General features: G+C 41.8%; 7 protein-coding genes across 8 annotated transcripts in view; 6 read left to right on the forward strand and 1 right to left on the reverse strand.

Annotated features, from left to right (window-relative positions):
- The first annotated feature begins 2,282 nt into the window (after positions 1-2,282).
- tmem244 (transmembrane protein 244) lies at positions 2,283-12,721 on the forward strand. 2 transcript variants are annotated; one of them, XM_033648293.2, is made up of 6 exons: positions 2,283-2,422; positions 8,101-8,186; positions 8,313-8,389; positions 11,456-11,581; positions 11,828-11,872; positions 12,083-12,721. In XM_033648293.2, the coding sequence occupies exons 1-6, from the start codon at positions 2,330-2,332 to the stop codon at positions 12,178-12,180; spliced, it is 525 nt and encodes a 174-aa protein (XP_033504184.1). In that variant the 5' UTR covers positions 2,283-2,329; the 3' UTR covers positions 12,181-12,721. The 2 variants fall into 2 exon arrangements, with proteins under 2 accessions (XP_033504184.1, XP_033504185.1); XM_033648294.2 differs by lacking the exon at positions 11,828-11,872.
- Positions 12,722-17,549: 4,828 nt separating this feature from the next.
- Positions 17,550-24,638, forward strand: fkbp6 (FKBP prolyl isomerase 6). The gene is made up of 9 exons (XM_033649145.2): positions 17,550-17,774; positions 20,066-20,183; positions 20,273-20,362; positions 20,444-20,646; positions 21,052-21,171; positions 21,280-21,477; positions 21,849-21,958; positions 23,079-23,173; positions 24,188-24,638. Exons 1-8 carry the CDS (start codon positions 17,700-17,702, stop codon positions 23,149-23,151), a joined length of 987 nt encoding a protein of 328 aa, XP_033505036.2. The 5' UTR covers positions 17,550-17,699; the 3' UTR covers positions 23,152-23,173; positions 24,188-24,638.
- Positions 24,639-28,901: 4,263 nt separating this feature from the next.
- arhgap18 (Rho GTPase activating protein 18) lies at positions 28,902-68,034 on the forward strand. Its single transcript, XM_078173651.1, has 18 exons — positions 28,902-29,242; positions 44,379-44,625; positions 45,477-45,615; positions 47,760-47,842; positions 48,053-48,205; positions 50,702-50,765; positions 51,150-51,268; positions 54,603-54,674; positions 54,831-54,924; positions 55,197-55,288; positions 55,534-55,611; positions 59,063-59,222; positions 59,358-59,440; positions 59,532-59,738; positions 59,945-60,079; positions 62,615-62,736; positions 62,824-62,879; positions 63,063-68,034. Exons 1-18 carry the CDS (start codon positions 29,106-29,108, stop codon positions 63,152-63,154), a joined length of 2,133 nt encoding a protein of 710 aa, XP_078029777.1. The 5' UTR covers positions 28,902-29,105; the 3' UTR covers positions 63,155-68,034.
- A 3,196-nt stretch (positions 68,035-71,230) lies between these two features.
- LOC117270830 (SEL1L adaptor subunit of SYVN1 ubiquitin ligase) lies at positions 71,231-91,842 on the forward strand. Its single transcript, XM_033648739.2, has 21 exons — positions 71,231-71,807; positions 71,950-71,987; positions 72,703-72,898; positions 76,119-76,286; positions 77,415-77,520; positions 78,063-78,225; positions 78,359-78,412; positions 80,072-80,131; positions 80,224-80,305; positions 80,440-80,594; positions 83,833-83,889; positions 83,985-84,053; positions 84,461-84,538; positions 87,158-87,220; positions 87,472-87,559; positions 87,839-87,987; positions 88,101-88,266; positions 89,180-89,254; positions 89,406-89,578; positions 90,145-90,273; positions 90,435-91,842. The coding sequence occupies exons 1-21, from the start codon at positions 71,720-71,722 to the stop codon at positions 90,711-90,713; spliced, it is 2,436 nt and encodes an 811-aa protein (XP_033504630.2). The 5' UTR covers positions 71,231-71,719; the 3' UTR covers positions 90,714-91,842.
- Positions 91,843-95,552: 3,710 nt separating this feature from the next.
- LOC117271115 (phospholipase B1, membrane-associated-like) lies at positions 95,553-110,941 on the forward strand. Its single transcript, XM_033649219.2, has 16 exons — positions 95,553-95,706; positions 95,994-96,058; positions 96,499-96,589; positions 96,692-96,750; positions 98,097-98,164; positions 99,619-99,662; positions 101,522-101,642; positions 101,765-101,816; positions 101,937-102,017; positions 102,125-102,190; positions 102,292-102,383; positions 105,648-105,729; positions 105,988-106,089; positions 106,317-106,412; positions 106,707-106,778; positions 110,078-110,941. The coding sequence occupies exons 1-16, from the start codon at positions 95,649-95,651 to the stop codon at positions 110,213-110,215; spliced, it is 1,287 nt and encodes a 428-aa protein (XP_033505110.1). The 5' UTR covers positions 95,553-95,648; the 3' UTR covers positions 110,216-110,941.
- A 10,095-nt stretch (positions 110,942-121,036) lies between these two features.
- LOC117270425 (uncharacterized) lies at positions 121,037-136,112 on the forward strand. Its single transcript, XM_033648031.2, has 8 exons — positions 121,037-121,331; positions 121,621-121,670; positions 122,465-122,558; positions 125,510-125,578; positions 125,683-125,766; positions 129,305-129,616; positions 132,620-133,023; positions 135,323-136,112. Exons 1-8 carry the CDS (start codon positions 121,286-121,288, stop codon positions 135,404-135,406), a joined length of 1,143 nt encoding a protein of 380 aa, XP_033503922.2. The 5' UTR covers positions 121,037-121,285; the 3' UTR covers positions 135,407-136,112.
- Positions 136,113-142,238: 6,126 nt separating this feature from the next.
- Positions 142,239-143,847, reverse strand: part of ccn2a (cellular communication network factor 2a) — a 2,804-nt gene continuing 1,195 nt past the window's right edge. The window contains exons 4-5 of the mRNA XM_033649457.2: positions 143,651-143,847; positions 142,239-143,547 (exon numbers count right to left, since the gene is read on the reverse strand). The exon at positions 143,651-143,847 is cut by the window's right edge and continues 15 nt beyond it. Of these exons, the coding sequence (XP_033505348.1) occupies positions 143,251-143,547; positions 143,651-143,847 (494 nt within the window). The 3' untranslated portion in view covers positions 142,239-143,250. The remainder of the gene's footprint in view (positions 143,548-143,650) is intronic.

Raw genomic sequence — 143,847 nt, forward strand, 5'->3', positions numbered from 1 at the left:
GAGATAAAGAGGTGCTAAAAAGAGAATCTTTCAGACAGAGAGTGAATACAGGTGTTCCAGCACAGACAGTGTGAGGAAATGTAAGTGTCATTGTGGCCATTAAACATTATCATGTTTTGTAGAAACCTGAAAATGAGCATAATAGGTGCAATTTAATCCCAAAACATGTTTTTGTCAAACTGTGCTGGAGTAGTGTTCACAGAGTAAATGTTCATCTCACAGATCTGCTCCATTTGAATCCATAGTTAATATTCTCGGCTGCTCACATCAAGGATCCCTAACAGTGCAAAGTAAATGTGGCTTCAGTGCTCTGAATTGAACAATAGGCCAACAAAGACACATTCACTCATTCAAATTAGATTTCTTGAGGGAACAGAATAGCATTATAAACGACATGTGCTACAGGAAACACTGTAAAACCTAGGGTTAAAGATGGTCACTGACAGCCCGACATTGACTGACAGCCCTATAGTTGGCCCTTGTCAGCTGTTTTTGGGCTAATTCGGCATGTTGAATCTGTGGTGGAGCCAGCAGAACTCGTTGGCTAGAGATAGCACTCTGATTGGCTGTTCAGTTAAGCGCACAGGAAGAGAAATGGAAGTGAGGAAAGTAAACAAACCACTGAAGTCAAGAGGCTGTGAGGTCGAAACAAACTTGTTATATTCTGTAAGTTTTTTTTGTTTTTGTTTTTTAGCCATTGAGACATTTAGCAGAAATGCTCTCTTAGCAAACAGTAAATATCATCATCATCATCATCATCATCATCATCATGTTGCATTATTAATGTGCTAACTGGCAAACTAGCCAACAACCATTATGAATCGGTTGTGTTGGTCTTCAAGTTTCCCTTTTTGAATGATGAACGTAGACTACTGCCGCCTGCTGGTGTAGAAAGTTATTTCCTCTCACGCAGGTGCACGAGGTACATGCTAGTTGGCCATTGGCTGCGGTCTTTGTGTTGTGTTTAAGTGCAATTTTTTGGCGGCAACACAGGCAATGTGCCATGACACGACTGTCTGCCTTTGTCTGCCTTTGTTCTTCGATGTTGGACTGGTGTGTCTGAATGGTTAGCATCGTCACCTCACAGCAAAAGGGTTCCTGGTTTGAACCCCGGGGTGGGGGAGCCCTCCTGTGCGGAGTTTGCATGTTCTCCCTGTGTCAGCGTGGGTTTCCTCCAGGTGCTCTGACATGTTCTCTCTGTGTCAGGGTGGGTTTCCTCCAGGTGCTTTAACATGTTCTCCCTGTGTCAGCGTGGGTTTCCTCCAGGTGCTCTGACATGTTCTCCCTGTGTCAGCGTGGGTTTCCTCCAGGTGCTCTGACATGTTCTCCCCGTGTCAGCGTGGGTTTCCTCCAGGTGCTCTGACATGTTCTCCCTGTGTCAGCGTGGGTTTCCTCCAGGTGCTCTGACATGTTCTCCCCGTGTCAGCGTGGGTTTCCTCCAGGTGCTCTGACATGTTCTCCCTGTGTCAGTGTGGGTTTCCTCCAGGTGCTCTGACATGTTCTCCCTGTGTCAGCGTGGGTTTCCTCCAGGTGCTCTGACATGTTCTCCCTGTGTCAGCGTGGGTTTCCTCCAGGTGCTCTGACATGTTCTCCCTGTGTCAGCGTGGGTTTCCTCCAGGTGCTCTGACATGTTCTCCCTGTGTCAGCGTGGGTTTCCTCCAGGTGCTCCCACATGTTCTCCCTGTGTCAGCGTGGGTTTCCTCCAGGTGCTCCGACATGTTCTCCCTGTGTCAGCGTGGGTTTCCTCCAGGTGCTCCCACATGTTCTCCCTGTGTCAGCGTGGGTTTCCTCCAGGTGCTCTGACATGTTCTCCCTGTGTCAGCGTGGGTTTCCTCCAGGTGCTCCAGCTTCCTCCCACAGTCCAAAGACATGCAGGTTAATTGGTGACTCTAAATTGTCCGTAGGTGTGAATGTGAGTGTGAATGGTTGTCTGTCTCTATGTGTCAGCCCTGTGATAGTCTGGTGACCTGTCCAGGGTGAACCCTGCCTCTCACCCAGTGTCAGCTGGGATAGGCTCCACCCCCTGTGACCCCCAACAGAATAAGGGGTTATGGAAAGTGAATGAATGAATGAATGAATAATATTATGTGTGACGCCACTAAAAGATTAAACATAAATCTGTGTCAGTGGCACTTCCTGAAGTATTAAGCCTGAAACCAATGGTGGGTACGTGTGCTCAGCTATGTGTTAACCTTTATCCCTTTTAGGATTTACTCAGACTTCTTAGTAGTAATCTCATTTCTTTTAATCCCTCCTCCTCCCCAGCATGCTCTCTCACATACACAAACACATGTAGCCTCCATTCTCTCATGTAGACCAGCAGCCATTCATGTTGTTGGACTACTGCTGTCGTTGTTTTGGATTCACACTCATAAAACGCCATGGACCCTTCTCCCTCAAGACTACACCCAGTGATACCTTGGTAAGGACACTGAATGATGCGTGCTGGCATAGAGAGGATTAAGGAGTGGTTGTAACGTGGCAGTGGATCGGTGCACAGCGAGGTGTTTACAACATGTCTAATAGAGCTAATTGGTGCTTATCACCCACAGTACTGCCTGTTTTCATAAATTAGATTTTTATTGCAGCATTATTGACTGTCGTTTTAACTACGCCGTCCTCATCAGAGTCATAATAAGCATTTAACTGAGTGTTGATGTCCTCATGTCACCATTAGTGTCTCATTTACCCTGTTAAAGCGTGCTTTTGAGTAATCAGCAAAACTCAATTTAAAGTCTCAAAGCAGCTTTCTAGAGCAGTCCTGTTTTTAAAAGCACAATCCACTCTGCAGATGACAAACACACCATGCTAGCCAAGGTGTTTAGCTGTCTCTGAGGGTATTAGCATGAGCTCAGCCACTTTCCTGCCTCCGGACAAAACCCACGTCCTCCTGGCTGTCTGAGCAGAGCGAGAATAGAGACCACGTGGTTTAGGTGGGACACAATCAAATGAAATGTAGGTTAGTTTAAAAGAAATGCATCCATTATCGTTACAGCCTCAAGATACAGACAGGAATGTTCTGCTTTGTCCCTGCCACTTCTGACTGCTGCTCATGTTCCATATGGAAGTTACCTGGAGAAAATGGAGGATGAAACAAAGACAGAGAATGCACCTCAGCACCATAAATGTCCACTGATAGACAGAGATAGATACTTTGAACAAACCACACTGTACAAGCACTGACATAAAAGTAAAAAAGTAAGCATGTGCATGCACAGAAGTGTGCAAAGTGTAGTGAGGTGTGCAAAATTAATGTAATCATAAGTTACACATTAGGAGGATGTGCTGCACTTTGCCAGAAGGTATGGAAAATGTCATTAGAGAATGGATGGGGCAAATTAAGCAATCTGATTGTTAGCCGTGACATAATAACTGCAATGACATCTAATTCCTCTACACATCTCTGTGTCACTCCTCTTGGCCTTGTAACCATAGAAACTGGTAACAAACTAATTAGCTAGCTAACAAACTCCTACAATGCAGATATATTTACGGTTAACATCAAATCTGCTGAACATAAAAGACGACATGCAGAGATGTAAAACCTAAGCGACTGACAGGTATAGCAACATCCTTGCAAGCCTCTGCAAGCAGTTTTCAAATTCATCCTGCAGACGCTGAACAGTTTTGCAGTGGTTGCACAATAAATGGCAACTTAATAATTATTAGAAATAAATGAATGTGGATACATCTTCCATCGGGATGTGGAGAAAGGAAGTGACAGCCTGTCCAGCTTTGGAGAGCCTGACGTATAATCTAAAAAAGAAGGACAAGAATTTTGTCTGTTTGTTTCTTGGAAACTCTGTTATTTAGTTATGTATTTTTATTATTTTTTTAAAAAAGAAATATTTAAACATTAATTTTATTTATTTATTTTTTAATTTTAATTTTAATGTTTTTTTTCTTCTTCTTGCCAGGGTGGAGGATATTATACTAATTTTCTTTGTTGAAATATTATTGATTATTGTTCACATTTAATGTTTAAAAACTTAATAAAAAATATTGTTTAAAAAAAGATATGCAAATGAATGACACCAAAAATAAATGAACACTATAATAGAATGTTAAACAAATATTAGAAATGAATATCCAAATGATGAACTCAATCTGTGATTTAAAAAAAAAAGATAAGAAGCTAGCACATTGCATAGCATAGTGAGAAGGTGTATTAATGCTTTATATCTATATATTATCTATGTATTTATTGCGTTGGGCCGAACAATGCGCATCAGCTGTGATATATTCACAACATACCACAGCCTGTCCTAAGCTGTTACTTAATGTTAAAGACAGTGAGTTGGGTCAGAACCCAGTAGCCTTCCTGACCACTGATGTTGACTGAGACAAAGTGCGGATGAGTTGAACAGTTCAACAGTTTGGTGGCCTTCAGCAGGAAAGATCTCCTGTTCTTGCTGAGCTTGTTAACATCTCTCGCCCTCTTGTTCTGACCCCAGCACACACACACACACACACACACAGAGCAGACCACAGACTGGTGGAACATCTGCAGCATCTTGTTGCAGATGTTGAAGCCTCTGAGCCTCAGCAGGAAGTAGAGCCGGCTCTGACCTTTGTCTCAGAGGGCCCCTGTGTTTACAGCCCTCCAGTCTGTCGACCAGTCTGAGGTATTTATAGGCGTGAACCACCTCGTCATCCTCACCCTGGATGGATGCAGGTGTCAGAGGCTTAGTCCACAGTCCGCTCCTTCGTCTTGCTTATGTTGAGCTGCAGATGGTTCAGTCTGCACCACCCAACAGAGTCAACATGAAGGTGGAGAGAGCAGTGCCCTTGGGATCCTGTGTTGCTTATCACCATTCCTTACACACAGTTTTACAGACTGTGGCCTGCTGGTCAGGTAATCTATTATTCAAGGACACAAGTGAAGTGTTCACCTGCTTGGCCCTGAGGTCCCAGCAGCAGCAGAGGCTGTACGGTGTTGAAAGCTCTGGAGAAATCGCAGAACATGATTCTCATTGTGGGTCTGCCTTGTCCAGAGGGAATGAAGTGGTGTAGTGTTTAAATTACAGCATCATCCACTCTGATGTTCTTCTGGAAGGCAAACTGCAGAAGGTGCAGTGCTGCTTTAATGATGATGTAATGCCAACAGATATCCCCTAATTTAAATCTTACAGTCATTAGTGCTGAAACAATGAGTCCATTACTTGTTTATCAAGCAACGAGACCAGTCTAGTGGCTCTGTGAGGCTGTTAGCACAGTGGGGCTGTGAGCTAAATGCTAATGTCAGCATGCTAACATTCTCACAATGTTAACATGCTGACATTTAGCAACTTTGTTCACCACCTCCCTCCTCACCACAGGGAGCTCTGTGTGGAGGACTTTATAGTGAGCTCATCTTCTGGACACAAGCCTACTCAGGTCATTTTCTCTGCACCCTTCATAACATCACTGCTGCCGCACAATTACAACGTGCCAGATGAGCGTCGGCTGGTGGACCGTCCATATTAAGCCTTGGCTATCCTTGGGAAAAATATTTGGCTTACCTACAGAAGAGAGCTAGCTAACGCTGGTGAGCTGAGTCGTCAACCTTTGTGATAGAGAAGGTGAAGTTGACACCACGTTGCTAAAATCTTTTGGACGAAGTCGGCATCTTGTCAGGATCACACTGTGGCGGTCAAGCAATGGTATTTGATCAAACTAATCATGATACAAACACAGGTCCGAATGACTTGGCAGCACAAAGCTGGATCACAGACTTCGATGCACTACCTCCACTCACAAACCCGCACATTGTAAACTATCCAGAGCCTCAGAAGTCGGCGCATCACGTTCTCTACAGCGTAATGCATTCACATTAAATTCCTAATATTACATGGCTAATAAACGTTAAAACAAACTTCAATATATCACTGAAAGTTAAATGCAAAATTTGTATTACTGGTTGTAATCACACTGCTCTCTCTTCTCTCACATCGTCTGCCATCTGTCTGTCAGTGCACTGATGGGATGTATTGCTTGATTAGTGACCATTGGTCGTACACTACTTTACACAATGCATTGTGTGATACTTTGAGTCTAGTGTGCAGGATATAATAATTGTATATGGTGAGTGCTAAGTGACTTTGGACAGCCCATGTTCTCCGTCTTCTGCTACATTCACATTGATTCAGGACAATTAGAGAAGGACGGTAAACTTAGTTAACAGGAACTGAAACGACACTGCCGCTCAGAGTATTAAGTATTGTAACTTATGGGTCGACCTTTATAAACCCAAATATAGGCAGAGTCCTCCTGGGTTTGAGTCCTGCAGCCTGCGGCCTTTTGCTGCGTGTCATCCCTTCTTTCTCCCACCTTTCCTATCTATCTTAGCTGTTCTGTCAATAAAGGCAAAAATCATCTCAAAAATAAATACATAAAAAAAAGTTTTAACTTTTAGCCGTCTTTTGAGACAGCACTTAGAACCAGACGTTACATGGCTCCTTCACACGAGGAGAACACATGGACAATGTGGACAATTACTGGACGTTACCTGAAAGATTATATAAAATAATTTCATTTAATAGATTTAATTCCATTCTTTGTAAACAATCACAACATATCATTTTACTGTCCTACCATTCTGTCACTGTTTGTCTTCTCCATGCCATCCAGAAGATGTCTGTCTGCTTGTGAATGCATTAGTTTAGCATGCTAACATGCTAATTAGCACTGAACACAAAATAATTGAGGCTAAAGGCAGTGTCATTAATCTTGTTTGGGTTCACCAAAGTGAAAAGGATTCACCCGCTGGGGACCACTAATGTGTGTAAGACGAAATTAATAGCAATCCATGAAATAGCTGTTGAGATATTTCAGTCTAAAACAAAATGGTGGACCAGTTCCATCCATGGAACCATGGCGCTAACATCTTAGCACATGCTTTTCTCTGAATTTTGTTCGGACAATACAAACCAAACAAAGACATTACTTTGGACTCTGGGCAGTTGTGATGCGCATGTTTCAGTTTCCTGACATGTTATAGGATTAATCAGTAATTAATGAAAAATATCTGACAGATTAATCCTGAAAGAAAACGATTGTTAGTCACAGTAAACATGTAATAAGGCCCAGATGGAGACATATGTATATCCTTTGAACAGACAGTGCGGTTAAAGAGGTAATTTATTCTATCTGTGGTTTTTATCACAGCAGACGTTGAACTTGGCGCAGCAGGAAAAACACAAGTGGAACTAATAAAATTAACGATGACTCCATTCCCATTAACGAGTGCCAGTGAACCAGTGAGCCAACATGCAGGGTCCTGGCACCAGCACACCTGACTGGAAAGGAGCCCATTATTAAAGTAATTAGTTACACCTGTGTTTGACAAGCCGAAATGTCAGCTGTGAGGAAGAGGTCTTTTATCTCTCCTGCGAAGGTGTCGTGTAACCCATTTCCTGTAAAGGCTGCAGTTAATCATCTATGAAAGGAGACTTTAGCAGGCGAGCAGTGAGCGTCTGCTGCTATCTGCTGTCATCAGCGTTGCTTTCTGGTTCGTGAGAGAGAAGAGAAAATGGAGGAGAGGATTTTTTGTTAGCTTTGGGAGACGCACAAAACATAAAATAACACTGATGGCTTTCCAGTAAATATCTCCAAATGCAGAGCTTTCTGATCATGTTGAAAACACTGACGTAAAGCTTTATGTTTCTCTTGGTATTTATAGTCTTGTTTATTTGAAGCAAAGCTCCGCAGATGGTCGATAGGAGACGTTTCAAAAGCCAAAAGGCATTTTCATCCACTCATTGATTAATGGTTCTCATATATGTAACTGATTTTGGTGTTAAGCCTCGCCCAGGGTTGTTTTCAGCTTTGTCAACATTCAGATGAAGGAAAAATGAAATAATTCTGTAAACATGGAGGCAGGAAGACACAGCACACACAGTAGTGGGATATAGATCCGATATTATTCGATACCAGTACCTGAAATTACAGATGAGAGACCGTCTATTCCTTCCTCTCCCTCAGAGAGAAAATCTTTTTACTACAAAGAAGCTGCTGGTTTCAAACATGCAGCAGGTTTCATGTGAAATTAAAGTCCCTCACAGCCACAGGGCATTATTATTAATCATTTCTCCTCTCCTCTTCTTCTCTCCGTCTCCTCAGGTTGTCCTGCAGAATCTGTTGATATGCATGGTGTGTTTCTACTCTCTCTACTACATCGTGGTCAGTGTGTGCATTGGACTGCTCAGGTACAAACACTGCAGCAACACAAAGCAAAGACAGATAAAGTTTCTTTCAACCACAAAATAAGATTAAAAGTGGACTTTTACTGTTTATAGTTTGTGCACGTCTTTATCATCCTCTGGTGTCTTTAGGGTTCATGAGATCAACAGCTTGTTGGCTCCGTTTGACTACACAACACAACCGTCATGGCAGAACCCCAAATACCTCGGTAAGCAGCATTAGTGGAATGTAACTACGTTCATTTACTCATGTAGTTCATTTTAAGGTACTGGTTCACCAGTTTAAGAGTAAAGTTACTGCCTGCTTAACCTCCTCCATTCCGTTATGACGCCAGCATCCTCGGATGTCTTTCAGAGGCTGAGTTTTAAAGCTAGAGTGAAGATTCAGGTGTCATATGAAACTATGGGTCCCCTCCCAGCCATGTAATGCTAGCTTGTTGTGAAGGGGGTTAAATAACTCTCCAAATGGGCAAGGGAAAAACCGGCATGGCCATTTTCAAAGGGGTCCCTTGACCTCTCACCTTAACATATCTGAATGAAAACTGGTGTAGTTTCGTACAAAGAAATTTGTTCCTACATGAAACTGCTCACAACAAGGTCTGTGGATTATCTTGAGTGACCAGGTCGTGATTTCTGGGAAGAGACATTGATGTTGAGTTTTGAGCACCACAAGCTGATACCCTGTTTACACGTAGGAAAAACGCACATATTTTCATGCGGTCTGGCCTCTTGTTTACACGCAAACTGAGTTTTTTTCACGGAAAACGATCATTTGTAAAAACTAAGGCCAAAGTGGAGATTTCTGAAAACGCTGTTTATGTGTTGCCGTCTAAACTGGGTGAAACGGGGTTTTAGGTTCTGAAACGTCACAACATGCGCCAGCAAATGCTGTGACATCATGTGAGCGACCTACGTTTACACTTTGTTTGGCTACTGATCATGGATGCTGTTAAGGCGGTACTCATTTTTACGTTTGTGCAAACGCTAAAGCGACATTTAGAAGTAGCTCCACTTCACTGTCAATCCACACAAACAAACCTCTCGCCATGTTTACTGTTTTGAAAGGAACAGGAAGTCGCACGTCTTAATCGTTGTTGTTGTTGTTGTTGTTGTCGATTCTGAGGATTCTGATTGGCTTGCATGGCTTCATCCTTCTCCCTACACTGCCGCCCATAGGTTTGGCATAGTTATGACGGTGCTCGACGGCGTATTTATCCGGGTTCATGTAAATGACAACATTTTTGAAAACGATGTTGTGTGTACGATGTTATTATTGAAAACGGAGGGGGTGAAATATTCGTTTCTCTAAATACCCAGCTATGTGTAAATGTGGTGTGAGTGTCATCTAGCTCCATTATATCTCCAACACTCTGCAGCTCACACCAAAACAAACTAGACTGATAAAAAAAAAAAAGAAGTATACAGACCTTTGCCAGAGAGGGCATTTGTGCATGTGGCAGTAGGAAAAGCAGATGTGTAAATAATACAGGGAACAAAAATATAAACACTTATTTTCACTCTTATTTTTCATGAGTTGAAATAAAAGCTAAAACTTTTTCTCTGCACACAAAAGGCTCAGTTCTCTCCAGTTATTGATTATAATAATGATCATTTTGGTCACAAATTCATCCAGTGAGTCATGTGTCAGTGAGCTCTTCTCCTGCCACAATAATCGATGCACCTCACAGGTGTGGCATATGATGCTGATTAAAGAACATGATTATTACATGATGCTGATTACAATAAAAGACTGCTCAAAAACGTTAAGGCATTTATTAAGCACTCTACAGTATAGATTTCACATGACTAGTAGCGCTACAGAAATGCATCTGTGGTCAAACAGAATTCACCTGTGATGAGAACACGTCTCCAAAGAGCCAGATGCCATCAAAGGCGAGCAGTTTTCCACTCAAGTCAGCTGCAATGACAGACTGTCAGGTTGAGACCCTGGTGAGGACGATGAGCACGCAGATGAGCTCCACTGAAACTGTCTGTGCAGAAATTCTTTGGTTGTGAAAACCAGCTGCTGCATCAGCTGTTAGGGTGGCTGCTCTCAAACCATCTTGCAGGTGAAGACGCTGGATGTGGAGGTCCTGGGCTGGTGTGGTTACACGTGGTCTGCGGTTGCGGTTATGATGAATGTTAGATGTAGTGCCAAGTTTACAGAAACTGCATTAAAGATGGCTCATGGTTATAAAATGAACATTCAAGCCACGGGTAACAGCTTTCCAAAAACTTGTGACATCTGTGGCATTGTGTTGTGTGACAAACCTGCACATTTTGGAGTGACCTCTTATTGTGACCATCCCAAGACACACCTGTGGAGTAATGATGCTGTTTAATAAGCATCTTGATATGCCACACCTGTCAGGTGGATGGATTACCTTTACTGCTCACTCACTGTATCCATCCTCACCTTTAACATTTCATCCTGGTACAACTCACCAGCATGGGGCCGGCTCAGACCAGGGTCTGACAACGACACAGCTGTGCTCCATTGACTCTAATGCACTCGTTTCAGATTTCCTTCATTTCCAGGCTGGTGTTGTGGATGTGGAGCTAAATGTTGTGCCTGGGGCACATCGTGTGTTAATGATACTCGTTACCTGGAGAGATTGGAAAAAGATATACGTTTCTTCCCTGTTCCAAAACCAAAATCAGACCCTGAAAAGTGTAGGGTTAGCTAGCTAGCTACTGAAGATATAGCCTACTGAATGTATACACATGCTGCTTTTGCTTTGTAATGATTATAACAGTGAAACAAAGAGCGACCCTGCTGTACAGGAACCAGTGAAGGGAAGCAGGGAAACTTTGCTCATATTCAACCAGCTGTGTGTCATCACAGTGTGTGCAGATGAACAGTGTTTGACTTCCTTCAGAGATCCCTGCCCGTCCAGTGGCGGAGGTTCGGGTTCGAAGCCAAACACAGTTCATCTGCACACACTGTGATGCCACACAGCTGGTTGAATATCAGCAAAGTTTCCCTTTATATTCATTGTGTTGTGTGGCGATCAGCAGTGATGTGGTGATTCACTTTTACACTGTGATCTGTAGCCTATAGCCTTAGTTCTTTTTAACCTGTTGTTGCTGCTGAGTCAGTTTGACATCCTGGATATATCCTTCAGACACACACTGTAGACCCCTCTGTCTGCTGCTCTCTGGAGTCATGATATGAGAATTGAATCGCTGGTTGTGAAGCATGTTAGAAAAGAAAAGGATGATGCAGAACACGAGCTCAGTGCTCAGTGTGTTGTTCTCTCTCTCTTCCTCTACAGTTGGTGTCATTTCCACAGAAGTGACCTATGTGTTGGGAGGACTGGTGTTCGCCTGGATCGTAGAGGAGTGGGTTTGGGATTACGCCATAACTGTCACACTGCTGCATGTCGCCATGACTGTAGCAGGTAAACACACACACACACACACACACACGGATACACACAAAGTGGATCAATAGAGCGGAACAGCTAAAAGGATTGGAGGCCTGGTTATGTAATTGGATATAGTGGCACACAAACAGCCACTTTACCTTTGTGTGTAAGTTGTGTTTATACATCCTCAGCTTCCTTTTATCCAAGTTATTTACTTTGCAGCGTGTTTTAGGTGCAGGTAGTTTTTACATGTTACACACAGTTTCTATGTTCCTGCAGTGATGTCAGACTTCCCTTCAGCTGAGCACTGGTGGATAGCTCTGGGTAAGACTTCTCCTTTCTTCTTCTTCTCTGTCGACCTGTCCGCATGACACCTCCACTCTCTGTCTCTTTGTGGCTGAGGTGTTAGACTCACGATAACTCACTTCCTCCCTCTTCCCTTCAGATTCATGGCTTTTTAAGAACAGCTGCTCACCGCCAAACCTTCCTCTGACTGATCTCCTTTTCTTATTTGTTTAATCGCTCTCTCCGCAGGTTCAGGCCTGGTGATGATGATATTTGGAGGACAGCTCATGGCCTATAAACTCTTCAGGAGCAACTTTGTCTATCCCGCTGAACTGCAGAACTTCTAATGAACACAACGAGGAAAGCTTTTAACTGGCTTACTGGTTAATCTCAGGTCCGGATACGTGCAAGTGGATTCACTTTTCAACGACTGTCACCACAGCAGGTTCATGTTAACACCAGTTTGAGCAACTACAGTATGTCTGTCAATAATATATATATATATTCTATAAAGCAACCACAATAAACACTTTCTCTGCTAGATGTGTGTCAGCTCACAGTCTGATCCCTCCTTGTACAAATCTGCTTTCTAACACATATTCTGTACAGTTTAAATATTGTTTTGTATTGTTTCTTTACAAACTACCAAGTATAAACTAAAGGTAATAGATGAGGTGACACCTGTAGCAAATGTGACCAAGTTAAACAAACTCTGCTGACACTGGTGAGTTACCACAGCAGCAACATGTTCTGATGTAATGATAGTGAACATGTTCATGCGAGTGCGTAGTGTCGTAGTCTGATAAATAAAATCATTATCTGTATTTTAATTATGTTTGTATATATTAGTTAAAACTGGATTTACATTAAATACTTAAAGCAAAATGATTTATTTGTGTGTTTGTGTCTGTATTTGTGTGTCAGGGAGTTGATTCCCTGAACTAGAGGAGCAGGTCAAAGACAGACCTGTCTGAACATACAACATCATAATTTTGATAATATATACAGTCATTGACAGGGACGCATTGATGTAAACAACCATTAAATATCTCACAAAGTCACAAATGAGTAATTCTTCAACTTTTGTGATTTTTCCTGTCAGAAATAAGTAAAAGAAAAACACATTTCTATTTTTAAAATTGTTACCACACTTACTTGAGACCAAAGGTAACAAACAAAAATTAAATGAGTCAGTCATTATTTATTATTATAAAAAGAGTGCCCTTTAATGTGTTTCTTTGCCCCTGATCCAAATTTTGGACATTTAACCCTGCTTAATTTTAAACTTAATACTGATCTAATATGAACTTCAAATACAAATGACACAAAAAATCCCATTTTAATGAAAAGTACAATGTGTTGTAAGATATATTCAGGTTCAGGTTACTTTATTGATACCCAAGGGTAAACTAGTTTTGCATTCCAGAGTCAAAACATCCATCACAGTCTGAACAATCAAAACAAAGCATAGAACATAGAATACAAGAAAGAAATTTAAAATGACAGAAAGTGCTGCAATCCATGAAATAAAAGCAAATAATTGAAAACAATTAAAAACACAAAGAGCAAAATTCATATATTAGTCTATTCTCATAAAAAACAGCTGTCTCTTGGGGTCAATTAGGGTAACAGTTTGTATACTTATTGACCATAGCAAAAGCAATACGACAGGAGAGCACATGGCTGGAGGACAGTTAGCTCTATGGAGGGAACTCAATAAGAAATCAAGGTCATTTTTTTGTGAAATCAATAATACTTTTGTTGGCTGTCATTTCAGCTCAGATTTCCTTTGAAATTATAAATAATAAGAAAAAACACATTTTATTTTGTGTATATTTAATCTAAAGCTAAAAGACATTATCAAGAGAACACAACGAGTTTTTTTGTTTTAAAATTTTAAAATGCAACAAAGTGTAATTTCCACAAAAGTCATTTCCATCACTTTATGTATTGTGATGGAAATGACATACAGTAGTGGGAATAACAATGCCAGTGTTGTATTACCGAAAATATTCTATCAATCCACTTCTCTAAATATGTGTTAGAGTCTATGAAAGTTTCCAGAACAAAATAAACAATAGTTGAAGACTGACCCAAATATGTGAAATCAAATTTGGGGCCTACAGAAAGAACATGTATTATCTGAAGCATCATGTATTTAATTTAAATCAGAATCAGAATCAGAAATACTTTATTGATCCCCGAGAGGAAATTATTTATGTCACAGGTGCTCCTTGCAAGAGAGGAAAGATACATGAAAATATAAGAAATTTAAACAATAGTATTAACAAATATATAGTTAAATAAACAGGAATTATTAACAAACATAAACGTAAATAAATATATATATATATACACATATATATATTGTAAACTGAACAAGATTATTTACACAAACAGAATATATACAGTCAGGGTGAATGGGGTTATTGCACAAGTTAAATTAAATTATTGCAGTGTGTGTGAAAAAATCTCAGGGCCACTCAGAGGGAGGAGTTGTACAGTTTGATGGCCACAGGCAGGAATGATTTCCTGTGGCGCTCAGTGGTACATCTTGGTGGTATGAGTCTCCCACTGAAAGTACTCTTGTGCCTGACCAGCACATGGTGGAGTGGGTGTGAGACATTGTCCAAGATAGTTCGTAGCTTAGACAGCATCCTCCTCTCTGACACCACCATCAGAGAGTCACACTCCGTTCCCACAACGTCACTGGCCTTGCGGATCAGTTTGTTGAGTGGTGGAAGAAGTCCTCAGATCTTTTACTTTAGTATGGTAAGATAAAACTTTAATGTCCCCAGGGGGCAATTTGGGAAAACAAAACAGACAGTACGAGACATAACACACAGAATCCAGTATCACACACTGTCAGGGGTCAATCATCAATTAGTGCTCACTGCTGTTAAGAAAAGCGAAAGCAGACGGGATAAAAGACGATCTGTAATGCTTAGTGCTACATTTACGGAGGCAAAACCTTCGCCCTGATGGAAGCATCTGAAACTCAGCATCTGAAACTCAGCATGGAGGGGATGTTGAGAGTCTGAGACAATCGACTGAAAAGAAGCAATAAAAATTCTCTGTAACATGTTTAAGTCCTGCATTTAAAACTGCATTCAAGTTAACATACAGAAGTGTTAAAGTCCAGTCAGTCGAACTCAAAAAGGGCACAAGAGAGGAGAATTTGCAGTATAGCTAATATTTCATAGTTTTTATTCTGAATCATTTATTAAAAGTATACCTTCATGGATTTAGTGCAGCAAGGTCTTTTTCAAGGTCAAAAGCAAAGTTTCAACAGTTAACAGAGACATGGTCCAAAATGTTTTTCCAAGTTTTGAGGCTCCATCTTTTTCAGAAGATATTCGATGTATTATACCTGTATTTTGGGAACTGCTGCTACCCAACACAGCAACACATTTTCCATGTACAGTTTGTGCCACACTGCTGGTGTGGATGTATCCATAAGTTCTTTGGTGGAGACATATGTTTAGCATCTATAATGTCATCAGCCTTTTTAAGTTTGACACGTGTGTAGGGGGTGATAACAAGGGGTAGACGAAGGGTTGTGGAGGGTTTGTGGGTTTACTGGTTCTATTAGCAACTTTGAGCATCTTTACTCTTATTACCTCCGCCAAGGAGGTTATGTTTTCACCGGCTTTGGTCTGTTTGTCTGTTTGTTTGTCTGTCTGCAAAATAACTCAAAAAGTTATTAACGGATTTTGATGACATTTCCAGGAAAGGTGGATAATGGGACAAGGAACAGATGATAAAATTTTGGTGGTGATCAGTTGAAGCAAAGTGGATAAAATAGTAAATAAAGTCTATGGTCTGACAGCCTCAGCAGCAATTAAGACGGTGAAAATAGCGCCATCTGGTGGCGGGAAACCACGTCTTGTTCTACTTGCTAAATGTTGTAATTCTAAAGTTGAAATTGATGTTCTGTGTTGGAAAAAAGAAAGTGAAAAATACAAAGAAACATATTATATTCTGTGTTGGTACAAAATAAAAACAAAAAATAAATACACCACAGTGTCTCCATGGTGACGGCATATATAACCTAATAATGATAGTGATGCAAATAACCTGATTGTGATGCAGGCTGCAAAATCTGATGCAGAGGGGGAGGGAATATCACCTACTTGGCAGAGGTCTGCACTCTCTGAGTGCTCTTCTAGTAATCATTATCTTATCTTTCAGTCAATTCAAGCACTATATTTGAATTTAAATACATTGCAAAAGTGATCTGGAGCTCATGATAGGTCTTAAATGGAGGGGCCTTCGTCCACAGAGTAGCCTGGCAGATAGGAAAACATTTGGTGCAAGAGTGGAAACTTAAATTTATTACGTCCAAACATTATAAGCAATCAGTGGTGCTCATGTGTGATGGGTGAAGCAGCCAGCTGTCTATGAAGGATAGTGCCCACAGAGAGGAATATAAAGACTGCATTCACATCGACCATCAGCCATCAGCCATCAGCCATGTCACTGAGGCTGAAATATGTCAAATAATGACAGCACATGTTTCATAAACCTGTTGGAGGGTTTGATGTTCACAGTGTTCATAAAGACGCAGATGTCTTCAAGGTTCAAACGGCAGCGACAGCAGCACTGACACAAACATCTGTCCTTTGGAGATGACACAGACCTCCTCATTCAACAACACATTCAGAGGCAGATACATATTAATGTGTTCATCACTTTAATGCTGCAGCTGTTAGAGGTGGAAATCATTTTTATTGCGTTATAGTTAGTTAGTTCATTTATTTATCCTTTCGGAAATTCTTTTTGTGTCTGTGGCATCGTCAGAAAAATACACAAGAGACATTACAATTAAGGACAAACATTAAACAACCATAGAACAAGTACAGCTGATAACAACAGCAAGACATAACAACAGCATCTAACAACAGTGTTGTGAAGCAGCATCACCGACAATCAAAAATGAAGAAACCTACCATAGTGTGCACCTTGTATCACAGTCATAATTTGTTCAGCAGAGCTGTACTGGAAGGTAAACTTAACAATCTTGTTCAGTTTGTTCCTGTTTCCTACAGACAGTGAGAGAAACCAAGCAATAAAGGCAGAAAGTTAAGATAATCTCCACAAATGAACGATAAAGAGAACCAGTATTTGTTCGTCCTCTCCAAACTGTCAGAGCTTCCACATAAAGTCTTTGCCGTCCTTTGCTACAGACTGTGTTTGAGTCCCATGACGATTGTTTATCGGTTACTGTCCATAGATATTTATATTCACTGACAACTAACTACATGTTAGTGTGTGTCTCTGCTCAGTCTGAAATCAAAAATCATTTCTTTTGTTTTCTTGGTGTTCAGCTGAAGAAAAGTAGCATGACACCAATTAACAAAATCATTCACACATCCCTGATAACCTGTTTCATCCTCAGCTATCAAACCAACAATCTCTGTATCGTTAGCACATTATACTGCTTTGGAGTTTATAATAATATATCAAAATGTATTAGGTGATTTTGTGCTACTGATATAATTATGCAAAGTAACTAGTTGTGAAAAGGACAATATTTATTTAAAAAATGGACGCACTCAAATTACAAGTACCTCAAATTGTAGCCTATTTAAATACAGTATTTCAGTAGTTGTATTTAGTTACTTTGCACTACTGATTACATTACAAATAACATGATAAAGTGGAGGAAGCAGCAGCAGTAATGTAGTTTGGGCCTGTGTATTTAAGGTTACTGACACACGCGAGTCTCATTTGTTATCAAGGTCACCTGACTGCATGTCGAAGCCGAGCGCCAAACGAAGCTGGAGTTAACTCTGAATTAAACTACCTGTTTAATTACGGTAAAATAAACCTGTTTAACGGTAAAGGAAACGGACACACCGACTGAATGTCAGGAAACGGTTTAATATCCAGTATCCGGCGGTTAATAAACGCCGAGGAGCGGCTGAGGACGATCACTCCGGTAAGCTAACGTGTTGTTAGCATGGCAAGCTAACTAGCTAAGTGCTAGCTAGTCAGCATGAGAGGCTAACTAGCGAAAGGCTAGCCCCTGGGTGTGTGTGTGTGTGTGTGTGTGTGTGTGTGTGTGTGTGTGTGTGTGTGTGTGTGTGTGTGTGTGTGGTGAGAGCCGCTCTGACTGTAGAACACACTGAGGTGTCAAACACACATTACTGCAGCAGCACCTGTTTAGCTGCGGTCATAATTTAAATTAGCAATTAGCTCTTTCCTAAAGTTAATAAATGTGATTATTGTCATGTGGCGATGTTCACCATTTATTTTAAGCAAGATTACTTTGATTTGAGGGTTTAAAATTGACTTTGGTGTATTTCACATGAATTCAGATCAACAGTTTTTGCACTATAACATTCTTTGGTAAAAACTAAGTCACACTGTCAAACTTCTTAACACAGCCAGCGAAGCAGAAATTAATCAAATTCAAGAGGGTTTATTGGCATGATCAATGATCATACTATAGTGGCTCATTGCACAAGATGCTGCACACAGGGAGGAGTACATTTTTAATGGTGCAAACTAGGGCCCGACCGATTTTTTTTGGGCTGATGCCAATTCCGATATTATGGATTAAAAAAATCTGATAACCGATATATCAGCCGATTAATTTTTTACGTTTTTCAGTTTAAAAACCCCAAAATACCTGCTTTTGATGGCTTAAATATAATTTAGTTTTTAATGACTAAAAAAGCAACGTTTCGACCCAAATGGTCTTCCTCAGGCCATTTGGGTCGAAACATTGCTTTCTTAGTCATTAAAAACTAAACTGGGAGCTCTAATTCAGTGTGCGGATTTTCTTCTTCTTTCTGCATGGACCCCTGTTATCCAGCACCTGACCTAAAGCAGGATTGGATGTGCGCACAACTACTCTGTCTTCTCTTAAATATAGTTCAAACACTCGTAACAAAGATATATATTGACGGAAGAACATTTTACCATTTTCAAATACTTTTATTATCAGAAATTGTGTGAAACAAGCAGCATATGAACAATTTGAACACAAAATAAATCAAAAATACGATGTGCAAAAAGGCAGTAAACCTCTGGGAAATAAAATAATGCAATCATGCAAAGTCTTTATGAATTAAGACATTCACGTGTGTTCACAGTACCAGAGTTCTTCTTATTATTGCCAATTTAACAGAGGTAGGGTATAGTGCAAAAAGTAACACAAGGACATCATTTCTAAGTAAAACACCATATTTCCTGCATTTTATTAGTGATGAAAATATAAGTGTTAACGATTATTCTCTAATGGCTATAATTGGCCGATTAAATCGGCCGGGCCTTAGTGCAAACAATAAAAGATTATGTTAGCAAGGTGCAAAAGCAACAACCATGTCAGTGATATTATTTTAATGCAAATAGCAAGAAAAGGAATAATAATAATAATGATGATGATGATGATAAACTTTATTTCTATTGCACTTTTCTAAACCAGAGTACAAAGTGCTTTACAGTACAGCACCATACAAGTAAATAAAAGCAACATCATTCACAGAAAATGCAATTAAAGAATTATACATATATCTATACATATACACATATGTCCATCCATACATGACTTACAAACACATATAAGCTTCACATACGTACATACATGCACACATATACATACATATACATATATGTGTGTGTGTGTGTGTGTGTGTGTGTGTATATATATACCCTAGCAGCTGCAAATCTGCCACTATCTCCTTCCATGCTTCGTCCTTCTTTATGCGATCATGGTCAGAGCTGGAGGACACATCATACAGGTAAGGCCTCTGCTGCCACAGCTCCACAAGGTTTCCTCTTTGCTCAGTTCCCACACACATTTCTATTAGTGCGTTTTGCCTCCATGGCGAGCTGCTATCAGTCTGTTTGTTTGGGTTTAGCGCCAGTGCATCATTTCATGTTGCATTTCTATTGGTCGGTTAGTAGATGTACTGTAGGTGGTAACAGCAGACACACAGTGAGAGGGACATCCTGAATTTCTGACACTGTCAGAATTTTATCCCAGGCTGTCTTTGATCACAAGACCGTGACCACAGCTGTCCTTGAACCTCTCTCACCGTGCGAGGTAGGACCACCATGTTACAGCCACGACCAAATATATCGCCACGTTCCTTTCACGCTGGTCATCTTTCGTCTGGGACAGTGCAGAATCGCAGAGTGTATACCAGGCTTAAGGATTACACCAGTTGTGATTTTTAATTTTTCAGTGTGGAGTCATTTTGAGGCTTTCCTCTCCATTCGTAGAGTCCGTTTGATCATCTTCGCCAGCAGATGGATGATTTGTTAGGAGATGGAGGGATCCTGAAAGAGGTGGTCCAACCTGGAGACGGCCCACCAGTACCCGAAAAGGCTTCAGTATTGAGTATTTACAAGTTATATTTTCTTTTAAAATCTCCCTATGCAGTTTTTCCTAATTAGTTTGCCATACCATAACCTCTCCTTCTTCTACAGTCCATTACTCTGGTTTCCTGGAATATTCCGACCGGCCTTTTGAAACCACCACAAACCTCAAGTACCCCCGGATGATGAAGTTAGGGAGAGGTCAGTCATTATTTGTGCAGGCTTCATAGAAGTTTCTCCTTGATTGAAAACTCATAACTTCTGAACTGATGTCTCAAACAGATGTGACGCTGGCCGGACTGGAGCTGGGTCTGTTGACCATGAAGAAAGGAGAGTTCTCTCGTTTCCTCCTGCAGCCCCAGTATGCGTATGGGGACATGGGTTGTCCTCCGCTCATTCCCGCTGCTGCCATCGTTCTGTATGAGATCCAAATCCTCGATTTTCTCGACTCAGGACAGGTGGACGACTTCATCGCGCTGAGTCCGGTAGGGAGGCTTCAGGTGTCCGCATGTTATGACAGTCTGAGAGTGCTGAGAGGTCAGAAATGACCGAGGTCATGTCATGCTCCTTACAGGAGGTTTATTTATTTACTCACCTACGCATGCGTGCATTTGCATTCATGCAGCTCTAGAGCAGTGGTTCCCAACTGGTGGGTTGTGGTCCAAAAGTGGGTCATGGGCCCGTTCTGAATGGATCACAAGGGACTCGCAAATGTTTCTTTAGTTACAGTACAGTAAATTTCTGACACAGAGCTTTTATTTTGAAGTGCCTGTATGTTTTTCATCATTTTCATTTTCAGTTACTTGTTAATTGTGTCGGACCATCAGAAGCAAAATTAACCTAAACTGACATCCCTAATTGTTGGCTACCTATCATTGCTCTATCTGCAGGAGGAGCAGAACACAGTTCCTCTGTCCACACTCCTCGAAGTTGTCAACACAGTACGCAGCTTTGGCAACCGTTGCTTCAACCAGAGCCGTTACGACAATGCCAAAGATCGCTATAAACAGGTAAATCTTAAGAGTTAGAAGAAGAGGAAACCACGCTGCTGCCGCTCTTTATATGTGCACTGGTTCAGGTGATAATGTTTTGTAATGCATCCTGTGCTTGGCCAACAGGCAACAGTGCTGCTGGGAAACAGGGAAACACTGAACGATGCCGAGATGGAGAGCATCAAGACAGCGCTGCTTCCTCTGTATCTGAACCTTTCTCTCACTGAGCTCCGTCTGGACAGCCCCAACAAAGCCCTGAAATATGGCAACAAAGCCTTGGGCATCGACTCTGCCAACACAAAGGCTCTTTTCCGCTGCGGACAGGTCAGATGGAGCTTTCAGATAAAATCCTCACAGGCTCTTGGTTCAAGTGGCCGATATTGAATGTTTTGAAGTCACCAAGGAAGTTAGAAATACGGATGATGACAGCACAGGCACAACCACACGCAGTCGATGGTCAATCCTTGTCCAATTGTACTAGGTTTATGTTGAATGATGATCTGCCAATAATGAGAAAAACCTCTTAGTATTTTTGTACATTTTGATTTATTTATATATTTTGAATGTGTGAGCCACAGTTTCCACAAACCATCCATGAGGCGCTTGTCCTTCACCCTCAGTGTCCCTCTGTTGCTAACTGTTTACACTCTGGATAACAATTGGTGCATTGTTTAGACTGATGTCATCTCTGTCAGGCGTATCTGCAGCTGCATGAGTACGAGAGCGCCCAGGATTGCCTCATCGCTGCTCAAGCAAGGAAGCCCTTTGACAGCGACATCAACAACCTACTGAAGAAAGTGGCGATGTAAGATGAACTTCTGTTGACACGCTCAAGAAGTTTAGAATGAGCACTGTAGCCAGGGCGATGCAGTGGCCCAGTCAGCCTACTCATTTCTTTAGTTTTAAGGTGTAAAAAAAAGTTTTTTTCAGCCTGTTGTTTAAACTATGTTTCCACCACGTTCTCAAAACCCATGATGATTATTGAATATATTGAATTATAGGGGGTGGGGGTAAAAATTGATGCAGCATAGTATCCCGTGCTGATATTGTATCAATATGTGGACGTTCAAAACAACGTTAAATCAAATGTCTGGACTTATTTTGGATTTTTTAACACAAACGGAAGGAAGCACTGGGATATGACTCGAGCAGTGTCCTGTGAGAATAAAATACAACTAACATACTAAAATAATACTTGTAACGGGTTATCTTGTGTTGAAACAACCTGTGTACATGCACTAATGTGGTTGGAATAAGGGTGTAAAAAAAATAGACTTCAGGATTGTTTCACTGCAACATTATGCTGCATATTATCGCTGCAGGTTGGATGTAATGAAGGAAATACAGAGGAGGAAAATGAAAGTAAGAGTGTCTGTCTCACAGTAAATCTTTAGAGTAACAGCGTGAAACAATCAGAAAATAATGTTTTAATTCTCTAATTCAGTGTCTTTCTCAGCTCGCGATCTCTCTCTGTTTCTCTGTCTTTTTTAAGATAAGTCAGGAAGGAGACAGCAAAGCCCTGACCTCACTTCTACTCATACCAAACAAAGATAAATGTTCTCTCCTAAAATGGTCCCAAATCAACAATAGACTATTCCTTATTTTCTGAATGAAGTGGTACACGAGCTGAAGCAGCAGAGCGGAGTGTGTTTGACCAATCAGTGACAGTCATTCCTGAAAACCTCCCCCTGAAAGTTCCTGTGCTTTCAGAAAGTTCAATCCTCCGATCAGGGACTTTTGGGGGGATAAAATAATGTCCCAGGAATGCAATAAGTTCCTTAAAAGGTTCCTTGTCCCTAGGTAAAGTTTCTGTAGTCAACAAGGGGCTGAATATGTCTTCACATATACTCACTGTATTGCATGTTTTGATTTAAAATGGCAGTTCTAATCTGAAGATATTCATAAAAAATGTTTAAATGTTTCAGATGCAATAAAGACAGCTTGGACAAACAGAGAGACATGTACTCCAAGATGTTCAGAGGCTTGACAAGCAAATGAAGGTGTAAAGATCAGTACAAAGGTAAGAAATCCTGTCTGTCTGTCAGTGGTAGGGGTGAGTCCGTGTACACGTGTACACGTGTTTGAGATCATAAACAGTTATGAAAAATGAGTACACAAAAACTGTTTTTTATTTAGGATGGAGGGGGGGTGATACTCATTGTTGAATAACTGTGATAGACTGTGAATATGACAAGAAATGGTGTGAGACCGGGTTTGGCAACAGGTCAGTAGCCTACACGCTCCGTTCTATTAAAACGGCGCAGTCGTGAAGGGGGTCGTTTGCCAGTGGGCTACAATGAGCACCGGGCCATCAAATCACAGCATCCGTGGTGAGAGAACACGGAATAGTTTGCGCGTTTACGCACGGGTCGGTGGTGAAGTGGCGCACATGACTCATGCTATGGACAGACGAGCCACGTATCTCGGTGCCGCTTAAAAACAGGTAATACATCTGGCTACATCTTTCCCACATCAAATATCCATGATCGCCTAGACCTGTGCGTAAAAGCGCACACAATTCCTTGTCCTCTGACTGCAGATGCTGTGATTTGGCCCAGTACTCATTGTAGCTCACTCTTATAAGACCCAATAATAATAATGATAAGTTACTGTGGACCTATATGCCATGCCTTTTAATAAAATTACCAGAGGAGTTCACTGAAAAACAGGTCATGTCAGCCTGAATGTACATGTACACGTTTACACGACAAAATGACCCACTCTAAATGTTTAGAGATTTTTGTGCACAAACTCACCCCTAGTCAGTGGGTCATCAACATTCATCCAGTTTACTAAATAACTGTTTTATCATTTTAACCAAAACTCAGCAACAGTTATTCTGTCTGCATTCCACAAGTACAGCTCCCATGAGTCTTAGCAATAGACACACAGTTCAAGTATCATTGGGTGCTGATGTCTCAGTTGTTATATGGTGACAATAAACAGATGCAAGGTTAGACACTAATTGAACTTGAAATGAACAGGACAGAAGAACACTGTGTCATCTCATTGATGAAATGTTTGTGTGTTGCAGATGATGGTGTAAATAATAAACATCAAGGTCCAACGGCACATTTTCTCTCCAGTGCTGCAAATTCTGACAGTTAAACACTTCTCTTGTTTCTGTGTATGTTAAAAGAATAATGCTGCACAGGCGTCTCATTTATTTCCTTTACAAGAATCAGTTCTTCAGATTTCTTCAAATGTGTGTTGATTTAGTGCAACAGTCACGTTTATGTGCAACAGTCACGTATATGTGCAACAGTCACGTATATGTGCAACAGTCACGTTTATGTTTGAGGATTTGTTTTGCAGAATTTGTGTAAGTTTGGAAGAACATTTTCATGAACACAGAAAATCTTGATGATTCCTCTCTGTAGAGTGTGTTTATAAAGACTGCCGGGGTGTAAATGTCTGCATGTGGTCTTATGTTGATAATGATAAAATAAAAAAGCTTTTTCACTTTGTGACATCTTTTCTTTGTTTTAGGTGAATTTGTAACACTGACACATGGCTACTGTGTCATTTAAAAGATATTTTAATGACATTATTATTTTATTGTTGTGAATCAGTGTGAAATAACTCACCTCAGTTTTAGAAATGATGTCAGTCTAAATGACTAAGTCCATGTGGTGATAAAGGAATGTGTGAGTGTGTAAATGTAAAATCACTGTTTTGGGGAGTGTGGCTTAGGTGCATGAAGATCATTTGCATTTTGATTGAAGGGCTGCCAGTTGTTGTGTGCACATTAAAACACCAGATGGCGTACTTGAGCAATCTGCCTAGACAACAGCACTCTGCTCATTTATGTGATTTAAAATGTGATTTCAGAAAGACAGAAACTTAAGTTTATAAATTAAAGCAACACTTTGCCAGAAAAAAATCCAAATACAACTAAGATGTGAGATATTTGACCATTCAATTAAGAAACATTAAAATATGAAAAGTGATCTAATATGATCAGACTGCATGGAGTTATTTCTAAATTTGTCAGACAATTCATTCAGTCTCACAGAGTCACCATCATCAACCTCCCTGCCTCTGTGGCACTCTGTTATAGTCAATCCTCCACTCTCCTCATGAATCTCTACTTTTTGCTGCATCATTTGGGGATGTGTATGTCCAGCCTCAGCTATCACCAGTGTGGAGATAGATTGACTTGTGTCTGTGTAGTGATACATTTTGATACTGAATTTGAGTTGCTGGCCCACATTACATTGAAGTTATTGAAGACTTCCATTATTTTCTATTAAAATATTTACGTTAAATTAATGAACTGTACATTAACAATAAAAAAAAGTGCCACATGAGTCCATCCATCCATTTTCACGCTTATCTGAGGCCGGGTCACAGGAGCAGCAGGCCGAGCAAAGCACCCCAGACATCCCTCTCCCCAGCAACACTTTCCAGCTCCTCCTGGAGGACCCCGAGGTGTTCCCAGACCAGATGAGATATGTAATCCCTCCAGTGTGTTCTGGGTCTGCCCCGGGGCCTCCTACCAGTGGGACGTGGCTGGAACACCTCTAACAGGAGGATCCTGATCAGATGTTGAACCACCTCAGCTGACCCCTTTTGATGTGAAGGAGCAGCAGCTCTACTCTGAGCTCCCTCCGGATGTCCCTATCTCTACGGCTGAGACCAATTTCATAACATTTTTTTATTTATGCTGTCTTGCCAATATAAGTGAGAATGACATCATCTCATGCACTCAAACATGTAAGCATACGGCGTGAGTAGATGATACTTGACACAGTGCAGCAGAGTCAGGTAGAGGTCAGTAAATGGACAGGCGTAGTAGTGGCAGGAAGAGAAGGCGAGGGGGGAGGTAAGATGACAGGAGGATCAGAGATGTGGAGGGGCAGATGGAGGAGCAGAACAATCTGATTGACCTCTTAGGTTAATCCTCTTGTCTCCCAGCATATGGCCCGCAGGTCGTGCTCCGTTAAAGACTGTGTGAGTGGACACAGACACAGACGGACACAATGGTCTCCAGATTTTCCTACTACCTTCATCTCAGGTAAGGAACGAGAGAGTGAGACAGCGTGTGTGTGTGTGTGTGTGTGTGTGTGTGTGTGTGCTCTCCCTGACACATGTTGCTGTGTGAGTGTTTAGACTGTTAGAAAAACTGACATTTGTTCCACATTCAGGTGTCAGTATTTAATGACTCTCATAGCTTACGTTTCGGCAACATCTGGAAATTTGTGTTTTCAAATATTAAAACGTATTGAAACCACTCTGCTGAGGGAAGGATGGCGAGGCGTTCAGGGGCCTTTATTGCAGTCCTCACAGAACAATAACAAACATGGCCTTCTGTTGGCTGCTGGCTGTCTTGAAGGGGAAAAGGGGGAGCCAGTAACAGACATCTCTATGGGTGATATCTCCAACACACAGAAACTCACACCAAAACAATGTAGACTGATAAATAGCACTACAGGTAAGAGGAAAAAATACATACCATAAAACTTGAGTTAGCAGCCCGGGCTGTTATTTGCTTCAATCACTGAACTCAACAGGCCTGTATTAGAGACAGGCCTTTAATTCCTTTCACACAAAACTGTTGCTCAGCAAAGATCAGGAAATACAATCAAACTCTTTATTTAAACCAATATGAATATTACTTATGTTTAAAAGTTAATTTCAGATAATATATGAATTATAAATCATTCATTTGATCAAGCTCAGACAGACAGCACATCAGACAGAGAGAGTTACAGCATTCGAGGATTACGACACCCAGCACAGTGACAACACTTTATCCTGTTAAAACAAGAGTCAAACCCTTAGGACTGCTGTGATCTGAGGACCCTTATGGACTAAAGGAATATGAATGACTTGCAGGGTAATGGAGGAATGGACACGTAATATGAGGCAGCCAACAACTTGATTTTATACATCCAAAGAACTTCAGCGGCCCAGGCCTCTAATTGAGACAGGCCTTTGTTTGTGAAAATGTGTCTCATCACAGAGCTCGTAAGGGGGACTAGAAGTTGAACTGAAGTTTTATGGTATTTTTAAATTCAGGGTGAACTGTCCCCCCCTTTTTTTTTTTTTTTATAGATTTTATTTCTGGATTTTTAACCCTAACAATACACAAACATGGACATTGAAAAATTATACGCCATTTCCTACGGTGTCTAAAGAAGGTGGAGACCTGAGGTAAAGGCCACGAGTGGTCGGGGAAGGTCCAACAAAGAAATAGCACAGTGTGCAGTCCAATGCAATGAAGAAGAGTTAGACAGAGTGATCTGGATTTCCTCAAGACGTAGACAAGAGATCATGTCAGTCATTTTGTAAAGAAAGGAGGGGAAGCAGATTTCCATTCTTGCAAAATAACCCTTTCTGCTGTGACTGTACTGAACACAGGAGCTTGCTGTAACGCAGGGAAAGAGTCAAAGAGTAATCAGAGCAGCCCAGTATCACAGTGAGCACGGTTACATGCGCACAATAATCTCATAACTTGGAATAATCAGGTAATGGAAATAATCTGATTTGACGTGTTTACGTGCACTTCAATAATCTGATAATCAGAAAAACCTGGTTTACATGATTCAGTTCTCCTCAAGTACATGACATAAAACTCAAACTTCCTGTTACAGTAGATACTCATATCCTGGAAAAACCATCATATATTTGCAGAATAAAGCACTCATCATGCTGACAGCTTATATTCTTACAGTACTGTTTGTTTTTATCATTAACAAATACATGTGAGAGCATTCTAATGTGTAGTTTATCAGTGTGGAGCCAGTTTTACATACTTTGGGTAGATTCGGAGTAAAAGTACTGCAAAGTGCAATAGACAAGTGTATTGTATATAAACTTGTCACACAAAGTGCATAACATATAAGTAAGATAAAATAAAAGTGACAATTTAAACACAGAATATAAAAATATATTATTTTATGTCAAATCTTTATCTGAAAGGAAACAAAAGCTGTCACATTAACGTAGTGGAGTAGAAAGTACAATATTTCCCTCTAAAGTGTAGTGGAGTGGGAGTGTAAAACAGCAAAACCTGAAAGAAACCAGATTAAAGGGTATACATGCACAGAGTAATCTGACTATTGGGGAAAAAGCCAGATGTGTTTATCTGATTTCTCATAGTCAGATAATGGCTTTTATCTGATAAAGCCTATCGGATCATGCTGTTTATATGACCACTTGAATAATCAGGTAACTCCAGAAATCAGATACTGATGGGTTTATTAGTGTGCATGTAAACGCGCTCAGTGACACAGTCAGGGACTAACTGCCCAGAAAGTCCTGAGTTTGGGGCAAGAACAAAAAGGTGGCCTGAGGTCCCCACGCCTGATTTACACTGCTCACATGTAGCAGACAGAAAGGATGTATTCTGTTCAACAAGGTCTTGGATAATGAGAGCAGTGGATGACTTTAAACTGAATAAGCTGAAGTGGAATGGGACATGTTTGTAACCTTTGTAACCCCTCGCTGATAATTCAACTGTCCCTTTAGATTAAGATGTGAGCGCACACTTCATAAAGAGATGCACAGTGTTCAGGTATACAGAAGATCATGTGCTTTGTTTCTTAATGGAAGGAAACACCCTCCAAAAACCCTGACTTTTAAAACTGCCCCTCCACTTCACCAGGAAGTAGTCAGTACCCTGTTGGAGCAGCAGGTGGCGCCACCAGCTGTGAAACCGTACCCTGTGGCTGCAGCCAATCCCTGAGCTGTGCTGTGTCTGTAAGCCAGCCCCTGTCCTCTGTCCTGCCTCACACACACACACACGCACACACACTCAGAGTTGTGGAGAGAAAGACGAGAAGTGGAGGCAGACGGAGGGAGAGAAGGAGGAGGAGAGTTTGATGTCAGAATGAGTCGGCAACATAGACAGACAGACAGACAGACAGACATATAGACAGGTCACTATCAGTCAGTGAGTGAGGGTGAGGTGTGTGTGGAGCAGGAGACACAAGACAAGGAGGAGAAACATGAGTCGGCAGCAGCAGCAGACCCAGGGAGTGGTTTTAACGGGTTACCACAGCAACGCGGAACTGTTACCGAAAACTGGGCCGTGTGTCCCGAGCAGCTGTCCGTCAGCCCAGGACCCCGAGCCCAACCTGCCCAGGTGGGACATATGAGTGTGTGTGAGTGTGTGTAGCTGCAGTGTGGCGCTTTGTAAAGAGGGCAGTGTGTGTGTGTGTGTGTGTGTGTGTGTGTGTGTGTGTGTGTGAGAGAGACCAAGTGAGCAAAGGTCACAGTCATAGTGTTGTTCTCCTCGTGTCTAAAGCTGCTGTATCAAAGCCTCCATGTCCCAGTGTGCAGCTGCGTCCTGCTGGAGGACCTGAACCCAGCTTTAACTTCAGCTCCACCTGCTTAACTGCAGCTTGTTTTGTTGCCCCATCATGGCCTTGGGTTATGTGTTTCCTTCAGCACATTCCTAATCAGCAGGTTAACCTTGACTTTGTTATACTGGCCCAGATTCTGCAGGGCTGCCTATCTGCCTCCTCTGCTCCACTGTACATCTGATGATAATGTTTCCTTCCAGAGTGCGCAGTGTGAACACCACCGCTCACTGTTTGCAGTATGGAGTAGGCTCTTAGCTGTTGTGAGATAAGATGGAGTACTAAACGGGCCAACAAGGCACAGGCCCAGTGGCCAAAGTATCAGGGGCTCCTGGCTTCCACCTGCAAAATATTACTCAGACAAACCAGCTGTACTGACTGGACACTCAACATGACCACAGAGAAACATCAAACAACTACAAAGAGCCATCAAACAGCTACAAAGAGACACAAACAGCTACAAAGGGATGTAAAAATAACCACAAAGAGATACAGTGAGACACACAACTACGATGAGAGGCAAAAGACACACAATGGCTACAAAGAGATTCAAAATGACTCAAAAGACACACAGAATAACTTCAAAGAGACAGAAAGTGACTACATAGAGACTGAGAGGATTACAAAGAGATTTAAAATGACTGCAAAGAGATGTAAAACAACTTCAGAGAAATAGAAAAACCACTGCAAAGATGCAAAACAGCTGCAAAGAGATACAGTCAGACTCAGGGCTACGATAAGAGTCACGATATTACTACAAAGAGATTTAAAATTACTATAAAAAGAGGCAAAACAACCACAAAGAGACAAAAAACGACTGCAAAGAGATGCAAAGCAACTACAGAGAGATTCAAAATGACTCAAAAGACACACAGAATAACTTCGAAGAGACAGAAAGTGACTACAAAGAGATGCAAAACAGCTGCAAAGAGACCCAAAGATTCATGACTACGAGAAGAGGCAAAACAACCACAAAGAGACACAAAATGACTTCAAGGAAACAGAAAGCAACTACACAGAGATTGAGAGGATTACAAAGAGCTTCAAAATGACCAAAAAGACACACAAAATGACTACGAAGAGTTGCAAAACAACTACAAAGAGACACAAAACAACTTCAGAGAAATAGAAAACCCACTGCAAAAATACAAAACAGCTGCAACGAGATACAGTGAGACTCAGGGCTACAATAAGAGCCACGATATTACCACAAAGAGATTCGAAATAACCAGAAAGACACACAAAATTACTTCAAAAAGAGTTGTAAAATCAGTGAAGAGACACAGAATGACTTCAAAGAGACAAGAAGCAACCACATTATGTATAATACTAAACTATAATATACTCAAGTGTATTAATATTTTCTTACAGCCTAATCAAGATGCCACCTCCGGCCCTGGGCTGTTGGTAAGGGCCCTTTCCACTGTGTCAGAATACAGAATCATAGATTGTGAAAATATTTATTGGGTCGCAGCCCTGAACTGTAACAGTAACAGTAGAGTGTAGTGTACAGCAGCAGGACTACCAGCTCAATGGATTGTATTTATACTCATATCTCTTGATGCAGTAAATTTATAGAACATATTTCATGCACATTGCTGCCCAAAATGTTTCACATAGCAAAATAAAGCAACACAGACAAAATCATAGCAATAAAAACAATGAATACAGTTTTGGAAGATTCAAAATGTCAACAGTAAAATGCTAAATATTAATTAATAAAAAAAAATCAATAGAATAAAATAAACAGCAGGGATAAAAAAATAATGTGAAAACCATTGATTAAAACTTCAGAACAAAAGCTATAACAATACTCTGAATATGCAGGTGGGGATTATTAAAAGGAAAACCCAACATTAATAAGGTGCTGGGCCACGAACTGCATCCAGATTTTTAGAGTGTGATAACTCTACTGTAGGAGTGAACACCATGTCTCCAAAGTATCCTGAGTTGATGTTTCTATGATGGTCGTGGTCATGAGACAGATTATGAGACAGTGGAACACTGGGCTGATATGCCAAGGGTCCCACAACCTCTCCTACACTGAGGCAAGACTCAGAGTTTGTGTCTCTTTATTTCATGTCTCTCTGTGGTTGTTGTGTATTTTGTGTAGTCGTTAAAGAGGCAACAGACAGGATTAGTTTCTTTTAGCTTGGCGCCACCTAGCGTCAGTGGTGTTGCGTCGCACTGTGGCAACGACCAAAGTGAGCGTGGGGATCAGAGATAATGAATCAAATGCAGGCTGTAAAGCCACCAGTATACCTCTATGTATATGTAGAATGAGAAGGTGTGTGGACACTCTACTAAATAAATGAGTAAAGAGACCGAGCAACAATTATCAGATTTATCTGAAGAAAAAACAAATAATAATGCAAATAATTATAGCAGAATGCACAGTACCAGTACAAACAGCTCACAGTAAATGATACCAATATGTACAGTATCAGTACAAACAACAGTAGACACAGTGGAATTATACCAATATGCACATGTAAACAGTCCCCATTCTAGAATAAACGCTACCGTATGGAAACCATGCGGCCGGTTGGAGCTCAAATTGAATGGGAAACAAAGTCCAGTGTTCACTTAGCTGGGCGTAACTTAGCTGGGCGATGTCCGTGGATAGCTGCCTCCGTGAGAAGAGAACAGAAGGAAGGGAGGGGGGTATCACTGTCCGAGGGCTGCCGTAGAATGGCAACCAGGATGTCAGCCGACCAACACTCGCTACCCGCTCCCTGGTTGCGGCGATTTGCGATGCTGGCCAGCTAGGAATGAACTAGCAGCCAGTACAGTACAGTCCTCTCTGGTCTAGCTAACATTTAGCCGTGTTACTTACTGATCCATTAGAAAGAAAGCTAGCTGGACATGGGTTTTGAAGCTTCTTTGGTCACGGAGTTCCCTCCATCTCTTGAACGCCTGACTGAGGTTTACTCTTGTTTTTCCTCTTCTTTTATCACTCTCCTTTTTGCTCTTCTTTGCCTCCTCACACAGAGGAGCTCCTTTTCTTTTGCTAGGCCGTTTTTCACTTGTCTCCAAACTTTGTCCGTCTGCCATTGTGCTCGTGACTCAACTATCTCATGCCCAACTCCTCATGAGGACCAGCTCCAGTCCCTGATTGGCTGACCGACCAGTTTCACAATACATGACGCGTTTCCTGCCGTAAAGAAGATTTTTTTCCCGCGAAGTTTCGCCCCCGGTGGCAGAAGCTTATTTTGAGGTAGTTTTGTGTCCCCTTATAGTTGTTTTTTGTGTCTTTGTAGTAATTGAGGTCTTTTCAAGTTAATTTTATGTCTGTTTCAGGTCATTTGTTGTCTTTTAGGTCTTTTGTCTCCGTATGGTTGGCTGGCATCTCTTTGTGTGTCATTTTGTGTGGTTGTTTAGGTCTTCTGTAGTTAATATTTTGTGTCTCTTTGCAGTTCCTTTTCATCTCTTTGTGTGTCATTTTGAGTCTCGTCTTCGTCAGTACATGTTAATTTGACATTTTGCCATCATGTCAAAGCCAAGGACTCGTTGACACGTTTGGCCCCAGGGCCTGTGCCAGGGGGCCCCAGTCAGTAACCCTTCCTTGGTGGTGGAGAATGCTGTCTGACACTTTGGAGTATTGAAGTTTAACTCGGCTGAGATGTGGTGATTTTCATATCCATCAAACCCTTCAGTGAGCCCTGACCTGTGTATAAGCTGCATGTGTTCCCGTTCATGTATCATGACAGAGTCACATCTTCTGCTGGCGTGATAATCTTCTTACACTGAGGAAAAGAGATATTTTCAGTTGCTGTGTCACAGAGGAAACACTGAATGAGAACTAAGCTCACATGGAAACGACTGTACACTGAGAGTGTTTTATTTATAACAGAGCACTTATTTACTCGTGCGACCGAGCCGGCTGTGTGTGTGTGTGTGTGTGTGTGTGTGTGTGTCCAGGTCATGTTTAGATCAGCAAACAACTGCTGTCAACAACCGTGGTGTGGTGAAAGTAAACAACTCACAGAGCCACAGTGCAGCTGGCATTCAGACGTCCACACCTGCCTCTGTGTGTGTGTGTGTGTGTGTGTGTGTGTGTGTGTGTTTGTGTGTGTATATACAGTATGTTTTTGCGTGTGTGTGTGTGTTCCAGATGGCTCGTCCAGCTCACTAGAAAAAACACAGCATCACGTTACAGCCTGCCTTTGTCTCACCTCCCACTGCAGAGCGTGTGTGTCCTGTCTAGTTTGACGTGAGGGCTGCGTTGTGTGGTCATTGTTTCCCCGAGTCAGGAAATGAGAGACAGACAGAGAGCTACCAGCCTTTTACCAGCCGTGGACATCCGACCTAAGGGGCCTTGGGTTACGTGCTGTCCGCTGGGAGCCGTGCACGTGGATGTTTAGGTGCTCTGGGAAGAAGATTTTGCTCCTGGGGTGTTTGCCTTTGTCGTGTAGGAACCGGCGCTTCCCCAAGCATGTATGTGGGGTGACTGAGTCAGTGGGACACACATGGTTTAGATTAGCTGACTGTGTGATGCAGCAGGCAGCCTGACCCTGAGCAGAAATACAACCCTGCACAGGAAATGACATCTGCAGAAAGGAAGACGAGCTGTGAAAGGTTACAAGATGTCAGTTAAAAGCATGGGCTGCAGCAAAACCCTCATCTAGTGAAATCTAGTTAACAAAAATGACTCTACTAAGAATAACATGATCCAGAGAGACAGACAGCTCAGAAACAGCAGACATGTGGTGCCTGACAGGGGTGGAGGCAGACACACATGGACAAAAACAAACTGACAGATTCATCAGAACTAAACGCAGATGATTTATTCAACCAGTGGTTCATTGGTGAGTCCAGTAACTGTGACAGAGAGGGAACAGAGACAGCCTCTGTTTTCCACAGAGGGCAGCTGGCACCTGTTGATTTGAATGGGAATACCACACACACACACACACACACACACACACACACACTATATTCATCCTCTTTCCCTCTTATGTTGGCTGCAAAACATCCTCAGCTGCCCATTGTTCACTTTTTAAAGCTGCTTAATCATAAAACTGAATCTGATCTTTGACCACGCCCGTCTCCTCTCCGGCGTTGGAAGATGTGCTCAGAAAGATTATTTTTCACATTTTTCAAAAATATGCGAATGTGTTTCCTCACTGACAGTAAGATGAAAAGATTGATACCACCATAGACATGTTCAGTAGTGAGCTTCCTCTGGACAGAGTCATGCTAGCTGTTTCTAATCTTTATGCTAAGCTAGGCTAACTAACTACAGGCTGTAGCTTCGTATTAACCAGTCACACCAGAGAGCAGTATCTTACTCTCTGCAAGAAAGCAGATTAGTGCAAGTGAAGTACTATCATCACAGTCAGGGCTTGACGCTAACTTTTTTCCCAACGAGCACATGTGCTCCTAAGTTGAAAAAGTAAGGAGTGCACAAAGAACTTTAGGGGCACAATGTAAATTGATCAAATAATGTGTTTTCCGTAATAAACGTGATGCAAACAGACATTTACAAGCAAAATTATTTAATGAATTTGTATACAAAATGTACAGAAAGGTAAAATCATCAAGTTTTGAAAAAGTATTGCAATTTAATTTTGTCTTTAATGTCATTATCTTATATATGTTATCTTTACAATATGATTATCTTATATAATGTTATTACTATCCTAAACATTCTCCAGGTCCTCTGAAACTCTGCAGGACTTATTTCCACTGTGCCCAGCAGCGGTACCGTGGCGAACGGTCCCTAACTGCGGGGAGAACGGAGCAGGCTTCCCCGGAGGTCCGCCGCTTAACCCGGTCCGTCTCCTCCACCACACTTTGACTTATTTCCACCCTGCCGACAGTGGGACTTATATTCATTGTGCCAACAGTGGCTTGGAAAACCGCCCGTAACTGTGTCACACGGGGAAGAGGGAAGAGGGAAGGCTGCTGGAGTTCCTCCAACATTTGTGGTTAGATTATCATATTTTTTTTATTGACAAGAATATAGGCTGCTTCGGCTGATTTTTTTTATGCGCACATGTGCCCCTAAATATTTTTTACAGTTCACACACACCTATTTTTAGTCGCAAATGTGAGTGAAACGCTCGCACTGTCGAGCGCTGACAGTGTAAATAGGGTTGCAACGATATACCGGTTTCAAGGTATACCCTGATATTAAGATTGATGGTTATCGTACAGTGTAAAATTCTTAAGTTTTGTATGATTTACAATGAAGTATCATCAGCTGTTTTCCTGGAAGTTAGAGCATCTGGAGGGGGTAGAAGGGATATGACGCCACTGACAGGCGACCAAATAAAATGCACCATTACCTTGATTAAAATGACAGATTTTCCCTTTCACCAGCCCCGGGTCGCACACATTGTGACAAATAAAGGCGTGTCTCAAACAGAGACCTGGTCTGGTCGCCAAGCAGTTCATTTATTTATAGAAGTTCTTTAGATGTATAAACCCAGGTTGTTGGCTGCCTCATATTATGTGTCCATTCCTAAATCACCCTGTAAGTTATTCATATTCCTTTAATGCGCTCTGTCGCAGCGAGATCAAATGAACGATTCATTGTGTTATCTGAAGCCTAATTTTTAAACAAGTAATATTTATACTGGTTTAAATAAACAATTTGATTTTATTTCTCGATCTTTGCTGAGCAACAGTTTTGTGTTAAAGGAATTAAAGGCCTGTCCCAAATACAGGCCTGTTGAGTTTTCTGTCCTATTGAGGTAATTGTGTGTCTCCTTGTGGTAGTTTTGTGTCTCTCTCCAGTCTGGTCATCTCACTTCAGCCATTTTTTTTGCAGCAAAATGTATCTAGTGGATTGATAAAGCAATTGATTATATTATTCTAGTAGGCTACCTAAAGTTTAATTTGTATTTGTCATATCAGTGATTTAAGCAAATAATAGCCCAGGCTTTAAATTGAAGTTTTAGGGTACTTACACAACAAAATATAAAACACAGGTCCAGTTGCTTTTGGACGTTTTAATGCTGAAATCTTGAAATAAAAAGTGAAGTATTATCAGCAGAATATACCTGTTAACACAATAAACATGCTGAAAGGACTTTTTTACCTAAATGAAAGTTTAGTTAGGAGCTTTGTCCCTGAGTCTCACCCAGTGACACCCTCAGGTCATGTGGGCTTCAGTAGTCGACTGAGTTCACTTCCTCACATCTTGACTCACATTTAAGTCATCAGTGCTGAACTTGCTCTTTGCTGGCTGATACCATTTCCTTTAGTTCCTGTCTGCACGTCACAGTGGGGGGTTTACTTTATGAGCTGATAGAAGGTGTGTAGATAAAGGTGCAAAGAGTAGAACAATTACACACACGGCTGCGGCGCTGTTTTCCTTTGAAGGTCGTTTGTGCGTGTTTGTATGAAAGTGTGCCAGAGTGAGAATGTGTTTGTTTAACTCACAAGGGCAGCCCGTCTGACCTCTGTGAGAGTGTGTATAACAGAGAGAAGTCATGTGTACCGTTGTTTGTAAAGCTTTGTGTAATTTGTGGGTGTTTTTCTGCACCGTCAAAGCTTATGAACCAGGACACAAACATCTCAGTACCACGACCAGTTCGCTCAGAGGAAGCTTGCCTGTTGTGCTGTTGAGGCAGACAAATCGCTGAGTGGTCAACAATTACTTGAAAGCTGCAAAGATTAATTTTTAACATGGTTGTAAATATGGTTTTTACTATAGGGTAATAGTTAAATGGAAAATTAGGTGTCAAGCCAATCAGATAGTTCAGAGCAAGTGCCAAGTGTTGCATCACAGTCTTTTCTATCAGATCAGTAGCTGCACCTGTTTCTTGTCACCATAGCGGTCGATAGCTGCAACTTATGATTATTTTCATTCATTCAGTAGATATTTTCTCAATTATTTATTCAGTCTATGAAATGTCAAAAAATGCTTGTCACAATTTCCCAGATCCCAACGTGACATCTTCAGATTACTTCTTGTGTCAAATCTTCAAAAAAAAAAATCCAGTAGATCTTTATTTTCTTCATAAACGATGAAGAAAAGCAGCAAATTCTTAAGGTGCAGACACACCAAACCAACATCAAAGAACTAGCGGCGACGAAAGCCAACTGTTGCGTCGTCTACGTCGCCTCACGTCGCCCTGTGTCAGTTGCATTTCGAACAAACTACACGCACTACATCCGACGGCCAAGTAGCACGTACGTTCTGCGCCTGCGTGAGAGAGAGCGGAGTGAGAGAGTGGTACATCCTGTCAGCCGAGGGGTTTCCTATCTGTGCAGCCGAGCACCGCAGCACCTCCACGGACTATTACATCCAGACGGTCCCGGTGTTTCCTCCGCAGGCTCCACTTCACTCAGCTGCCCGATAAACCCGCTGCTTCTTCCCACTTTAACCTGAATAACAAACCAGGGCTCGGTGCTCCGGTTGGATCCAAACGGAGAGCCGGGGCTAGCTCAGAGACTAGCGGAGGCTAACTGGCTGTGCTTCCCTCCGGTCATGCTGCGGCTAACGCTCTGCTAGCCGCTCCCAGCTAGCTCCGGTTTGTTATTCAGGTTAAAGTGGGAAGAAGCAGCGGGTCTGTGGGGCAGCTGAGTGAAGTGGAGCCTGAGGAGGAAGCACCGGTTAGCCCCGGTTTCACTACAGGCAGATTCACTCGCTACAGGGGCGAGGAAATAAAACCTGAACAGCCAATCAGAGTGATCTCTCTCACCGACAAGCTCCGCCACTGATTCAACATGCTCAATCGGCCAAAAAGCCACCGACGCCAAAGGGCCGACAGTGCGGGACACACCGCAAAAACTAGAGCGACAGACGCTCACCGACGGCCCGACTTTGGTCGACGGCCGACCGTCAGCTTGGTGTGTCAGGGCCTTTACATTTCAGAGGCTAGAAGCAGCAAATGTTTGACATTTTAGCTTGAAAAATGACTGAAATGAGTTTCCTCCATGGGGTGTCTGGGCTCTAGCCTGGTGTTGCCAGACCCAGTTCACAAAACGCGAATGGGTCTGGACACGGAGTGTACATTTCCTCTGTTCCTGAGGGGCGGTATCAATGGCTGTCACTCAAAGTGCCCCTTCACGCAATTGGAAAGACAGTGTTGTTGTTTACGAAATGCATTCACTCCGCTCCTTGTCCCTCCTATTCTGATGACGTGCCCGCCCCAAAGTAATAAACGGTTGTGATTGGCCCGTAAGCTTTAACAGATGCCAGAATGCGCCTTTATGATTGGATGGCCAAACTGATCTGCGGAGCGAAATAGAATATGAACTTGCGAGATCAGGATGGTTTCACCAGGCTGTCTGGGCTCAGCCTTAGAGACATGGTGAAGAGCTCAGACATCCAGAGGGAGCTCAGAGTAGAGTCGCTGCTCCTTCACATCAAAAGGGGTCAGCTGAGGTGGTTCAACATCTGATCAGGATCCTCCTGTTAGAGGTGTTCCAGGCACGTCCCACTGGTAGGAGGCCCCGGGGCAGACCCAGAACACACTGGAGGGATTATATATCTCATCTGGTCTGGGAATGCCTCGGGGTCCTCCAGGAGGAGCTGGAAAGTGTTGCTGGGGAGAGGGACGTCTGGGGTGCTTTGCTCAGCCTGCTGCCCCCATGACCCGGCCTCAAATAAGCAGATGAAAATGGATGGATGAGGCTGGTGGGAATGTCATTAGTTTGGCAATTATGTCATAAAAGAAAAATTTAAAATTAAAATGTTGATCTGGTGATGATGCTAGAGGAAAGGTCAGGGGATCCCCAGAGTCAGGAAGATTTGGCAGTGGCAGTTCATCTAATACAGGAAGTGTTTATGTATTTAAGTCCGGACCAAAGTGGTGGACGGATGTTAAAATCCCAAGAGACACAGCATGAATAAAACTAGTAAAAATGTGAGATCAGTGTGAAAGCACAGATAACAACGTATCATGCTTAGTGTGTGTTGATATGTTTGTGTGTGTGTGTGTGTGTGTGTTTGTTGATCTTTGATTTATGGTTCAGTCAAACGGTTCTTTATACTGCAGCTCTGGATGAAGGTCAATGATTAACTCATCCTGGGAGTTCATGTGTGCGTCTGCCAGCTCTGAGGCTTCCAAGTTAAACAAATCCTCTCGAGTTTATCACAAAACAAGGACATTTTTGTCATTCCTCACTTATGAAATTATTCTGTCAATTGGTGAGGCTTTAATAAGACAATGAACATGCGTCAGAGGAATGACCTGGTTAGTTTGCTGTCTTTCAAAACAAAGAGGAGTCAGACTGCAGGCCTCTACATTTTGTTCTTACACAGTGCTTAAACAAGATCCTGCAGGGAGGAGGGGAGATATATACGAAAACAGAGAGGAAAACGGGTGAAATACAAAATACCAAGAAAGGAAAAGGCACAAGCCCAAGGCGAGGTGTAGGAGGAGAGGAAGTAGATGAGGAGGAGGAGGAGAAGGAGAGGGGAGTTTGACAGGAAAGAGATCAGCGGAAGGAAGGAGTGGAGGAGGTCAGCCGTATTTAAAATACCTGATGTTCTTTGTTAAAACCAGATCAAAGTGTAGGTGTCTATATTTACTGGTGTATTTTATGGCTTTATTAGTACGTACACAGTGTGTGTGGCAGGAAGTCTGCTGTGGTATGTGGCCTTGGCTCAGCGTGACCCCGCGGTATAATGCTCTGCTGATAATGCCAAATTAATTAATACAGAACATCAGCTCGATGCTGTTCAGCGCGGTTAGCCTCACGGGGTCATTTATTTCCTTTCATCTCAGGATTGTTACTTTCATGTCCCATTAGTCTGTTAATAAAGATTTATCAAATTAGGTCGGTTAATATTTGAAACATTGTTTTTTAACCCAGTTGAACCCATTTTCTAGTGACTGGGCTAACTGACACATCTTATCTACGTATTTTATCCATCTCCCACAAGTAAGGCACCCTCTCCGGTTCAGCGTTAAAGCACCTGCATCCTCTGAAATGTTTTATTATGTATAGATTATTTAAATTATTTGAGCTTTTTATTGCCTTTACTGCAGTGCAGCTAAAGGGTGACAGGAAATTGAAAGAGAGATGGTGATGGCACGCAGCAAAGGGCAGCAAGTTGGAATCGAATGCTGCTGCACAGGACTCAGCCTGCATGCTGTGGACACACTACTCACTGAGCTAGAGGCTGCTGCTGCCCCATCCTCTGAAATGTTGACCTTTACTTGAGTGATTACCATTAAGCCATTTTGTTATATGTTTTTCCTTTGAACATCCGTCCACATTATGTCGCTACATATGGTGTTTTTAAAAACAGACTGCAGCGCCAAATGTGTGACAGTGCTGTCCTCAAAGTTAAATGGACAAATGGTGTCGGACATTGTACTTTGTATGGGACACTTAGAACATTAATTCAGCATTCATTCATTTTCTGTGAACACTTATCCGGTACAAGGTCGCGAGGGGGTGGAGCCTATCCCAGCTGACACTGGGAGAGAGGCATGGTTCACCCTGGACAGGTCACCAGACTATCACAGGGCTGACACATAGAGACAGACAACCATTCACACTCACATTCACACCTACAGACAATTTAGAGTCACCAATTAACCTGCATGTCTTTGGACTGTGGGAGGAAGCTGGAGCACCTGGAGGAAACCCACGCTGACACAGGGAGAACTTGTCAGAGCACCTGGAGGAAACCCACGCTGGCACAGGGAGAACATGTCGGAGCACCTGAAGGAAACCCACGCTGACACAGGGAGAACATGTCGGAGCACCTGGAGGAAACCCACGCTGACACAGGGAGAACATGTCAGAGCACCTGGAGGAAACCCACGCTGACACAGGGAGAACATGTCGGAGCACCTGGAGGAAACCCACGCTGACACAGGGAGAATTTGTCGGAGCACCTGGAGGAAACCCACGCTGGCACAGGGAGAACATGTCGGAGCACCTGAAGGAAACCCACGCTGACACAGGGAGAACATGTCGGAGCACCTGGAGGAAACCCACGCTGACACAGGGAGAACATGTCAGAGCACCTGGAGGAAACCCACGCTGACACAGGGAGAACATGTCGGAGCACCTGGAGGAAACCCACGCTGACACAGGGAGAACATGTCGGAGCACCTGGAGGAAACCCACGCTGACACAGGGAGAACATGTCAGAGCACCTGGAGGAAACCCATGCTGACACAGGGAGAACATGTCAGAGCACCTGGAGGAAACCCACGCTGACACAGGAAGAACATGTCGGAGCACCCTTTGTTTCCCTCTGGTTAACACTGTCAGCTCAGCCAGGTCCATGTTGAGAACCATGTCTAGGAAACTTTTGCATAGAGGCCCTTTAAGAGTATGTTAAGAGTTTTCATTTTGTATCTTATTTACTGCAAGTCATGTAGACTTAATATTTCTGTGCAGTACTGGATGTTTGCCACTATGTGAGTATGATATAATCAAATTGAATCTTAAAGACTTGAAACATGCTTTGTCCTCATAATAACACATCCAGTGTCAGTTGTTACTGTGATAGGGCTCAACCTTTAACAGCCAGCTGACAGATACACAGCAGTGTTTGGATAGGTGATGATGAATGACACCATTGTTGAGAGCAACTGGTTGTGATGGGACACAACAGCCACAGATCAGTCACTGCTCTCTCCAGAATAACTCAGTAGCTTCAAGTGGAAGAGAAACAGAGGGAGAGGGGTCAATGTGCTGTGTCAGATGTAACTTCCTGTCACAACAAAGGGGACATTCAGTCGGACAGCAGAGCCAAAAAAAAAGAGAACACACAGATTCTGTTCATATATTTAAGTGGCGCTTCTATTGTTTTTCATGTTGTGTATAATGCTGCCAAATGCCCTCTGGTAATGCATGTTAACCAGTGTCTTTGTTGTCACTGCTTTGGATGTCATGGTGCAGTGGCGTCGCCCTGTGTGGGAGCACTGTGGTCATGTGTTTGTGTTGTTGTTAAGGCCTCACATGCAACAAATATTGAAGCCATGATATTTCAATTCCTAGAGAAAGCTTCGTATTGCAGTAACACTGAGCACCTTAACTACAATTTAATGTCTACATTGAGTAACAACCAGAACAAGCACTAAGTTCCCTGGGTCAGGGTCACTCACTGGGCCCAGTTTTAGAAACAATAGAGTATTAAACATCCGGTAAAATACACAAATATACAAGATACGAAGTGTTTTCAAGGAGCAATAGCAAAACCAGTGCCAAATAGAGAAACAATAGGACTAAGATAAGCACAAGAGTTACTACAAATGAACTAAAATGGTGGACTCCAGCTGATAATCAGTGTTCGATGTGTCACACATTAGACACAGCTCTGGGGCATTAAAGCAGCGCCATCTGTACTTTCAATTTTCTTGTAAATTAAAGGTACAAAGCATTCACATGTATCAGAGCTGGAGGTGTAAATTACAAATAAGGATTTGGTGTGATCATATGATTTAAAATTTTGGACTTTAAAAGCATCAGAAAACATTTACCGCAGAGACTGTTGATATTTTTAAAAGAAGATTAAAGACACACCTTTTTAATCAGGCTTTTAACTAATATTTTAAACTCTTCTTATGTTCTTATCTGGTTCTATCCCATTTTATGTTGCTGCTTTTATCTTGCTTTTTAAGATGATATTAATCTTAATTTTTTTGTTTTTATTTATCACTGGTACTGTATCTATTCTATTTTATTTATAATCTTATGTATTTTATTTTTGGTACTGTATTTATTTTATTTTATTTATTCTTTATGTATGTGTGTGTGTCTAGTATGAAGGGTGGGAGGGAGGGGCTTTCTTTCTTTGTAATTGTTTTTCTTTCTTTAATTGTGTTAATTGCTTTTAATTCTGTAAAGCACTTTGTGTTGCGTGTCCGTGCAGGAAAGGCGCTCTACAAATAAAGTTGATTGATTGATTGATTGATTGATTGATTGATTGATTTATAACCTCTGTGTGGACAGTGGCAATCTCTGTTTATTCCTGACAGCAAGCGGCAAAAACAAAATCCTCCGTCAAACACAACCACACAAATTCGAGCCCCCTCTCCCACGGAGCACAACAGCAAAAGGTGGCGGCCATGTTACATTCAGTTAAGCACGATTAAACACAGAAAACATACCTGACAGCAAGCAGCAAAAACAAACACAACCATAGAACTCGAGCCCCTACACGTATTAAGTGACACAGTTCATAAAATGAACACTGAAATTGCTACGAGAGCAATGTGGCTCACCTCTCCCACGGAGCACAACCGGAAAGAAGGAGAAAGGTGAGGTGAGAGACGGCCCTTGATAGGTGGGGTACGCCCAACAGGTGAACGTAGGGGTGCAGAAACTGAGTATCTGATGTCACACATATTTACTACAGAGGCCTACAACATGACATCATTAAACTCTGTCCTGCTTCGCATGTAGTAAATATGACCATAAACAATATCAGTGATTACAGTTACACAACCTGTGTGAGGTCATCCTGACATGAAGAGCACTGATGGTCCACACTGTCTTAGCTAGGCTAGGCTAAACCTCACTAGCAAACTGTATCCTGAGAAGAGTTGGCTGTGTGAGAGCTGCTATTCTTAGTCCCTGCTGGTGTCGTGCTCATTAGCTGACTGCCTGGGAATTCAACACACTGCTGGCTCGTCTGTGCGTCTGACTCACTGACCGTCTTGTGTTTAAAGCTGTACATCTCATCATGTGAGTGTGAGATGAGTCTGAATCAGAGCAGAGGAAAACATGGCTGCACACCCTTCACAGAGCAAAACACAACTGGTTCTCAGACAATCTAACATTTATAATCCAGGGATATTTTTATGACAGGTGCTGGCGTGAAACGTGTCATAACATTACAGCTGTATGTGAATCGTCTGGGAACATACTCTTCTAAATCATGATAGAAAGTCTTGTTGGGGCTTGTTGGCCAGGATTTGACATGTGTTAGAAAAGGTTGTGCCAGCTGATTCTATATCTTTGTAACCTGTCTTCACCTGTCTGTCTCTCTCGTAGCCGCAGGACAGGTCACTACACTGTGCAACAGAACCAGAGCGCACATCATGGAGACAGGCCTGGGCCCTCCGCTACCACCAGCGGTACAAAAACCACCAGCACTGACCCACCGTCACTACTCAACCCAAGCGTGTCTGCTTGCCCCAGGTCTCAGGTCCCCTCCAGCCCAAAGACAGGCTGCAGCCCCAAACACAGTCCAAACTCCAGGTCCAGACAGCGGCCACCATGTCAGCGCTGCAACTCTCAGGTGGGCTGTGAATGATTAGATAGATTTGTCATGGTAGCTCACTTACGAGTTGATTTTTAGAGATGATACGCCGTCTCATGGCGGTCACTTCCTGTCATCGTTACAGATCAGAAGCACAGAGAGTTGTTGACTAGAGATGATACGCCGTCTCATGGTGGTCGAAATAAAGTTGTCACCCCTCAGACAATTCTACAAAATACATCATTAAACCTTTAAAAAATAATATGGTTCCATTATTAAACTATTTTACGACTCTGTATTGTTTGCCTTCCATAAATATCAGTGCCTGTATGTTCGTTGTCAGCCCAGTATTTGTGTTTGACTTCACACTGCCAGTGGTGTTGGGATTCACAGGCAGCAACCTTTTCTGCTGTCGCACCAGCTCAGGGTAAGAATGTCTGCTATAAATGTCTAAATCGTAACTGTTAAAATTTTACAGGGGGTTCTGTTGGCAGGCGTACAACTGTTGTCCCTCATACGTTTAAAGTAATTTACAGTGTTACAGGAGGCTGTGTTTTCAGTCTCACTGGTGATTTCTGTGAGAATGAGCGTAGCCTCAACAACAGCACGGAGACTCTGTAATCACCCAACAAATAAACCCAAATGAAATGCCTTTTTAGGGAAAGCTGAGGGAACTGGAGAGATGTGCTCTGATGTGTGTTTAAATCCCAGGTGTTTTATGGCCCCTTTTCAGACTTGTTCAGTCAGCCTGTAAATACTGTGCTGCCATTTGTTTTTTCCTGTGCATCATATCTGACATGTAGGTGCAGAAACAAGATATGAAACATGAATGGGAACTTGAAACGAAATAAATCTTTATCTGTGTATATGTGCCTTTACATGTTTTGTAGGACTCTCTGGACGAGCTGGAGATGGACGACTATTGGAAGGAGGTGGAGAATATCACTCGCTCAGGAGAAGGAGCAGGGAGGGGAGAGGGTGGAGGAGAAGGGGAAGTGCAAGAGGAGGAGCAGCCGAAAATTCCTGAGGGTAGGATACACTGTGTCCATGGATCGTCCTGAAAGAGATATAAATCTCCCCTTTCCTTTCATCTCCTAGTGAACACACACAGTCATTTCATCATGTGTGTTTTTATTCTTGATTTAAAGTGTTCTACATATAGAAGAGATGATGTAGTGGCAGGCCTCATGTGAACACATCACACTTTGGTTTTACTGGACCTTATACTTCATTCTACTTAACTCAGACCTGTTGTCCTCCTTCGTGGACACTTTTTGTGCCATCTAGTGGTAGTAAGAGAACAATACACTAATTAATGTAAAACAAGATGGCCACCATCTCTGCCAAGTCAGTCTGTAGCCGATCCTGACACAAAAGTGGACAAAACCTGATCACATTTTATGGTTTATTTTTATTTATGATTAATAATGTTTGTAGTTTGATATGGCAACACATTTGACCAATGTCTTTGACTCGTTCAAAGGCATTGGGACTTTATTATCATCTCGTTTGAGGACTTTTTATCGTCGTGTGTTTAGTTTTCTACACTTATCAGGTTCTACTGATCCCAAATAGCTTTGAGAAATTAAAAATGCATACCAAACAAAGGTTGGGGTCTCAGGAGGTCAAATATTGGTCAAATTGTGCACAGAACTGAATTAGTGTAGAGTATAGGGCTGTCAACTCTTAGTTTTCCACTTATACCCAATTTATGTGATTCAAAGACTGTTCAGGGACCTCAGTGTGCAGAAATATTTGAAAACACCACTTTTAAAAAAGGCAACATTCCTTTTTCCCCTCGCCAAAATGTAGTGTCACTTTATCACACAGAGATGAAACGCTAGAAACGCGACGCCAGTAAAACAATTGTTTTCCTATGATACGGCGCGTCTGACCGGCGTTCAAGCGCCTTTTCAAATGGCGTTTTTCCGGCGTCTTTTTAGATGTGCGTTTCTAGACGCACATAGATGCTGAAAAGTTAAAATATTTTCAACTTTTTTGAGCGTCAGACACCAGTAGCTAGTGCACATTGAATAAGCGCTTCCAGCGTTTCAAGCGTCTTTGAAGCGTCCGCGTCTCTAGCGTCTCATTTCTGTGTGATCACCCCCTTATTTGGGCCCCTTTCCAACACGATAGCATAACATGGTTGGTGCCAATGGATGCCTGAGGTCCTTTAGTTTAATGTGATATCTGTGTCTTCACTGAAGCTTTAAAACTGAGCCCGAAACAGCAGGTTTTGTTTGCTAAAAATGACTCTGCCTCACTTCTGACCTTCAGCTCTGCATGTCATACCTGCTGCTTCCCTTCATTGTCTTGTTTTCTCTGTACTCTGACCTTTATTTTAGGAGCCCCTGATGTTTGGTGAGACATAAGAACTTAGTTAATCAGACAGCAGTCCGCCTCACATGCTTACACTACAGGACCGCACCATTTCACAATGTCTTGATGCATGATTAACACTTGTACCTTCTGTAATTATGACCCTCGGCACATCCCTTTGGGAAATCGGGAAGCAATGCAGCAGTAACGTTATGGATGGAAAGCAGAAACAAACCTCTGTGAGCTGAAATGGAGAAAGAAAGGCGTCTTTCAACGGCAAGTTCAGCTTCAAAGCTTTGCCAGATGGTTCTCTGGATAAGACCAAAGTTATTTGCATTTATGTCCAGAGTACGTCGAGCTGCTTAAAACATTTAATTAAAACTTTTAATTACTTAAAAGTAAACCAAGCAAATCAGCTTCAGTAGCTCTCAGTCTCAGACAGGTCGTGACCCTGATCTGGAGAGACAGTTATGAAATGTAAATACTCGCTCTTTATCAGAATCACTCTGCCGGCTCAGACTTGTGCAGACCAGCTCTGTGCTGCCCTGCACACGAGATATGCAACTCGTGTGTGTATTTATGAGTCTTATTTAGCCTGTTTATGAAAACTATTGTTCTCTGAAGCAAACACACACTTCCTGATGTATGTGTGTTTCCAGCTCTGTCTGTGGTCACACCTTTCCCTTTCCTGCACCTGTAGGAGCGCCTCATGACGATAAATGGAGACTTCTGTCCTCATTTTTCAAACTGATATCCTCCTCTTCTGTACTTTGAGTCACAGAGGTGTGACAGTGATGTACCATGTCAGGAATAAATCAATAGATATTAAATCTACCTCTTATTTTCTCTTTCAGAGGGCGAGCAGGAGGAGGCGTGGCTCACAGAGGCGGGACTAGCACGGCTGTTTGATGATTCACTAGCAGCTGACCAGGATCAGGTGTCAATCTAACTCTTATCTAAATAGTTAGTCACAGTTTATCAGCTTCATATTTGCAGTCCACATCTCACAGTGAGCATAAACTTCTACTGTTTACTCGTGCCATGTTTGGAGACTGATTGAAGGAGGCATTAGACAGATAGGTTGAATACTATACTGCAGAGATATGATAGTCACTGACTAATGCCTGATTGATTGATTGATTGACAGGAAGAAGACAGCGCTGTGTTCCTGTCCACGCTGACCAGATCTCAGGCGGCAGCGGTAGAAAGACGTGTGGCATCACTACAGCAGACGTTGCTGCGGCGACGCAACAGGCAACACGTTCCTGATGTTCGGGATATATTCAGACCCCCTGAAAAGGTTCAGACATGCACACACAAACAAACACAAACTAATTACACAGTATCAACACTAAAAGTGAATCTGAGAGGATAAACTACATTTACAGGTGTTCAGCTGTGACTGTGACGCCGACTAAAATTCATTCATCAAACATTTTAATCTGAGCGGCTCCAAAGTAAAGACTTCATCAAAGAAATAGTTCTACATTTTGGAAAATATGCTTAATCGCTTTCTCGCTGAGAAGATTGATACTGCTTGTGCTAAATATGAACCTAGCGCTAGCAGCCTGTTAGCTTAGCATAGGATAAAGACAGGAAACCGGGGGAAGCAGCTAGCCTGGCTGTGTTAAACCGCGTTTGTTCAATCTGTATGAAAAATGTGAAGTGTATAAACTACAAGTTGTGGTTTCACAGGGGTTACACACTGGACCCAGAGGGCCTCTCCCAAACCACTCCCTATATCCTCTCTCTGTCCACTTCCACTCTGTCTCTGCATTCATACGGAGTGTCCCCAACATTAAGTGCCATCCCAGACCAACCAGTGAGGAATGGAAGTGGGTTATTAAACTCTCCAGCAACGAGCCCTGCACTGATTCTGACTTACTGTGTTCATCACGGAAGACGCTCCGCACAAACAAAGTTCCGCACTGTGATAACACAAAGGCTAATGTGAATATTTGCTCGCAAAAGAGGGTTAAAACCATTCAAACAAAATGAAGTCAGCAGAAAAAACTGCATATCTGACTTTTAGAGGCCGTACACACGCCGCGTCTTTAACCGCGTATAGCCTGTTAACCTGCAATCCTGAGTGCAGAGCTGATCTTCTTCCAGGTAGGGCTGCAACGATTAGTCGACTAATCGATGACTAATCGACTATTAAAATAATCGGTGACTATTTTAGTAGTCAACTAATCGGTTTGAGTCTTTTTCCATAGACAAGTACTATAAAGTACCCAAAATAATCTTACTGCAGCTTCTTATGTTCAGATATTGGCAGCTTTACACACTCTCCCATGACGGTGAACTAAAACCCTTTGGCGTGAATACGAAACAGGACATTAGATGACATCATTTTGGGGTTTGGGAGAGACAGACCGACATTTTTCAATTCACATTTTTCGATGAAATGATTAGTCGACTAATCGAAGAAATAATCCACAGATTAGTGGACAATGAAAATAATCATTAGATGCAGGCCTTCTTCCAGGAGCTGTTTATAAGTGTGACCTATCGTCCGTGGGACAGATGTAAAGCTCTGGGCAGCCCTGCACTGACATGATCCACCTTTCCATATTCATCATGGACTGATATTTACAGAAGAAGGGAAAGATATCTGTCAGCTGTGATTGGACGGTCCTCGTCATGACATTCTGTGCACGCAGCTTCGTTCCAAAAGTTGAACTCAGTTAATCTCAGGCGCAGCTGTTGTGCCCTGAAAAGTAGGCACTTGGGGATTGAAAACAATGAATTTGAGGGTGCAAATGAAGCGGCATGTGAACGACCCATTAGAGGGTTTGATCCTCTAAGGTACACAAAAGTTGAACAAGACCTCTCTGGGCAACAAAAATATTGTAATTAATTTTCATTCCCTGAAATAGGGCTACAGCTGCAACTATACTCTTTCAATGTGGGGTTACACCATAGTTATGTTACCTACCAATATTTGCTGTGGTAGCAACCTGTCAATGGACGGCCCCCACCTTTGTTCTTTCTGCTGCAGTTTGGTATCTCATCATGGGGTCAATGGGGATCGAGTTGCTCTTGGAGCCAGCCTCAAGTGGCCATTTGAGGAACTGCAGTTTTTGGAGCTTCTTTTAGAGGCTGCTGCTTGGCCGGACGATTTCTGTAACTAAGCAGAGCCAGGCTTCCCCCTGCTTAGCTTCATCTATATGCTAAGCTAAGCTAAGCTAAGCTAACCAGCTGTCAGTTGTAGTCTCGTATTAAATTGATAGACATGTGAGTGGTATTGATCTTCTCATGTGACTCTGATTATTATATTCTTTTCAGTGTTAATTTAGCTCTGTCACAGTCAGCGCTGAAACTATGATGCATCACCTGATATTGTGTATCTTCATGATCTCTTTCCTCTTTGATAGCATGAATTTAACATCCCACCACAGGATAAAGACATTTCCTTTTTTTTATCTCACCACAAAGGAAGTGGTATTTGCTAAATTTGTGTTTGTTGTCACTTCTCCTGTCTGGTGGTAATCAGTAACCAAATACCAAGCAGTTTCTTACACCACAAAATCCCACTCCATCACGTCAATTCATATTCAGTATATGGAAAACATATGCATTGTTTATGGTAGAAATAGAAGTACTGCTCCTCCTCCAAACGACTGCGGTCAGCAGGATAAACTGTTTCACGTAGACACACAGTTTGTCAACTAATTAACAGACAAGATAATATGTAACATGAACAATGTAACGGGGAGGGGGAGCTGTGTGTGAATTTGTGACCGGTTGAACATTACACTGTGTGCTGTTAACTTTGTGTCTCTGTGTGTCACAGGATGAGGAGCCGAGTAAACTCAAAGGGGGAAGTGAGAACGGACAAAAAGATGTCACTTCAGCTGGTGTGTGCAACATACTCATGCAGACACACACACACGTACAGAATGAGTCACTGTGGAGAATGACAAACTGAGGCCCACATAGCAACACATCTCGGAAATAAGATTAAACGACGTCATGTAATTCAACAGATAACAATAAACCACAACAGCATTTGCTGATTTAGTGTAAACTTTTCTATACTGTACATCACTGTTAAATTGGTGGTTTATTATTTATTGGTTTATTCACCAATAGCTGCAGTACTGTGACACTATCTCCAGAAATACATATTCAATTCTCATTTTCTGTGTATATGAAACTGTACTCAACCTACATAAACACATTTTTATTTCACCACTTGTGTGTTCATATCTTTTATTTCTTCTGTGTGTGTATCTCAACAGAAACAGAGACAGAACTGAACGTGGAAGTGGCCTTTTCAGAGCAGGCGCTCACCTACAGGGACAACCACCAGAAGTTAAAGGTCACCACAAGCACCAACTCACCTGATGACAAACTACCGGTAAGTCACATACCTGCACACACACACACTGAATACAAAGGCTGTGTGCACATTCACTTCCTCAGCTTCCTTGTAGCTCCAGTTAATAAACTGTGCACTGATTTAAACTAGACTGGCATGCACCTGAGTTAGCATTCTTTAGTGCAGGGTTATATCAGCGCTTGTGTCGATAACTTATTAATCATTGGGTCAATTATTACCTGAGAGATAGCAGACACAGAGATCTGACAACAGATATTTAAAGTGACAGTTCACCCCCAAATCTCATGTGCTGCTCATCAGTTCAGATTGTTTTGGTGTGAGCTGCACAGTGTTGGAGATATCAGCTGTACAGATGTCTGCCTTCTCTCCAATATAATGGAACTAGATGTCACTCAGCTTGTGGTGCTCAAAGTGCCAAAAAATACATTTGAAAAACTCAACACCAATGTCTCTTTACAGAAATCATGACCTGGTTACTCAAGATAATCCACTGCTAGGGATGGGAATAAAAAAACAGTTCCAGGTGAGAACTGGGGGGTAAATATCTAACATTAGCATCATGCAGGCAGACTAAGCACATTTTTTTTTTTTTCAAGAAAACAGTTGAACATTGAAGCCTTTGCACACCTGAGTGACACGCGTGCCTTTTTTCCTGCTCTGTTTCTACACTGTGTTCAGACTCAGATAATAAAACAGATGCGTGGATGAAAACCTGCGTAAGCATGCTCTTTGTCCACACAGATAATTAATCAGGAATCTATAAGGCTGCTAAGCAAAATCAATAATGGCACTGGTATCAGTATGATCTTATCAATTGACCTGTGGCTAAGCCACGCCCCCTCCACTCACTCGGACAAACTATCAACATTCAGTGAGCGGCGCTATGGCAGGTGTCACAGTACACAGCATTTCACAGGAGGCATTTGATGATTTTTGGGGTCATAACGATCAGATGTCATTGAGAAGTAACCAAAAGGGCCTAAACTACGCATTGGAGGGATATATTCATCATTTTATTGTTGAGAAGGTCGATGAAAAGCTTAAATTACAAGCCAAAATTTACAGGTCACAGTGTACGCTTGTGAACCGCATCTGGTTGCCGTCACCATCAAAGACAACAAGTTAAAGTGCCACTGAAGTTAAGGTTTTTGGCTCAGAATATGAGAAAAGGATAACGGCCTTTTTACCATCTTTACCAAGAGTGTCTCTCCGTTAGTTTGGTGCTACAGTATTTACACTGAATCATTCAGCATAACGTTTGCCAACCTTTGTTATCTCTGCCATTACAGATAAGTTAATGAAGCTAAGCTCCAGAAGTTAACGTTAGCTTAACTAGAGCCCTTTGGACAACAGCTAACAATGATGTACGATCACCAAAGTACAAAACTAGAACAAAATAGGCTAATGAACTCCCAGCAAACAAGGTGACATGATGAACAACGCAGCTAGGAGCTAACGTTAGGCTAACTTTAGCTAACGTTAGCTAGAGATGTTAAAGATAACTTTATATTTCTTTCCAGCAAAGTGACAATATGTTGCCTCAAACACAATGTTGACTTACCTTAGAACAGATGTAGACATCATTGTTAATCTTATTCACGTTGAGTTGATGTTGTGGTCTAACGTTACCACACAACTTTATCCAAAGGAGACACTTTTCTCGGTTGAGATGTGGTTTAAAGTGTAAAAATACACCTGGTCGCCCAGCCTCTCAGGATACCTTGTGTCAGAGTTGCATGTACCCCATGCACACCGTTTGACCATTTTTAAACTTCAAATCTCAGAAAAAGCTCATGAAACCGAACAAACTGACTTTCTGTAATGCATTTCAATGGACGTCCAGGCAGAGAATGTCCCAGTGTATGGGAATGGCTATACGCACTGTGATTGGCTCATCGTGTCTGAGGGCGGGGCTTAGCCATAGGTCAATTAGTGTCCCTACCCACGGGGCAGAGAGAACTTGAACTCAGAGGCTCGTGCTCATGACAGAGTGAGATGTAAACGTTAGTGGCGTCCTCCTTGGCTAAGCTGTAACATTAGCTAGCTCAGGTAGCAGATGCACGCTTCCTCCTGCTCGCTGATACGGTTGGTGGGGGTAATTCGGTAGAAAGAAAATAGTTCCTCCATGAAACTGCTCACAACAAGGTCTGTGGATCATCTTGAGTAACCAGGTCATGATTTCTGTAAAGAGACATTGATGTTGAGTTTTTAAATGTATTTTTTGGCGCTCTGAGCTCCACAAGCTGAGTGACATCTAGTTCCATTATACTGGAGAGAAGGCAGACATCTGTACAGCTGATATCTCCAACACTGTGCAGCTCACACCAGAACAATCTAGACTGATAACAGCACTACAGGTCAGAGTTAAAATGGCTGAATCCAAATGTCCACCCTCTGGACTTGCGGACTGAGCCCTCACAGACTTGAGTGGTACGTACTCTGACGAGTTCACTGTCATCACGCAAAGTCGGCAGAGACCGCAAGCCGCTGATAGACAGCCGTCCCTGCAGATAATAGGATATAAATCTCATGTGTAGGCTTATTTTGTGACTGAACAAAATAGATTTCTGTGAAACATGTAGACTGCAGACATCCACATACAGAGATGTTTGAGCTATGACCAAATAAACTGGGTAGGCCTGTTAGTTACACCAGAAGATCTTCTTTAGTTGTTTGTTGGCCACTTTTCAAGCCTATATATTTGACAATATACTGCACAGTCTACAGGGTAGGCTGTAATAATACAGTGCATTTTGACTATCTTGTTAAACCTATATTTCTAAATATTTCTCATGATGTTGTTGCCAATATGTTCCTCTGATTTTGGAGTGAACTGTCCCTTTAAGAAACTTTTTAGATGTGACAGAATGTTTATCTGTGTTGTCCTTGAATGTAACACAATCAGACAATAGCTGAATATGGAGTTTTAAAACTTAAGAAGTATCTACTTTATGACTGCACGTTTTACATTATGTTTTTATTGTGTTGTCAAGTCAACAAAATAAAAACAGGATACAGAGTGAAGAATGAAGCGTGAAATCCAGCAGCATACATTAGAATATTGTATATGTACAGTTAGACTTGCATTGAGCTGCAGAATGACGTGACAGGTTGCGTGAGCAGTGTGAGTGCTGGTCTGTGGTGACACCTGGTGGTTAAAGCTGGTGTAACAGATTGAGTCTGTGTTGTGAGTTCATAAAAGGACAGTAGCCTCTTCTAATAAAGTTCCAGCCAATATTCAGCATTCAATATGAAAGTCCGGAACCAATTTGGCTTTGTGTTTACTCTTAATATCCTCTCCTCGGTCACTGAAGCCCCTCTGTCTCCTGCTCTCTTTGTTTTTCCTCCTCAGAACTTCAAGCTGCTCCGAGATAAAACAGGTCAGACCAGAATAGGAGATCTGTCTCCTCTGGACATGAAAAAGGTACCTGTCTGTTTATTTTATGATTTATAATTCTATGATGTCTTCATGACGCAAATGACCCTGTAAGAGATTAGTTACTGAGTTGTTCCAGAAATCAGTAAATATTTGATATCGTTGTCTTGTTTGTGTTTCTGTCTGATTGTAATGTTGTGTCAGGTTCGAAGACTGGTGCTGGTGGAGTCGACGGCTCTGTTTGACACTGCTGGGATAGACCTGAAGCCACACAAAGCTGTCAAAGTTAAGACTAAAGGTAGACACACACACACACACTTAAAAAGAAAGACATATTCAGCTGAGAGAACCCTAAAAGTGCACGTGCTTCCTCATCACAAACAAAAATGTCACACTCGGACGTGCACAGACAGAAAAAGTAAAAACAACACAAGCAGCATTTACACGGACTAAAACTGACACACACAAAGTTTTTCCAGGTAAACATACATGTTTACTGTATTAAGATATTTCTGGTTTACTAAATATTTGTGCTTGTGTGTGTGTGTGTGTGTGTGTGTGTGTGTGCAGAAAGTGGTCTGTTTGGTGTTCCTCTTGCCACTCTATTGGAACAGGACCAGAGACGAGCTCCTGGGACCAAAGTGCCATTCATACTGCAGAGGGTGCGTGAGTGAGCCAGTTAGTCACATCGTCCATCTGAGAGACAGACTGTTCAACATTACAGCTGTAATGAGAAGAAATATTACAACAGTATATATTATATATTAGCGCTGGATCTTTCTGTATTTCTCATATCAATGTCACAATTCACATTACACACAGTGCACCCAGAATCTACAGTGTGTGGGGCTGACTTTACTTTCTCCAGTTCATGTTTTACCTTTAAATCTTTCTTTATGATTCCTAGATTATTAATCATATTGAGGACGAGGGATTAGACACAGAAGGGCTGCTACGGATCCCTGGAGCGGCCACCAGAGTCAAGGTTTGTTACAGCATGACCGGCACCTGAACAGACACACTGTGAAATGATAAAACTGTGAGTGGGGTTTCTACACAGTGTGGAAAAGTATTTTATATGTAGGCAGCACAGAGCCACTGCAGGTGGGGCGTGGATGATTGGGAAACAATATGGAGTGAAACAAAGTTAAATGATTATAATTCATGAAGCGAAAACAAACAAACAAACAATAGTTTGTTGATGCCATCATGTTGACTTTTATTGCATTTAAATACACTGCCTGGCCAAAAAAAAAGTCACCACCAAAAAAAAAAGGTCATACACTCTAATATTTCGTTGGACCGCCTTTAGCTTTGATTACGGCACGCTTTTACTGTGGCATTGTTTCGATAAGCTTCTGCAATGTCACAAGATTTATTTCCATCCAGTGTTGCATTAATTTTTCACCAAGATCTTGCATTGATGATGGTAGAGTCTGACCGCTGCGCAAAGCCTTCTCCAGCACATCCCAAAGATTCTCAATGGGGTTAAGGTCTGGACTCTGTGGTGGCCAATCCATGTGTGAAAATGATGTCTCATGCTCCCTGAACCAGTCTTTCACAATTTGAGCCCGATGAATCCTGGCATTGTCATCTTGGAATATGCCCGTGCCATCAGGGAAGAAAAAATCCATTGATGGAATAACCTGGTCATTCAGTATATTCAGGTAGTCAGCTGACCTCATTCTTTGAGCACATACTGTTGCTGAACCTAGACCTGACCAACTGCAGCAACCCCAGATCATAACACTGCCCCCACAGGCTTGTACAGTAGGCACTAGGCATGATGGGTGCATCACTTCATCTGCCTCTCTTCTTACCCTGATGCGCCCATCACTCTGGAACAGGGTAAATCTGGACTCATCAGACCACATGACCTTCTTCCATTGCTCCACAGTCCAATCTTTATGCTCCCTAGCAAATTGAAGCCTTTTTTTCCGGTTAGCCTCACTGATTAGTGGTTTTCTTAAGGCTACACAGCTGTTCAGTCCCAATCCCTTGAGTTCCCTTCGCATTGTGCGTGTGGAAATGCTCTTACTTTCACTATTAAACATAGCCCTGAGTTCTACTGTTGTTTTTCTTCGATTTGATCTCACCAAACGTTTAAGTGATCGCCAATCACGATCATTGAGGATTTTTTTCCGGCCACATTTCTTCCTCGAAGACGATGGGTCTCCACTATCCTTCCAGTTTTTAATAATGCGTTGGACAGTTCTTAACCCAATTTTAGTAGTTTCTGCAATCTCCTTAGATGTTTTCTCTGCTTGATGCATGCCAATGATTTGACCCTTCTCAAACAGACTAACATGTTTTCCACGACCACGGGATGTGTCTTTCGACATGGTTGTTTAGGAAATGAGAAGCAACTCATTGCACCAGTTGGGGTTAAATAACTTGTTGCCAGCTGAAAGATAATCGCCCATGCAGTAATTATCCAATAGGAGGCTCGTACCTATTTGCTTAGTTAAATCCAGGTGGCGACTTTTTTTTTGGCCAGGCAGTGTATTTAAAGAGGCAACAGACAGGATTAGTTTCTTTTAGCTTGGCGCCACCTAGCGTCAGTGGTGTTGCGTCGCACTGTGGCAACGACCAAACTGAGCGTGGGGATCAGAGATAATGAATCAAATGTAGGCTGTAAAGCCACCAGTATACCTCTATGTATATGTAGAATGAGAAGGTGTGTGGACACTCTACTAAATAAATGAGTAAAGAGAGCGAGCAACAATTATCAGATTTATCTGAAGAAAAAACAAATAGTAATGCAAATAATTATAGCAGAATGCACAGTACCAGTACAAACAGCTCACAGTAAATGATACCAATATGTACAGTATCAGTACAAACAACAGTAGACACAGTGGAATTATACCAATATGCACATGTAAACTGTCCCCATTCTAGAATAAACACTACCGTATGGAAACCATGCGGCCGGTTGGAGCTCAAATTGAATGGGAAACAAAGTCCAGTGTTCACTTAGCTGGGCGTAACTTAGCTGGGCGATGTCCGTGGATAGCTGCCTCCGTGAGAAGAGAACAGAAGGAAGGGAGGGGGGTATCACTGTCTGAGGGCTGCCGTAGAATGGCAACCAGGATGTCAGCCGACCAACTCTCGCTACCCGCTCCCTGGTTGCGGCGATTTGCGATGCTGGCCAGCTAGGAATGAACTAGCAGCCAGTACAGTACAGTCCTCTCTGGTCTAGCTAACATTTAGCCGTGTTACTTACTGATCCATTAGAAAGAAAGCTAGCTGGACATGGGTTTTGAAGCCTCTTTGGTCACGGAGCTCCCTCCATCTCTTGAACGCCTGACTGAGGTTTACTCTTGTTTTTCCTCTTCTTTTATCACTCTCCTTTTTGCTCTTCTTTTCCTCCTCACACAGAGGAGCTCCTTTTCTTTTGCTAGGCCGTTTTTCACTTGTCTCCAAACTTTGTCCGTCTGCCATTGTGCTCGTGACTCAACTATCTCATGCCCAACTCCTCATAAGGACCAGCTCCAGTCCCGGATTGACTGACCGTCCAGTTTCACAATACATGACGCGTTTCCTGCCGTAAAGCAGATTTTTTCCATGAAATTTCGTCCCCGGTGGCAGAAGCTTATTGCAAAGATTGCACAGCCACTAAGTAACCTATGTAAACACTGATAGTCTGATTTTACTGTGGACACTACCCTGTGCAACCCACATTATTTTCATCATGATATATTTAGGAAAAGATGCTGTCTGTTGCCTCTTTAAATTCAGCATATTTCCAGCATATATCAGTTGCCTCCCCAGTTATTGTTAGTGATTGATTAAAAAAATGTGGAATGGGGGCATGAACTTTTTTTGGCTTCTGAAAGGGGCATGACAAAAATGTTTGAGACCCACTGTGTTGAGGGAAAATAATAAGAGTATAGTAGCATGGGGGCAGAGATGTTGAGATGGTTCAGGAGAGCAGCAGAGGAAGAGTGCAGGGAGTGGGAGGGGGTGCACTCCTGGAGAGGGTCAGAGAGGTAGGTGGGGGTTAGGTTGTGGGGGGTTTTGAAGGTGAGAGGAAGGGTTTTGCAGTCAGTTTGGTTCTGAACACGGAGCTTGTGTAGCTGGATGAGAATGGGGGCGATGTGGTCGGACGATTTGGTGCTGGTGATGATCCAGGCAGCAGAGTTATGAATGAGGAGTGTGCAGGAGTGTACTGAACGGCCACTGTGGGTAGAAGTTTTCCGAGGGCTGGCTGTTTGTACTCAGATGTCAAAGATGGTCTGAAAAATCTATCGAGAGGTTTAGAAATTTGAGTTTGGGAATATAAAATGTGTAGGAACCCTGTGTTGGGGCTGTAGCATTAGCAGGGTAAAGGTTGTCCTACAACAGGTTACCAGGTGTCATGGCTGCTGACCTGTCCTTGAGTTTGACAAAGTAGTTAAACCAACTTGCTTTGTGTGTGTCCGTCCCAAATCCAGTCACTGTGTCAGGAGCTCGAGTCCTCTTTCTATGACGGGGTGTTCCCATGGCAACAGTTGAAGCAGCACGATGCTGCTAGCCTTTTGAAGCTGTTCATCAGGGAGTTACCACATCCTCTGCTGACTGTGGAGTACCTCAACGCATTTATCGCCGTCAACAGTACGTATAGCATCTGTTCATGAGATATTCTGTTTCATCGCAAGAGCTTCACGGCCACGTTTACCTGCATTAAGCATTTCTGTGTGTGTATGCGTGTGTGTGTGTGTGTGTGTGTGTGTGTGTGTGTGTTTGAAGAGCTGCCCACTAAGAAGCAGCAGTTGCAGGCTCTGAACCTGCTGGTCCTTTTGTTACCTGAGGCCAATCGGGATACTTTGAAGGTGAATGCTCAGTTTGAAATCTGCTTCACTTCAATAAAGAGAAACCTTTGACTGTTTCTATTGTACATTTGATTTGTGTTTGCTCCTTCAGGCACTGGTGGAGTTTTTCCAGCGTGTGATCGACCACCAGGCCAAGAATAAAATGACTCTCAACAATGTCTCCGTTGTCATGGCACCCAATATTTTCATGTTCAAAGGCTTCCGCTCCAAGGTTACAGAACAGCAGGAGTTCTCCATGGCAACCAGCACAGCCAACATCGTCCGGCTGCTCATTAGATACCAGAATCTTCTCTGGACAGTAAGGATCAAAACGAGCTCTCTGGCTTCATATGTTGTTCAGTTCACCACTATAAACAAACTGTTTGTTTCCATGTCAACAGTTATTTAGCAAATCATCCTGACACAACACAAAACCATCCAGATTAATTTTCCTATTAAGTATGGAGGATGGTAAAGTGTGCACCTCTGTGTGTGTGTGTGTGTGTGTGTGTGTCTTATCTCCAGATCCCCAAGTTCATCATGACACAAGTCAGACAACAAAACATGGAAAGTCAACGGAAACAAAATAAAGAGCGAGCTGTCAGAAAGCTGCTGAAGAAGATTACCACCGACAAACCGTCTGATAAAGCCGTCCCCGAGGTACGAGTTTTAATCCTGTGGTTATGTCAGTGTGCTTTTTTCGTAGAAATCTTTGTCAATGTTAATAATAATAATCAAAAGAAGAAATGTGTTTATGAGAAACTGCTATTTTAAAATTTACAGTATGTTTTTGATTTTTTAACTCGGACTGAACACTTCATGGCAGTGTCAACTTTATTTAAAAAGCACTTTTCAAAACAAAGTTACAAAGTGCTTCACATGGTTATCCCATATTTAAAACACTGTGGGGTTCAAGTAAATAAAATGGGGCAATAATAATAATAACAACAATAAAATAAAGAATAAAATACCATCACTGAAGCAGATCAGCAAAGCTGGCAACTAATTTACCCGTAGATGCGCTGAAGTATAGCAAATTTAGCAAATTCCTATGGAGCTAATTTGCAGGCCTTATCCCTGTTCAGGCCTTTGAAGAATAAATCACATTATACAACCTCATAAACTAACAGCAACTTAAAACAGTAATTGAAACAACATCATGACTAAAAACAACTATTTCCATAGCTAAATTAAAGCAAAATAGAAACAGTAAGACAATATAAAATCCTAAATAGTCCCAATTTCATACCCACCAATCACCCTGTGGTGGTTCTAGTGTGAACTCTGATGAGCACTGTCTCTCAGTCGTCTGTGAGAAACAGTGACATCTAGTGGTGATGTTTAGGAATGTCTTTCCTGTTGTAAATCTCTTCTATGGTGCAACATGTGGACATCAGAGCTTCCTAAACCTAAGAGTTGCCTCTAGTGACATAATTCTGAGAAAATTCTTTTTATCATGTTTTCTAAGAATTTCCCCTTAAAGTTAAGACTAAATCCTGGTAAAGATAAAAGTTCTTAGCGGAGGCACTTACCCCTTAAGAGAGCTCCTCAGCTGAGAAACTGAGGAGTAGGGAGGAGGACTTTTACCCGTTTTTGTTAGATGAACACAGATGTCGCTAGGTCTCTTGAAATGAAAGCAGTTTTCTCGTTCCCTTCACCTTGATTATGTTTTCTGTGTTTACTATGACCTCTGAATAAAACAAACAAATAACTCCAGCTCTGATACTTCCAGCACCCTACTCAGCTGGCCACCATCATCTTAACTCAGTGATATTTGGTTGACTTTAAGTGGTGTTAGGTGACCAGAAGACAACGTCAGGACACTGATGTTGTGTTGTTTGGTAACCAGAATCCAGCCTCTTCCAAATGTTTCATGCCAATGTCACTGACGGAGAATAATGACACTTAAGCCTAGTTCACATTACACGATTTTCACCCTGATTTTATGTCGCAGAGACTATCGTAATCTTTGAGTGTTCATACCTGGCAACGTGTGTTTCTGTCAGTGGGAGTCGTTACGACCTGTGTGTGCACACCACAAGATTTCTCCACCGAGCCCTCGCTGACAGAGCCCCAGATAACGCGGTAACGTCACCAAACTTGGACACGACACATGGTAAAGGCATGGATATTCTTCCCAGTGTTGAATCAGATCTGCCTCCAGGGCCTGGGTCCAAACACAACGCGCTCCCCGTGATCCTGTGGACGCCATCATTGTTGTTGGTGCTCGCCGGCTTGTCAGTGTTGCCAGATCTTGGGAGAGAAACAAGCAACCAGGGCTATGGAAACAAGCCCAAAAGGAGCAATGGAATTATATAGAGAAAGGCGACGTTTAGAGAGCGAGCCCAAATGAGCAACTCCACTTTACAAACAAGCCCAAAAAACACAACCCGCGACTACCAGTATTTGTAAGCAACTTTACAAAACAACAAGCCCAACGTCGCGGCTAATAAGCGGACCTGGCAACCCTGCGGCTTGTCCTCCTCACATTTCTTCCGTCCTCCTGCGTGCTGACGTGGGACGTATCCCGCCTCTCATTGGCTGATGCTCTTTGTCAGTCGTGTCTCCAGTTTTCTAGCATGCCGGATATCCAGTCCCAGTCACAGACGAGGGGGCGACTTGCTCATAGGCTTGTTCACACATGAGGACTCGTCGTGGCAGACTATCTGCCGACTCACCTCCGACCCAAGGTGGCTCTCAAGATCCTCTGCAACATTAAAACCACGGTGAAAATCGTGTAATGTGAACTAGGCCTTAGTCGTAAGGTTCAATTCAACATCTTTCCAAAGAAGGAGTCAAACGTCTTTCTGTCCTCATATTGTTGCCCGGTGCTAGCTGGCTAATAGCCTATCTGACATCAGGTAAAATAGGAACATGTAGTTGCCTATCAAGCTAGAGAAATGTTTTGTCTTTAGCAAACATGCTACTATAAAGACAGCTAAGCTAGCAGAGTAAAGCAGCATATTAGAAAGTCCTGTTCTTCTTGATGATCCAGTGTTGAGGGAGCAGCTGTGGCGACACTTGACCCTGCATGCTCAGCCAAGTGCTCTGAGACCAAACAGTGTTCGGAGTTTATTAAACAGAAGAACAGGCATTTATCCAAGTCCACATTCTTCTTGTCTCATGTGCGTTGTAAAGTGTTTATGGCGGTGTGATTGACTCTGTGTTTCTCTTTCTGTCTGTGTTTACAACCAGGAGAGTTCACAGGGATTTATTCGAGTTCAGGCACCACAGTTCAGTAAAGTGTCCATGGCCGTTCAGCTGACTGAGGAGCTGCAGGCTGCTGATGTATTAACACGTTTCCTCAGCCAGGACAGGTAACCTGTATATATAGAGTAGTAGTCTTATGAAGCCTGTACTCCCTTCATGTCTCCTTAACTCTTTGTCTCACTTTGTCCTCTTAGTTCAGTGGCAGTGAAACGAGAAGACCTCTGTCTCTATGAGATCGGTGGAAACATCAGTAAGTCCTGCTCCTGCTAAAATCTGATTAATTACAGTGTTTAACATTTTTAGCCTGTGCTGATGACCCAGCTATTGAGCCAACAGGCCTAATGGTGACAAATGTACTTCCTGCTGTGGGTCTAAAGGCCATAGACGAGAATAACTACATCACATCTCTCTTTTCTCTTCTGTCTTCCCTCAGAGGAGAGGTGTCTAGATGGGGAAACGTATATGAAAGACCTCTTCCAGCTGAACCCCGCAGCAGAATGGGTCATCAAAGCTGTGCAGCGATAAGCTCGTTCCTACACCGGCCATGCTGGATAATGAACAGGTCCAAATATTCACCACTGTGTCCTACTGAGAAGAGACGTCTCCTGGTCTCTGTGGTTCCTGCTGGTTCTGGACGCACACAGACCGTCTGCTTTTAGCAACTTGTTGATTTTTAACACAGGTGTTTGCATGGTTTCACACATTTGGGTTGCCCTGAAAACTGCCAGAAAATACAAGTAGGCCAGTGGCAGTTTTTTAAACGACAGTTCGCCCCAAAATCAAAACTGCATATTTTTCCTCTCACCTGTAGTGCTGTTATCAGTCTAGATTGTTTTGATCTGAGCTGCACAGTGTTGGAGATATCAGCCGTACAGATGTCTGCCTTCTCTCCAGTATAATGGAACTAGATGTCACTCAGCTTGTGGAGCTCAGAGCGCCAAAAAATACATTTGAAAAACTCAACATCAATGTCTCTTTACAGAAATCATGACCTGGTTACTCAAGATAATCCACAGACCTTGTTGTGAGCAGTTTCATGTAGGAACTATTTTCTTAATACTGAACTACACGAACAAAGTGTGCAGTCACTCATGGACAAGAGGCTCCTAACAGTATGAGATGAAAACATTAATGGCGTCCTTCTTGGCTGAGCTGTAATGTAAGCTAGCTAAGTGGTGCTAGGTGATCTAACCGTATACTTGGGTATCAGCTCTATGCAGACACTACGCCGTCACCTCTGCAGGTAGCCTACACCGCTGTGAGCATTTATACTTACACCTCCAAAACACTAGTCAGTGGTGGGGTTTCTGTGAAGTGCTGTAAAGTAAAGTTTAGTTGATTCAAAACACACATTAAACACACATTAAACACACATTAAACATGGCTTAATAGATTCAGTTTCAAACACAAATCAGCTTCACTATAACTCGCAGCATTCACAGACAAACACTTGTCTTTATCTGGACACATTTTCCCCACAAATACAACATGCTAACGTTATTAGCACAAGCCTATGGCATTTTACATTGTATAAATTAGCCTAGCAGCTAGCAGACTTTTCCTCTGCTCATATAAAACCAGGGACAACAGCAACATTTAACAAAGGTAACGTTACAAAATTCAGCTCCATTACAGCTCACAAGGTTCACTGACAAAACAACTGTCTTATACTAAACACGTTTTCCAAACAAATACAACATGCTAACGTTATTAGCACAAGCCTATGGCATTTTATATTGTATAAATTAGCCTAGCGGTTAGCAGAGATTTCCTCTGCTCATATGAAGCCAGGATAAATCACACACAAGACTTAAAATGCTATTTTAGTGGAGGCTTTATTGTCTTCACAATTTATTGTTTCTTATCTGTGAAATACAAGTAAATACAAGCTTTGTTTCCACTGAGGGAAATGGTTTCAGCTTACAGAACCTAAGCCGTAGGTTAGGCATCGAGTCAGTGCAGAAGTATAAATCTTGCAAAAGTGGTAATATAGTGGATGGATGTCGTTCAGTAGAAGGAAAATAGTTCCTACATGAAACTGCTCACAACAAGGTCTGTGGATCATCTTGAGTAACCAGGTCATGATTTCTGATGTTGAGTTTTTCAAATGTATTTTTTGGCACTTTGAGCACCACAAGCTGAGTGACATCTAGTTCCATTATACTGGAGAGAAGGCAGACATCTGTACAGCTGATATCTCCAACACTGTGCAGCTCACACCAGAACAGCGTAGACTGATAGATAGCACTACAGGTCAGAGGGAAATGAACTGTCTCTTTTAGTCTTATGAGACCACTTTGGTGAAATCTGTGTTGCATTTTCTCTCCGCTGAATTGAACAACCAGATTTACAGACAAAACAAGAGTAAGTTAATGTGCTGGGATTTATCATAACATATTTTCCACCTGCCTTATGCTACATGTTGGATCTTTGGGCCTCAGGTACCACCAGCCTGTCAGACAGTTGTACTGGTTAAAGAAAACCACTTGTTTTTAAAATACCTTATCACGTCTGGATGCCCGACAGACCACTTTTGTACTGTGGTGGAAATATACCATTCCACCCAGTTTGTCACAGCACTTAAGCAACAACATTGTGATTCTTCTTATCATGTGATACTCTAAGTATTGCAGTCGTATACTGTGATTTATTGCCACTAATCACTTTGTTGTGTCTGCAGTAGTGAACTGAAATAATGTAGTTTGGGAAAATTATATCAAAATGCTATTGAATTATGAATCAGTGACATGACACACATACATGTGTTTTCTGAATTACTAATTTTGAGAACATTGGCTTTTATTTATTTATATTTGTATTAAAAGCCCTTAAAGGTATGGTCACAATAGTGCATGTGGACATACCAAAGCTCTTCACTGTAACTAGAAAGGGATGAAGGTTGTTGTTAATGAGTGTTAAAGGTCCAGTGTGTCGGACTCAGGGGAATATATTGGCTGAAATGGAATATGATATAATAATTATGTTTTCTTTAGTGTGTAATCACCTGAAAATGAGAAGCTTTGTGTTTCCGTTACCTTTGAATGAGCCCTTTATATCTACACTGGGAGCAGGTCCTTGTAAATGGAGATCACTACGTTGCACCGCCATGTTTCTACAGTAGCCCAGAATGGACAAGCCAAACTATGCTCTAGACAGGGCCTTCCGCGTTGGCCACCATAGTTAGAAGGTCCTGAACTGTGTAGGACAAACGGTGAAGGTAAAACTGCTTTATTCAGCATTTTACTGGTTTTAATTACCTGTCCGATTGTTTTTGAGAAGAAGAGACCTCTGTGGATAATTTGGCTCCCAGTAAAGACCTCTTGAACATCTTGATCTTAAGTTATCAGAGAAAAAAGGTGAGCACATTCGCAGATGTTAGGCTAGCGATAGGCAACCTGCAGCTCTGGAGACGCATTCAGCTCTTGAGCCCCTCTCTAATGGCTCCCCATAGCTTTGACCAAAAATTAGGCTTCATAGGAAATGAATCACTGTTTCTGATTATTTAATTTTTATTTATCATTGTAGGCCTAAAGTGATTCTTACATTATCCAACTGTAAAAGTGTGTAACCCACAGGCCTACAACACATTTAAATCCGTTCAAATGTGAGTCATAGTTATGTCTATGGCCTGGTGCCAAACATCTCGTGGCTCGTCTTGAGTCTGAAATTCAAAATCCAGAATAAGAACTTCTTGGGGGAATATATTGAATTTAATAGTGCATAAACAGATGTGTTTACTTTCACTGCAAGGTACCATATATTCATGAATACCTTACTGCAGAGTAGCCACCTAATGGTAAAACATATTAATGATAAGACCTAGTAGTAATGTGGATGAGCTAATTTAGACTTAAAGAGGTGGTGTTACCTTTATTATAAGGCTCAAATATATTTTGTGGCTCCAGACAGATTTAATCAATTTTTCTGGACCAAAAAGGACTCCTGTGGTAGTAAAGGTCGCTGACCCCTGTGCTAGGTTAATGGCCCGTCTCTGACATGCCAGACAGCATTAGAGAAACACTGATGTGGAACATGAAACTACTGTGTTTTTACTGGTTTAAATTATCGTATCTGTTTTGTTTTATGGAGGAGGAGACCTCTGTGAATAATGCAGCTCACTGTAAAACCTCCTAAATATGTGGATCAGGAAAGAGTTGAGCACACATTATGAGAGAAACAATAGGCACTGGGCAAGCCACTTCTGCGCGGTGCCGAACCATTCGGAAGAAACACTGATTTTTAACACGAAACTGCTTTATTTAGTGTTGAATGGGTTTAAACCACCTGATCTGATTGTTTTTGAGAGGAAGAGATCTCTGTGGATAATTCAGCTCCCAGTAAAAAAAACCTGAACAGTGAATTGTGGAGGAATTCTAACCAGGAGAAGTTTTAGCAGGTTGCAATTTGCAATCCTCACCACTAGATGTCACTGAATCTCCCTAAATCTTACACACTGCTCCTTTAAGGCTGGATGAGGACTTGAGAGAGCTGATGAAGTACTACTGTACTGTAAACTATATGTGAGGGGCCCCTTTTACCTCAACAGTGACCCCTAAAACCTATCATAATAATGTCACTCACGGCTAACCAGGACACGCAATGATGACATCACTGTTTCCATGGTACATTAACATTGCTGTACATTCTAACTTTTTAAACCTTTGATGTTTGAGTGTGTTAATGTGTGATCCGTCCTCAAAAACTGCTTCTGACCAGTGCACAGGTGTGAACAAACATATTTTTGTATATATACATAGACAGATACAGTGGCCTGTGTGATAGCTTGCACGGAATTCATGAATTGCCTTAAAAGTTTTGTACCAAAGACTTGATCATTTTAAAGATTTGTCAGACTCTTAATAACTTTGAAGAAATAAAATGCTGACTGTATAAATGGCCTTTTGTCAGTGATACACTCTCACATGACGGGTTCCAAAAGTTTCTGGACACTGATACTTTTTGGCTTTTGTTGTTTGGATATTTGGCTCCGTGCTCTCCACAGTCTGGATATCAGTTTGATATATTACACTGGCGAAAGTTGTATTAATCCAAGAATAGAAAATCTCCATTTTATCTCTCTGGCACGTAGCTGTGCTTCTCTTGGCTTTCACCAAAGGTCTGATCTGATTCTGTGCAGTTTCTCGCAGTTTGGACAGCCTGAGGAGGATCGTATCTGCAGCACAAAGTCAAACATGCTGGATATTTCTCTTGTGGAAAGCTGCACAGTACAAACAATGTGTCACTGTTTAAAATATTTTTTATCTGAGTCACTCCCTGCCTTGTATTATCGTGTTTACTGTGAATGTTTTATTTTTCCCCAAGTTAATGATGTCTTTGTCTTCTTACTGCCTTTGAAATGACCACTAAAGCAGCCTGTAAATAAATAAACATGCAGTTATTAATTACCTGCTTGTATGAGTGCTTATGTATGCAAATAACTTAACACACACATGGGAATAATCACTTTTTTTTTTTGGTCTTATTTCTGAGTGTCATATGAATATGCAGACAAATATGCAGACCTCCTCACAGTAAGTTCTCTCTCTCCATCAGTTAGCTGGCAGCCCAGACCAGGCACAGTTTCACATTCGACTAATTTCCCCCGAGGATTAATGGTCCCAGTCAGTCAAATGGTCAGAGTGCTAATGGTTTCAGTGGGGCTTATGAGCCAGGGCCTGAGCCAGAGTGCACTGGCTTATTATGGGTAATAGACAGACGCCAAATGTAGCAGAGCATAGTCACCTCACCCTGTGGTGGAGTCGATCCTGACTGCAGTCATATCCAGGACTGGTCGCACACTTCTCTTAGATTTAAAATGGGAAGCTAATATTCTGAAGCTGCTCAAACTGTTAGGTAACAGAATAATATAAGAGACGATTCAGAAAGGTCAAGCAATGCTTTAAAAAATAGAGTCGTGATCCAAGTCTTTCATTCTTAATCTGATGTAACTAATAGATTGTTTTTGTGTTCTATCAAGTAACAGTTCTGTAAGTAAACTAGTAGCTCTACTCACACACATTTCAGTACCTTTGTTAGCTTTGTATAATAGATATTTTTTTCAGTCTTAAGTTCAAGTCACAGCTATCATGTCTATAGTTATTTATGTTAGTATGAAGAGTTACAGGTGCTGCAGGTGCTGCAGGAACAGTTATTGTGGAGGGGGATATACACTGTCATTACTCAAACCCATGTATTATGGATGGATTACTGGATGAGCCTACCAGGCACAGGCTCACAGGCCCAAAGAGTCAAGAGTCCCCCCTGACCTTCACCTGCAAAATGTCACTTGGATTAACATGATTAACATGATTAACATGTACCTACCAGGAGGAGACATAAAAGAATGATATCAATGGCAACAGCAATCATTTATCATCCCTGTTACATGGCAGCTAATCTCATCCTCTGCTCAGAGAGTTAGGAACTCTTTAGCATTTGTAGACATTTTCAGCCACTGTGATTCCTCTTTAAAGGGATAGTGCACCCAAAAATGAAAATTCAGCCATTATCTACTCACCCATATGCCGAGGGAGGCTCAGGTGAAGTTTTAGAGTCCTCACATCACTTGCAGAGATCCAAGGGGAGAGGAGGTAGCAACACAACTCCACCTAATGGAGGCTGACGGCGCCCCAGATTCAAACGTCCAAAAACACATAATTGAAACCACAAAATGTCTCCATACTGCTCGTGCTGGGGGCTTTCACATGTCTGTACCCAGGGGCCTGTTGTCTCATAATCCACCCATGCTATGTACTGGTTGCAACTTGATAAGGCTGTCTTACACCTTGTATTAATATGGTAACAGTAGTATCACAATTTAAGATTTTATTAACAAAGTTAAGAGGGATTTGCTTCGGAGAACTCACATCAAACAAAGGCAAAACAGAACTCCCAGGACACCACATAACTACACTGAGACATAAAATGGGTGCTAAAGACATTTTCTGTAAAAAACAAAACAAAACAAACAACCTGTAATAACATGTTTTAAATAAGTATCTTTACATTTGACAGAGCACACGCTCCAACTTCAAATCTGTCCTAAGCCTGATGGTATAACAACAACCCACTGTTAATGATCCTATGTGTACTTTCTGTTCCTCCAAAGTGATTGGCAGTTATTTTCACATGTTTTGGGAGTGTACCCCAGTGGCTGAGTTTTGGAAGATGGTTGCCTTTAATCTCTCCAAGTTGTTTAAGATCAGATTGCCCTGTTCGCCTGCTACACTCTTTCTGAATGATTTGTCAAGGCTGGGTTTGACACTGGACAAGAGAAGAGCACTGTTGGCTGGACTTACAGCTGCAAAAACTAGTTGCCACACATTGGAATCCTCCACATTAACTCTCTTTTCGAGCATGGGTTTTAACATATTTGGATGTTGTTTATTTGGAGTTGTCGACAGCTAGAGTCCACGGAGCAAAAGAGTCAGCAATAGAGGTTTGGCATTCACTTTGAACTATCCTCTGTGGGTTTCAGGTGTAATATGTGACTGAGGTATGGAGTTCTGGATCCAGGGGGTGGGTGGGTTATATTTGGGACTGTGACTTTTGCTATGACTTTATTGTATGTATGTATGTATATATATATATATATATATATATATATATATATATATATATATATATATATATGTATATATATATTTTTTTTAATTTAGTATTTTTTATTATTATTATTAAATTTTTATTTTATATATATATATATATATATATATATATATATATATATATATATTTTTTTTTTTTTTTTTTAAATTATTTTTATTTTACTTTTTTAATTATTTTATTTTAGTGGTTTATTCATATGTATCTGTATATATGCATATGTATAGGTATGTATGTGAATATATATTTTATGCTCTATTTTTGTAACGTCCATATACCTATCTATATCTTTCTTTAAAATATAACACAAATTTGATCACAAAAAAACAAACAAACAACAACCCACTATTCTGGTGCTCTTCATTTATGCAAAACTCTTCAAGTGTTTGCATAGTGACCAAGTTTTAGTATCATGAAGATAACTGTCAGTGGTGCAGGTAAAGTATTAACAGCATAATTCTTGGCTGTCCTGACAATACGCATTTCTTTTGCATTTCAAGGTTCACAGTTCTTTATTGTCAAATGAACAAAAATTACAAGAACATTGAAAAAATTGGGTCACACGCTCCCTCCAACGATGTATTATATAAGAAGAAGAAGAAGAAGAAGAATTAAATCTAACACGAAGAGCCAAAAAGAGAAAGTTAATGTAAGAATATAAGGATATAAAGTAGTGCAAGTTATAATAACGGATAAAATATGACATAATAAATCATTATTAAGTTATATAAGGTAGCAGCATGGCACATTTCATTTACCGTATAATTTTATTTGTTTATATATTTATTTATAGCTGTAAATTCCGTATTCACCGTGGCTGTGCTCCACAGCAGCCTCCTGCACCGTGATCATTTCCCTCATAACGTGTTCTGATGTCGTGGACAAACCCATCAACTAGAAACATAATTGTGTACGCAGCTGATTCGCTGACACGTCTTTGGCGCCTGGTCATTGGCTACTGTCAAACTAGGCGCGCTGTGATTGGTCGAATAGCGAGAATAGGAAGTGTCGATCAATAGTAGGGGCTTAACATGGGTAGCTAAGTAGTGTCTGGCTAATATAAATCAAAGGATACAGCTGTTGCGTGTCGCTGTTAAACTCGGATGTTTTTGAAGTACCAAGAGCTACTCGGCTACCACATTATTCAACCGAGGATTAACGTCTTTTGCAAATTTTACGCTGTTTGGTTTGTCTTTTTGTGTGGCTAAGTACCATTAGCTTGTTAGCTAGCTACCGTTAAACGTCATTCAGACTGTTACTACGCTGCTAGCGTCGCTTTGCATTGGCATTTGTTAGCTTATTTGACAGCTACAGCAGCCAGAATTAACCAAGTTGTCGCCCAGAGACGACACACTTTAGTTCTGCTGGGTGTGTGTGAGTTTATTTATGCTACAAACAGGGTGACTCAACAGGAACTGGATGTGTGGTGATAGAAATAGCAGCAGCTACAGCTAGCAGACTGTTAGCTTGTCAACATCAACAACAATGGAGTTTAAAAGGTGTTTAAAGACGGCAAGGACGTTTTATGTAGTGACCATTCTGCTGATAGTCTTCGTCAAAGGAACGACCGCTGGTGAGTGTGATTAATATGGTGGTGTGGTTAATACGTGTCTGCGTTTCTTCAACTGTTGCAGGCAGCTGTTTATATTTAGCAAACAGCTTTGTCCATCTCAAGTTTACTCTGTGTTAACTCCTGCCATATTAATACTTTTCAGACGAGGAGCAACACGGGAATGAAGGACCAGAGCTAAAGGTACGTCATGAGCTAGTTGCTATTTGTTTTCAAGTCAACACATCAAGTCCTGAGGTTAAAATACATTAGTTATGTTGGAAATGTAGACATGATGGGAAGCAGACGCCTGATGGTATAAATGCATGGGTTATCTGCTACCTAGTGTCTTCTATGGGTTGAAACTAACATGATTTACAGCCTTAGTCTGTGTTATCATTTGCCTACATGAGATGATGACCAAGCTATTACCTCAAATATATTTTGAATGTAGTTCATCTTAGAAAAAGGAGGAAGTGCTTGATCGTCATCGTAACTTTAACACTGTTAAACTGCAGTTTATCAGTGAGAAAAACAGATCTATCTTGTCCAGGTGCTGGCTCAAAAAAACTGTAATTGTGATTTCCATTTTCCAAAAGCCTCCTCCAAATTGTCGTCTTTATTGCATCAGGAAAATGACAATGTTTTAAACCCAAATTGGCACGGAGCAGCCAAAATGTTTCTGCTCTGTTGCACCTTTTCAGTGCATTTAAGAAGATGTGAGCAGACAACAGCATTGCAAGACATTTGACAGAAATCACTGTTAAGTTTAAAAGAAATCTATATATCACTAATTTTCTGTAACACAGCCATCTGAAGCGTTTGTCTTGGTCAACTGTATTCAGCCTGTTATAATATGCAATGCAGTTTCCCCTCTTTCATCTGTTTCTTAACCATAACTTCTTGTTTACATCTCCAGTCTTACCATGACCCAGACTCTGAAGAGGAAGACGTCCGTCTGGTGTCAGAAATTGTGGCTGGTGCTTCTGTGACCTCTGGTCATGAAGCCCCTCAGCCAGAGGAGGAGAAGAAGCTACCTGGTGAAGGACTGGAGGGAGAGGAGAAGGAGGACCTGCCAGAGCAGCCTTCTCCAGTTGAGGAGAAACCAAAAGAGGGTAAGGACGAAAGTTTAAGCTCAAACAGTGAGCTGTAAATACTTCATGCAGTGCAGCCAGAAACAAAGAACTGGTTATGATGCCCTCAGGTACCTCAAATCTTAAACATGTGTTACTGAATGTTACAGCTGAGTTTTGAGCTTCTCTGTTTTAAACTACAGAACACAGGCGCTGCTTTTTCTTGGCTGTGGTTTGTTTTCTTGGCATATTTATGTGTCTCCAAATGTCTGTGCGAGACAGAGATCACGAGCTGGCATACTGACTGTCAGTGGTGGCAGACTGACTTTTGAGTAGAGTGTTTGCCTGGCCAGTTAAAGCCAGAAATGGATGGAATAGTGGAATATCTATTAGACTACACTGGAAACTGTGGCTCCAAGCATTTCAGCTGTGAAGATTTAATGTTTATAGCATCTTAAAATAAGAAGTTCAGGCTCCCTGCGCAGTACGGAAAACTATGGAGTTTGATTTAAGTCATTTCCAGTTCTGGATTAGTATGGGGAAAAAATTCAGAACTTCTAAAAATAAACTGATCATACAAGCAGACTTTGCCAGTACCACTGTATAAGAGAGTGCAGGTCAGTTGGATGTTGAAAGCAAGTCAAGAAGTATGGCGTGCAGCTGAACGCACAGCTGCCTCAACACCTCACAGCCAGCAAAACAGCTCTGCCCCAAATGCCTTATAACCAAACCAAAGCCAGGCATCTGCAACCAAATTACTCTGAAAGAAAACTGGGCAGTATCTTTGATTTGCATCACAGATAACCAAATATTAATGTTATCTGAACATTAATGAGTTATGCAGTGGTGTTTCTGTGTAAGGAAACTAAACCTTGATGGCTGCGTTACTGTCGTCCATGCACACAGCAAATACACAAGGCCGAACAGACGCCGTGAAAATGACATTATTTCACTTTTTCAACTAATTTATGGTTTTGATTTGTAAAAGAGTCTAAAGATATGGGGGTGGAGACACGATATTATTACTCATTCAGTATGTTAAGGAAACATAATATGAGGACAGAGAGCACTGGTTACGACACTTCCTTTTTGGATGGAGATATTCGACGGTGGAATGTCGTCCAACTTTCTTTGAAGGACTTAAGTTCTCTTTTCTAGTGAATTGTACATGAGCATCCCTTCTGTTGCTGTAGGGGTAGAAGGTATACAGTTGTTTAATTTAAAATGACAAACTCTGAATAACATTTCCCTGTTTTAGTAGAGTAGCTTGAACAAAATGCTGTGCACTGAACTTGTCTGGGTTTGGAGTTAATTGATTTTTATGAGCTGCAGTACGCAGCTACGAGGGCTATCCTGAAGACCAGCTTTGGGGCATTGAAGCTTCCTTGAGAAATATTTAGGATTAATTGAAGCTTGGAGGGGGATGAGAGACAAGAGGACACTTTTTGAAACATCAGTTTTTAGCTGATGCGTCTAAAATGATGTGACAGTTAGACACTTTAGCATGAAGGTCGTAGTTACATTCACCATGATAGCTAGAAATATTAATACTTTACAAGATGGCTGAGCTGATACTAGCTAGGTGTAGATTTGTTATATACCAGTTTCCTTTGGCATATCTGGCACTTGACTTTTTGGGGTTGTCATCTTCGTAAATGTTGAAACTACTCCGGACGTTTTACTTTTTCAACATCATGTTTTTTTTTGTTTTTTGTTTTGTTTTTTTTTTTAGGAGGATGTCAGGTTGACCGTGTTTTTTGATATTTACACGAGGCTAGTCAGGGGAAGAAGTCGGTGCAGCTTTCTTAAAGTGGTCTATAAAGGGTTGCCAGATCTGGTAGAATTTGTTTCCACACCCTGTTAAGGAGAATTTCATCTTTTCCAAATGTAGGTGGTGCATCGCATCCTTCATGAGGGCAGAATGCGCAGGAGTGTGCGTTTGCTTCCAATCTAATAATATCAATCTACTGTACGTGCTAGAAGGGTTTTTTAACATCATGTTTCCGTATCTGTCAGTCACAAAACTGGGCCTGTCACTAAGTTTAAATGTCCTTGTCTGAATAACTAATAACTGATATTGATGCATAATGAATTATGTTGGATTACTATTTCTTAATGCACGGGCAATTTGGGACTGTAATGTCGATTCACATGGCAACAGTTGAAGCATTCGGGTCAGCCCTACTAGCTCCAATCTTCTGGCAGTTATTTGGCAACATAATCACATACTTACTCATAATTTAACATGCACGTTAATGGTTGGATTTTAAAATAATTTATTTACGTAACAAAAATCTAGCTGTTTGTACTCGGATGTCAAACATGGTCTGAAAAATCTACCGAGAAGAAATTGGAGACTGGAAAAGTGTGAAATTTTGAAATGGAAAACATGATGGAACTCTAGGACACCGCCTTTAAGGTCCTGCATGGCTTTAGACAGCATGGCAGGGTTGGTGAGCCGCCGGTCATCTGTTTATAACCTTGTAATGAAGTGAGACTTGAGGTTGAGGCATGCAGTTTCAGAGATTCAACTGTCTGCTCTGAACTTATTTTAATTATTTGATGTTCAAAAACTTCAGAGTTTAGCTCCTTATGAGTCACTGAGGTAAAGATGTTAAGATTCTCATCAAGGTGTCATTTTATTGGTGCATTTGCACAACCTGTTGTCTGAATCTACAACAGCTTCTCAGCTCTGATGGAAGCATGTGTGTTTGATGTTTCTGGCCTGCAGCAGTGATAATCTGTTAGTTTTACTGATTCCTCAATGCCCTCACGTCTTTGCCTTATCTGCAGTCAGTCTTCTTGAGAATGAAGACTATCTTGTTTTATTTCGTGAGCTTTGATGACTCTCGACACGCTGAACCTGTTTTCAGTTCTGCTGACTCTGAGCGAAGCGGCGTGTGGTTTCAGGGCAGCACCAGATTGGATAAATGGTTAAACCCCCTGAGAAATTAACAGCGCCTTGCACCTGTGGTTCCTCTTGCAGTCAGTTACATCATTTTACTTGGGGATTGTTAGTAATTTGCCTGCTGCCATTCTGCATGAGTGGCTGTGTTTTTGAGCTTGTATGAAGACGGGCATTTAGTGACAGTTAGTAAAATTAACAGACTTTGTATGTTTGATGTAAAGTTTTAAATACGTTAGAAAAGAAATAGAAAGAAAATCACAAGAGACGTGCTGACATTTATTTCTGTATGAAATTACACTGTATCCAGTTGTTTTTACTTTATGTGTTATAATGATGTGTTTTCTTTAAATACAGTTCCTGTGGTGAATGGAGGTACGGCCCATGGAGAGCCCTGCATCTTCCCATTCCTCTTCCAGGGGAAGGAGTACTTCGACTGTACCACTGATGGACGGGGTGATGGACGGCTGTGGTGCGCCACAATCTACGACTATGACCAGGAGAAGAAGTGGGGTTTCTGTGAGAGTAAGTCTTTAACTTAATATGTTGGCTGTCATAAGAAGAAGACTTCCCCAAAGCAAATATGACAAACTAGTGACAACCTGTAGACCCCCTTTACACCTCATATTAAAATGGATTTTGGGTGATCATATTGCAGTTGGATAGTGCTTGGTGACATGAAAGTACAGGTGTAAAGGCACCTTCAATGCATTAAGGTCAGACTGTGATCTGATCAGCCAGACTATCAGGAGCGCATTGTGACCATGTTAAACACAAGCGTACATACAGATGGGTGGGAGTACGTGATCGCACATGACTGTCTCTTTCTCATCTGACGCTAACACTGCTGCAGCGTCTCCCTCATCTATAATGCAGTCTCCCCATGGATCACTGTCTTAATAATCAGTAGGCCTGTTTCACCCTCATTGACCTCGTTGTTGCCTTCTCAATCTTGCTGATTGGCTCAGATGTACGTATATAACAAAGAAATATCTGAACCAGCAAGATTTTCTGAAATATAACTTTTGTTTTTACGCTAATATTGTCTCTGAAAATGCAGACAATATCACAATGTGCAACTTGTGTAATTGGAACTTATGTTTTCCGTTCTTATTGCACAAGTTGTTGACAGGTGGGGGCGTTGCCAGTAGAGTCCCTCACGGAGGCTGCAGGGGTTATACTTTACAGGCCAGATTCAAGACGAGTCCAAATGTGTGCTTTCAGTTTGGTCCAACAAAACTATACAAGCGAAACTTGGCACTTCATACCACATCCAAGTCATTTATGAATCGATGGCTAAGCAAATGTTGGAGATGGCTACAACTGCTCTGATTGGATCCCAGTCGGATCATAATGTGGAAACTGAGGACACATTTAAACACCAGATGTTAATGTAAAAGGATTTAAACATAACTAGATACAATCTGTAAAGATGCGTCTTTAATTTAAGACAAATTAAAGATAGATTATGTTTATCGATCATTATTTCCTCGTCAAATAAAAAGCATTTGAAAAAGCTCAACAGCTACTGAAACTGATGATGAAAACCACACTGAGAGCACATCATGGTTTTATTTCCAGAGTTGCTTTCGCCCTTTCTTCTGCCAAAGGTTTATCTGCATGTTCTCATGGTTTCTTCTCTCCTTCTTTTAGCGGAGGAGCAGGCACAGCAGAGGCTGCAGGCCGAGGAGGCTGAGGAGCAGTATCAGACTGTGCTGCGCATGCTCAATGCCACCACCAGGAGGACCCAGAAGAAAGAGTGAGTTTAGACGCTCTGATTTATTCCACTGATTTTATCAACCTGCTTTTCAATCTTCTGTCTTGAAGACGTCTGTGTTTTTTTCTAAGAAGCATTTGGATTTGTTTATTGCAAATGCTGTAATGACAAAAGTGCTGTCATTTTGTTCAAGGAAAAAATAAATGAGCTTGATCCAACCACACTGACGATGGCAGATATTTCCTCTGTTTTTGTTTAAAACATCAGGGCTGTTGGAAGACCACTGAGGTTACACAAGCCAAGAAAGAAGCCAGAAAATTAAAATGTACCCTAAACTAATGTAGCCTTCGGTGTATGAACACTCATCACATGACCTAAAGCTCCTTGTTTACACAGGAAGCAACGTTATCTAATGTGACTGTAAATTTATTTTTTGCATTTTACCACGTGACTCTGCTCAGCACATCCTTATTTGCTTTATATGTCACATCAGTACCTGTTTGTTGTGTACACGTTACTTTTATCATACCCATGTCAGTCTAACTTCACTCATGCCACCTCTGCTTCTCCAACCACTCTCTCAGATTATATGAAAAGCTGCAGAAGGTAGCAGAGAAGGGCCACCAGAAGGCCATGGAGAAGGTGGCGTACGCCATGCTGTTTGGAGACTACATGAACCAGAACGTCACCAAGGCCAGAGAAATGTTTGAGAAGCTCGCCATAGAGGGCTCGCCTAAAGCACAGACGGTAAAGATCCCATCCAAAATGTTAATGTGTCACCCAAGAAAAGACGTTTTGACCTGACGTCTTATCAAACAGCGGATAATTTGTGCTCAGAGAGTCAGTTATGTAACATTATGCTTTGTTGACTTTTACACAGGCTCTTGGCTTCCTGTACGCAGCAGGACTTGGAGTTAACTCGAGTCAGGCTAAGGTACTTTATTTCTTATTCTTTATGACTAAAGTTGTGTCTCTTATTTATTTATTTTTTAATTTAATTTTATATTGTTTTGTTTTATTTTATTTTATTTTAATTCATTTTATTATTTTAGACACCATTGTGACAAATAGGCAAATTAAAAAAAGTAGACAAAAAACCCAGACAACAACAACAACATCAAAAAATCAATAAAATAAAAAACATAAAAAAAATAAATAAAATGGTAAACAGGTTAAGAATATTATCAGTGAGTATATTTGAAATATTATTTTAAGTTATGTCTTACTGCAGGGTTTGCCCAAGGTCCTAAGTACTGGAATACCTTTAAAATAGCCTCTTTTTTAACAGCCATGAACCATGTAATGCTGTCTTATATTTTGACCAATCTTTTGTTCATCATATCATTATAATTAAATTGCTCAGAATCAGAAATCGGTAAGCTTTATTTCTTTTTTAATTATGCCGTGTCACTGACTGTGACTCTCCCTCTCTCTCTTCTTTTCTCTTTGCCTTTATGATGTCCTGTATTTTCTTTGTACTTAAACCCTGGCTAGACCTACAGGCCGATGTTGGCTTGGCTAAACTTAATATGACTTAACTTAATGAGCCGGCTTTTCACTCTGATTTGTTTTCATCTGTCTTCAGCGGTGCTCAAATGTCATAGCTTCCCTGAAACTTAAGTTCCAGCTGGTTTGGTTTCCTCGAGCTACTTACAGATAGTTTTATTTAATTGTTTTTTAAGAACATATATTTATTACATTACTTTTTACAAGCAACACAGAACAAAACAGCTCAGACATGACATGACAAATAAAATGAGTAGTTAAAAATAAGAGAAAAAAAGTGGGCATGACATGCATCACCAACCCTTCTTACCTCCTTCATCCACACAGAGGCAGCAACAAATTAACAAGGTTGGCAAGGGTACAGGAAGACTGCTCTACTGTAATATGGAAGATGACAGTGTATGTCTAATGTGCTATAACTAAGGGTCCCAGGCTTTATACAAAGCCTCTACTGAGGAGTGAAGCATACAAGAGATATATTCACTGGGATCACACTGCATTGTAAGATTTGCCAGATTTAACATTTTTGTTGGAGCAGCAAGATAGTTTTATTTCAAAGATATTTGCTTTTGTTCGTGCTTTTTGTAGCGAGTTGAAAGTTCTGTCTGATATCAGGCAAGCGCAGCGGGGTCTCTCCCTCTCCTCCTGCGCCATGTGCAGGCAGTCAGCAGGTGAAGGGCAGGCAGCAGGAAACCGCTGGTGGAGATGAGTTGTAGTGAGATTCTGTGATAACGTTCACGCTCTCGCTATGAAACTTCAAAGTGCGAGAAAGTGGTGCATTGAAGTAGTATGAACACCGTAGCTCTCATGTCGTTCAAATGCAAATTAGAAAAAAAGAAAATAGAGACATTGATCATTTTTTTATGCTTAGAAAAAATATATTTAAAAATGAACCAGCTGCTTCAAGTTAAGTCTTTGGAAATGAAAAAATGCATGAAAAAGTCATTGAATTTCATTTAGTTGTGCCTGTATAAACCATGTCAGTGTAAATGCACTTTGGACCAAAGCATGTGAAATAATAATGCTATGTTAATGCAGTTTCTTTTTCTGATAAATGTTCACATATTATTCACACTGTGTTCCTCAGGCCTTGGTTTACTACACCTTCGGCGCACTGGGTGGAAACTTGGTCGCTCATATGATTCTGGTGAGTTGATTTTTCTGTCAGTATTACAACAACAAAGATGTTATCACCTTTGCGTCAAAAAAACCTGACATTTCCTCTTCTTGTTTAATCAGGGGTACAGATACTGGGGAGGTGTTGGTGTTCCTCAGAGCTGTGAGTCAGCGCTGACACACTACAGGCTCGTGGCAAATCAGGGTGAGCGTTCACTGCATTTTTAAAATATAATATCCAGGTGTGATGTTTTGGTTCCTCTCGAGCAAATAAACTTATCACAGTTCTTTCTCTTCCACTTGTTTTTGCTCCACTCTGCCCTCCACCGCCGCCTGCAGTGGCCAGTGATGTGTCCCTGACAGGGGGCTCAGCGGTGCAGAGGATCAGGCTGCTGGATGAAGTGGAAAATCCAGGATCTACCAGCGGGATGTTGGAGGAGGACTTGATCCAGTACTATCAATTTTTGGCGGAGAAAGGAGACGTACAGGCTCAGGTAAAAGAATGTTCTGTGTTTAATACATTGATTTCTGCACTGATATTATGAAGTGATTTCACCTTCCCATTCGGCCTGTCATGATAATTACGCTATTGACTTATCATATGATAAACAGGCATGGCTGTGACAACCACTTTTATGTCCTCAGTATTGCCCTTGTGTTTACATGCAGGAGTGTTTACATAAGAATTTCACCAATATTTGAGCCACCATGATGTCAGGGGTTTCCCACCTTCACAAGTCTTGGGCGCAGCGATTAACCCTTTTTGTTCTCTTCACTCCACCTACTTGCGCGAGTCAGAAGAAAAATAAAACAACACTTAAAGACAATAGAGTGTAGCTTCCCGGTAGCCTTCAGCTGCATGTTTGGAGCTGAAGACATACGGTCCTGGTTGTCGTTAGCTTGCCGGCCCCTAGCAACAAACCAAAAAAGTCATTGTCGTTTTACCCTCCAAGAACAATAATAATAATAATAATAATAAACTTTATTTATATAGCACTTTTCAAAAAAACAAGTTTACAAAGTGCTTCACAAACTTAAAAACAAAATACACAATTCATCCCAGTATTACACGATCAAAAATAAACAGAGTCACTTCAGTCACAAGTCTGGATCTGGGGACCAAAAGTAACAGCTGGTCAGCAGACCTGAGAGTGTGAGGAAGGGTGTAAGGGCTAAGGAGATCAGAAATGTAAGATGGGGCGAGGTCGTTCAGGGACTTAAAAACAAACAATAAAATTTTAAAATCAATTCTGAACACCACCGGTAACCAGTGCAATCAGGCCAGAATAGGGGAGATGTGCTCATACGTCGGGTTTTTGTTAGAACTCTAGCTGCAGTGTTTTGAATAAGTTGAAGGCGGTTGATGGATTTCAGTGGCAGTCCGGTAAATAAAGAGTTGCAATAATCTAAGTGGCTAGAAACAAAAGCATGGATTAGGGTTTGAGCATTACTGAATGAAAGAAAGGATCTAATTTTGGCGATATTCCTGACTGATGACTGACTTAGTGATATTGCTAAAATGTTTCGAAAAACGCAGATCTGTGTCAGAGATTACCCCTAAATTTCTAGCCTCATGAGTGCACTGTAATCCTAATGAAAATAAAATCTGGGTTACAGAATCTCTGTGCGGTTTAGGTCCAAACACCATCACTTCAGTCTTATCGTTGTTCAACATAAGGAAGTTGCTGGACATCTAGGCTTTAATGTCTGTGAGACAGGCTGTGAGTATGTTAACTGAGGTGAGGTCTGATGGATTTATAGATAGGTATATTTGAGAATCATCAGCATAAAAATGGAAAGAGATGTTGAAATTGCGAATAACCTGACCTAGTGGTAACATATAGAGTGAAAAAAGTAAAGGGCCAAGAATCGATCCTTGGGGAACACCACAGGTAATGTTAGCATAGCTAGAGAGGGCTAACTGCAGTGTTCCTGAAGCTTTGCTAAGCTTGTCTATTAATCATAAGAGGCATCACTTGGTTTTGGTTTTGCCAAATATTGTATCAAGTCTCAACCTCTGGGGCTGAAAAAAGACGCCAAGTGCCAAAAAGTGCAGTTCCTTGAATGGCCACTTGAGGCTGTCTCCAAAGGCCAGTCAGCTGACATAAACCACCATGTTAAAATGCCCACCTTAACAGTAGAAATAATCATGTTTACAGCCAGTTGGAATTGTCATAACTCACCGGTTTACATTTTATTAAGGCTTAAACGGGCACTGTGTAGGAATTTCACCCATCTAACGTTGAAATTATATATTGTATTCAAACAGATAGCGCACTCTAGCGCCTCACTGTTTCAAATGCGTATTGCAACAACAGTAGCTGCTGTGTACCAAAAAGCTATGATAACATTGATGAAAGCATGTCATCTGATACTTCATGGAGTATTCATTCAGGCTGCTACACAGACACACGCGACGCCAGTTGACAAACCCCCTCCTCACCATGCTGGCTGTTTTTACAACGTAGGACTGTTGGGGCGGGTGTAAATCGACACAAACCAATCACGTCTTGTCTTTTGACAGCTGACAAGTGGCTAAACCTCACACACCTCATCCCTCTCCTCGCAACACTGCGTCGCTAACAGCTGTGAGCCGCTGTTAGCTGTGATTCTCCTTCAGCAGCTCTCTCCACCTGGGAAAGGCTACCCCGATGTTGACCCTCGTTTTTTGAAATCGCCGGTCACGCTGCCTTTTTGCCTTTTTTCAAATGCACCGGCACTTGTGACTAGCCTGCTTGCTGCTGCTTTTCGTCACTCTACCTGCAGGCGGAAACCAGAAACCGACAATTGCCTTGTGTATGAATGGTGCTATATAAATAAAATTGCCTTGCCTTGCCAAGTGAAAACGCAAAAGGCAATTCCGTATTTCTCAAGTATGTCCCTATACGTACCTTTATTTTCAAGATGGCGCACGTACATGATGAGACACTGGTTGCAATATATATGTAAATGAGAATTTCGGAGCTTACAGACATACTTAGATACGCTGATGGAGGTAAATACACATGTGCTAGGACACACTTTTGACTGCAAAATTTGTTTGTCTCAACTGAAATTGTTACACATAGTGCCTTTAAAACGGCCTACATCTGAGGGGGGTCCACTTGAGGCAGGCTGTCTACAAGGCGTCGCCACTGTTTATGTGTCAAATCCACCCTGTCAACCAAATATGGTCTCTTTTGACTTTTTGGTAAAAACCAAGATGGTGTAAGCCAAAATGCTGCACTCAAGGTTTCAAAACAGCAGTCCACAAACCAGTAGGTGACATCATGATAGTCCCGTCCATTATTTGATACGGTATGGTCTCAAACTGAGTCATTTTAGGCTCCCCTTATAAAGGCACCTTACTTTTATATAGACATTCTTATATATATTAACAGGTGTTAACTACTTAAAAAATATGTCACATATTTTTTTCATATTCTAATTTCAATGTCTGGATATTCTTAAGAATTAAAAGGCCTTTGCTCTCTGAAAGATTGTGCTTTAATTATGATGCTACTATCATCATATCAGTGGCATGAAATGGTCTCAAAATGAAAATAAAATTGTTTGTCACTGCTTTTCTGAAACAACAAAAGTAGTTATCGTGACAGGCCTCGTTGCCATGCAGTAAATCTATCTGCGTCATATACCACATGTATAAAGTATCAATCTGACATGTAATCTGCATATTTATAATACTTATCATGTGTCACTGAAGTTAACTATGTTCTTTGTTTCCCCTGATAGGTGGGGTTAGGTCAGCTCCACCTGCATGGAGGACGTGGAGTAGAACAGAATCATCAGGTGACCTTTTATTTCAAAGATTAATTCTAAGTACTGTGTTCTTGTGATTGTAGTTTACACTCTTAAATATGCTCCTGATGCTTCTCATCCAACAGAGGGCGTATGACTACTTCACCCAGGCTGCAAATGCGGGGAACACACACGCTATGGCTTTCCTCGGCAAGGTGGGTGACACGACTGTCATTCCTTTTGTCTCTCTGTTCTTTGGTGGGAAAGATGTTAAACACTGTACTAAGATAGTTTTATTACAGTTCTTTCTGTTTACACTGATAAGTTTTCTGAACATTGCCCCCTACTTAAAACAATCTAATTAGTAGTGTATATTTGAATGTGATATTTTCACCCATCTGTTTCACAGCTCTGTTTGTAAACATTATAAATATGTCGCCCATACTGTGTGAGAACTTGGGAGAAGCAGTGAGTTGGAGAGCAGAGAGATGGTCTAAATTAATTCCAAAATAAATAAAAGCCAATGATTCTTTTGGCATTGCTGTTTTAACAGAGGGCGGTGCAGTGCATTGATTAAGACAGTGCATCAGGTTTTTGATATGTCAATCCTTCTGTCCTTCAGATGTACTCAGAAGGCAGCGAGTATCTTCCTCAGAACAACGAGACAGCCCTGCAGTACTTTAAGAAAGCCTCTGACTTGGTAAGAATGAAGCTGTAGACTAAGAATTTTCCTAGTCGACCAACAGTTGTCATTCAGGTCCATCAGTGGACCAACAGTCGTCATCAGGGTCCATCAGTGGACCGACAGTCCTCATCAGGGTCCATCAGTGGACTAGTCTCCTGCATGTTTCTGATATGAATGTAATGATTAAATGATATATTTTGGTGGTTTGAGTTGAAGGTGTGAGAAAGAATAGTATCAGTAACATTGTTAACACTGTGCTACATTACAGAGAAATACAAACCGTACTAATGAACCTTCATTAATATAGGCCTATATTTTATCTCCAAGTGCACGTCACACACTGAGCGAGCCGCCTGTTAATGACGCTGTGGGCTAATGGGCATGTAGCTACTTCCATGTTTCACATGATACGTCATGTTTGTAGTCGACCAATGAAGATGAGTTTACATATCACCTTGGGTTCGTCCTTCACCTTCTCAAAATGATCCCACACTTTGGATTTCCTGCCCGACATGTTATTAACTAGCCTGTGGAATAACCGCAGGTACCAGCCCTGGGAATTAACCTGACGAGGACACTTCCTGTGTCTGTCCTTTCAAAGTAAAGTCACACATGCTCCAGTCATATAGGTTTGGATTTATTTTGACAAGGCGCAGCTCCTGATAGATTCCCTTTTTTTTTGGTTTGTTTTTCTGCAGCCGAGTGACCAATGAATTCTTGTCGACTAATGTTTGGTCCACTATCAGGGGGCAGCCCTAGTATTCATGGATTTTTTTTTTTTTTTTTAAGTAACCCTGAAGTATTATTTTGTGGTAATATTGACTTTATCAGGGTTGACTGAAATGATGATGACTTGACGTCATCATCATCATCATCATCATGACGTATCATCTGAAACATTTTGCGGTCACCATAGGTAATTACACATCCTCAAAAACTCAGATTACCTGTGGTGTACCACAAGGTTCAATTTTAGGTCCAATTTTATTTTCTATTTATATGCTTCCGCTCAGTCAGATCATCCGCGGCCACAACGTGGCTTTCCATTGTTATGTGGACGACACACAGACATACCTCCCACTGAGACCGGATGACCCAAGAAGCCTAGCTGCTGTGTTAGATTGTCTCAAGGATATCAACTGTTGGATGGCCCAAAACGTTCTTCAACTCAATAACTCCAAATCCGAAATCATACCGTTCACTCCCCTAAACTCCACCAGTCCCATTGAAAATAGCCTTGGTCCCCTGTCTGTTAATGTCAAGTCCGCAGCCAGAAACTTAGGAGTAATATTCGATCCAGACCTCAACTTCCAACCTCATATCAATAAAGCTGTCCAGGCCTGCTTCCATCAGTTAAGAACTATCTCCAAAATCAAACCCATGCTCCCACATTCTGACTTAGAAAAAATAATCCACGCATTCATCTTCTCCAGACTCTATTACTGTAACTCACTCCTCTCTGGCATAAACCATAAATCACTCTCCCGCCTCCAACTGGTCCAGAACGCAGCAGCTAGGCTTCTGACTGGTTTTAACAGACGACATCACATCACCCCAATCCTGGCTTCCCTCCATTGGCTCCCTGTGCGTTTTAGAATTGATTTTAAGATTTTACTGATCACTTTTAAAGCCTGTCTGGGTCTGGCCCCAAGTTACATAGCAGAAATGTTGACCCCATATGAGCCAGTACGCAGCCTTAGATCCTCGGGCAGGGCCCTCCTGGCCGTTCCAAAGTCGAGACAAATCTAAAGGCGACCGCGCTTTTTCCACCAGGGCCCCTCGACTTTGAAACGACCTGCCTGAGGAGATAAGGCTTGCAGAATCAGTAACATCTTTAAAATCTCTTCTTAAAACCCATTTTTATAGACTTGCCTTTATGTGATGTTGTCTTTTTATTTATTCTTTTTATTTATTCTTCTTTTTATTTATTTTATTCTATTCCTTTTAATTGTTTATTCTTTGTTATTCTATTGTCATTATGCAGTGTTGTCTTTTTATCCTTCTATTCGTTTGTTTCTAGTATTTAGAAATAATAGTTTAATTGCCTTTATTGTTCTTATCTCTTAACATTCTGTCTTTATCATTCTGTCTGTTTTGCTTAACCTGACTGTTTTGACTCTCTGTTGCTATAGATATCCTGCATTTGCTTTGTTTGTCAAAGCACTTTGTAAACTTTTGTTTTTAGAAGGTGCTGTATAAATAAAGTTATTATTATTATTATTATTATTATTATTATCATTACCATATCATCACTGATCTTGCTAAAGTCACTGTCAAGTTCATTTATTTTGTTGTTGGCATCATCCACATTCTTACGTCTACCATCCGCTGTGATACTGCAATTTTCTTGACCTGAAAGAACCCAAATATCCTGGAAGCCAAGGCTGAGAGCAGTAACTACACTTACTGTGCTTTGCTTTAGGTTTTGTAGTTCCTGCAGGTTTTGCACCCTATTTTCTTCAGAGCAGAACGAATTTCGGGGAATTTCGTCACAAGATAAAACAAATATCTGAAGGTTTAATTTCAGTCGTAATTTACTGTTGACGAACATTGTTACTACAGCTAGCCTTTGTAGAGCAGAATACTTTGGTTGCAGTCTGTTTTACTGACTCACTGCTTTTCTTCTAAACCCAGGGTAACCCAGTGGGACAGAGCGGCCTTGGCATGGCCTATCTATATGGAAGAGGTGTCCCTGTGGTAAGACTCCTCCACACACTGCACTCCTTTTTAAAATGCATGTCTACTCTCAGACCCATTTTTATTTTGCAGCCTACTCTGTGCCTGTCTGGCAGATTCAGTTTTTGGCAGAGGGAATATAGATAATGTGAAATTAGGAGTAAGGCAAAATTAAAATTCCCAGGACAGTGGTTTGGTGTACGAGGCTGATAGAGCGTCTCCCTCATGCTGGAATCAGAGCAGCCGTTTGAAGATGTGTTTTGTGTCTTCAGAACTATGAGCTGGCACTGAAATACTTCCAGAAGGCAGCAGAGCAGGGCTGGGTGGACGGACAACTCCAGCTGGGCACCATGTATTACAGTGAGTGTTTAGGGCTGAGTGTGTCTCTGTATGTGCGTGGTGTGTGCTCGTGGTACACAGTGTGTCACGGCCTCCTCCTGTCATAGTTTCTCCTCTTGCCTTGTTGTCTGTCTGGTAAATATTGTAACTGCATCTGGAGATTTGATTCGCCTTTCACCAGCCCTGAATCTCTCTTCCTCTTTTTTTCTTCACACACTCTCATTTCCTTCGACTTGAACACATCTTTTCTCCTGTATTTGATTCACAGTTTTTGTCTCTCTTCTTCCTGTCGCTCCTCAGATGGCATTGGTGTGAAGCGTGATTACAAGCAGGCGCTTAAATTCTTCAACCTGGCCTCACAGGCAGGTCACATCCTGGCCTTCTACAACCTGGCCCAGATGCACGCTACTGGTACTGGTGTGATGCGCTCCTGCCACACTGCTGTGGAGGTGAGACACCCTGAAGCTGCTGCTCCATTCTCTTTATGACATCCGTGTACGCCACTGTTCCATAGACCCAGTTCTTACGTGTGTCAAACTGTGTGTCTGTGTCTTTGCTGCAGCTTTTCAAGAACGTGTGTGAACGTGGCCGCTGGTCAGAGCGTCTCATGACGGCCTACGGCAGCTTTAAGGAGGGCGAGACAGATGCTGCGCTGGTCCAGTATCTGCTGCTGGCTGAGCAGGGCTACGAGGTGGCTCAGAGCAACGTGGCCTTCATTCTGGATCAGAGTAAGAAACACCGTGACGTTACAGTCGTGACAGGAAGGAAAGAAAGTGTTTTAAAGTGAAAAGCACATTATTTAAATGCCAGGAAACATTTGGGGGGGGGGGGGGGGGCATGAAAACAAGGTTTTCTTGCCCATTGTTTAGACGGTGAGCACGTCAGATGTATTTGTTGCTTACGTGTTTCATGCAACAGGTATGCTCTCATTTTAATCTATGCATTTGCATTTCAGCTGCGTCTTTCTGACGTGTTTATTTGCGCTTCAAGTCTATGTTTTTGACTCCACGTACATAAACCTGAGGTTGATACCTGATTAAACTTTTATCTTTTCCTATTATCTGACCTTGGTCCTTGATTTGATTCATTCTGACGCATCTTCTCTCCTTTATTTCTTCCTTTCTACTGAGTCTGTTGTGTAATCCTCATCTTAATGCGTAAAGCATTTTGAAAAGTGATATAGAAAGTTTTCTGTCATGTTTTTTTTTTAATCCTCTCTCTCTCTGACTTTATCAAAGCCTTTAGGATTATGAGGCGGAGACATTAGTATGAGATCCTCACTTCATGGAGGAAAACTGCAGAGACAGTGTGGTTGCTCCTTTGCTGCTCGACACTTTGAAATGCCTGAATAAGACAGAGCCAGTGTAGACTGTTGTTTCTGTGTTAAGTGAATGCTGCCTTAACGTCAGCCTGACGCTAACATCGTGTTTGCGGTCTAGACACAGGGTTAGCGTCACAATCAGCATAAGTCTCTTCAGTTCTTTGTAAACAATAGCAAAACTGATCTAATGAAACAAATTTGGAGAAAAAGTCTTGTGTCTTTTGTTATGCATATTTCCCCAAAGAATTGACAAACCACCAACTTCGTAAGCAACATGCTAACCTTTGAATGTTGTTTTGTGTCTGTGTTGTAACAAACAGAAGGAGCAAAAATCTTCAATGAGAATGAGACCTACCCTCGTGCTTTACTCCACTGGACGAGAGCTGCAGCACAAGGTCAGTCCATCACACACACGTTTTTATTTTGGCCTTTTTCTTTAAAGCAGGAATCCGTCTGTGATTGGTTACAGAAGTAAAAGTAGTTGAATTAAGCTGCTAAAACCTTCTGCTTGCATTAAAAGTTGATGCGTATAATTCTCACCCGCAGGTTACACTGTGGCAAGGATAAAACTAGGGGACTACCACTTCTACGGCTACGGGACAGATGTGGACTATGAGACGGCGGTCATCCACTACAGACTGGCTTCAGAGCAGCAGCACAGTGCCCAGGCCATGTTTAACCTGGGTTACATGCATGAGAAGGGTCTGGGAATCAAACAGGTGAGCACAGTCACATGTAAGGACAAAAACCCACTAACATCTGGCTTCTGTATTTGATGGGAAAGGTTACAATCTGCATTTACTTTGGGGACAGATGACCCCGTCCGTCTCCATCCAAGCAGCGCTCAGACTTTGTTTCAAATTGATCCGCACCAAGGTTGAAACTGAGAGTTAATTAGTATGAGATATATTTTAAAAGAAGTAACCACTGTGACATTTTCACTGGCCGTCATGCTGCTTTCTGCTATTTACTAACCTGTTTTCTGGTCATTTGTGACGCCTAATGTGACACACAAGTACACACTAACACAGGAGGTGTAATCATCTACGACAGAGCTCCACAGCTCTGGTCTCCAGGCAGTGGAAAGGAGTCTACAGCCTTTTTTAGTGGGTTTTCCCACATTTAAAAACCTGCATATAATTTTAGTGGAAAAAGTGCATTAAACATCAGCTTGCTCTTAACCTTTGACTCATGTCCACTTAGTCACATTGATTTTTAAATGCAGAGTATGGTTAATGGTCTCTGGACTGATCTGGATTCAGAGTTGTTCCATGTGGTTCTGCAGGACATCCATTTAGCCAAGCGTTTCTACGACATGGCCGCTGAAGCCAGCCCTGATGCCCAGGTCCCGGTTTTCTTGGCCCTGTGCAAGCTGGGCCTGATTTACACTCTGCAGTACCTGCAGGATCTTAATGTGAGTACTACGTCTTTAATGCTCGAGCTGGAGTGGTGACAATTTGGCTTTGAGATAGAAACTTTGAGTTGTAATTCAACAAAGTTAAAAGCATCACAGAGCTGAAATGAATCATGTGTGTCTTTGTCTTCCATCCTCTCTCCCTCTTTGGCTCCTGTCAGTTAAAAGAGCTGATTTCTCAGGTGGACCTGGACCAGCTCCTGGGCCCGGAGTGGGATCTCTACCTCATGACCGTCATCGCCCTGCTGTTAGGCACAGTCATCGCCTACAGGCAGCGCCAACACCAGATCATAGTTCCCCCTCGCCCACCTGTCCCAGCCCCGGCCCCTGCGCCCCCTCCTAGACCACCTCAGGAACAGTCACAAGCCCCGTCTGAGCCCCAGGGTCAGGGAGAGACACAAGCCCAGGATCCAGCCCAGGAGGAAGAGGAGCAGCAGTGAGAGGAAGCCAGACGCAGTGAGGGCAGTAAAAGACAGACGAGGCTCTGCCAGCCCGCCCCCGGGGAGTGGCCGGTGCTTACCAGCTGAATACCTGCTAGTTTGAGCACCTCTCCGGCTCCACATGCTAAAAGAAGACTAAGATGGCTGCTGAACTGTGCAGTCTCACACCTCCCTTTCTCCATTTAAAACATGCTGATCCTGTGCTGAAGAGAGACAGTGGGGGCGTTTATGGACAGTGGTACAGAGCACAGCGTTAAGAGGATAACACGGACTTGGGACTTGCTAGTCTGTGACTCAGGATACTGCCAGAAGCACCCGTGTCCTCACAGTGGAAACAGCCTTGTGTTTGCCAGATCAAATGCATTTTTGGACTTGACTAATCAACATAGTCAACATAGTTGGATTCTAATATGTGCGTTAGTTTCTTCTCACTCTCCCTTTTTGAGAAAATCACACTCAGTGGAACTGCTTCCATCCTGATTTAGCGCAGTATTTAGAGGAAAAAAAGCAGACAGAAAAAAAAAATGACTTCAAATAATTTTATTAGCTGCCCCCGGTCGGAAGAGAGTCATGTGTTTGCACGTTTTCTTTGATCATTTTCAGACTTACATTTTAGGCACTTTTTTCAGATTCTTGAGTGAACAAATTTTTCCATACATTTTTGCATTAATTAGTTATTTGTTCAGGGGAAATGTCAGGTCAATATCTTTTCTCATAACTGCAATACACTGAGAAAGATTCATTAAACATTGGTAACAGTGCTTAAATCTACTGTACCTAAGCCATGTTGTGTCATCAGTGTGAGAACAAGAAAGCTGTTCCTTGAATCCACAGAAAGCTGTTCTGGATAGGGGTGGGTGATGCCACTAAATCTGGTTTTGATCCAACACCAAGTGATGTAGGGTCAGAATCACAAATACTAGGGATGCCAGATACAGATAGCTGACCCTCGTTTGAACTGACCATAGAGTGGTGCAGGAATGAGTCCTAAAACCCAGAAGGGAATTAGCATTTTAGCACTCCTGGTTTTGGTTAGATGCCTGAAACAAGGTCTGTGGTTCACACAAGCTTATGAGACCTTCATATTTTGTAGTACAGCGTAACAAACTGTCAGTAAATACCCCTTATCGTACATTTTGAAGCCTTTACGTGTCTTTAAAAAGTCAGTTGCTAGCATTAGCTTTTTTCTTCTGGTGACTGCATTTATGCTTAAAAAATATCACAAGAGTAGTGTTTGTTTGGCGAGATTATTTTGCTGAACAAAAACATTGTTAGAATCAAACTTATTTACTGCAATAATCCAAAATCCAATGGAGAAATCCTGTAGGCTCTTTGTCAAGGGAATCAGTGCGCTGCTGCTGCTGCTGTTAGCTAATAAGTAGGGGTGGTGGGGGCTGAGCATGACTTTTTTTTGTTTGTTTGTTTTTGACTTTTTTAAATGTGTAAAATCTCATTTCATTGTAGAGCTGCGTGCAAAGTTTTGCTTCGCCCAGCGCCTCCTTTCCCCTCTCTATCTTGGCACTACTGCTGCTGGAGTTTGAGCTCCACGCCAGGGATGCTTAGAGTCCTCCTGCCCTGCACACACGCACAGTGACAGGGCTAACTGTTAGCATCACACAGCTAACGTTACCTAACAAGTTTAACAACCAAATCAAGCTGTTTCGGTGTCAGTGTGAGTTTGTCGGGACCGTTTAATGGCTCGGTGTCAGATGTTACCGCTGCTGCTGTGTTAGCTCCTGCTACCCGGGCAGAAGTTGAACGGACCGCTCTGATTCCGGTTCACCTCTGCCTCTGTGTGTTTAACTCGCTGAGGCGTGCTCATGTCCCTGGAGCAACATCATGATGATGGTGTCGACTCCAGTCTGGGCAGCAGCAGCAGCCTCCATTGTCTCATCATCTCCCCCCGTAGTGCCAGTATATCCGAATAAACATTACCTTCCCAAACTGATATCAATACATTTGATCATTAAAGCATATCTCAATCTGCTAAAGTAACAGCTAAAAATGACCAATTACAGTTTAAAAATGTCAAATTAACCTATGCTGAGGATCCTATTTGACTAAAATATTATTTTCACTACTGTATACCTGGATATTCTTTACTTGAGCCTCTGTCAAACGACTCTACCAGCATCTCCCTCCTCCTGCCTTCTTTTCTGTTGCAGCTCCAAGTTCTCTTTCTTGTTCTTTATTATTTGTTCAGCCATCACTACAGTTGCGTGTTGATTTAAACTAGTCGCAGTGTGCTGTATGTTTGAGTGCACACAATACGACAACAGCAGTGAAGGAGCGAAGAGTACGTGCACTGGATGTGTTCATGAAACGGAACAACGGTTTTACTCCTGAAATACAACTGATCCTTTACTTTGGTATCGATCCCATCGAGGCTGGAATTGATCTTCAGTATCTGTAGATATTTTGGTATCACCCCTAGTTCTGGATAGACATTTAAGTTTGAGCACACTGGTTGTTTGTTACATTTTCAACAAGACAAAGAACGCGAAGCTGCTCAAGTCAGAGTCACTAAGCTGTCACCGAATCCTCATCCCTGATGCAGATCCTGTTTTAAAATTCATACAGACGTTTCTGTCACTCCCCATGCACAGCGAGAGCAGAGTGCACAAGCTTTTTAAACTTTAATCTGAAGAGAAAACGTCAGAAAAACAGATGTGTGTGTGATGTATACAGTCCAGTGACAGAAAGCAGAGAACAGTTTTTGAAGATGTTCTATATGTTTGTGTGATATCTTTCCATCATCAGGCTTTGATTTCATTCTAGTGTTTTGTATCTCTACAGTTCCTCTCATCCGCCTTTTTTTTTTTTTAGTTTATTAAGCTTTGTGTCAGCTGAGGCAGAAATTGGAGCAGCCTTAAAAAAAGCAGCGCCTCAAACTCTACACTGTTTCTACGTTAGAGGAAGAGGAAGACGATGAGGATTTCGTGTGTGTGTGTGTGCGTGTGTGTGTGTGTTTTGTAACACAACCTCAGCTGTTGTGAGAATATCCACCCCCTCACCAAAAGTCCAACTTGGAGCTCTGCCTACACTTCTCAGCTCAGATGGACCTGAATCTGAGAAATGAAGCCATGGTTAGGCCGTACAGTATTTATCAAAACCAAATTAGAAACTTCTGATTTTGCCACATTCAGTTTTTTTTCTCTTAAGTCCATTTGTTCAGTTCCACAGTGTGTGTGCTTGTTGTTAGAGCTGATCTGCCAATACGTCTGCATGAAGTCAAAAAAGGACGAGACGATAAGAAATGATTCCAGACCTGCGTTCACACATCGATCCCCACACAGCTCACAGTTTGTCTAAAATAAAACACTGGTCGAGACGACTGCATTTTTACCATCGCAAATACAAGTTTATAAAGAAATTAATAAATGATATACAGATATTTAATGATTGTTTTGAATGTTTTCTTCCTTGTTTGAATGTTAAAGGTAAGTCACACACCTTGTATTGTTGAAAACCTATAAAAATATTGGCATTGTACCTTTCTGCAAACCATGGGTGATGTTGCACTTGTACATTACTATGTAGCACATACACTGAAACTTTCAACAACGCTGTGGTTAATGTGTTGTTAGGGTTAGGCACAAAAACCGTTTGGTTGTGGTAAGGAAGAGATCATGTTCTGGCTTAAAATACCTAGTTTTGGGGACACAACCCCTGCAGGAAATGTTTCTCTGTCAAAAACAACCGCTTTCTGTGGCTTTATCCTGGCAGGATATGCAGCAATGTCTTGGTATAAAACAATCGCTTTTCATGGCACGATCCCCTCTGAATATGCAGTGATGGCTCGATTAAAAACAACTGCTTTTTGTGGCACCACGCCAGCAGGAAACACAACATTGTCTTGGTTAAAACCAACCGCTTTTCATGGCCCCAATCCCTCAGGGTGCGAAGCAATGTCTCGGTAAAAAACAACTGCTTTTCATGGCACTATCCTGGCACGATATGCAGCAATATCTGAGTTACGAACAACCGCTATTCATGGCCCCGTCTCCTCAGGATATCAAGCGATGTCTCAGTCAAAAACAACCGCTTTTCATCACCCTATCCTGGCAGGATATGCAGCCATGTCTCGGTATAATACCATTTTTAGTGGCACTTTCTCAGGAGGAAACGCAGCAATGTCTCAGTTTAAAACAACCGCTTTTCACGGCCCCATCTCCTCAGGATCCAAAGCAATGTCTCGGTCAAAAACAACTGCTTTTCATCACCCTATCCCGGCAGGATATACAGCCATGTCTCGGTACAAAATAAAAGCTGCTTGTCGCACTACCCTGGCAGGAAACGCAGCAACTTGTCAGTTAAAAACAACCACTTTTCATATCACCATCCCCTCAGGATACCAAGTGATGTCTCAAGGAGAAACAACCACTTTTTGTGACATTACCCCAGCAGGAAACGCAGCATTGTCTTGGTTCAAAACAACCACTTCTCATGGCCCCGATCCCTCAGGGTGCGAAGCAATGTCAGTAAAAAACAACCGCTTGTCATGGCACTTCCTCCTCTGGAGAGACAGCGACAGGTCCCTAAAAAAACACCCACATTTGGTGCCTGAAAAGCAGCTGTCAACACAGCAATGACTCACTAAATCACAATCAGTTTTGATGTTTGTTGGCCTCCAACAGTTGTCTGCAGCTTGACAGGCATCTCCCTGAGGTTTCACACCATCCACCATCTCCTCTACCTCCTGATGAAGTCAGCTCCTATACTACAGCACTTTAAAATGAAACATGCATATGAAAACCTGTGAGTTATTGTTAGGAGTTATTGTATTGCTGGCACAGACTGAACGGCTCCCACTGGACCCGCGGGGTGTCACTCAGCTTTAGAGGGTGGGCGAGACAAAGTGACAGAGCTGTAAAGCCGAGCATCACATTGTGCAGTCTGTAGGGGTGACCCATTGACTGGCCCATACGCACTACTATGGAGTGGCTTTGGATCGCCGTGGCAACATGTATGCTCACGTCCCGCTCTGTCAAAGGTAAGTGCTAGAAAAAGCAGGAGGGCAGAGCACACGTGAGGCTGTGTGCCTGTATTTATTGTTACAACAGCCTCTGAAACAGGGCCTGTTTTTTAGATTGTTTATAACGTCATCATCTGGTAACAAAAAACATTTATGAGAAAACCTGTTTCTATGGAAGCTTTTATTTGTGCTGTAAATGGTTGTAAAAGTACTTGTTTAATTTATAAAGCAGTGTTTTCAGTAGCTTATTGGGCCATTTTAAAAAGTTTTAAATGGACACTTTGGGAATAATTCTTCTCTCTGAGGCAACGATTGGTGGTGGGAGTATGAGGAGGGGATACGGCACTACAGCAAGGAGGCCCTCAACAAGGTACTGTTGTACACATGTTTTTACCACTGACTATAAAAGTGCTGTCATTGTTAGACACTGGATACTATTTAACATCTAATTCTCATGGCAGAATATTATTTTGTTCTCTGGCTTTAAATTCTGTTCCTCGTTTAATTGATTGATTGATTGATTGATTGGTAGCTTTATCAATGGGCAAAACTGTGTAACAATGAGTAACCTACTTTTACCATAAGAGGCACAGGTTGACCACATGGACCAGCAGGTATTTGGAGTATGCACACATCAACTAAAGACAGAGTGCAAAGGGTCAGTGAGTGAAAAGCTAACGTTGTGCTGGCTATCAGACAGGTTTAATCTCAAAGCTGCTCTATATAGAAAACATTCAGTCTTATCTGAACAGAGGAGACTCAAAAGTTTGACGCCTGACAGTGATGAAGTGTCTCTTGTTTCTTCGTCAGGAGTTTCCAGAGAAAACTCGACCAGTGAGCTTCAAGCATCCTGTGTTCCAGTGTCCAGACATGAGTCCTTCTCACTCTGTCCCCACCTCAGGTCTGTCAAGGTCTCATCCCCAAACCAAGCCTCACATCAATCCATTACTTGAGAGCTGAAACTTCTGATTCATTTCTTCTTTCTTCGCGTCTCCATCTCCAGTTGAATATGTGAAGGCGGCAGATATCAAAGTCATCGCTGCCTTGGGGGATTCTCTGACAGTAGGTGTTATTTGCCAGTACAGTATAAATAATACAATATGCAATTAAAGTCATGATGACTAAATGTTGCAGTGACAGCAGTGCAGCCAGACTACTGTTCTCAGTTTGCTTTTTGGCTTTTTTAAAAAGCAAAAACGTGAATTGTGAAAGCAAGGCAGTTTACTTTGGGTTTAAAAGCTTCAGTCAAAGCTTCAAGACAGTGGTTCCCAACTGGTCCAGCCACAGGGTCCAGATTTCTCATTAGTTCAAGGTCCACATAGTTTGATACTTGTTTTTGGTGTTGCTGTCTGTTAGTCACTCACTCTACAAAGGAAACAGCCTTTCACAATAAAAGCTCTGTGTCGGAAATTTACTGTTCTCAAAACTAAAGTGTTTTTTACAAACTTGACAAGTTTGCCAGTCACTTGCGGTCTGTTCAGAATGAGCCCACGACCCACTTTTGGACCTTGATCCACCAGTTGGGAGCCACCGGTTTAAGAGAGGGAGAGAAAATGTTGCTAATAGTTTAGCATTCTGCTAACCGTAGCCAAAGGCTCACGGCTGTGGCTTCAAGTTCATGTTTATGTAGCAAACGTTAGCTAAAGCCTTGAATCACAGTGTGTCCTCCACCGCACACCCCACCGCTACAGACCACCTGGCTGGGAGGAGAGCGGGCAGAAGCTTTAGAGACTGACCTCCAGCCAGCACAAACTCCAGCTCCTTCCCACTGGATCAGTAAACTTTCTGTTGCTGCCATTACATGGGACAGACCTGGCCACCAGCGTGCTGTGACGCCCAGCGCCAGAGGGTTTGTGCTGGCCGAATTCAAGCTTCTAGAGCTGCCCACTGATGGACCACCTCTCAGAACTGCTGCCCGCTCTCCTCCCAGCAAAGCACTCCACAGCGGCAGGTAACGAGGCAGAGAGACCGTGGAGTGGCGAGCTAGCTAGCTAATTTGTAGTCTCATAAACAGAGAGAGCAGGGCAAGAAGGAGCCAAGTGAATGAGCTGCAGACAACTATACAATGAAATGGGATTAAATAAATCAGTGTTTGGGAAACACTGGGTTACTGTATGAAACGCATGTATATGCCCGTGGTCATCTGGTGGGAGGGGCTTAGATCAAAATTCTGCTGTTTCTGTTTTCCCTTTCCCAGATTTCTGCCTACCTCAGCTGTAAATGTCAGTTTACATTTACAGCATGTTTACAAAGATACAAAGTGCAGCTGACAATACCAGAAATGCAACAGATGTCATTTAAAGGACGGACTGACCTCCTCAAAGAAACAGACACACAGTCGAGATTTCTTTCTTTTGTCGAGGCTCTGATGATATAATCTCATCAGACGCTGTGTCTTTCCCTTTCAGACGGCCATAGGTGCCAACGCCACCACTGTCCTCGGGATTCCCATTGAGTTTCGTCACGTCTCGTGGAGGTAACAGAAGTTATGTGTGAAACATGTGCTGGGTCTTCTATGCAGATAATAATTCCTACTGTAGAGGTGCATGTAGACAGCATGTGATATAAGTAGAACTCATAACTCTACACTACGCTGCGCCTTTGTCAAATAGTGATACATATAGAGTCATTAAATGTGCCATATAACTGTATTTTGTGTTAAAGTTTTGAGCCTGAGGGCCCTTTGATAATGCCAGATAACATCAGGGACAAGTCAGTGTGCTTCTAAATTTCACTTCTACTTTAAATATGAATGATTATTAATAATTTCTTATGAAATGTTGACTTAAAATATTCAGAATCATATACTTAATACTTACGGTGGAACACAACATGTCACCTTTTCAAACCTTTGAAACTTTCCATGCACATGGGCACAAGTGTGTCCCTAACCTAGTAAGTAATGCCAAACACTGACTGTAGAAATGACTGCAGGGTGTTATAACATAAGATCAATTCATGAGAGAACAAATAAGTTTTCTTCATTTATTCATTGAGTCTTGAGGGCTTCTTTAATTAGATATCGGTCAAATCGTGTGCAGAACTGAAACAGTGTAAAGAGTATATGGCTGTCAAGTCTCATTTGTCCAGTTACACCCAGTGTACATAATTCAAACACTGTTTATGGACCCCAGTGTGCAGAAATATTCAAATACACTATTTTGAAAAATGGCAATGTTCCTTTTTCCCTCTCCAAAATTTAGCACAGGTTTGGGGTGTTATTTGGCCCAGTTTGCGACGCAATAGCATAACATGGTTGGTAGCGATGGACACCTTAGGTCCTCTAGTTTAATATGATAATTGTGTCTTCACTGTAGCTCTCACCTTCAGCTCTGCCTCTTCACATGTTTTTCGGTCAGACATTTGGCCATCACCTCTCTGCTCCTTTTCTTTTTCTGGTTTTCTCTGTACCCTGGATTTTCTTTAAGGAGCCCCTGATTTTCGGAGAGGCATTCTGGCTTAACTATTCAGGCTGCAGTCTGCCGCACATGTTTAGATTAGTGGCACTTGTGAGTTCAACACATCGTGCTCCTGACCCCTGCTATCAGATGGTCTATGGACCACCAACATTTTCTGTGTGATGTGCATGCTTTTGATATGTTACATGGTTTCAAAATGGCGGTCAAACATATGTGTTTTTAAATCAGAGATGGATTTTAGGATGGATAGATAGGATCGTTAAGTGTGAAGGGGGAGAGAGAGAGGGGTAATGACATGCAGCAAAGAGCCACAGGCTGGAGTCGAACCCGGGCTGCTGCGGCAACAGCCTTGTACATGGGGCGCCTGCTCTACCACTGAGCCACTGACGCCCCAGATGAGACTGTTTTAGAGTGTTTTTATATTTTCAGTTTGTAGATATTGCTGTAAAATATTCTGAATATTTAGTTTTGGCACTAATGGAATTTTCTGTCACATCTCTTCATCTTGCAGCATCGGAGGCTACGGGTCATTTGAGGATGTCATTACTTTGGCAAGTAAGATGTTTGAATCAGGGACGATATCTCTGCAATAACTACACATTATTGTGTTATTGTATTATTGTGAGTGTACTAATATAATTAGGTCTTAAAAGTCATTAAATAGTCTTGAATTTGCGGTCTTGATCACCACAAACATTTTATCTACTTTCATTTATCCATCTTTTAATTTCTTTTTGTAAAAGTGAGTCGAGCTCTTCTATGTGAAAGTTCTCTTTACATCTACGACTTGTGATTACTTGTTGGTAAATTGTAGATTAAACTGACTCACTTTAATAACCTTATTCCTATAATCTACCTCTGCATGGGACCACATTCATACTACTTTATATTCACAGTGCCTTCCGAAAGTCTTCACCCTCCTTGGTATTCTCTCTATTTTGTTGCCTTACAACCTGGAATTTAAATGGATTTTAATTTGGATTTTATGTAACGGACTCCTCAAACAAATGGAAGAAGGGACAGTTCTCATCATGCTGAGAACACCATCCCCACAGTGAAGCATGGTGGTGGCAGCATCATGCTGTGGGGATGTTTTTTATCAGCAGGGACTGGGAGCCTGGTCAGAACTGACGGAAAGATGGATGGCGCTAATTACAGCGAAATCCTTGAGGGAAACCTGTTTGAGTCTTCCAGAGACTGGGACTGAGGTTCACCTTCCAGCAGCCAATGACCCTAAACACACTGCTAAAGCAACACTCCAGTGCGTTACGGAGAAACCGTTGAATGTCCTGGAATGGCTCAGTGAAGTCCAGACCTTAATCCAATTGAGAATCTGTGGTATGACGTAAAGATTGCTGTACACAAGCAGAACCCATCCAACTTGAAGGAGCTGAAGATATTTTGCTGTGAAGAATGGGCAAAAATTCCAGTGTCTAGCTGTGCAAAGCTCATAGAGACGTACCCGAAGAGACTTGCAGCTGTAATCGCTGCAAAAGGTGGCTTTAAGCGGTATTGACTCTTGCATCTTCAAGGTGGGAGTTATGTTGTGTAAATCAAATGATACAAATCCCCCATAATTCCTTTTAAAGTCCAGGTTGTAAAATGTTTGCCAAGATTCTCAGTCATCCAGGTCATGGTAATCTTAAGTGCTATATCGTAGGCAACTGGACTTGCTTTGCGTTTCTTGAAGACGTTTCGCCTCTCATCCAAGAAGCTCCTTCAGTTCTAAATGACTGATGCGGAGTTGCAGGCTTTAAACCATCTTTCTTCTCTGGCCCAGATGTGAACATTGCTGGGGATACTGCTGAGAAGGGACACCTTTTTGAGGACAGCATGTTCACATCTTGTCCAGAGAAGATGTTTTGAAAGAGGCGTGAAAGAAGTCATCTACGTCAAGCTGGATCGACCATTGTTAAACAGTGCAGTCTTGGGATCCCTCCCCAGACGACTGCACATCCTTTCACACCTGGTCCCACCTGACCCTAACGACTTACATGGTGGCCAGGTGGGTCAACGACTCACATGTAACCACAACAACTCTGTAAGGGTTCACACCCACACAGAGTTTAAAGCCTGTGACTTCGCACCAGTCATTTAGAACTGAAGGAGCTTCTTGGATGAGAGGCGTAACGTGTTCAAGAAATGCAAACAAGTCCAGTTGCCTACGATATAGCTCCAGGTTGTAAGGCAACAAAATAAAGAGACTGCCAAGGGGGTTGAATACTCTCGCAAGCCACTGTACCTGCAATGCTTAAATAAGAAACAGAAAAATCTGTCTTCAATTTGATTAAAAAAATATCTTAAAAATCATTTAAGTGTTTGATATGTGTAGACCACCCAATAAACCGAAGTCAGCAAAAGAAAATACACACAGCATCATCTTTACATGTTTCTCTTCCACTTGTGTTTTTTAGACATCATCAAGCTGTTCAATCCCAATCTGCTCGGCGCTGCTCCCGGCAAGACAGTTCACGGGATGCAGGCTCATATCAGCGAGACAGGCTTCAACCTGGCTGTGACTGGACACAACACCTTGTAATGACTCATCAGTGTGACACGAACTGTTTTCGATCGGCACAACATGCGCTCTGTGACCTTCTTTGTGTTATTAAGTATTTATGATGATTATGACATATGCTGTTGTTTGGTTCTTCTAGCAATCTCCCCGGTCAGACGAGACATTTGATCGACACGCTGAGAGCTTATGAGGTACAGTGATATCCTGTTTATTTAAAAAAAAATATAACGGAGGGATGATGAAGGTTGTAGAGCTGACTATTAAAGTGTTCCTGTAGAAAAACTCTCATCCCTCTGCTGTCTCTTGTTCAGGGTCTGAACTTCGAGGAGGACTGGAAGCTTTTAACCATTCTCATGGGCATGAATGACATCTGTGATTACTGCAAAGATAAGGTCTGTTTTTCTATTCTTTGAAATTCATTTACTTCAATAAAAAAAGGCTTTTTACAGAATGACAGATGTGTTTATTAATCTCTGCAGAGTCTCCATGTTCTCTCCAGGTTCTGTTCTCAGTGGATAACTTCATTCACTATATCACCGTCTCCTTGGAAATGCTTATGAATGAGGTAAAGTGAAAGAAAAAGGAAACAAGAGACATTCGGTCTCAGTGAGGTTTCAGTATGGTGCGGTGATTCAGCGCAGGCGTCTTCTTCATGTTGTGCTTCAGGTTCCTCGTATGATCGTTAATGTCGTGCAGATCCTGCCCATGCAGACTCTGAGGGAGGTGCAGAAGCCCACCCCAGGGTGCCTTCTCCAAAGGTGAGACACTCATTCTTAACATTCATTCATTCATTTTCCGTAACCACTTATCCTGTTAGGGGGCGCTGCGGGGTGGAGCCTGTCCAAGCTATCATTTCTTGACAGGCAGGGTTCACCCTGGACAGGTCACCAGACTATCACAGGACTGACACATAGAGACAGACAACCATTCACACTCACATTCACACCTACGGACAATTTAGAGTCACCAATTGACCTATGGCTAAGCCACGCCCCCTCCACTCACTCGGACAAACTATCAACATTCAGTGAGCGGCGCTATGGCAGGTGTCACAGTACACGGCATTTCACAGGAGGCAACTGATGATTTTTGGAGACATAACGATCAGATGTCATTGAGAAGTAACCAAAAGGGCCTAAACTACGCATTGGAGGGATATATTCATCATTTTATTGTTGAGAAGGTCGATGAAAAGCTTAAATTACAAGCCAAAATTTACAGGTCACAGTGTACGCTTGTGAACCGCATCTGGTTGCCGTCACCATTAGGGCTGCCACTAACGATTATTTACATTGTCGACTAATCTGTCGATTATTTCTTCGATTAGTCGACTAATCATTTCATTGAAAAATGTGTTAAAATGTTGAAAAATGTCGGCCTGTCTTGCCCAAACCCCAAAATTACGTCATCTAATGTCTTGTTTCGTACTCACGCCAAAGGGTTTTAGTTCAGTGTCACGGGAGAGTGTGTAAAGCTGCCAATATCTGAACGTAAGAAGCTGCAGTAAGAGTATTTTGGGTACTTCTATAGTACTTTTCTATGAAAAATGACTCAAACCGATTAGTCGACTACTAAAATAGTCACCGATTATTTTAATAGTCGATTAGTCTTCAATTAGTCGACTAATCGTGGCAGCCCTAGTCACCATCAAAGACAACAAGTTAAAGTGCCACTGAAGTTAAGGTTTTTGGCTCAGAATATGAGAAAAGGATAACGGCCTTTTTACCATCTTTACCAAGAGTGTCTCTCCGTTAGTTTGGTGCTACAGTATTTACACTGAATCATTCAGCATAACGTTTGCCAACCTTTGTTATCTCTGCCATTACAGATAAGTTAATGAAGCTAAGCTCCAGAAGTTAACGTTAGCTTAACTAGAGCCCTTTGGACAACAGCTAACAATGATGTACGATCACCAAAGTACAAAACTAGAACAAAATAGGCTAATGAACTCCCAGCAAACAAGGTGACATGATGAACAACGCAGCTAGGAGCTAACGTTAGGCTAACTTTAGCTAACGTTAGCTAGAGATGTTAAAGATAACTTTATATTTCTTTCCAGCAAAGTGACAATATGTTGCCTCAAACACAATGTTGACTTACCTTAGAACAGATGTAGACATCATTGTTAATCTTATTCACGTTGAGTTGATGTTGTGGTCTAACGTTACCACACAACTTTATCCAAAGGAGACACTTTTCTCGCTTGAGATGTGGTTTAAAGTGTAAAAAATACACCTGGTCGCCCAGCCTCTCAGGATACCTTGTGTCAGAGTTGCATGTACCCCATGCACACCGTTTGACCATTTTTAAACTTCAAATCTCAGAAAAAGCTCATAAAACCCAACAAACACCATGACATGGATTGATTTGTGTCTTGAAATCAGAAATCCTCCCCAACCAAAGACAAGGACACAAGACTGCTATGTATGAGGCAGGAACAGCCCATTGTTCCGACCATATTAAACTCATTGTTCCGAAGTCCGTTCCGACATCATCATGACGCCCTGTGGTTAAGGTCTGGTTAGGTTTAGGCACAAAAACCACTTGGTTAGGGTCAGGAAAAGATCATGGTGTGGGTTAAAATGAAAAAGAAAGTGACAAACAAATAAGCTGTGAGCCTGCTTCGCCTCAAGCCTTTGCCAGCTGACCCAGAGCCGGTCGCGGCGCACCATCAAGGCAGAAATACGCCCGCCAGGAGCCGTTCAGCACCGCGGACCGTCGGACTAATCGGATGTCGGACCAATGACATGGACCCGTATGAGGCTTGGGTTATGATGAATCAACGCTACATCCTAACAGGAAACTGCATCTTGTGTTGCTAGGTTGCTAGTTAGCTTGAAATTGAAAGTTTGAGTTGTTATACAAACATAAATTCTGCTTCTGTTTTACAGAGATTGTTTTAATGTGTCTTCAGTCCAGTGGTAGTCCACATATTTAATAGCTTGCAGCCATAGATGGCACCAGTGTTTCAGCAGCAATGTTTGCATAGTAACTTACCTAAATGGTTAGTGTAGGTAATAAACATGAATATTTAATATTGATTCAATTAAAACTGAAGGTTTTTGCGACGACACCTACATGTTCTGTTTGTTTTTAGGAGCAACCAGGACACACACACACACACACACACACACACACACACACACACACACTTGTTGCTCTGAAACGGTGATGATCCTCTTCTTGAGTCTGCTGTTGGAATATTGATTTTGACACCCAAACATGCAACAAGCAGACATTTTGATGCTGGCCAACAGTTTTGATTCATTTTTCAAAGCTTGCTAACTCATCTGGATGACTGGAACAAAACTCCACTTCCTTAGGAAAAGAGAGAGACGACTGGTTGCTCTGTATAATCAAATGTAGATCAAAACCTGGTGTTGGGTGCTCATGAAGAACAGGAAATAATAGGATACACAGGAAGGCAATCCAGGCCCTCCAGAAATATAGAAAATTAGGAAGGAAGTATTAAAAAATCCTTTATTGTAGTGGCTAAATCATTAAAGGGCAAACACGTTTCAGCCACTGCACGTCTTCATCAGGGTTTTAAAAACTTCTACGACTTTTCACGATGTCCGCAGTAAAAGGTTTCTTACACAACTTATATAAGTGTGCTGTTAAACTGTGAACGCTCCAGTGCATGAACACTAAGAATGGACCTCTTTGTAATGTAGGAGACATCTAGTGTCCAGTATTTAGTTTTGAAAAATATACAGTGATCTGGATTTTTTTAGTGAGAAAGAAGAAGTGAAGAACGCATGAAGGGCATCTTTAAAGAAGCCAAATCCTGCAGCAGAGGCATGAACTACTGTATACGTACTTTACATGTGGCCCTGGCCCTTTTTGTGCTCTTTGTATTGCAATGTTGAGTATTAAAAAAACATCTCACGAGTTACTTCAAACATTTTACACCACTTAATTAATTCTGCACCAGATTCCTCAAGTTTATCCCGTGATTGTTTGACCTCTCTCTCTCTTTCTTTCTTTTCTTGTGGCCCTTCCTGCAATCTCCTTTAATTAAGGTCTTTCTGCTCGTGCCTGATCGAGCCAGTAGCCAAGTCTCCTGAGCTTCGGGAGCTGATAGAAGTCAATCTGGAGTTCCAGGTACAGTTAATACCTCTCAGTTAATGGAAGGTGGATGTTATCCATGATGGGAAACAACACTTTAAATCATTATTGACTATCCTGTGCGATCATAACTCACTTTATTTTGAAAGTGCATCTACTAATCAAACACTAAATGTACAAAGTTGTGTATGGACCCCAAAACACGGCATACTGATTTCATGCCAACAACTCTGTCACATTTTTTTCATGCTTGTTGTTCCTATGAATTGATTTTTGTGTTTCTCTCATCGACAGAAAAGACTCGAGACGCTGCTGCTGAGCGATCGTTTCTTCAGGAAGGACTTTGCCGTCGTTCTCCAGCCCTTCCTGAAACACGCTGACCCTCCCCGCCTCCCGGTAATCAATCCTCACTCCAAAGGCCACAGCAGCATCACGGTGGCAGAGATGTCAGGAGATGAATCAGTGTGACACTCAGCACAGTAATGATTGAATCATTAAGATGCCGAGTGACAGCTGCTTGTTAACACAAGGCTGAGAGTGAGAGCGAAGTCACGTTTCACAAATCAACAACACACTCCATCAGTAAATCTACACCAGTGTGTGTGTTTTGTCTCCCTGAGCAGAACGGGAAGATCGATATGACCTTCTTCACTCACGACTGCTTCCACTTCACCATAAAGGGGCACGAGGAGCTGGCTAAAGGACTGTGGAACAACATGGTGAACAATGAGTCACGCTGCTTGTATTTAATGGCACAGGAGGTTAAAGGTCAACAATCACCCCCCCTGCAGTTCACAAGGGTTTATTATGTGAAGAAATGTCACAGCAGGATTAAATACAATGAATAATTTAACAGAAGAAAGCTGTAGATCAGAAGCAGATGAAAAGGAAGGACGGCTTTTATTAATCAGTATTTTTTTACTACAACTACGACAAAAACCTTCAACATATCTCAAAATACAGAACTTTTTTATTTCCTCCATGAATTAATTCTCTGTGTCTTCTGCTCACAGTTTCAGCCTGAGGGAGGAAAGATGATTGTGAGCAGCTTCTCTGACCCCATCAGTCTCATCTGTCCACCCTTGGTAAGACCAGTCTCTATGTGATAATGTTACGACACCAGAGCAGCGTCTGCGTCTTTAGCTGGCTTTTCTATTAATTTCCGACATGTTCTCATCTCAGCTCGTCAAATGCTGCTGCTTTGTCAGTGGACCTGCACGTCAAAATATGATGCACTACATTCCCTCCGGTGTCTGTGTTGGACTTTCAGGGATGGTGCCAATTGATGCTCGTTACATATGTTGTGTCTTTTCAAACTATGCTTCCATTTTCATATGAAATGCATACTGTACTTTCCACTCCTTACATGCATCCTATCTTTTTCAAAATAAACGTACAGAGAAGGTAAGTCACTTTGTTTTTAGGTTTACTTTTGGCAACAAAAGCACACGGTCAGGTTTAGAAAAATATATCATGGTTTGGCCGACAATATGTTCAGATGTTACTGAGGTAATGTAACATCATGTGACATCCATCATTTGCGTAGCATGCTGAAAATTAACTACGGTAATTTATACTTATTTATACTTTATTTTGGTTTTTCACGGGAAACAAACAGCGGGCCCCCGGATGAAAGTCTGGTGTTTGTCTGATCCATCCACCTCCCCTCCCCTCTCTTCCTGCCAAACTTATACAGACTTTCTCAGTCTTCATACTACGCTCAAACTGCTGCCGCCAGGTGCGTATCATACTGTTACGAAGGGTGCCTCCATGTGTCCGTGTCCGTGTGGTTCCTTGACAAAGTGGCAGCATTTGATGAGTTGAGAGTAAAAACAGGATTCCTCCCTTTGAGGAGACAAATTGATTCCACGGATTTTAGCAGTGAATGAAAATCATTTTGCTGAGGTTTCAACTTTTCGTAACATAGATATTCAGTCCCAGTTTAGATTTTATAGCCACTTTGGTTGTTATCAGGCCATTAAATGGACGTTATCAGCGGTGATGAGCATCAGAGATATAGTACGGACCTGCCACACCTACCATTAGGTAAAGAAGGTCAGCATCAGCCCATGAAGTTAAAGGTAGAGTCTGGAGGATTTTCCAGCTGCTGTTTGTAAACACACATTCAAATTTGGCCCCTCCTATCAGGCTCAACTGCGTGCTGCCCCTACCCCTCCCGGCAGTTGTGTGTTACACAAAATGATTCAAAGCTCAATCCTCACACTACATCAAGCCATATATTACCTAAACGTAAAGTTGTTTGCATTGGTTGATAGTCGGAATTAGCCTCCACAACAAACTACGTAGGAATTACAGTTGTTGTAATGGAAAAGTTGATAAATTAACAAACTAGCACGAGCTAACCGGCCTGTATTTGGGATTTACCTATCCAACAGAAAGCAGGCCAACTCCATGTCGCTGTACATCCCGAGCCTCTCCTTCAATGCTCGAAAGCGGGTGAAAGCCACCCCGATATTCACACGAGTTTTGGCCCGTGCTTTATCGGCTCGGCGTTTTGCCTCACTCACATTGAATTTCCTTTTCTTCGTGGGTACGTCTGTATCCGCCATTTCTCCTGGGTGTACGGAGCACGGAGGTACGGAAGAAGGCTTCACAGAAGAGGTTCAGGCAAGGCTCGTGCTGGTGCACGCTCGGACATGCTCGGGCACGGCACCTGCACTCTCTCATTGGCTGGGGAAATCTCCGCCCAGAAGCGGCCTGAGCTCACAAAAACATCAAAAAACAGTTAAAGGGCAGGAGCTCTGCAAACAGAGTCACCACCACACATGAGTAGAAGCCCATAGGTGATGATTAAGCAGGATTTCATTTGTATATGTCTATTTTTTTTTTTTGTTTGAAAATCCTCCAGATCCTACCTTTAAAGCTTCTTCCAGAAAGGGATTTCTGCCAGTTTATACCCTGCTATGATCTTTTTTAAACCTAACCATGTCATTTTGGTGCCTTAACCTAAGGAAAGTGAAACCTAACAAACAACATAACCAACTGGTGATGGCCATTAAAGAGGCTGATAAAATCCCATTGGGGTTTTTTGTGGAAGTTACGCTGACATAGTTGCCAGTTATTTTGCTGTTAAACAGAAAAGTTTTAAATGATCAAACTGACTAGTTTCACTTAATAATTTTCACTGTGTATGTACATGTTTGCTTTTTGTCCATCTTCTGAGTTCTGGGTTTGTTTTTGGTGTCTGACTCAGATGTCAGAACATATTTTAGGTTCTGTATGACACATTCAGAGCATTAATATAGCAGCAAACCACTAGCCATGTTTCCATCAGCCTGTTTAGATGCGCATCTAGAAATATCGCATCGGAAAATTATGATGGAAAGGGTTTTGGTTGATTCAAAAAAATGTTGATTGCAAAACGGGGGATGGAAACAGTTATGTTTGAATTAAGTCTGACGTAGTGCACCTCTCTCCATGGTGATATCCACACTCCGGGTCGGGAAGGCGGTAATGCATTTACAAGCTGGTTGCCAACCGCCAGAAAACGTAGAAGAAGAAGAATGCAAGACGTGTTTTGTTTCCGGTTCTGTGGAAAACTCGCGTGAGTTCGTAGTTTACACCAAAGTCCGTACATTTAATGGAAACACACAGGATTCATATTTCTTTTAATGTACATTTCCCAATGATTCAAATCACTTTTGGATGGAAACGTAGCTAGTGTTTGCTATGTAAAGATATAGTGGAGTAATGGCATCCTGAGCAGAGACTGAAGTCATGCTCCCTCTTGTAATCAGAGCTTCTCTGTGGTTTGTCCTGGTTGAAATGTTAGTGCATGTGTGCGTCCCAATGGCTAGCTCATTTTCTTCGCTTTGCACTGCACTCAAGTGGTGGCTACAGCTGATACCGGGATGGCATCATCAAGGAAGTGTACTGGGCACACTCACATTCCCCCTTGGTTAAAAGCATAATCTTGGGGGCGCCTGGTGGCTCGATTCCAGCCTGCGGCCTCTTGCTGCATGTCATCCCCCTCTCTCTCCCCCAGTCATGCTTAGTCTGTCCTATACAATAAAGGCAAAAAGCCAAAAAAATAATCTTAAAACCATCACTGTTGCCATTGTTTAGCACTTTTAATAGAGTTAGCACTGTTAGCTGTTAGCTGTGTGTTGCAGACAACTCAGACAACGCTCTAGATTTTGCATAGAGCTTCGTTAAATACACCAACAAATACTTTGCAGAGCCGTCCCTGTTTGCAACTGCTTTACCATGTTTGCTGTACTGTTGTAAATCAGTATCAAACTCTGTCACGCTTTGTAAAGTGTTCCCCAATGGTGTGTAATCAAAGAGCAGTTTGATCATTTATATGCTTTAACATGCACAACACAAAGTGATTCTCACCATATTCTCCGGGTCTCATCCGTAGGAACACCCGTACATCTTCACCCGACCAGTTGCAGCCAGATCAGGTCAGCCCCCGCAGCCGTCTGGCGCTCTGTCACAGGCAGCCGTCTTCCTGCTGCTCCTGCTCCTCGTGGGTTTGACATGTCCTGGATTTCTGTAGCTTTCACTTTGCTGCATCTTATTTTTACAACCATGACACTGCTACTTTTCTGTTATAAGGTGATACAGCAGATCACCTGCGAAGGAGAGTCTGTGAGCCACTGTTTGCAACTTTGCATGTCTGTGGCTTCAGTTACAGCATGGAGGAAATGACTGTGGTTTAAAGCTCTGGAAGAGAATGTGACAGTAAATCTATAGGCGTAGATTTCAGGAAGGAATGCAGGGGACACTTTCCCTTTTTACATCCCTAATAAAACATGAAAGCAGCAGAGGACTTTGACAAAATGTAGGATTCTAACACCATGAATTGATGCAGAAAACACAGGTGTTGGTGACGCTCAAAACCTTCTGGCAGAGGACCCGAAATCCTCAGTTTCACATGTGTCCGCCCAACGTTGGAACGAACCCTACGACCTTGCTGCAGCCTGAATATTTCACTTTTAGAGGCGGTTGGAGGTGGAGGTGTTGTCATCTCTGCACAAAGATGATTGACCTGCTCTAAACACATTACATGTGGGGGCAGGGTGGTCTGCTATGTTTCTCCCACATGTGTAATTAGAATAATACACTATAGGTCCAGTTTTGAGGAAAAGTCCTGCTGCTGTAGTGATACTGTATTTTATATTATAAATTGCATATTATTTTGTAACACACAAGTAACACTTTTGTGGTATTTATAAATTCATACATAAAATATTAAACTAACTATACTCTGCCCAAAACAGAAGTCAATGTCTATTAAGTGTTTTCCTGAAGAACTCTGAACCTTCAGGCTGCGTTCACATGAACTCAGGTAGACAAACAACACTCCTGGGTAACATAGGAAAAACAAACAACCAAACAAACAGTGCGACAGAATGGCAGGGCGGTAAAACAAAACATATGGGTCGACCCTGTTGCTAGGTGTGATGCTTTCTCTTAACAGATGTGATTGGTTGTCACAGACACGCCCCGTGTGAGCCTGTAAAGCAAGGTTTATGCTACTGCGCACCTATGACGCAGAGGACTTTGCAGAGGCATTGCATCCCTCTACGACCGACGCAGAGATGCAACGTTCACCTCCAAAAAATTGTAACCATGCGTTGAGGCAAAGCAGACCCAACGCAGACCCAATGCAGAACTCAAGAGCTATGACTGGTCCTTCAAACTACATAATTTCCAGCATTTCGCAAGGTTTCACTTCCTGCTGCAGTAGTTTCAAAAGTCAAGCCATTCAACGGGCGTACAGACCATCAGCGCAGTCGGCTCTCTCTTCATCATTGTTGTCGTAGCACTTGTAACAAGAGCATTTGTTGTTCAATGTCGATCATTTCGAGCTCCAGCAACAGTCTTTATCTCTCGGTCGCCATCTTCACTGTGACTAGAGCAAAGCCAGAAGATAAACAATGAATGAGCAGCGACCATAGACGTCACAGAGTCTAGGTAGGTGTATAAAAGAACGCCACTCCCTCAAGCGCTTTGGCGGGGAATTGCATAGCAACATAGACCAACAGGACGCAGAACTATGATAGGCACACAGCAACTGCGTGCACGTTGTGTCGAGTGTACGCAGAAGCATAAAGAAACTTTAAGGTGTGTGGACACCCAGTGGACATGAAATGAAGTGCTGATTGTGTTAGTGTGATCACTGCTGATGGAAGGTTGAGACAGACTCAAGTCATCACTGCTGCACTGTTGTGTTTTTCCAGTTTTCCAAATATCTTAGTGTTGTGATTATTTTATCTCTGACGTTATAGCATTAGGTGGGAAATGTGTGTATCCCTGATGACATCAACCACAGATATTATTCCTGCACCATCTTCTCTATATCATTTCATTTACTCACTGTCATCCAGTGTTTGGTGAATGTTTCTCTGACCTCTGTGTTTCCACCATTTTCTCCTCTGATTAAGAAACTCTTCAGCCTCTTAAAAGCCCTCCTCCCTGATCCTGATAGTTTTTTTTACCTTTGGAGCTCTTTTAAGGTCTAAGATGCTCTGTGAATAACTTATCTTTACAAGGACCTAGTCTTAACTTTAAGGGGAAAGTCTAAGAAAATGTCACTATTCTTAGACTTTTCTGTGAATGTTGTCACTGGGAGCAACTCTGTGCTCTGAAGCTTTGTGAATACGGCCTGGCCTCTGTCTTTGAGGAAAACAAAAGGTTAGAATATTTTAACTTTGAACAACACTGCCGTCTACCTTTTATGTTACCGGTATTTTCTGCCAACCTCACTTAATTTTACTCTGCTGCTCTCAGGGTGATGGCCACGTTGAAGTCATGGAACTGTGGTGTAGTTTATTTATAGCCTAGAAATGACTTCTGGTGATTGCATTTATGCCTCAGATATCACTTAAGTAGTGTTAATTTATGAAAGTTATCTTGCTGGACAAAATTTGTAAGTATCATGAAACTTTCTGAAGAAATCCAAGATCCAACAGAAAACTCCCCAGGAACCGAGCGAGGCTAACTTCTGGGCTGGTCTACAAAAAAAAAGCAATCCCTGCAGCACTCTGTTTCAACGTCTCTGGTATTAACAACATGTGTAATGTTCAAATTTGTTGAGCTGACAGTGAAAATATTGGAATCTTCCAGACAAAGTTCCAAATTGCAAATTTACCTGGAAGGCCGATGGAGCTTAAAGTCTCACTTCCAGCAAAGACAGATTTACATGTGCAGCCACATACCGTAGTCCTGTTAGAGCGCCCCGATCAGTTCACTGAAATGATTTAAAGATGGAACAGGATGTGTCCTCTTTATCACCCACAGTAAATGTTACCAGAAAACTGACTTTTTAAACCAGAGACAATTCAGTCACATCTGTTCCTCAGATCTCCGGGCGGCTGCTGGCCCACTTTCACGTCTGTGTCCTCCAGCAGCTGCTGGATGTTTGTACCGAGCACTAGAACAGGCAGAGTAACCCCACACAGTGAGCACGCTGAACAACAACTACAGATATCCTACACACTGCTGGATGGTGAGCAGAGGAGTCATTGTTGATCTGCACACAAAGTATCACCATGACATATGATCACCTGCAGATGAGTTCCCTGCTCACGTGTCTTCTGCTTAAGAGCGCACAGTGCAGTATGTATGGACTGTTTAATTAGTATAATTATGAGAGCAGGTGGAAGCTATATTAAGCGCAGTCTATTTGCTCAGAAATGTTAATTTAGCTCGTGAATGGAAATGAAAAGCATGCAGTGTTTGTTCAGCATGGCAGAGTTCAGCTTTACAAAGCAGGATGGGATGCTTTTCTAAAACCCCATTCAATGTAAACATGTCATTTGGACACTGGCTTTAATGGAGAGGTCCATTTCAATGTGTTTATTTAGTGAAGCCTCTCAGTCTGTTATCCAGTATACTGTTAACCACAATTTAGGATCTAAAATATATATTAACTGTGTCCCCGTTTTCCACCGTCTCTCTTGGATATTGCAGTGAGCTGAATTTCTATCAGTCCTCATAGCCGGAATTCATTATGACCTTATTATTATTGCATTCAAAGAAAAACCCTCTTCATGATTAAACAAAGCCGTTGCCGGTTTATGCAGGACAAATACGGGGCTGACGCAGATTGGCCTTTATTGTCTCTCTGAAAACATAATGAGATCTTTGGGATCTCAGTGGACGGAGCAGGAGGAAATTTGAAACAGCAAACAGTGGAGCCTGCGCCCTGGAAACCTCTTTGTCTGTCGGGTTTTTAATGAATGTGTCAGTAACAAAAGAGAAAATGACCTCATGTGCATCTGGTCCTCGCCGCTTATGAGGTGAAAGAGAGCAAACAGTTTTAGGATGATCCACAGGCTGGTTGGAAATACAATGAGCCTGTTCCTAATAAAAAGACTTTTATGTAACAACACTGTAAAACATGAAACTCAATTGTTTAGTTTAATTAAAGGATATTTAATGAAATCACATGTTTAAATAATGGATAATAATACAATAATGCCAAATCATAGGGCAATGATTGTTAAGTCACAGTCACTTTATTAGGTACACCTTGCTGGTACCAGGTTGGACCCAACAAGGTGCTGAAACATTCCTCAGAGATGTTGGTCCATATTGACATGATGACATCACACAGTTGATCCATGATGAGAATCTCCCGTTCCAGCACATCCCAAAGGTGCTCTATTGGACTGAGATCTGGTGACTGTGGAGGCCATTGGAGTACAGTGAACTCATTGTCATGTTTGAGATGATGTGAGCTTTGTGACATGGTGCGTTATCCTGCTGGAAGTAGCCATCAGAAGATGGGTACACTGTGGTCATAAAGGGATGGACACGCTCAGCAACAATACTCAGGTAGGCTGTGGTGTTTAAACCATGCTCAGTTGGTACTAAGAAAATCTCCCCCACACCATTACACCACCAGCAGCAGCCTGAAGCGTTGATACAAGGCAGGATGGATCCATGCTTCCATCTGAATGTGGTTTTTCCAATCTTCTATTGTCCAGTTTTGGTGAATTGTAGCCTCAGTTTCCTGTTGTTAGCTGACAGGAGTGGCACCTGGTGTGGTCTTCTGCTGCTGTAGCCCATCTGCTTCAAGGTTGGACAAGGTGTTGTTGCTTCAGAGATGCTCTTCTGCACACCTTGGTTGGAACCAGTGCTTATTTGACTTCCTGTTGCCTTTCTATCATCTTGAACCAGTCTGGCCATTCTCCTCTGACCTCTGGCATCAACAAGGCATTTTGGCTCACTGGATATTTGCTCTTTTTGGGACCATCCTCTGTAAACCCTAGAGATGGTTGTGCTGAAAATCCCAGTAAATACTCAGACCAGCCCGTCTGGCACCAACAACCATGCCACGTTCAAAGTCACTTAAATCACCTTTCTTCATCATGCTGATGCTGCGTTTGAACTTCAGCAGCTCGTCTTCACCATGTCTACATGACAGTTGCTGCTACGTGATTGGCTGATGAGCTATTTGCATTAACAGGTGTACCTAATAAAGTGGCTGGTGAGTTTATATCTTATCTACATGAGCTGGAATCTGTCTCTGCTGTGCATAAAAGAGCATTTTAGATGTGAACATCTACATGTTGTTGTGTAACTGTGACTCAGCTGTCAGAAGCATCAGTCTCTAGTGATGGTGACAGCCGGGTGTCACGGTCACATTCAGATTCCTGACATCTACACTCAGTGTTTCTTTCTCACTTTATTACAGTGATGCATGTTTAAACATGTCTGTCCATTCTCCACTGATTTATCCACTGGCACATATTTTGGTTTCAGTGTGCTCTTCTCTTCCACTCTATAGTCCTTAGAAAAAGACTTCAAAAATATAGCAACGACAGTAAAAGAACTCAAACACAGACCTTTGGCTCTGACGCTGCTTCCATCAGTTTGTGACTTTGGTGTTTTAATGGGTTAGTTCATATTCACCAAAGTCACACAACAAGACAACAAACTACTGATGGAGGCAGAGGTAGACCAGCAGCTCCTGTGGTCAGCCAGGTAAAATTACAGTTTTTGTCAATGGAGTCTGGCTTTAAAGAGAGGATAGATACGTTTTCATTGTTAGTTCAGTCCTTCCTGTCAGAAAGGGCTGTCTGATTTATTTATTTGGAAAGTACACACATACGACTGGATACATGAGACTTGAATTTTACTACATGAGTTGTGTGAGAGTTTGTAAAGAGACATTTTGATTTAGTTTTGCTCTTGTTAAACGTGGACCCCATTTTACTTTAATGCATCGAGAATTTTCTCAGTTTTTGGATTCTTCGTTCACTGTGGAGGCATGCTGGAAAAACACAAGGTGAGTAACTGATAAACAAATGTTCATTTGGGGAAAGGGGTGTGCCTTTAAGGGTGTGTGATGTTTGTACCATGTTCTATATCATTAGTTTTGCAGGTATTGGATAAATTACAATTTTGACCTGATGTGACTCGAGAGGGAAAGTGAGAGGATTATCAAAGATGGAGGGATTCATCATCTGGTAACCTTGAATGGATCAAATTTAGTGCCAGTGTGTCCAGTAGAAGTTGAGATACTTTATTGAATAAGTAAAAACGTTGAGCTATTGGCGGTGATAGAGGAAAAGTCAGGGCAACACCAAAGTCAGTAGGATTCATCCTCTGGGGACCACTTGTTTTACAGGTAACTGTATTTTATCTAATTTGATGGCATGTTAATAAAACTGATAGTGAATTAACATAAGGTGAAACATGAGGTGAAACCTACAGTAGGTGAGACGTCAGCCAAAGTGCAGACCACTGTTCAAGACAAACAACAAACACCAGAACTGGTGATTACTGTGTTTCCAGTGGCTTTTCAGCCTTTTTAAAGACTGGGTGCCTTTAGTGACTTGTTGCTGATTTGCCACTGGGGATAGTGCCACAAGAAGCATTTGTTTTTTCCCTGAGACATTAATGTGTCTCCTGCCAGAATAGTATTTTTTGTTTTCTGTATTTCCTGTGGGCATAGTGCCACAGAAAGATTTGTTTTGTTTTTCAAGCTGAGGCATTGCTGCATTTCCTGCGGGGCTTGTGGCTCCAACACTGGGTGCTTTAAGCCAAAACATGTTTTTTCCAAACCAAAACCAAATGTAACATGTCTGTGGTTTGCAGAAACAGTAAGAACAATGCCAACATGTTTCTGGTGATTGTGTTGCAAAGTGACTTGATCATGTATTAATGTTAAGCAACAGGAAGTCATAATCCACCCTACATTACTTCACACATTATTTATTCTTCTTTAGTTCTTATTATAAAGTTTCACCAGCAATTTTAATCTACATTAATATAGTCCAACAGTCGACAGTCAAACGGAATCCACAACCATTTTCAAAATGCTGATATTGATATTTATTTCAAACATGTAAAGAAAAGACATGAACATACACACGAGCCTTTTAACTTTGTCACACAAAAATAACCTGTGTGTATGTACATAATAGTGATTACCAAATATATATCTTACAAAAACATATCTTAGTATATGATATAAATGACCAGTTATCGGTGACTCACAAGTATAAACCAGTCTGAATGATATGTATGTTGTTCATGGCAATGGCAAAACATCTTGAAGCTCAGGGGCTGGATGCACAAAATACCCTAGATTTTCTCCTTAAACATGACACTAGGCAGTGGATCCCAACCGGGGGGTGCGACCCCCTTAGGGGGCCCACCAAAGAGCACGGGGCGGTCACGGAGCCCTCTTGATTTTAAGGGGTGTCATGATTTTAATGTGTTATGTGTCATTTATGTTCATTAATGTGTCAAAAACAAATATAATTAAGGGTTATATTAAAGCGTATTCATTTATTAAAAAGATAATTAAATTAATTAATATAGAAAAAATGTAAAATATGTAGCGCGAGGATACGGGCGTGTGTAACGTGTGTACGAGGGGGCACCACAGTCTACAATGGTAAAAATATTGGTCCCTCAAGATAAAGGTTGGGCACTGGACGCTTAATTTCCCCTTAGCTTAGGGACCTACATAAATGTGGTGTACGGAAAGCCTTGAAATGTTTCCTTAGTTAAGGTAAAAAAAAGGAACACATTTACTACACTGAAAGAGATTTTACATTGGTAAAATGTTTGTTTTGAGCTTGTGACACCTAACTCTGCGTTCACACCGGGCGCGAGTGAAGCGAATTATTCGCGCGTAACGCGTGAGTTTGGACGCCGGACCATTTTGTTAATTCACGTTATCGTGTCAGTTGCGCGAGTAGCGAGCCCGCCCATTTTCACTAGATAACAACATCTGGCCCGCCATTCTCTCCTCAACCATGGCTGAGATAACCACCATTGTGGCTTTGTACCTGCTCTGGAAGTCCCAGATGCGTCGGAGGGCCAAACGCTGTCGTTTTTGGGTTCACCCTATCATCCAGAAGCGCATCCAGCTCGGCGAGTTTCACCGCCTCCTCCAGGAACTCCGTCTGGATGATAGCCGCTTTCAGCGGTACTTCAGGCTGACTGGGGCCCAGTTTGAGGACCTGTTGGCGAGGGTTGGCGCCAGGATCTCCCGGCAGGACACCAACTACAGGCACTCCATTTCAGCTGCGGAGCGTCTGTCCATCTGTTTCCGGTGAGTAGCAGTTTATTGTTGTGTCAACAACTGGACATCAGGGCGTCAAGACGTCACTGACGTGTTGGGAGAATCTCAACGCTGATTGGCTTTCGCTGCACAGCGTCACGCGAATTTGCCTCAAAAGTTCAATATTTTCAACTCGAGTGATGAGGCGCTGAACGCGAATTTTCGTCCATCGCGCTGCCCGGCACGAATTCGCATCTAATCGCGTCTTTGCATTGACTTTGTATGTAATCTCGACGCGCGAATTTGCGAATTCGCACTTGGTGTGAACGCACAGTAACAGGGGCGCGAGTAAAATATTCACCATGCTCTACCCGTGCGAGTTTGACTGCTGGAATATTTGTTTTTACTCACTTCATTCGCGCGAGTAATAGAGTACACAACAAACACACAAACATGAATTGTTTTGGTGCTAGTAAATCAGACAAGTATGCCGGCCAGAAAGCAAGCTATATCGGTTGTGCTAACTGGGGCTAATGCTAACGCTAACTTTGTTGATCGAAAAGTACAGCCGATAGTTGGAATCAATTTTCAAAACTTACCAGGCAGACCGACCTCCTTACTCACTCGCCAGGTCTTTCTTGGTCCGAAGCTTATAATTTGGGGACGTAACGTCATAAAGCTCAGGGTGGCCACAAACAGCTATTATTAGCTTGTCCTCCATTTTCGGAACAACACGGGGCAGGGGACGGGCGGGACAGCAGCACGTCAGTGATGTCGGTGACGACAGGAAAATCTCAATGCTGATAAGCTGCCCCGACACAGCATCAAGCGAATATTTTGCTTGAGTTCAATATTTTGAACTTGCGCGAAGAGGCGAATGACGCAAATTTCGCGTTCGCTCCATTTGCATCATTCGCGCCGACGGCACAAATTTGCATCTATTTGCATCTTCTTGTAATCTTATTGCATGAAAAATTTGCCTCGCGCCCGGTGTGAACACACTGTAAGGCCTTTTGTCCTATAGTTAAGGTAACTTTAAGGGATTCCTTAAATATAAGCAATGTAAGTCCAAGATAAGGAGATACCCTTAAATACTTAAGTGAACATATAGAGAAAACCTTGAGGAGGAGACTTAAGGGTGTTTTGTTCAACCAATTTTATTTTAAGGATGCCTTAAGTCGGGCTTTAAGGATAATCTTAACTCGGAACTTAAGAGTAGGCTATATTTCAACCAATATATAGTTATTAATTTTAATTTAATTTTAGCCTATGTACGGAAAGCCTTGAAAAGTTTTCTTAGTTAAGGTAAAAAATGAACACATTTACTGCACTGAAAGAGATTTTACATTGGTAAAATGTTTGTTTTGCGCTTGTGGCACCTAAGGCCTTTTGTCCAATAGTTAAGGTAACTTTGAGGGATTCCTTGAATATAAGCAATGTAAGTCCAAGATAAGGAGAGACCCTTAAATACTTAAGTGAACATATAAAGAAAACCTTGAGGAGGAGACTTAAGGGTGTTTTGTTCAACCAATTTTATTTTAAGGATGCCTCAAGTCGGGCTTTAAGGATAATCTTAACTCGGAACTTAAGAGTAGGCTATATTTCAACCAATATATATTAATAATGTTCGCCTATATATATTATGTCACATTTTAAATTCTGATCCCATTTGTCACTGATCAGAAGTATAAATGCTGCATTTTCTCAGACTAATAAATGTTTTAAGGGTCTTTCTTAATTCATTCAAGCCGCCTGCTCACATGATCACATGATCACATGATCACAGCCATTACAACATTCATGTTCAAGGAGTCTACAATGGTAAAACTATGGGTCCCTCAAGAAAAGGGTTGGGAACCACTGCACTAGAGGCTTCATTTCCCTTATCTTAGGGACCTACATGAATGCGGTGTATAGAAAGCCTTGAAAAGCTTTCTTAGTTAAGGTAAAAAATGAACACATTTACTGCACTGAAAGAGATTTTACATTGGTAAAATGTTTGTTTTGAGCTTGTGACACCTAAGGCCTTTTGTCCAATAGTTAAGGTAACTTTGAGGGATTCCTTAAATATAAGCAATAAAAGTCCAAGCTAAGGAGAGACCCTTAAATACCTAAGTGAAGATATAAAGAAAACCTTGAGGAGGAGAATTAAGGGTGTTTTGTGTTTTGTGCAACCAATTTTATTCTAAGGATGCCTCAAGTCGGGCTTCAAGGAAAGTCTAAAGTCAGAACTTATATTTCAACCAATATATATTAATAATGTTCGCCTATATATATTATGTCACAGTTTAAATTCTGATCCCATTTGTCACTGATCAGAAGTATAAATGCTGCATTTTCTCAGACTAATAAATGTTTTAAGGGTCTTTCTTAATTCATTCAAGCCACCTGCTCACATGATCACATGATCACAGCCATTACAGCATTCATGTTCAATGACCCGTCACCTAGCAACACATCCAGGTAGTCAGGAGACCTGATGAGCAGATATAGTGCGATGATGCAGCTCTGTCCTGCATGAGAACACAAGAGAGACGTCAAAGCTTTGCATCTGTATTCAAATGTACGCACATGTTTGCTCAAGTCATCCTCCAGTGATGCAAATGTATTCTTTGATGTATTTTATGTCTTGTTTAATAAGACGAGTCGCTGCAGAATGAGCCCAAACTTTTATAAAACAAATATAAAATGCTGAAATCTCAGAGTATGATGTAGTAACACACATGCACGCCTCAATGATTCACTCTAAACGCGCACACGCCTCTGACATGATCAGGTACAATAGTGATAATCTGCCCCAGGATGATGTCACTTCCTCTCCCCACACACCGTCCTATAAAAGCGGGTGCTGTTGCGGCGAGGTGTCGGTGGAGAGACCGGAGAGGACGGAGAGGCTGCCGGGTCACCGCTGCCGCTGCTGCTGCTGCTGCTGCTGCGGGAAATTTAGCTCTCCAGAAATACTGAAGGCGACTAAGTTTAGTTCAGGATGCGTCCGTAAATCCACCGTGTGTCTCTGCAAAGGGGTGAAATCACAACCTTCTGATATAAACTGCGCTCATTTTCTATTCCTGGAGAGCTTAATGCGCCTCGTCTCCAAACATGATCGGGAGAGGACTGTTCGTTTTGACCGTACTGTCCAACTGCGGTAAGAAAATGAACTTAAGTGACATCATGATTTAGATCCAGTTTGCTGACAGGAAGCTGCATTAGGAGCAGTGGCTGCCGGGGCTCAGCACCAAGGACAGCGACACACACATCTTTTAATTGCGGCGGAAGATGGAGTGAATCACCTGCACCTTTGGCACACTGAGTCCCCTGCTACTGAAACACTCGCTGTGTTTTAGTAACAGGGAGAATAACAGTAGAGCTTCAGGGAATATAAGAATAATGATACTAATGATGAGATGATGCATCTTCTCTTTCTTTCCCTGCAGTTCTGTCATTGCCGGTGACTTCAAGTCAGCTGGAGAATGAAGACGTACAGGTAGATATTTGTCTTTATAAACAGAATTTGCACTTTTATATGCAGCAATATTGCTACTGTGGTTAGTGTGCAGAAACCACAGTAATCCACTTGCAACTCTCTAAAGACAAGCAGTAATGAGAAATACTTAACACAGCCAATTAAACTCACTTCACTATTGGTGCCAATGTCACTGTGACCTTTTTAAAATGAATTCTGAGCACAACCAAGAGCCTCTACCTCCATGGTTACTATCTCTGGATCCATTTCACATCCCGGTGGAGAGAGAGACAGAGAGAGGGGTATTTTCTAGAACAGGGTTTGCAGAGATGAGATGGGAGATACGGCCGATGTGTGACAGAGGGATCGGAGTTGTGAAATGAGTAACATTCAAAGATCTGGCAGGCAGAAGCGCTTTGAAAAAAAGAGAGAGAAAATATGAGTGAGAAATCATCAGGCATGTGGGATTGGCTTGACATTGAAAGCACAATGGGAGCTGAAATGATTTTGATCTCTCATCTGAGAGTTTCACATCTTTGAATTAGTGGGTGAGTTGGCACAAGAGCAGCACTCAGAGAGAAGCAGATGAATTTGAATCTATAAAGCGGTGTAAATTTATTCCCACATACCAAGTGGAGAAGAACAGCCTTCAGCCTGAGTGTAGTAGCATCTCAGTTTACAGTAGTATCACTTGTGACTCATCAGAGCCTACAATTAGAATAATTAACGTCCTTGATGGTGCGATAATGTCGCCGCCATCCAGGAAACTGTGAGAATGTCAGTAGTTGTTACACGGTGTGTGTGTGTGTTTGCAGGTGATGAAATGCATCGTGGAGGCGTTGGCAGACGTGCTATCAAGGCCCCACCCCATGCCTGTCAGTCAGGAGTGTTTGGTCACACTGAAGACAGGTGAGCCCCGCCCACAGGAGGACACACAGGAGTCAGTCTCACAAATATCTCGATTTTGATCATACTGACATCATTTCAGGATGACTGTCATATAAAAGAATGTCTATTTTTATCATTACTTGATGTTTAGGGACAGTTTGCACCAGCGCCACTTAACATGTAAAGCCTAATTTAGTCATAATACCTGTCCTTAGATGGACCTCAACAAGAAAATACACACAAAACACACACCATATGTCCCACTGTGTCACTGAGAACCTTACAAGCTTATTTTATCTTTTTAAAGACACACTGTGCAGGATTTTACTAAAAAAACAGTGTATAGACTCATTTATGACTCACTGATGTTCAACTGCAAGTGTGTGGTGATGTATTTCTCTGCACACACTCTGCCCTCTGCCTGTACATTCCCTTTCTCCTCTCATTTCACTGTGTTCAGGATGTTCCTGGGCACAGAGTGCAGGTGAGGTTTGGACTTTATAAAAAGGTAGCGACCAGGTGTCAGATCATAAGCTGCAGGCAGCCGAGCGGAAACTCAGGAAAAAAAAGGCATATATAGCAAATCTGAGAACTGTCTTTCTCTTTAGCTGATGACATCATTTACAAACAGAAGCCAACAATTCCTTCATATTATACTTTTATATTAACCAATTTAATGGAATGATCAGAACCTCAGTGTCAGAGTGTTAGAGCAGTGGTTAAATGGTATCAGATAACACTGGATACAATCTTGAGAGATCTTAAGAGGCTCAGTCACTGTAGATGCTGCTGCACAGCAGCTTAAATGTGGAAAATATCATGAAATACATCAAACATCTTACTGAAATGATTTAAATAAAGTTTCCTTTTTCCAACTTGCCCACCATTTAAACATGTTTCTCAAATCCCAGGTTGAAATGTAGCATAAGAACAGGACTGTACCCGACTCAGGAGTGTGTCAGTTGAATCAGATTTGACTGTTCAATACAAATATTTGATGATTCATTGATTTGTTTTTTGTTTCTTTCGTGTAAAGTTTGAACAGGATCAGTGTGACAACAGCTTTCACATAATATAGTAAACAAGCTAACTGAGCTAACGATGGATCAGAAATGTGCAGCATGTTTTGCTGGCACTAGATATCCAACAAAAGCCACAGACTGTGTCGTATTCAGTATCCGTGAGCTGTAAATTCACCACTTCTAAGTCTAAGCAGAAGAGAGACGATAATGTTATCTTGGTGCGCTACAGTACAGATTCTCTCCTCATCCGGGCCACTGCATTGTGTCTGCAGCTGTCTGTACCAAAGAGTAGCGTGAAAGTGAAGAGCGCTCAGTCTGTAGCAAAATCTGGGGACCAAAACGTCCGCAGAAGTGCACTGCACAGCACATGAACTAGCAAAACAATTAAAAAACTGACTGCTTGACTTGAAGCAATCTCAGTCAACCAACTGGTGACTTGAATCACAGACTCTCAAGGGTCAGCCCTACATTAGAGAACAATATTTTACTTCATAAACCTGTTGATACATTGTCTATTAACTGCTGAATATAACTTACTGTAATGTGACTTAACTTCTGGATGCTCCCAGAGTTGGGAGGGAGATGGCAGAAGGTATAAGGGAGTGCATATTGTGTATTGTGAGTGTACTGGTTTTAGCTAGTGGCAGTTTGAGGAAGGTTCCAGATGGCAGAGACATAATCAGACAGGATGGTGTCCACAGTTTCTTAATGTTCTCAATGTTGAGTACTGTTGAGACCGAGAAAATAAAGTTATATCACAATGACAAGATAACCAAAGCTCTGCCAGTATCTAGTCTGGTGTTACAACATGCATAATAATCAACCTGCTTTATTACCCAGCTCTACCACCGTGTGTTCTTCCATAAAAATAAAAAAAGTGAGACTTTATTGACTAAAAGATGATGTCACTCTTGGTATTTACATCTTAAATAAACTGCTGAAATACAGTGAGTTTCCTGCATTTTGACCGGCAAGACAGTGTCACAGTTTTAAACTCTAATCTGAGGGAATAATCCAGTATAATGTTTTTGCACATCTGATCCCAGGCTGTCATTTGTATTGTGAGGCTGTATTACAATGACAATACACATGACAATGACGATTATGTAACATGAATTCAAAATGTATTTTCAAGCCCACAAGGATTTTGGTATGTAAGGACGTCTACTTAGAAATAGGAGTTATGTTCAGCTTTATTTCAACCATATTCGTCATCATCACCGTCCTCAAAACCAGGACCAGGACTGAACCAATCAGCCCTCACTGGAGCAGCGGTGCCTCTCTAGGAGAACCAATACATCCTCTCCTTTTTTACCAAGAGCTTGATAAAAAAAAATAAATAAAAAAAAGGTTAATGGATTGATGTGATGGCTGCTGGGTAAAAAGCCAGCGGGGTCACTAACATGAGTAAAGACGATTGGGTTACATAGCCAGTGTGTTACCTTGATGCTGTCCTTCTTGTAAAAAATCAATCACAGCATTACTCACCCAGCGTTTGCTACTGAGAGAGGGAAACTGGACACCACCGGGGGGATGGAAAGAGAGAGGAGAGGGGGAGGGAAGGGGAGTCAAAGTCATGGAAAGAAAGGGAGGCAAAAAAAAAGAAAGATCACAGAGTGATATCAGAGCGCTTGTACAGTAGTTGTGTCTTTTGTGCTTGCGGCGTACAGTATGCAGTGGCGCTTGTGGGTCAGCAGAAAGTCCAATGCTCACTGCTGCTGCAATTCACTCAGGGAGTCTCTGTGGGCCAAATGATTAATTGTGCTCTTGCGTTGAAAGCAGTAAATTTCAGGGCAATTAACTCTGACAAACCACTGAGGCAAAATTGCTGAGTCCTTTGAAAAAGTGAAAGGGGAAAGACGTATACCCGTTTTACCTCCTGCCTGTTCTTTTCTTTCCTCAGTGAGACGTTTAACCACTCATTTGCCTGCATGTGTGTGTGTTACGCAGATGACAGGCTTGTTTCTATCCTTCGCCATCACAACTTCCTGAAGGAGCTGCAGGAGATCGCCGTTCAAGGTGAGTCACAGCTGTCTGTTTTGTCGCTGAGCATGCTTGTTTATGTTTCTAAAGACAAGACGAGTCGCAGACAGAAAGCTTGACTAACTTATTTTTAATTGCAGGTGGTCAGGAGAGAGCTCAGCTGCAGAGAGACGCCGGTGCACCTGAATCAACCACGCAAACTCCTCAGACTGCAGATGTTGCTGGTGAGAAGCTCAGATTCATACATTTACACATTGTTATGCCGTTTAGTTCTTCTCACAGTTCAACAATGTTTCTTCCATTCTGAGGAGTATCTCTAATCAAGATTTTAAAATGCAGCAGCTGTCAGAGTGATGCATTACTTCCATTAGTTCCCATTTTATGTTGTCAGCAAAGCGGAGCTGACAAACAGAGGAGATGTGCTGAGGGGAAATTAAACTCTGCTGATGTTTTTGTGAGCAGAGTCAGAACCTATATGAGGTCCATCCACATGACAGCACACCTGGCGTCTATGAGTCAGTGCCAGAATCTCTGTAGACGAACAGCAAAACAATCTGTTCAATAAGGTGCACCAACCCTGACCCTCTGTATGCTCTATGAGCTCTGTGAGAACTGCAAACTGATAAAATGATATCAAATTAAACAACTTCCAGTGCAACACATTTTATATGTGTCTCAAACATCTGAGAAAAAGTGTATGAAAAGGTAAACACACAAACAATGCAGCAGAAATAATGCAGTGCTTTAAACTGACTGAATCTGTCTGTGTTATTTAGCTCTTGTTTTATGACACAACAGTATGTATGTATGTTTTATGTAAATAAACATGAATCTGATTATGCTTTTAATAACTGGCAATGTGTATTAAATGTGTATCTGATAATGAGTGCAGCCTGTTGACACCGGTTTGAACATGCGATGAGATGTGATGAGATTACAAATGGACAGCTCTGTATCTGCGTGTCTCTCGAGTGACCACTTGTGATCAGATCTCACTGCCCCACTCTATTTGCAAATTAACACCTATGTAGTTTTCATTCGCGAAGGCCAAACGTGTTGTTGTTTTCGACCAGTGGGGGGTTTGTGGCGCTCTACACTCCCTGGTGAGAGTGTCAACACTCACACAGTGAAAGGGTTAACTGCAGGCATCACATAGCTTTTAAATCACAGATATTGATGAGTTTAAAGCAACCTTTGAGGTGAAAGTGCCAAAAACTGCAGTTCCTCTAATGGCCACTTGAGGCTGGCTCTAGAAGCGAGTCAATCCTCATAGACTCCCATGTTAAGATGCTCGACTTTACAGCAGACAGAAACATGTTTACAGCCTGGTACAAAAACAGTTTTGGTCTCTTTGGTTAATGTCCCTCATCATGACAACTGTACAAGGGGTGAATGTTTATATAACTCATCCATTTACATTTAATGAATGCTTTAAAGTATGCATGATTGAGTGCATGGCTGCTACAGTCTATGCGTCAGATCCAGCCCTCGCTCCTCCACAGCTCCACTCTCATGTCTAATATGGTTACCTCTGGCTCCAATAAAACAAGATGGCTACAGACTAAATGCCAGACTCAAGGCTTTAAAATGGCAGTCCACAAACCACAAATAATGCCACTGTAGCTACGTATGTCCGTTATTGTATACAGTCTATTAAAGACAGAGTCGAGCTGCACTGTTTACTGTTAAGAGAGGCGACAGGGACTATCCCTCAGTACTGCGTTTACTTGCAGGGAGTCGATAAGCAAGGACATCGTCTAAGTCCAGGGCTCGACAGTGCGAACGTTTCACTCACATTTGCGACTAAAAATAGGTGTGTGCGAACTGTAAAAAATATTTAGGGGCACATGTGCGCATAAAAAAATCAGCCGAAGCAGCCTATATTTTTGTCAATAAATAAATATGATAATCTAACCGCAAATGTTGGAGGAACTCCAGCAGCCTTCCCTCTTCCCTCTTCCCCGTGTGACATAGTTACGGGCGGTTTTCCAAGCCACTGTCAGCACAATAAATATAAGTCCCACTGTCGGCTGGGTGGAAATAAGTCAAAGTGAGGCGGAGGAGACGGACCAGGTTAAGCGGCGGACCTCCGGGGAAGCCTGCTCCGTTCTCCCCGCAGTTAGGGACCGTTCGCCACGGTACCGCTGCTGGGCACAGTGGAAATAAGTCCTGCAGAGTTTCAGAGGACCTGGAGAATGTTTAGGATAGTAATAACATTATATAAGATAATCATATTGTAAAGATAACATATATAAGATAATGACATTAAAGACAAAATTAAATTGTATACAAAATGTACAGAAAGGTAAAATCATCAAGTTTTGAAAAAGTATTGTAAATTCATTAAATAATTTTGCTTGTAAATGTCTATTTGCATCACGTTCATTACGGAAAACACATTATTTGATCAATTTACATTGTGCCCCTAAAGTTCTTTGTGCGCTCCTTACTTTTTCAACTTAGGAGCACATGTGCTCCTTGGGGAAAAAGTTAGCGTCAAGCCCTGAAGTCGGCATTTTTCAGTGTTGCCCAGAACACTTTAGCGTTCACACTGCTGGAAGAATGTAGCCGCATGGGGCCTGGACCACCTCTGAAGGTGGTCTGAGTGATTGAATCTCAGGATGCATTGAGGACGCTTTGGGTGCATTCACTCCTTCATGTAAGCTGTCCACTTGTAATCCAAGCACCCAGGACACATGTTAACACCAGAGCCTTTATAGACCCATTCTGACCTACTGTATGCGTCTAATCAAGGATGTATCCGAAATGTTTTCCATGAATTCAGCTTCATATTATTAGACACAGTATTCATCAAAATGACATATTACGTATCAGTGTCACAAATATCTGAGCCAGAAGTTTAAGGGATGAACAGAAAAAGAGTTTAAGAAAATGTTTGTAATGGACTGAATTTGTGTGCATTATTGATCTTGGTATATTGTTTTATAACTGTACCTGCAATATTATTATATTAGACTGTGATACATTCAGTTTTTATTATGTATAACTTTGACTACTTGTCATGCTAATGAAGGGTGGTCAGAGTCAGATTATTGCCACTAATTTACATAATGTCAAATAGCTTTATTACGATACGATACAATACGATAAGATACAAACGATACAGTTTATTGTCCCCATAGGGAAATTCGTCTTAGACTCAGGAGCTGCACAAGTATTGCTGCCTTACAATAATAACTGAGTCCAGAGCTATCAGAGCGGCACCACTGAGAGGAAGGATTAGTTATTTCCAGTGCTGATTACATCCTTGATTAACTGTTGAGTCTAAAAATATCAGAAAATTGTGAAAAAAAGGGGTCATTTAAATATCCCAAAGCTGAACAATGTTAAATTTACAACGATACAAGACAGAGAGAAACATTTCAGAGGCTGGAACCATCAAAAAAAATTACTTAAAATCATATCAGTTAGTTGAATAATCAGCTAAATGTTTCAGTGTCAATATTAGCTCCACCCTTGTTGAATTCTGAAGTGACAAAACCAGAAAAGTAAGGCTCATGTCTTTATGAGGCTGCCGTGAGAAAATCACACAATTAGGCGTCACATGATGCACAGTTGTATTATTGTCACGTAGAATCTGACATAGTGACCCACTCCGTTAGGCGAAAGCTCACAAATATGACACTTAGGACACAAAATGACCCCGGCAATAAAGTGCTGGGCTTTTGTGTAAGCACTTACAACATCAGCGGAAAATCAATGTCCTCTAGTAAATTAAATCCCTACCCCTCCCTGTTTCAGATCGATCCATGTTGGAGGCTTTAGGAGGCCCAGGTGAACGATCCATCCTGTCCCAGAAGAGGAGGACAGGAAATGGAGACAGAGAGGAAGAAAAGCATGTGAGCCTTGGAGACAGAGAGTCACAGGAGGACAGTGACATCGTTGAAGAGGTGCAAGTGAAGAGGGAAGATGACGAGGGCCCGGGAAGTCACATCTCTGAGGCTGCGGATGAGTGGAGTGAGGGCAGGGCTGAAAAGAGAGAGGAAGAAGAGGAAGAGTATGGACAGAAGAGAGCAAATTCAGGGGAGGAAAACATGATCAAGGATAAGAAAGGCAAGTAGATATCTTTTTTCTTCATGTATGCCTCACTCATTGTTTTAATTTGTCTTAATTACAGTTATAAAAAGCACATAAATAGAAACAAAACAATAAGATGATAGGAAACAAATTCAGATCACGGATGTATTAAGAGACGTGGGCCCAGTGGCATCATGGATGGACTCGAGAGTTGTAATTCCCCTGTTTAACAGCTACAAAACTTGGCTTCAAAGCCTGACACACTTCCTGGGGGCCTGATTCAGATTTAAGGGGGGTAAGATAGGGAAAGACGTCCCCACACTTTAAATCTCCTGACCAAAAGAAGGCGTTAAATCTTCTCCCAACAAGTATTGAAAGCTATGCTCCAGTGAATTGTGCCATCTCATCAGGACTGCTGCATTATTGAGATTTATTCCACCAGAACCATTTTAGGGAAACTATAATTCTTTGTCACTTTTTTGTCACTAGATAATAGTGTTGTATGAATTTATATAATTAAAGTTGTTCAGAAAAAGCTTTAATATATGTATGATGGTGGGGGTTTGTGCAGTGAGTCATTCAACTGTTAAGATTATTTTTCCTCTAAACTGAAAATATAAAGTTTGACCCTTGAGGCAAGACGCCCATTCATAAAGGGGGCAAAAAACAGTCCATGGAAAAACCCCAGGGGCATCCTGCCTCAAAATATAATTTAGTTAGATTGTCTATAGTCATATGTGCCCTTATATAGTAGGCTAAATATCTATAATGGATTTATAATAATACCTTGAACCAGGACGCCAGGCACATGTACGCCAAAAGAAGTGTCTATTTTCTAGGTGTACTTCCATGGTATGTGGCATATTTATACAGTGGTATTTAAACAGTCTGTGTATGCAGCCCAATCAATATGCACTTTAGTGTTTCTCCCACTCCCTCCATTGGTAAAAAATTCATAGTCGAAAGAGTCATAATTGACTTTATGTGCCTGTCAACAGTTTTACAGATGTCTCCTTTGTAATGGTCGTCTATGGGGAAATGCCACTGAGAAAAACTGTCTGCAAGGCTGAGCTATGCTCCTTGGGGCCACATATCTATGTACAGTAGCAGTATAGCATTGTGGTTTCAACAGCTTACTAGCATTATTAGCTAGCTAGCAATCATTAGCATTGCCGATATTTTCAGCTAGTTTGATGTAGGAAGACATTCTGAAACAAAAAAGATTAGCCTGAAGGAAAGGCTGCAAGGCTATACGTTACATATATATAGCAGTAGTACAGTATTGTATGTTTAGCAAATTGTTAGCATTATTAGCTAGTTGGCCTTTAAACATTAGCATTGCTAGCTATCAAGAAGTAGCAAACATTTTTATCAAGCTTGTTGGAGGAAGACATCTTGAAATAAAAAGGATTCGCCTGAAGGAAAGGCCACAAAGCCTCTATATATTACATATATGGCAGTAGCATAGTAGGCTATTGTAGTTTTAGCAAATTGTTAGCATTATTAGCTAGTTAGCCTTTAATCATCAACATTGCTAGCTATCAAGAAGTAGCCAAATTTTTTATTAAGCTTGATGAAGGAAGACATCCTGAAACAAAAACAATTAGCCTGAAGGAAAAGCCACAAGGCCTGTAGATATATTACATATCTATAGCAGTAGTACAGTATTGTAGTTTTAACAAATTGTTAGCATTATTAGCTAGTTAGCCTTTAATCATTAGCATTGCTAGCTATCAAGAAGTAGCCATAATTTTTGGCAAGCTTGATGAAGGAAGACATCCTGAAACAAAAAGGAGTAACCTGAAGGAAAGGCCACAAGACTTCTGGGTAATCTGTTATTAGGTTAGGATTTGGATTTTCCATTCGATTTAGTTAGTTCGTTAGTTTTGAGCTCCATCACTTAGGCAAGATGCCCCTTTACAAGATTTTCATTTCTGTGCTATTACAGAACAAATGGCTACTCTACCAGTTTTTTTGGTATTGTTGGTTTACGCATCATAAACCTGCACATGCTAAACTTATATCAAAATATTTTTCAATTTGACAGTAAATTGACCTTTTTATTGAGGCGGGGCCTCTTTCAACATCTTACCCTATGCTATGTCAGTTTCTGTTTATCAACACGCTCGCCAGATAAACTAAAAGGAAAGCCAAACCCAGATTCACTCTCATTGGCGTTTGGCTGAGCTCACTTTAGTGCTGTGGGGATACACGGCCTTAAAAATCCTTAACACAGAAAATAGGCAGAAAATATGAAAATCCAGGCAGAGGGCAGAGTCTCTGCAGATAAATACAGCACCACACACTTCTAGTGGGACATAAGTAAAGACTGAGAGGGATTACTCTGTATACATTGTTGTTTAGGAAAATCCTGCATGACATAACAACATTTTAGAAAATTAAAATATGGATTAATTTTGAGCAAAGGCAAATAGCAGAATCTTAAGGCAGGGAGAGTGCAATGCTTAGCAAATGAGACCGCTTGCCACCACAGGAGCAGTTGATTGATGGAAGCGCTTCCATCTACATGATGAAATCAGCCCCCCGACAGGGGGGCAGGGCCAACATGGCTGGCATACTGACAGCACAGCAACACAAATGATTAAAAGTCTCAGTGTCCCAGAATTCAAATGAGCTGGTGTGCACGGTTACAGCTGGAATCATTCAGCGTTATCTCTACCCTTAGATCAAGGCTGCAATCAAGATTTAGATTGGTCTGTCTCTACTTTTCAGCAGATTAACAGAGAAATAATTTTCTGCAGTAAAATGGCAAAGTACAATGAAATACCTATTGTATAAAAGTGAGCCTCTGCCAAGTCATCTGATTGCTCCAGCCATGCTGTTAATTCCCATAAAGCACAGCTAGCAGCACAGCGGCCAGAGCTGCCAGCTGGCAAGAAATATTTCATTACAAGAAGTGAATCTTGCTGATGGTGGAGATTATTCTGACGGCGGTCTGGTAGAGGTGTTTCAATAAAAAAAAACAGGAAAAATCTCATTCTTGACTCACTCTCTTCACACTCTTTTTTATATTCCCAGGTGCTGGATCTGAACCCAGACACAAATCAAAAGCAAAGAAGTTTGATAAAGAAGATGAAGGGGGGAAAGACAAGAGATCTCCATTTTTCTCACATAGGCCTAAAGAACAGGTGGACGAGATGGAAGAGGAGGAAGAGGAGGAAGAGGATGAAGGAGAGCTGAAGAGAGAGAGTAGGGAGGGCCTACAGCGTTGGACCAAGAGGGGCAAGGCGTTGCCACTAAAGAGAAAAGCAGCGCAGCAGCTCAAGAGACAGCATGAAGTGCCACATCATTCAAAAGAAGACACAGAGGAAGAGGAGGAGAAGAGGAAGAGAGGCATGCAGAGGAGTCCGGAGGAGAAGGAGCTGCAAATGATCGCAAGGAGGGGACCTGAGGAAGAAGGGAGCGGCAGCCGGAAGTCAGAGGTGTGATGCCAATCCCTTCTCCCGCTAAGTGTTTATCAAGCCATGTGAGGTTGTATCATTTAGGAAAGACATGATAATCATCCTGTTGAACTAACATCCTTTATCATGGTTCTCCAACTGTCTTCATCATTTTAAAACCAAAACACAGCAGATGTTGAGAATGACAATTTTCACTCCTGCCTCCTATTAAGAGGCAAAAAATGTTTGCCGCTACTATTTTTTAAAGTTATATAAGAGAGGTAGGGTAGGAGTCCGGCGTAAGCACCCTTACTACTCTTGAAATCTATTTTTGTTATAGGCTGCTATGTTGGAGCAGAGTTTACAGAACGAGTGTTAAGATGACAAAGCTGCAACATTTAAATCCATCCCATAAAAATGTGGGCTGCTCTAACTGCAAATTAAGGAGCCCCAACAGTGAATTGAATATTAGGCCAACAGAAGAACATCTTCTCAGTTATATAACATTTCTTTAGGGTACAGCAAACAGTGTTGCAAACTTGGTGACTTTCTCACTAGATTTAACGACTTTGCAGACCCTCTTTGTGGCTGTGTTTTTGAAAAGCAACTAGCAACAAATTTAGCAAGTTAAAGTTGTCAATGGCATATTCTTAGCTTCTGAGAAAACATTTGGGGCTGGAGCCCCAGAAGCCACCCCCCCACTTCGCACCTGTATGTAGCATCCAGTTAGCCTAGCTTATCATAAGGACAGGAAATGGGGAAAAAGCTAGCCTAGATCTTAACAAGAGTAACAAAATCCATGTACCATCACTTCTTAAGCTCACTTATAAACATTTTATGTCTTGTTTTGCAGGGTGCAGGGGCAATAAATAGTCACATAACCTGCAGTAAAACTATAACTTGTCTTTACAATTCATAGTTTGCACAGATTGAACAAGCTATATATAATATGTTAATTTGTGACCTTTAGTGGTGCTAGTTCACAGCCAAACTTTGTAATGCCCACGCCCACAAGGCTCATGCTGGGACCACCTGAGTACAAAGTGGGTATGGGTTTGAAATGGACATCTTATCTGGAGCCCACTTGGGTAAACCCACCCATGTTGGCAAATGTCATGGGGCCTATGTAGAACCCATGGACAGTCCCATATAGGGCCCATTTTTTAGACCATTTACTATCCACATGGGCCCCACATACAAATTTTGGCTGGATAGGTGGGATTAAGGCTAAATATAGGCTAGCTATTTACCCGTTTCCATTCTTTACAGTAAGCTAAGCTAACCAGCTGCTTCATAGTCATAGTGGTATCTTATAACTTAAATCAACAAAGCAAATACTCAACTATTCCTTTAAATAAAGCATTAGTGTAGTTTATTTTCTACTTAACAAGACTACTACTACTCGTAGTGCTGAGCTGCCTGGTTTGCTAGGGCAAGCCAGCCTGTTCTTATTGTCAACTTAAATGCTGGCGTCATACACTAAGACAAAAAGGCACCTTTTGCTGCAGTATGATAGGTCGTCGAAGCAGCGTCTGTTTATAATGTCGCTGGACGGCATCAGTTTAAAATGCTGCCAGTAGCAATGTAATATAAGAAGCTGGAAAGTCCCTAACGGCCCGACTGGAAGGGAGGTGGATGTGTCCAACAAACCCCGGACTTTCACCAGGAGCCCACTGTTGGCTTTCGGTGTAGTGTTGAGCCAAAATATAATGTTTTTTGTTTTTTTTACCTATCCATGTGCTCTTGCTGTACAAGGCACTTAACGTAAATACAAGGTGTTTACCGACATTGTACATTTATTTGACACATTTCTTGTGAAAATGGAAGTGTATTTTGAAAAGACACAATGAAGTGTAAGTAGACACTGTGTCCCACAAATTCAAAACTAGACATAGAAGGATACCTAGCACGTCACAGGCCTGAGTAGATGTGAACGTCCATTGACAAAGCAGCAATATTTAACGAGATGGGAAGAGAACATGCTGGTAAAGCCCAAAATCTCATTAGGTTTCTGTGTCTCATAATAAAATAAGTGAAGAAACAGAGTCCTTCCCACAGTTTGAATCCTAAAGCAACATAATGGTGCAGCTGCTGTTTGGCAGCATGTTGGAATGAAGCTATTTAGCCTGCGCTGGCCTTGATGGCCTCAAACTGTTACATATTTGTTTTAACAGTGAGGCTAAAAGAGGCAATTCTGCTCATGATGTGTCCTCGCTAACAGCCAAACATGAATGCATGGAAGCTGCTTGTGTCCAGATATTTTTAGAGCTCATATATATCTGTGTGATTGTTTGCGCTCAGTATCTTTTTCCCACTTGCTGTCTTCTCATTATATCTGCAGGAGCCAGAGATTGAAAGCCTGGCAGCCATCGAGTCAGAGCTTGAAAACGTTGCCCAGAAACTCCACGAGATGCGGCGAGGCTGAAGACAGAGAGAGAGAGAGAGAGAGAGAGAGAGAGAGAGAGAGAGATTGGTAAAAAAAAAAAAAAAAATGTTGACACCGCAACCTCCTCTGCCTCCTCGTCCTCCTCCGCTTTACCACCTGCCTGGTCTCCACAGTTAGAGCGTCTGAATATGTGACAAGATTTTATCTTTCGCTATTTTTCCGGAGGATGCCCACTTGCGCCAGACTGCTGCAGCCTCCCCTGTGACATCCTGTCCCTCACATAGATTAGCAAAGAGTAGACGCACACAGCAGCTAGACACGCATACTAAAAACACACAGTTCTGTGCATTCACACACATGCATATAATATTCAAAACTCTCTCTGTCAGTGAAGGTCGACAGCTTGTTTTCCTTCTTTCTCTCTGACAATCATCTTTCTCTTTCTTCAAGACGCCTGCTTTTCACATCATTTAACACACTGATTTGAGTGAAAGGTTGACGGAGACGCAGGTAAACACACACCAACGAGGTGAGGAAGTACAGTAACGGCATGTATACATGTACAAAGCTCTTTCTGGGATGCTTACTTACTTATGGAGAAGCAGATAAAGATGACGTAGATGCTTACTTATTATAGATAGTTGATTCTAATCAAGCCAAGGCAATAAGTGAACATTTTTAGCAGATTAATGAACTGTAATAATTTCTGTAAGAAAACCAATAAATTGAATAGTTTAAGTGGAAATCTCTGTTTTTGGTAAATCATTTTAATGCCTCTAAAATCTAATGGTTATTTGCATAAGAGAATTAATGCAATAAACTCAGCGTACTAACAAATTTACAACTGTGTAGGCATCTTAATGGACTGTTTAACTGCTGCGATTAATGGCTCTTGTATCACTTCCATCACAATACAAGTACAAATTGTAAAGACAAGTTAATTACCAGAGTGCAGATTCATTCAGTACTGTGTAACATATTCAGATACTGTTTATATTTTTACTCAAATAGCCCGTACTGAACACTGTAAAGTGACATCGATTCACATTGTAGTCTGGAGTCTGCACTTGTGTTTGTGGGCGCAGAAGCTGAGAATATGAATCATCACTCTGACACACAAGCTGTTCATACAGCACATTCAAGACGACGACATTTTAACCCTTAGTTTTGGCATCAGCGCTGCATTATTCATCTGTTGCTACTATTAAGAAGAAAAGAGTCAGTGTAGTGAATCATACAGTGCGGTATTAACAGGATTTGTATTTGGACTGTTGAGCAGGAGTTAAAAAATAATGGATTGGAAGGAAGTGAGAAAAGAATGTGGGCAGAGGAGAAACTGAAAATCCAAAAAAAAAAATTCTGTTTCCTCTGGCAGCTTCAATAAACAGAGCTGCTAGACACATCTGAAAACTGAAACTGTTAAGAGGATCTGTGTCTATGTACAGTTTGTACTCTCCAGCACCAATATATGCAAATACAAAGTCTTCAAGGGGTAGATCAGATCTTTTGAAGTGGGGTTACATGAGGTACTTATCCATAGTCAGTGTGTTGCCTACAGTAGATGTCAGTCGACACGCCCCCAGTTTAGTGAAGCCGGCAGGAGTCTGACACACAAGCTAAGCAATGTACTGAAGGGCTGAGCAACAAAATGTATTTTAGCCACCCGAAATAAGCAACATCAGTTAAAGTGTGCACTATATTTAGATTATTTTCACTGCTTTACCTTGCCGTCAGATAGCGACTTCCAACAGGGAATTGAAGCCATTATATCACTCTCCTCAAAGCCAGACTCCATTGAAAAAAACAGTAATTTAACATGGCTGAACACAGGAGCTGCTGGTCTACTGCTGCCTCCATCAGTTAAACTGTTTGTGTTATTGTGTGACTTTGACGTTGTATAGGGTTAGTTCAGATTCACCAAGCTCACACACTAACTCAAACTATTTAAACTGATGGAGGAAGTGGACCAGCAGCTCCTGTGTCCAGCGATGTTAAATTACCGTTTTTCTCAATGGAATCTGGCTTTGACAAGAGCATAGATGGGGAACTGAAGCTGTTGACAGCTTCCCCGTCAGAAAGGGTTGTCTGAAGAGAAGGTGAAGTGGTGAAAACGCTCTCAACATCGTGTACACTTAAACTGTTGTAGAATTCTTTTAAGTGGGACATTTTTAGGTGGCTAATACTGAGCATAGCGTTAGCAATGTCAAGCTCAGCTACATCAGCTGATCTCAAACAGCCCAATCAACTGACGGAGCAGCTGGTTGATGGAAGGGAGTCAGCTGATAGATCACATGATTCCTTTCTATGCAACCGAATCTCATTCAGAGCACCCTATTTAAACTACTTTAAACCTCCTGTTGCTGCTTCCTCTGCAAGCTGCTTTGCAACATGCCTCCACCCCAGCTCCTCCTTTTCGTGCTGTCATTTCTGTTTGTCATTGATGCTGCTCTGTTCTGTTCCCGGGGTCTTTGCTGCTGCTCTTCCTGCCTTAGGCTTTCCATGTAGACGCATGGAAGGGCAGGGAGATGTGCTCTCTCTGCCTCAGGCTTTCCTCGTATGCGCCTGGAAGGGCAGGGAGACGTGCTCTTTCTGCATTAGGCTTTCTGTTTAGGCCCGAGGAAAGTTTTCTTTTACTAAAATGTTCCTGACTGAAATATATTTTAGTTGCTGCAACTCATCCACAGCAGTACATTGCTTATAGCTTCTCTGTCAGCATTCCTGCCACTTCTCCAAACTGGGGGGCCAACAGACATCTACTGTATGTAATACAGTGACTGAGAATACAGATGTTCCTCAACCCCACTTCAAAAACTGTGAACTATCCCTTTAAAAAGCCTAAATACAAAGAGGAATGCATGATAAGCAAAGAATTGCTAAAAATCAGGTGGTTTTGAACGACAAAATTATTAACAAATTTAACACGCTATAGAAATGGTGGAATTATAATTTTAAGTTGACAAAGAAAAAGAAGAGCCAGGTTTGACTTTATAGTTAACCCCTGAACAACTGAACACAACAGCCACTGATGTCACGTCAGTGCTGTGTCCTGACTGTAACCACACAGTCTGTACAGAAGACAACACTTGTCAGACATATTATATTAAGAACTTTATGCAGCAAAGCATTGTACTGATTGAGCACTTTTTTAATACTGTTGCTAAGGAAGATTTATTTTAGGCTGTGAAGCTGAACATGTTCATAACGAACAAAATGAAAAGGGCACCAGATGGCGACATTAGACTGACTCAGTCCTCTTTTCCAAAGGTGAGTGCTGTCAGCAAAGGGAGATTTGAAATGCAACAGTAGTCAGGTTGGCACATTTCTTTTTTGTTCTCTGGAACCAAGGTTTATTTATAACATGGAAGCCCTTTTCTGTCAGCGTGACGAATAAAAAGATCCTGTAAGTCATCACAATAAGAAACTGTCCAGAACAATGACGAACTTTCTTGAAATGACAAAATGACAAACTTGTCTCCAAATCATGGTTTAGTATCTCATTATTCTGAGATACTAACTTAGTATTTTGAGAAAGTTTTTCACTCCAGTTACTTACAGGAATTTTTTTTCAACACACGGGTGGAAATGGGTTTCATTATTTATTCCATCTGTCTTATGTAAGAGAAAAATGCTTTGCAATAATGCATAAACCAATACATTTAAGATTTCCTCTTAGAGTTCAGCTAACTAGATGAATAGGGAGCAGTTAAGTAAACAGCCACCAGTTCTGTGCATTATTCATGTTGTTTGCTGTATACATATTTTAACCCTCTTTGTTTACTGAAGGAGGCTTTACAGTAAATGATGTTACATAATCTTAAGCAGGAAGTGGAGGAACAAACCAACGTATGTTATTTGTGCGGTGGGATTAAAACTGTATTGAATCTTTAGGGGAGACAGGGTATGGTTGTAACACTTTTGTCTCAGCACCTCTGAACTTCTGTGTCAGAGCTCTCAAATTTAAGTACCCTTAATATACATCTACTACATATTGCAAAGTTTCTAACTTCTCAGTTATGTCACAGAATTCATACACTGATGTCAAATACAAGGAATTCCATTCATGGATGGATAACTGGACGGCCCTGCAAGGCACATGCCCGAGGGCTCAAAGTGTCAGGGGTCCAACTGGCCTTCACCTGCAAATGTCACTCAAAATACCATGAGCATGTGAAGAAGAGACTCTAATCCAATCCAATCCAATCCAGCTTTATTTATAAAGCGCTTTAAAACAACCACTGAGGTCCCAAAGTGCTGTACAGAGAAAATAAGAAGCACTATAAAATACACAATAGGTTGAAATACACAGTTTGCACAATTAGAAAATAGAAAATGTAAAAAAAAACCACACATAAAAACAACATCTTACACAGTGTTAAAAGCCAGGGGAAACAGGTGGGTTTAAAGAAGATTTTTAAAAACAGGCAGTGAGGATGCCTGCCTGATGTGCAGTGGCAGATCGTTCCATAGTTTGGGAGCTGCCACAGCGAATGCACGATCTCCTCTGTGCTTGAGCCTGGTTTTAGGCACTGTCAGGAGCAGCTGGTTAGCTGACCTGAGGGAACGGGTGGGCATAAAAGGCTGTAGCAACTCAGAGAGGCAGGGTGGGGTAAGGCCGTTAAGAGCTTTAAAAGCAAATGAAATAATTTTAAAATGGATCCTAAAATGAACTGGCAGCCAGTGAAGTGATGCTAAAATTGGTGTAATGTGCTCATGCTTGCGTGTACCAGTTAAAAGTCGTGCAGCGGCATTTTGTACCAGCTGCAGACGAGCAATGGAGGACCCATTAACCCCCACACATACAGTGACCACAGAAAGATGCAAATAAACTGCAAAGAGACACAGAAGAACTAGAAAAAGAGCCAAAACTAGCACAAAGACTGAAAATTAAGTCAAAGTGACATAAAACCACAAAAGGATGCATAATGCCTACAAAGAAATACAAAACCATCATAATGTCTATGTGCTATGTCCCTGTGTAGGAGAGGTGGTGGGGCCTTTTGCATATCTGTGCCCTCAGGCTCATTGTCTCATAACCACCAGTGGTTCCATTGTCTCAACCTGGGGTACAGTGGCATGCAAATGTTTGGGCACCCCTGGTCAAAATTTCATTTACTTGTTGAGTAAGCAGACAATGACCTGATATCCAAAAGGAATGAAGTTAAAGATGAAACATTTCTTCAGTATTTTCAACAATATTTATTAAAGGTGTGGTTTTATGGGAATATGGGGCCAGATTGTCTCGCCTTTGAACTGGCAGTGGAGGTAGTGACAGCGCTAAATTAGTCTCTACATACAGACTCTACATCCAGTGAAGGTAGAGTCTGTAGGCAAACCCCAGAGATCTTGCCTCCAGAAGAAGAGCAGAAGAGCCCTGGTTTCCGGTTGTAGGCTGTTTGTAGTCTGCATGATATTGACCAATCACGTTTGAGCCAGCTGCAGTTGTTGCCAGGTTAAACGCTCCGTGCGGTGAACTAACGAGGCGGAACATAATTGGTGTCACTGCAAACTCTGAATCGTCAGAAACGGAAATTCGCCTCCTCAAACCGGAATGCCAAAACATCGGGGGTCTGCCCCCAGAGGCTGTATCGCCGTCTGCCGGAAGTCAGACGCTGAATACAACCAACCGATGGGTTCCAAGAATGGAGCTAAATCAACATCTATGTAAAAGGGACAGACGGCAAGACGGGATCATGAACGGGAAGGGTGTGACGTTTTGTTGACCCGTTTATGTGTGCAACCTACAGCCAGTACATTTAAAAAGCAGATAGCAGCAGTTAGCGGCTAACTCAAAATGGAGAAAAGCAACCGAAGGTGTCTGCAAATTGGGTAAACAATGATGTTGGTGAGTTTCATGCCCTCTGAGTGGAGGAAGAGATCAGCCATCATTTAGCAGAGAGGGCAAAAGATTTGTTATTCCAATGTTACACTGCGCTGTCAACGATGCTGTTGTGTTTCACATCACAGCCATCCCGCCTCTTTTGCAATCAAAATCACACACTGGAGCAGCCACGACTTGGCCGTGTGGTTGAGTTCTGTGTAAAATTGCAAAGGCGGAGGAAAGAAGGGACTTTGTAGCGGCCCTATAGTGAGATCTCTGTGTAAAAAGTGCTTATCTTTGCCTGTCTAACCTCATCTGATGCAGACTTCAGTATGTGTGCAGGCTCATCACTATCACTTCTTCTTACCAACTCTCCTGACATGCTAAAAAATGGAGTGAGACAGATAAAGAACATGTTTAGTCGTCGCTGGAAGAGGTGTTACAACCATTCCCACTCCTGTCAGCCCTGTTTTAGCTAACTGTAGCAGCATAGTGGTTTGAAGTAAGGAAAGATGAAATGCTTCACATTTTACCCAACGGACTGCTCTCTAATCTAATACAAGTTACATAATTCTAAGTTCAACAGTGTCAGTATTAATCAAAATAAAGATGTGGTCCAAAAAAACACCTCAAAAAATCTGCACTCTTCTTCAAATAGCTTTGAAATCTTACATGCAAAGACAAGAAGGAAGTGGTCATACTATAAATGTATTATATGACTCATCGGTCATCCCTTTTTGGTGAAAGTGGTGCTTTTACAACCGTCATCGTTACAACCATACCCAGTCTCCACTATCATAACGACAGCCTCTTCCTTAATGACTGCAGACTTGATGTAGTGACTGAACACAGTTGATTTCCTGCACCCTGGCTCTGGTATGGTGATATTTGTGTTGATTGTTAAGTGATACTTGTCCCGACAATGATGTTAAAAAGTCAAACATGAACAAGTGATGCTCTGATTTCGCTGTGAATAACAGTGAATGTGTTCAGTCGGAGGTGTTAACAGATCTTATAGTTCAGGGAACAAACAGAATTGAAGACACAAAAGTGTTTGTATAAAAAATATAACATTTTATTTCCAGCTACAAAGTGAAACATGTAACATTTTTGTCACACTTCTCAATAAAATAGTAAAAAATACTGTCGACAAAACATACACTATCGATACATTTCGAAGCACAGAACACATTTGGCTTTTAAATTAACTTAAACTGTACAAATATATACATCATTTACACAACAATACAAAAAGGAATGAAATAACAATTCTTCCAGTCTTCTATTCTTGTACAAAATAGACACTTTGTTCCTATAGACACTTGGTTTCTTCCTTCTGACCTGAATCAGTAATAGTCAACATGTCTTTTTTTTTTTCTTTTTTCTCAGTGCCGTGGCAAAGCCCACTGTGTTCCTTATCTAACCTTAAACTCAGCACGCTGCTCGCTTTCTCATCCACATGCTTGGCGGAAACTCTGACCTTTCCTCTACTCTGTGAGCAGGGTGAACACAGAGACAAGGCCGACATTCAGGCCTGCGCTAACAGACACAAACACACACACACTCACACATACACACACACAAGGACACATTCAGACCTGTTTGGACAGGGGAACACTGGCCTGCTGTGGTCTGCGTGCTCCTTCTACAGCTGCTTAGAGTTTCCAGGTCTGGTCTGGGCTCGGAGGGTGGAGGGAGTTATTAGACACCTCGTTTAGAGAGGACGTCAAGGTTTAGATAAGGTATAAAAATGCATACAGTAAAATGGACGGGTCTTTAAAAGGGGGTTTCAAGGGGGAATGGGCGGCAACCTGACAGTAGGTTTGTCAAAAATAGAAGTTATAGTGCAGGAATCTCTTGGAGCTGCTATGCAACCCTCTGTCTGAGTCTATGTGGCTGATGTGCGCCAGCCGTACAAAACACACAGACACTTAGACGAGTGTCTGGACTACTTTTACAATGAGACAAAATAAAACATTAACAAAAAACATATATACTGAGCTGCAAAATGAGATGGAGTTCTGTTTGTTTTCAAGTCATAAGCTGCGTTCGTTCCTTCAGTGGCTCACGCCATGTCTCCCATCATCTTCTTGTAATACATGGACTCGAAGATGTCGTTCTCGCCGGGGCAGTTGTGGTGGCAGGCGCAGGACTTGATGAACATCATGTGCTTCTTCATGACCTGTCCGTCAGGGCATTTGAACTCCATGGGCAGGGTGGTGGTTCTGTGGGGGGTGCAGCAGCGGCCATCCAAGCAGACGCCGCAGAACTTTGGCCTGTAGGACTTGGTGGTGGTGCAGCCGGAGATCTCGAACTTCATGGGCTTGGAGAGTCTGGGAGTGCGGATGCACTTTTTGCCTTTCTGTAGGAGGAAAATGAGGAGAACTTGAGTAAGCATTCTTTGGATGTTAAAGCGCTGATATCTGTAGAGGTCATGAAAGCAGTGTAGTTTAAAAATAACTCACCCTGATGCTCTGCTCCAGCTGGGACTCGCATGGTCGCACCATACACAACCGGGTCTGTTTCTCCAGGCGGCATTCGCGGTTATCATTGGTGACCCTGGTGGAGATCCCAAGGCCGCAAGTCTTAGAGCAGGCGCTCCATTCAGTAGTCTGAACCAGGCAGTTCTCCCTCATCATGGAGAGATCAGGGCCATAGGTCT

This window comes from Epinephelus lanceolatus, chromosome 13, assembly GCF_041903045.1.
Source record: "Epinephelus lanceolatus isolate andai-2023 chromosome 13, ASM4190304v1, whole genome shotgun sequence".
NCBI classification, from domain to species: domain Eukaryota; kingdom Metazoa; phylum Chordata; class Actinopteri; order Perciformes; family Serranidae; genus Epinephelus; species Epinephelus lanceolatus.

Coding starts and splice junctions, on each gene's coding strand:
- tmem244 (XM_033648293.2), top strand. CDS start 2,330: ATGTTGTTGGACTACTGCTGTCGTTGTTTTGGATTCACACTCATAAAA. Junction 8,390..11,455: donor GCAGAACCCCAAATACCTCG/GTAAGCAGCATT, acceptor CTTCCTCTACAG/TTGGTGTCATTTCCACAGAA. Junction 11,582..11,827: donor TGTCGCCATGACTGTAGCAG/GTAAACACACAC, acceptor ATGTTCCTGCAG/TGATGTCAGACTTCCCTTCA.
- fkbp6 (XM_033649145.2), top strand. CDS start 17,700: ATGTCAGGAAACGGTTTAATATCCAGTATCCGGCGGTTAATAAACGCC. Junction 20,184..20,272: donor CGAAAAGGCTTCAGTATTGA/GTATTTACAAGT, acceptor CTTCTTCTACAG/TCCATTACTCTGGTTTCCTG. Junction 20,363..20,443: donor GATGATGAAGTTAGGGAGAG/GTCAGTCATTAT, acceptor TGTCTCAAACAG/ATGTGACGCTGGCCGGACTG.
- arhgap18 (XM_078173651.1), top strand. CDS start 29,106: ATGAGTCGGCAGCAGCAGCAGACCCAGGGAGTGGTTTTAACGGGTTAC. Junction 51,269..54,602: donor CACCTGATGACAAACTACCG/GTAAGTCACATA, acceptor TTTCCTCCTCAG/AACTTCAAGCTGCTCCGAGA. Junction 59,441..59,531: donor CCAATCGGGATACTTTGAAG/GTGAATGCTCAG, acceptor TTGCTCCTTCAG/GCACTGGTGGAGTTTTTCCA.
- LOC117270830 (XM_033648739.2), top strand. CDS start 71,720: ATGGAGTTTAAAAGGTGTTTAAAGACGGCAAGGACGTTTTATGTAGTG. Junction 78,226..78,358: donor GCTCGCCTAAAGCACAGACG/GTAAAGATCCCA, acceptor ACTTTTACACAG/GCTCTTGGCTTCCTGTACGC. Junction 87,988..88,100: donor CCTGCCACACTGCTGTGGAG/GTGAGACACCCT, acceptor TCTTTGCTGCAG/CTTTTCAAGAACGTGTGTGA.
- LOC117271115 (XM_033649219.2), top strand. CDS start 95,649: ATGGAGTGGCTTTGGATCGCCGTGGCAACATGTATGCTCACGTCCCGC. Junction 102,018..102,124: donor GTGATTACTGCAAAGATAAG/GTCTGTTTTTCT, acceptor TGTTCTCTCCAG/GTTCTGTTCTCAGTGGATAA. Junction 106,779..110,077: donor GTCTCATCTGTCCACCCTTG/GTAAGACCAGTC, acceptor TCTCATCCGTAG/GAACACCCGTACATCTTCAC.
- LOC117270425 (XM_033648031.2), top strand. CDS start 121,286: ATGATCGGGAGAGGACTGTTCGTTTTGACCGTACTGTCCAACTGCG. Junction 125,579..125,682: donor GCAGGAGATCGCCGTTCAAG/GTGAGTCACAGC, acceptor TTTTAATTGCAG/GTGGTCAGGAGAGAGCTCAG. Junction 129,617..132,619: donor CATGATCAAGGATAAGAAAG/GCAAGTAGATAT, acceptor TTATATTCCCAG/GTGCTGGATCTGAACCCAGA.